Source organism: Salminus brasiliensis, chromosome 5 (assembly GCF_030463535.1).
Source record: "Salminus brasiliensis chromosome 5, fSalBra1.hap2, whole genome shotgun sequence".
Lineage (NCBI taxonomy): Eukaryota > Metazoa > Chordata > Actinopteri > Characiformes > Bryconidae > Salminus > Salminus brasiliensis.
In genome coordinates, this window is record NC_132882.1 from 27,028,180 (window position 1) to 27,172,358 (window position 144,179).

At 39.8% G+C, this 144,179-nt stretch overlaps 2 protein-coding genes across 3 annotated transcripts; both read left to right on the forward strand.

Annotated features, from left to right (window-relative positions):
* Window positions 1-18,743: 18,743 nt before the first annotated feature.
* On the forward strand, window positions 18,744-121,610 carry LOC140556285 (lethal(3)malignant brain tumor-like protein 4). The gene is given in 22 exon segments (XM_072680020.1): window positions 18,744-18,776; window positions 19,441-19,607; window positions 34,594-34,694; window positions 36,842-36,930; window positions 37,017-37,071; window positions 37,556-37,641; window positions 42,786-42,890; window positions 43,015-43,150; window positions 44,839-44,930; window positions 46,148-46,299; window positions 47,492-47,568; window positions 56,559-56,644; window positions 57,114-57,224; window positions 61,347-61,461; window positions 62,740-62,851; window positions 71,339-71,521; window positions 77,500-77,649; window positions 83,180-83,253; window positions 111,093-111,262; window positions 117,876-117,909; window positions 117,912-117,937; window positions 119,930-121,610. Coding segments are annotated over 19 exon segments (1,998 nt in total). The 5' UTR covers window positions 18,744-18,776; window positions 19,441-19,607; window positions 34,594-34,694; window positions 36,842-36,852; the 3' UTR covers window positions 120,086-121,610.
* A 7,649-nt stretch (window positions 121,611-129,259) lies between these two features.
* On the forward strand, window positions 129,260-144,120 carry tmem200ca (transmembrane protein 200C, genome duplicate a). Of its 2 annotated transcripts, XM_072680022.1 has the most exons (3): window positions 129,260-129,524; window positions 129,674-129,853; window positions 141,520-144,120. In XM_072680022.1, the coding sequence occupies exon 3, from the start codon at window positions 141,553-141,555 to the stop codon at window positions 143,095-143,097; it is 1,545 nt and encodes a 514-aa protein (XP_072536123.1). In that variant the 5' UTR covers window positions 129,260-129,524; window positions 129,674-129,853; window positions 141,520-141,552; the 3' UTR covers window positions 143,098-144,120. The 2 variants fall into 2 exon arrangements, with proteins under 2 accessions (XP_072536123.1, XP_072536122.1); XM_072680021.1 differs by lacking the exon at window positions 129,674-129,853.
* Window positions 144,121-144,179: the final 59 nt, after the last annotated feature.

Here is a 144,179-nt window from a genome sequence, read left to right on the forward strand (position 1 = left end):
TTTAAGCCATTCTGTATTACGAAACAGTGCATACTATCATACAGCGTTAGGACAACATGCCAAGAAGATAATTGTAGTCTATTTCACTGGCATCTTTGTCTGTGTCTTTGTTTAAATTTTAATTATTTCACATTTGAGGATCAGCATCAGTCATTTCAGGGCACCTCAGACATATTTATATATATAGAGAGAGAGTAGGACAACTCTGAAGTGAAACCATTGTTTATAGGGAGTCAATCAGAAATGATGTACGTGTTGGTGAGTTATTTACATGGGAAAAATCGGATTTCGTCTGGTCACACTGAGGACGCATTTGAATGTGTGAACAGGATCCGATCAAAGTAGATGCAGATACTATCCAGATACAAAACACATGCCTGGAGTTTTTCCTTACAAGAAAATTTTATTTCTATTAATTATTACATTTTACAATGATTTTTAAAATACATTTCTTCAATTGAATGTGTTTAGATATATTAACCCATTTCTCAATATTTTTCAAATAAAGATCAAATGACCATATGTTTAAATATGTAATACAATACATGTTTTCATGGGGTGTCCTAATTTTTGAATTCACCGTCAGGACATCAGACATCAGAATTTTTTTTTTATCTTGTCATTTGTACAAAATGCAAAGAATTCACAATGTCCTCCAATATTTAAATAAAAATTAATGGCAGTATATTGTCTGATATATTTGCCCTACTAACGGACTATTTCTGTTTCTTCACTTCTTAGGTAACAGGAGAAGCTGTTAGCTGCTAGCTGCAAAGTCAAAGACATTAGCATGTACGGCTTTCTAGTGAAGAATTTTAAGCACATCCTTTGGCAGTGAAATCAGGGTGGCATTAGGAAGCTCACTGCAATATTAATGAGTTGAACAGTTGGCACGGCTCCTTTCACGCATCTTTAGGTTCCAAGTCAGCGAGATGCCTCATCAGTCATTCCCCCCTCAGCAACAGAGACCCCTCCTTCATCACTCTGCCGCCATGTACATTTTTGAGACCACTCTTTAAAATGAAAGTGACAGATGCCCTTTCCTCTGTTGCAGGAAACTTTCAGCTGGTGGTTCTTTCTCTTTGTTTGTAAAGGAGATATCTGTATTTGTGTGAAGGTTCTAGATCAACTGAAGGTTTTTCTTAGAACTACTTTGAGCCTAAAAAAAATTTCATATCCTTATTTTTTTTTAATGAACTTATAAATAAAACACTTGGTTGTTCTGAGAAATCATGTCTTCAATAAAATAAATAAATAATATGTTTGTTTTTTTTTTTTATGAAACAAGACACAGCACCGAATTGTCCTCTGCAAGGTGCCCTATCTGTCCAAGGCTTTAGCCTTTCAAGGTAATGATTATTGCTCTTCATAATGTCCCATAATCATTTGTGACTGTGCTGAGAGACTGAGTGTTGCTTGGTCACTAGGGAATTCTGAATGGATGAGGTAATGGACGGCGCTAATGTGAAGGTCAGGCAATGCTTTTAAAAACCACATGAGTGTCCAGGCTGTCACTCTGGTGTGTTTCTCCAAGCTCTAAACTGTAGACAATATAGACATGTTTTCAAGTATTTTCTGCATACACAATGAACAGTCACCCCACCAGGCAAAACCGTTTATACACTGTATGTCTTTGTGTCTCAGAATCACCCAGAGACTAAAGCTCACTGATCTACTACATTTCTGAAATATCACATCCAGCAAAATGTCAGACTGCTGCTCACAGCAATCCTATACCAGCCACGGGCACTATATGCTGTTGATCTTGGTCATCTTATGTCTTTTGGTTTGTAATATTTTTCTTGATTTCATTTTTTGGTCCTGTTTGGTCCTTATTGTATTTAATTTTTTTTTCTTGTTTTTTTTTTCTTGTCATTTTTTTTCTGATATCTCTGTTGTTTATTGTGTAATTCTGATGTTTTGCTGTATTTTTCTGTTTTTTCTTCTGAATATAGCTCAAACATACAGGCTCTCTTTAACTTGTATTATGTCATTTTCAGATGGATAGATCGATAGATAGATAGGTAGATAAATAGATAGATAGATAGATTATTTTAATAAGACACATGCTATTCACAGCTGATGATATCACTGCACACAATTCTCCCTCTCAGCCTTCTTCACTTTTTCATACATCAGCACTTACTCATGTCATCTTACTTTCTTTGCGTGTTCTTCTTAAAGCAGCATTATGCAAAAATAGGTATTTTGGGGAAGTGTAGTGTGCCCTGTATTCTTATTGACACACTTTACAATGTATTTCTGGAAGGACTGAGTGACGCAGTAAAAGTAACATTGCAGGATTTTACACTAATATGACTTGGGTTGCGCAGCAGTATGCAGTTAAAGTTACATAGTGCAGTTAACATCATGCCGAGCTGGAGTAGCAACAATAGCAGCACTATTCTCCTAATGACAATCAGTGGAGCATCACAATGATTAGTTTAAGGTAAAAAATTTACATAATGCTGCTTTGATGCCATTTATTGTAGCAACTGTGATTTGGTGAGCTGATGAAGATTTTAAGTAATATTGGTCTATACAAGTTGTTACTCTATTTTTGACTCTAGAATGTGTTTGCCTGTTTTGTCTTTAGGTTCTCTACATTAGCAGTTAAGTAGCTGATCTAAGGATGCCTAAAGTTTAACCAGTACAAGAAAAAACTTTAATTATTTTTCATTTAACTTTAACTATAGTCTTACAGGATAGTGTTGCTGTCCTCTCCTTGTGTCCTCTCAGTGCAGTGTGTTGTTAGCAAGCTGAAGAAACTGTAGCTGGTTAGCTTTTAGCCTTGCCCCCACTCACTTTCACAAGTTTGGCTTTCTTGATTCTCATGATTCTCTGAAGGTTGAATGAAACCAGAGTACTTGAAGGAAACTCGTGTGGATATGGGAAGAACACGGTTAGATTGAATTTGACAGATTAGCTGAATGTGAGCACCTATGAAGTCTCTACAGTGGGCTGTCATAACAGAGTGGGTTATTATTAAACTCCGCTCAAGACCATGCAGTTCCCATGCATATCCTTCAGTCTGGCAATAATCAGTAACATGGCAAGTGATGGAAGCTCATTAAATCCTCGACCCTCTGGCAGAGTAAATCAGCAGAGTAATATCTCTGTACCTCTTCCCCAAAGGCTACTTTCCCCAGACATGGACCATATTGCCTTCAAAGCCCTGAAAAGACATGCATCTATTTAATCCTTTAATACAGCACAATATAAATTATGCCAAGTCCATAGCTGCATTGACAAAGCTTTATAAGAGCTTTGTGAGAGGGCTTTCATTGGCTTCTAAAACTCTTTGCTTTGCTTCTAAAAGTCTTTGTTTAAATTTTAATTATTTCACATTTGAGCCCTTCTAAATACTTACAGAGTCATTCCAGGGCACCTAGATATATATCCATTGATATAAATGTATATATATATATATATATATATATATATATATATATATATATATATATAGCAATTCAAATTCTAATAATTCAAATGGGCTAAAGAGGTATAAAGCACTGAGCTGTGGAGCAGTGAAACTGTGTTCTCTTCTTTTGGGATGAGTTTGGGAGTTGGGAATGAGGTGGGATGGTGATCATCCAACATCCTGAGCTCAGTAACACTCTTGTTGCTGAGCACAATCAAATCCTTGCAGCAATGCTCCAAAATCTAAAAGAAAGCCTTTCTACAGAGTTATTCAAAGTTATTCCAAGATATTCCAAAAAAAAGCAGGATAAACTATTTTTATTGCCCTTGATTTGGAGCAGGTGTCCCAATACTTTTATCCATATAGTGTATAAGACATTCCAGCTGTCTTCATGAGCCAAAAGCACATGAATCTAATTCTCCACTTTGTTGGGAGTCCTCAAATCTAGCTCTCTGTAATCTGAGCCTTGTTGCGACAATTTCAGAATATTACTCAGGAACCTCCGAAGATCTGCCCTCTGCAATGCTTCAGTCCATAGGAAAACCTTAGAAAACAGAAGATACACTCTTAAAAAGAAAGGTTCTTTGAGAGATGCCATAGAAGAACCACTTTGGTTTCATAAGGAAAGGTTCTTTACTTTAATACGCTTCTTTATGGAACCAAAAGTCCTCTCAAAGAACTATTGGAAGCACCTTTATTTTAAAGAGCGTATAATTCCAGGTTCCAGGTGAGCCCCTGGTAATCCACTGCCACAAAGTTCACTGTCACCACAGATGGTCAATACTTTTCTTCACATTACTTCAGTATCAGTGTTATCCTCTTTTAGAGCTTCTCTAGTTAACCTTGAAAGCAGCACACAAACGGCTGTCCAAACAGGTTAGATGCTTGAATCCGAACACTCTAAGAAGGCCCAGCGGTCAGGATCGGTTTTATCTGCTTCAGTGTGGAATTACTAAAGAATGCAGTTTCGAGTATTATGGGGCTTCCTTCACAGCTTGGTGCACTGAATGAAGGAGTTAATAGACATTTCCCTGTAGTGTGAGCACAGTGGTTTGTGTTTGGCAACAGATTAGGGGGGGGTGTGAAGGAATGAGTGAGTCATCACCAGTCTCATCTCGCTGACCTACAGACAGCATGCAGCACTCTATAAGTAAACACAGCAGAGGATCTGCGGTAAAAGCTCAAAACTTCCCAGTCAAATATACCAGCTGAATCAAGGGAATCAAGAGAGCTGACACACACTCTTTTTAGAGGCTTTTTTTTTCTTTTACTCTAAGAGCACATGGTAAATATATATTACAGCTAAAAATGCTTGAAGACACAACCTGACATTTAGCAAACAGCCACACGTATTACTGTGTTCTACATTTAATAGCAGTTTACACTTCAACTCCAGGTGTATCATTTTCCTTATGGTGTAGAAATGGCTATTAAAACAGAAGCTATGCTATATGGGCAAAAGTATTGAAAGCATTCATTGTTTCTCCTGAAATCAGACTATTAAAAAGGCGTTTATCCTGCTTTTGTTGGAGCAACTGTCTCTACTGTTCAGGGAAGGCTTTCTACTAGATTTTGGAGCATTGCTTTGAGGGTTTTTGGGTTAGTGTTAGTGAGGTCAGGATGTTGGATGTTGGATCACCACCCCACCTCGTCCTCAACTCCCAAACTCAACCAAAAAGTAGTGGATGGAGCACCAACCATTATTCCACAGAGCACAGCTCAATGCTGGGGGGCTTTATACCACTCTAGCCCACGCCTGGCATTAGGCATGGTGCCAATAGGTTCCTGTTTATCTTCTCCAGAGAGTCCTGTTCTACAGGCAGTACTTCTCTACAGGGACTAGACACACTGTGGGTGTGCATGTGCACATCTGTGTTAGCAACAAGTGCAACTTAAAATAGCTGAATGCGTTTATTAGAAGGGGCGTCCACAAACATTTGGCATATAGTGTGTCTTGCCTGGAGGAGAATTATGCTTGCTCACATAAAACACCCACGCCCATGCATGCCACCATCAGATGCACGCACACAAACCATGCAGTGCGCAGTATCCTGGAGACGATCCTACAGTCGTCAGGGTTGTTTTTGGCACGCTACGTTTGAGGCAATGCATCCGCTTTTGGGCCAGAGGTCACATTTCACTCATAGCCTTTTACCCTGCTCGCCACTGGGAGACTCGCTATTGCAGAAACCCCTTTCTTGGCCTAATTCTCATCATTCTTCACAGTTGCCTAAGATAGAGGGATGCTTTGTGACATGCTTGTGGTGTAACTTGGGTCTAATAGGCCCCAGTGCAAGAAATTAAGACCTGATAAAAAAATCTATCTAAAATATCTTTTTTTCTATTTTTTATGTCTAGTTATGTCATGTTTAGTTAAGCATGAGTCATTATATCATCTGAAATGCTGTATAATCCCATAATCCTCCATCCAAATGTAATGATTATGTCTGCCTCTAGAACGTCTTCTGATTTTTGATTACATCACCATGCTCAATACTAATAACATCATATTTTACTCTAATTATTGAGTATGGGACTAATGTCCCATTCAAGTTTATGTTGTTATGCAGTCACTATTACAACCTTGTTATATCAAGACTGTGTTCTTGTTAGTTTACCTTCAATGTAAAGTAATATAAAACTAATCTTCTAATGTACTAATACTGATCCATTCTTCATCAAATGTTCACACAATGCAAATTATAGCTGCTAATTCCCAGTTACAATATTCTGACATTCAAGCACCACTATATGATTCACAGGGATGCCAAAAATCACCTTTTGATCTGCTATCCGAATAAGCAGATAGATGCTTGAAAAACAAAATGTCAGCATTGGAAAACTGATTAGATTTGACAGATATTTAAAACTGAAATTTAATGCTGCTTTTATTGAACTCTAGAAGAGCAGAATGCTGGATTATTGAGCTACAGTGGCTTCACTTTATTCATTTTACTGTATTCATAACCTGACATAAATAAATGTCACATCTCTCTGCAATGCCAAAGTAGGTAGGTGGAGTCCCAAGTTCTGTATTTATATGAATGGAGCGATGTTTTCATCAGCAGATATGCACCTGAAAAAAGTTGGATATCAGTATCAGCCCACAATTCCCACATTGTTGCATTCCTATTTATTGAGTTACTATTATAACTACTATCACTACTACTATTACTATTACTATGAAACAAATGTTTTAAAAGTTTTGTAACTATTGAGGAACTATTAAGGCCTTGTACGTAGGAAGTGGGCCTACGTACAAGGCCTAGTGGCATTAAATCCCCGCCCATACACAAAATTAGCAAATGAAATGGATTTCATTCATTGAGTTGCTTTGCTATAACACATTGTTTGCTTTGCTATGTTACAACAATTTCCAAACTGGAGCTAAACAGACTAGAGTAAATCAGAAGAAAAAGTGCCAGTTCATTTCTTTCTGAATGGACTCGAGAAAGCCAAATCTGGGGAAGCAAATGGGAGCAAGGCTAAATGCTACCCTTTTAAATGCTAACATTTTTTTCTATGAGCCTTCAGTAAAAGAGAAATCAGTGTGTTTTATTCTGAGGTAAAATAACAGGGTTGTAAATAGGCTTGTAAACCGTACCTGAGCATTTTTTACCCTAACCAAAGTAACATACTTACTATTTATTCAACAAGAAGAACTTACAATACTTACTACTAACTTAAAATAAAGATTTATGACACCTTTAATGTAACAATAAAGATAATGATAAAGTTTTGGGTGTAGAGTAGCATGAGTGTCCATATAAGAATCTAGTAAAGACGTTCTGCAGCCGGGTTGCCATGGATCCCCCCTGCACTGTAGGTCCTAGTGTGACTGACCTGCTCCACTGACACAGCTTGTGTCTGCAGCAAACTGGCGTTTCTGTCTTTGACACTGAAGCAGCTCATGAGTGGTAATAAATGACAATCTGGAAGGCATGAAACATTTGTAGAGTACTGGCATGCTGAAGAACAAGCTCCCTCCGAAGACAAATGCTATTTTAAAACATGGAGCTATTTTAAACATGCTGTCACTGTCATTTTCCACTGTTGTGGTTCTCACTGTCACAGCTTAATCAGTGTGTAATGTAAATGTAAAAAATTAATCCTCACAGCCATATATTCTGCTGACAAGCTTGGGTTCCTCAGAGCGAGGCGCCCCGCTGTTTGCCTGAGGAGGGCTTAGAGGATTTGTGTTTGCTCAACATTTCTTAGAAGCAACAGCGCATGTCCTCTCCAGTGAAAGTTTCCCGAACTTACAGGTCAGTAGATTAATGTGACGAGGCAATGGCATGCTGTGCAGAGGCCACAAAAACCACAGAGTGCTTTGAAAAGCATATCAAGCTTTTAATGAAGCGTAGGAAAATTATATGATCTTATGGAACATATAATTTGATGAGACTTTTGGTATCATCCACGAAACAACCGGTAATAAAATTAATAGCGTATCGTTCTCTCTTGCTCCTTTCCCCCCTTCCTCTCTTTATATAGCTTGTCCTGTTTCAAAAACCACTCTGCTCAGTCTCTTATGAGTCACTGGTGTGTTGGTTTTAATCACAAACATTAAAAACAGGCTTTAATTGTAGCTGTAAAATCCAGCACCACCCGAAAATAGACGGTCAACAGTTCCTCAACATCCACTCGTGGCATAACCAGCAAGCTGATTGGCTCTTTTTGTGGAAAGGTGGGAATTTATCCATAAGCAGATGCCATGTTGAGCATTACCACTACTCCTATTCATATTTCAACCAGTGACCAGTCTCCTCATTCATAGCATCTCAGTCACTTTACAACAGCTGAGAACATCCCTTAGCCAATCAGATTTAAGAATCAGTGTGGTCATTGTTTTGTTGACACATCTAAAAAATGGTTTGGGTGTTATAAGAAATCCATACTGTATCTGACTGAGCCAAATAACTGAGATTGGACTGGTTGCACTGTTTATGAAGCTTTTTGGGAAACATCAAAGATTGATGTTGTGATTTTTGTGTAAGTTGAACATATTTTCAAATGACAGTGAATATTTACCCACAGTATAGCTTGTTTATTTGTAATTATTAGTTATTATTTCTGCTTTAAACTATTAATCTGAATATATATATATATATATATTATATATGTAGCAGCTTCATCATTAGTTATTAGTTATATCCCTCTTGTTTTGTGGATTTCCAAATGTGTTCAAATAAAAGAGAAAAAGAAAAACAGGTAGTACTTCCCAGAATTCATTCCTCACCCACCCCCACCAGCCTGGGGCGCTGTGATGTGATAAGGGGAGTTGTAGCCTGTGGCTAGTTTCAGCTTATAGAAAGGCAGCTGCATTGACTGTTAAGCTATGCGGTTTACTTAGAGGAGGCACTAACAAGAACTTTACCTTTTCCTGTATTGTTAGTTTTAGCTCATTTTAATCACAGAAAGGTAAAGAAATACAGCATTTTGGAACCTTTTGTTGTGAGCTGTGAGCTCGGTGGTGGCTCAGCGGTTAGAGCTCCAGGCTATTGATGAGAGGCTTGTGGGTTCGAAACCTGGGCTCGGCAAGCTGCCACTGTTGGGCCCTTGAGCAAGGCCCTTCATCCTCGCTGCCCACTGCTCCGAGCACATGTGCTTACTGTCCACTGTGTGTGTTTCACTGGTGTGTATGTGTGTGTTCACTGCACAGACAGCAGCCCAAACTGTTCTGTTATATAAAACATGAATTCTGTTGTTATTTATGAGTTTAATAGAAAATATTAATCAATTTCTTTTGTTTTTTAATTTTTAAAAAATCCAAAACTAGAACAGACCAAATAAGAACAGCACACACACACACACACACACACTGCAAGTCCCCCATTCCTTTTTAATGGTTGAGGGGATTAATATGTAATCAGCTGCTGTGAGCCTGAGGTGGTCTGCACAAATTTCCACAGGATCCAGTTCTGATCTGAAACTGCTCGAAAAAATGTAGGAGGAATATAGATACAAGTGACTGATTTATTTTATATGCACAGCGCAAGTAAAGACTTGTTCAACCTTAATGATTTTGTATTCTATATGTTATTAGAAAATTATTATACTACTACTGTTACTGTTACTACTACTAGTTACTGTTACTACTACTGTTACTGTTACTACTACTAGTTACTGTTACTACTACTGTTACTGTTACTACTACTAGTTAATGTTACTACTACTGCTACTGTTACTACTACTAGTTACTGTTACTACTACTAATAGTTACTGACACTACTACTGCTACAGTTACTACTAGTAGTTACTGTTACTACTACTACTAGTTACTGTCACTACTACTGCTATTGTTACCACTTGTAGTTACTGTTACTACTTCTACTACCACTAGTTACTGTCACTACTACTGCTACTTTTACTATTACCAGTTACTGTAACTACTACTAGTTACTGTCACTACTATTGTTACTGTCACTACTATTGTTACTGTTACTACTACTACTAGTTACTGTCACTACTACTGCTATTGTTACTACCAGTAGTTACTGTTACTACTACTGCTACTTTTACTATTACCAGTTACTGTAACTACTACTAGTTACTGTCACTACTACTGTTACTGTTACTAGGATCCAGTTCTGATCTGAAACTGCTCGAAAAAATGTAGGAGGAATATAGATACAAGTGACTGATTTATTTTATATGCACAGCGCAAGTAAAGACTTATTCAACCTTAATGATTTTGTAATATATGTTATTAGAATATTATTATACTACTATCAGTTACTGTTACTACTACTAGTAGTTACTGTCATTACTACTGCTACTGTTACTACTACTACTACTGTTACTACTATTAATGTTTCTGCTGCTACCACTAATGCTACAACGGTTACTACTGTTACTACTACTACTGTTACTGCTGCTACCACTACTACCACTACTGTTACTACTACTTCTACTGTTACTGCTGCTACCACTACTGCCACTACTGTTACTACTACTACTACTGTTACTGCTGCTACCACTACTGCCACTACTGTTACTACTACTACTACTGTTACTGCTGCTACCACTACTGCCACTACTGTTACTACTACTACTACTGTTACTGCTGCTACCACTAATGCTACTACTGCCACTACTGTTACTACTACTACTACTGTTACTGCTGCTACCACTACTGCCACTACTGTTACTACTACTACTACTGTTACTGCTGCTACCACTACTGCCACTACTGTTACTACTACTACTACTGTTACTGCTGCTACCACTAATGCTACTACTGCCACTACTGTTACTACTACTACTACTGTTACTGCTGCTACCACTACTGCCACTACTGTTACTACTACTACTACTGTTACTGCTGCTACCACTAATGCTACTACGGTTACTACTGTTACTACTACTACTGTTCCTGCTGCTACTACTGTTGCTTGTATTACTGTTTTTGCTGCTACCACTACTGCCACTACTGTTACTACTACTACTACTACTGTTATCACTACTAGTTACTACTACTACTCCTGTCACTACTACTGTTATTACAATTACTATTAATAATACTAGTAGTAACCAATGTAAAATGCGTGCATTTATAAATGTAATACATCTATAAATATACATACATATATTTAAGTTCACAAATAGTTTGGCAACCAGGGTGAGTTTGTCCAAAGCATTTCAGATAGAGACAGAGAGAGTGTTCAGTGTGATGCTCATTCCCAAAACCCTTAGTAAGAACCATCCCAGTAAGGCACTGCCTTTCCCTGGATGACAAGACAAGTCAATAGATAGTTTAGAGAACTGGATTAAATGAAGGGTGGGTTTGCTCCGGGTATGCATGTGTTATTCTCTTTGATGACAATCATTTTTGGTTTGTCTCATTACGAGTGAAGTGATGGATCAGCGCGCCCCCATGTGGTCGGGAAATGCAGGTTCGCAGGTTGAGATTTAGGAGCAATGGGTTTGTTTTCTCTTTAATGAGGATTTGAAGTCTGTGTTAAATAAGAGAAACTAACTGATGATTTTAAATTCTCAGCTGTAAAAACTCGTTTGTATAGAAGCTATAGAAATATGCTGCTTTATACAATACTATAATATGTATATTTATGTATAATACTATATTTATAGTACTAAAGAGACTGAATTATACAGTATTGTGTTCTGTGTGCCACCCTAGAGACGTATTGTAAAGATGAAATGAAATAACTGAATATATTTCCTTATATTTCATATTACTGAATAATGTTGTTATGATTCCAAAATAAAATGATGAGTAATTGGGTGTTGGGTCATATAAATAGAATTTCTTCAACATTTAGTGAGTGTGCTCAGACACAACATGTGCTGATTAAGACAGTGCATTTTCAGGCAGATGAACTCACTCAGTGTGTTCCAGCTCAATGTGTGTTTAGTAATGTGTAATTACAATAACAGAGGATTTTCCATTATTATGGACTTAAAATATTGTAGTTATATTACACATGCATGCTAAATTCACAATCACAATTATTCATTAACACAAAATGTGTAAGAGAACTGTGTAGAAAACATTATACAGTATTTTCTTTTTGTCCTGTCACTTACGTTTTTGGCCATATGATTTCACATGAACAGAGATGGATACAGTAACCACAATTAAAAGGATTCTACTAAAGTAGATGTAGCAGGTCAAAGATCCAACACTGAAGTTGACAAAGTGTTTTTGAGCTTTGAACTGATGTAATTATTTCTAATAGTCTTAATGTATCCAAAGTTGATACATTTTTGCATTATTTAATAGCTAGCTATTTCAGTTGAGTTGAATAAAACTAGGTAACAGTGTGCAGGATTAATCAGCAAAGGAGTTGAAGAATATTCTGCACTATTCTTCTGGTTTTCATGTACTTTAAGTCTAATATAAACCAATCCCAAGTTTCACAGTAAAGATGATGTGCAACCATACAGTCATTTATTCATCTTCTTATCCAGTTCTTTCTGGTCAGGATCGCGGTGGGTCCCGAGCCTACCCGGAATCATTGTGCCCATGGCAGAAACACCCCCTGGACTGGGCAACAGTTCATTGCAGCGTACCACACACACCCATTCACTCAAACACTTACACCTAGGGGCATGGCATTTCAGTATGCAAGGCACTTCACCTACCATGTGTTTTTGAAAGGTAGGAGTAAACCAGAGCACCCAGAGAAAACCCTCACAGACACAGCAGAGAACACAGCAAGCCCCTCACAGACAGAGACAGAAGCAAGGATTGAACCCACAACCCCACACATTACCTGCTGCACCACCATGCTGCCCCAACTACACGTTAAGGATTAAGATGTAGCAGAACACAAAGTAGATTAATCTGCGGTGAAATGTACTTGAGTAAATGTAAAATATTATAATTTAAGAAGAACCTGATCCCTTCAAAACACTTTCCTTACACTCTGAGACCCTGGATGGAGGTCCATACTTCATGTAAGCCCACTTATTTCATTTCATGGCTAAATTATCCCTATTATCAGCTTCTTAGGCCGTAAAATAGAACCCCACAATGGTTACCAAATAATTCTCATTAGGAATAATAAACCTGGGGTTCAAGGGGTTAAGTCAAGGCATAGAGTAAACAGAGCTAGTGACTGAATGTCTGACTCTCAGTTTGTGCTGTGTATTAGGAACAGTGTGGCAGTGATGGACCAGAATAATAGTGCTGTTCAATAATGAAAAAGAATGGAAAAAGCTGAAGTCATTTAGGTCTGTAAATACTGTGTTTTGAACCTTTTTTTAAACGACAGCTACTGGTGACAATATGACTACACGTTGTTGACACATATTAAGCACCTGCTACATGTCTCTCTCCCTCTCTCTCTCTCTCTCTCTTTCCCCTCCTCCTCTTCCTCCTCTTCCTCCTCCTCCTCATCTCATTCTCTGTAGCAAACACAGAAAAACCTCGTTTGACACTCCAAAGGGCATCGATCTCTCAGCGGAGAACAAACAGATGTAAGCCGGAGCAGAGGATGGCAGACAGAAGAAAAAACCCTTGCCTTTCTCTCTTTCCCTCTCCCTTCATTAGACAGCATTGCCCTGGCAGTTTTACAAAGGGCCCTCATGTGTATTGCATTATGGTGTGTGTGTGTGTGTGCGTGTATGTGCGTGTGTGTGTGTGTGTGCTCACTTCTCAACCTGACTGGCAGTGGGATATTCAGTCGTCAACAAGGCAATTACTGACTTCACAGGTTCTGACAGTATATTTGACTCGTGTGCACAGAAACGGGGCTGGCGGAAATGACAAGAGATTTAGAAACTGAAATATTTGCTGTATTAACGAGTAAACAAATACTCATCCAGCATGTTCTCTATGTATAATGCATATGTTAGAAATAGACAGTGTATGTTATGCACTATATGCATGAGTATTCATGCAGCACTTCTAATTAGTAAATTGAACTAACTGTGCACACAGACCATATGTCATCTAAGTAAAATAGATCAGCCACGCGTGAGTCTAGGATCACCATGCCTGAAGCCAAGCGTTGTCCAGAAGGGTGTAAAGCCCTGCAGAGCAGGTTTGTGTTGGAGTGACTGATGATCCAGCATCACAGCGCATAACCTCACTAATGCTGTTTCTGTAGCAGAATGGCATCATATCCTCACAGCAATGTTCCACCATCTAATGTAAAGCCTTCCCTTACTGCAGCAAACCCCTCATTAACTCTTTGAGACCTCTGCAACATCAGTGTGCTAATTAAATAATTTATTTGTATTAAATCATTATTAAAGTACAGAAATAATTACAATATATAATAAATGACATTAAGCATTAATTATCATGCATTTCTAAATAATACAAATAAATATATAATACATAAAAATATGTAATTTACATTTAAATATGTAAATCATTTACGAAACATACAACATATGATGCCATATATATATATATTATATAACTATACAACTATATTTGTTAGATGCAACAAACTACATATGCTGTCAATATAATTCAAAATATACAGATATAGAATCATATCCAATCATATCCAATCAAATCATATCCAAAGAATCATTTCCAATATGTTACATTTTGTATGTCTTAGAGTGTCTCCTTCAGTTCCGCTTCTCCCTCTCCTACAGCATCCCCAGCTTTAGAAAGCCAAGCCATAATCATACGCCTCTGTTCTCTCCAACCGCTAGAGCACTGCGTATACTTTAGCAACCAAGCACATCACTTGTTATTGTATAAGTGTGCTAACATTAGCTGATGCATCCATAAAGCCATATGCAGTATAATCTGCGTTGTGTTCTGACTGCGGATCCTCTGAAGCGCTTTATGAATCCGGACCTGAGCTAAACGTCGGAGGAAAATGAAGTCATTTCTCAGTACTGCTGAAGTGTTTTCACAGCTCTATTACAGGCTGATGAGCTCTTGTGAATGTTTTTGTGGAGCAGCGTGCATGACCAATCTCACTTGCTCTGACTCATGCATTCATGAATGATTTACTGTTTTCATAAACATAAAAGCAGCCAATGTGTTTTTATGCTGCTTCGTTCAAGCCTTTAGTCAGCTTGAAGTAACACCCAGTGTCAGTACTGCTGATGTTGGGTGGTACATCAAATGGGATCCATGAAATTATAGTCTAGTTGGTGCTTAAAGGAATGCTTCAGCATTTCCCACCATTAACCATCTCATGCTGCTTCTGAAGCAACTGCTCTGTGGCTTCAATTACTAAAGTACTTTGATTCAACTAGTTTTCTTTTCTTTTAGGAAAACTGTACTATCTGTGATTACCGACAATATGATACATATACCAGTTGTTCCACTGAAAATACTGGACTATTATGGGTGGGCCTTTCATGATGAAATACTAAATTATGTCTCTTTTCTTTCAATATATAATTTAAACATGGTTATGGTGTCAAATATATACGGAAATGAAGCTGTAAAAACAATCTGTTTTAAATTCTGAATTTTTATGATGTCATTTACAGAAGTCCACCTGCAGTTTATCACCTACCCTTTCACACACACGTTAACCTGGACTGCTTTTGAATGAGGTGCCAGGGCAGCCAAATCAGGACAGAACTTGTTTACACATGCCAGTCTTAAAGGCACAGTAACAAAAATAGCCAGTTCTATTCTAACAGACAAAGAGGAAACAGGGAACCCATCCTCCTCGTGGCAACAATGGAAGATCCTCCTGCTTTAATTCAACCTGCTCTATAACCTGCTATACCACATCTACTCACTAAATCTAGCTACTGCACCTAGCACTGGCAATAGAATAGCATTTATTATAGAATCTCACCTAACAGGTCCATGCAGGGACGGTATAGGTTGTCCAACTGGGAACTATGGATTGCAGGTTGGCCCCACATATGGATGCCCATCAGGGTCAGTGACGGGATCAGGAGGGGTTAAGCAGGCCTAGATAGGACCCGCGTGAGGTTAAATGGGTTCCAGTAACAACACATGTAAAAACCTTTTTAGAGCACATGCCCACCTAGAATCCACCAAGCCCACATTCCACCCATGTGAGTCCCACATGAACATGCTGGCAGGGATAGGACTGTACATTAGCTGTACATCAGCTTCCTAGCAAACATATGGTGATTGAATCTATGTTGACATGGCAACCATGTACATGTACATTTAAAACTGACAACTGCAGGGAATTCTAATCTGTTTCTGGATCATTAATGTGGTACTCTTTAGCTACCATGTTCTCATATTTATTTATTGCTCTACATACACTCTATACATGGAATCATTCATTGTTTGTTCCAAATCCTGCTTTTGTTCGAGTAATGAGTCTCTACTGTACAAGGAAGGCTTTCTACTAGATTTTTGAAGCACTGGTATAAAACTTGATTGCATTCAGCAACAAGAGCATTAGTGAGGTCAGGATGTTGGATGATCACCACCTCACCTCATCCCCAACTCCCAAACTCCTTAAAAAGAAATGTTTAGTGCAGAGGGTTGTGAGTGGCAGAGTGTCACCATGAGCAGCTATTGAAGCTCAGCTGTTTTTGGCTACTCTTCCAGTGTTCCACAGAATTTTCCCTCAGCGCCTAAGGGCCCCCACAGACGCCACGGCATTTCCCTGTGAAACCCTCGCCTTTCCCCTGCAGACCGCCATCTGTCTGATCATGCTCCGAATTCCAGGGAATGCATTCTCGCGAGCAAAACGAAAAAGCAGGATTTCGACTTGACGTGCCTCTCTTCCTGTACATAAGTGGGGGTTTCCTATGTAGCATGAAAAAGAAACTGCAAGATGTCGTCATTTATTTTTGAGATATGGAGGGTTGTTCAAGGATATTTAAGTCTCTGTGACACATATCTACTGCTTACCACTGAAGGATTTGCAGATTTATGTCAGACTAAAGAAAAAACGGAAATCACAAACCCCCTACAAATGTAACATGCAGTGTCAAAACTCGTCCTGGTAAGGAATCTCATGTGATACATTTGTCATTGATCTTGTGTTAGAAAAAAAATCCCTCATTAACTTCTAGAAAATCCCTTGGAAATATAAAAATACCCCTTTGAGGAAGTTGATCATTTTTGCCACTGCATAAATTACAACAGGGCAAATGGAAGAATTCGAATTTCAGGGATATTGGCGCTGTAGGACCATCACTGTCAGGTTTTGAGAAGAATAAGGCTCTTCTGATAACAGTTGCTCCTGTAGTCTGATAGAGCAGTGGTACTGTGACTGTTCTGCTTTAGTCTATTGTGATTCCTGAATCAGTCTGTCCAACCTGATTGGTCTAATTGTTTGGTCTATTTCTACGTGCCATTAGGTATCTATCCTACTCCTACTGAGAAGACTGTAAACACTGCATTCCATACTAAACGGCCAATCCACAAAGTACAAGAGATAACATTCCTTATGCTGGAAACTGGATTTCTTAACGGTTCAGCATGATGTTGGTGCCTGTGTGTTTTGGATGGACTCTTAGGGGAGTCAGAGGAAGAAACATAAAGACCATAACGAATGCCTTTCCTTGCTATTATCTATTAAGCAATTTTACCTCACTATGTAGGAGATGACTCATTGAAATTAAACAGCTGATTAAAATAATTGATTCAATAAGCATCAAATCAAATGTTTTTATTTAAACATATCTTAATGAGGAAAGTCATGGAGTCATTTGGTTGGCCTTGTTGTTGTTTTCTAAGGTATCACTCAATCAGTTCATCAGGCTAGAAGAATCAAGCATGAGCTTATCATCCAATGTTTCAACAGTGTACCAATAGAGAGTTCGTCCTCCATTTGTTGCAGTTACAGCCTCCACTCTTCTGGAAAAGCTGTACACTAGATGTTCGGAACATTGCTGGAAGGATTTGATTGCCTTCAGCCACAAGAAATGAGGTCAAGTACTGTCATGTTGGATAATCAGTTCAGGATCGCAAATGCCAATCCTACTCATCCCAAAGCTGATCGAGAACTATCACTCCAGGGAATGCAGAGGCACTGCTCCTCAGCCCAGTACTGGGGGGTCTTTATACTCCTCTAGATGGTGCTTGGTATTGCTGCTTCATAGCGTCCTATGGAGAGAAGTGAAAAAGCAGCATGGAAGTAGCTGAACACCTGCGTCTACAACAGGTGCACACTTTCGGACACTCAAGGTGTCTTAGAAAGGCGTCATACATGATTCTATGAACATTACAGTGCCAAAGAAGGTCCGGTTGGGTTCTTTGGAAGCCATCCTTCCCTGAATAAAAAACTAAATAATAATTTCCATGCTGGTCTAATCAGCTTTTTTCAGCAGGGAAAGCAAATCTCTTGTAAACATTTATTTTTGCATTATTCACACATTACGATGTACAGTATATCTCAGTCATTTATGGTGGATTAATGGTTTCCAATGGTGGAGAATAGAAGCTGGAAGATCCCTCCCTCATAAAATGGGCATGAATTCACTGCCTGAGGACTGAAACATTGCTTAGTTGCCATGTTTTTCATGGAAACGTTTTGGTCTCAAATGCTCCTTTAATCCATATTTCATGGAGAAGAGCCAGTATTTTACCATCATCATGATCATTATGAAATCAATAAAAAAAAAAGTCAGGCACTATGTGCAGGTTCTCCGGTTGGAAACATGCGACCCTGGTCGTTAGTAAGTTTCTTGCACTTGTACGCAGTGATTAAAACACGATATGGTGGAATTCCCTCTCTGAGATCAAACCGTCCTCGTAAGAGAGACGTCCTCACTAAAACACTCACTCTTTTCTGACGAAGTCCCCCCTCTCTAAATCCCCCACCTGTTCGTGAGCTGTAACCTGTTCAGCCTGACACTGAGCGCTGCCTCCAGTAGAGGGCTGAGTGTGTGCGCATGCGCTCTGCGGCCCACTGGAGCCTATTTCTACTGTCACCGCGTTGAGGGGTAAAGCGACTGGCACACCGTGTGGGTAAGGCTTCATAATTTCATACAACCCCGAGTTACTGCACCTCGCTTTCTACCGATAACCACGCTCACACTGTAGCACAACGATCGGGGGTTCAGACTATCACAACCGTCCGGATATAAAACGGTGGTGTTTTTCCCCTCGTCTTTAAACGCGTTTGAGAGAGAGAGAGAGCGAGTGAGCGAGTGAGTGAGTGAGTGAGAGAGAGAGAGAGAGAGATAGATGGCTATCCTCGCTAATCTCCCCTGTTTAAACACGCTAACATAAAGTGGGATGCCCCCCTTCCCTCACACGTTGACCCAGCAGTACTGAACTGAAAGCACGCCACGCTCGACCGTTCATCGACAGTATAACGACACATCCAGAGGAGCTCTGTTCCTCTCCTACATTTCTCATCGTAAACAGTGCGCAGCTAGCTGTGGAGCTAAGCGAAACTATCATTTTCAGCTCTCGGAAATGTTTCCTTTTCTCATTTTACACACTCGGAGCGGCTGAGTTCGCCCCGTCTCAACTCTTCCTGATGTCTGACTGACTTGACTTCACGGTCCTCACGCCGAGGAGGGACGACTTCAGCTCTGCTCAGCTCAGTTTTTTTTTTTTTTGTTGCCGTAAACGCTCCCATTTCTTGTTTGACAGTGTGGTAATTTCGGCCACTTTTCTCCTCCAGGTGGGTGGAGGGTCCGTTGGCGGTGGCGAATGCCATTTAACGCCGTTCTGTTGGCGAGGTAAAAGTTTCATGGCGCCGCTGTTGGAGGCTGATAAACAAACAAACAAGCGAGGAGTTTTCCACGGTCAGCTCTGTCCGCTAACGACTGCGGAGAAATACGAGTAAATGTAAGATATCAAATGTAGACCCTTTACAACCGTCTAACGGGGTGAATTGATGGGAAATTGGCTTGTGGTGTTTTTTTTTTGTGGGCCCCACATCAGACCTGCTGTAGTTAGATATCTAGCTAAGACTGTATAGGCCTGTCTACCAGGTGGTGGTTGTTGTTGTTGTTGTTGTTGTTGTTGATCATCTTCTAGGTGTGATCATGGGCAGTAATTCATTTCCCACTGCACCTGTTGTTCAATATGGGTTTCTTACCAGCCTTGTCCAGGAGTTGTTTATTTTTTGAGGGGAACTACAGCATCATAGGGTGGTTTTAAGAGAATTGAGATTACCTCCCCCCTCCCTAGGAAAAATCACCAGCATTTCTTCTGTAAACAGATGGTCTTTCTTTGCATTGCTAATTTCCACTGTGCAGTTTTCTGTTGGTCATTTCTATAGCCGTTTCTCAGGCAGCATCGTTGAAGTAGTCAATTCTGCCATCATGTCTAAATGCTTTTGTCTTTGGAGTTTCCCCCAAGTGTGAAGATGATGGAGTCTGTGTAAACGTAGGCTGGCGCGTTACCGTGTGATCCATAAAGACATACGATGTGGGCTGGGGATGTTTATTTTCATTTCGGTGCCGGGAAGTTGTTCATTTGCTTCCAGCTCTGCTGCTGTCCTGTAAGCACTTCCTGTTCTGTACAGTAGCTCAAGCTGAGCATGAATGTATTGTTTAGAGAGAGCTCTAGTGATTACATGGGCAGTTTGTCTGCCTGTTTGTTTTGGTCCTCTTTGAGAAAACACCTTGTAGTCTAACTCAAGAGCCGGAGCTGGAGTGGATTTTCTTTACTGAAGTCTTGTTTCCATAATCTGCCCCGACGCTTTGTAATGAAGGACTGAGATGTTTTAGGTTTGCCTAAACAGAGGTTCTGTCGTCTAGAACTGAAGCCTGTTGAAGTGAACTTGGCGGTGAAAGCTTATCCTTTATTGTGTACAAATGTGCTTAAATATAGGACTTCAGCGTATCTGCCTGTAATACCAGTAAGTAAGGAGCTGGTTTAGGATTCACTCTAGATGAACTGATATGGGTCAGATAAAGTCTGACTCTGTTGTAGACACTGTTTTAGATTTATTTGGTCCTTTATGGCATGTCTGTTATTCTCAGTTGCTTAAATACCATCACATTTTCCAAACTGTTTATCCAAACCCCAAAGCACAGCCTCCAAAGCCCAATAAAACACAAGCTGCTTTCTACAGGTTTCAGATACAAGGCTAAATGTATGTAATAAGAATAGCCTGAAAGAGCAATAAGCAAAGCTAATACACAAACTTTACACTCTTAGCCCTGGGCAATATATTAGTTGTATTAGTATACAGTTATTGTTGTATTAGTTTGAGTTGTTTTTAAAGAGGAAACAAACACAGGTACCGTAGTATTTGCTGGGTGCTTTAGATTGTTTTTGAAAGAACAGTTCAAGTAAATGTAGATTTACCTGGTTAAAAACCCATTTACTTGAACTATGTCCTCTAAAGGTTCTCTCTGGTGTAATACATCAGATTGTGGTGAAAGAACAGTTCAAAATGTAGTTTTTACCTGATTAATGCTACAATATTATGTCCTCTAAAGGTTCTCTCTGGTGTAATACATCAGATTGTGGTGAAAGAACAGTTCAAAATGTAGTTTTTACCCGATTAATGCCACAATATTATGTCCTCTAAAGGTTCTCTCTGGTGTATTACATCAGATTGTGGTGAAAGAACAGTTCAAAATGTAGTTTTTACCTGATTAATGCTACAATATTATGTCCTCTAAAGGTTCTCTCTGGTGTATTACATCAGATTGTGGTGAAAGAACAGTTCAAAATGTAGTTTTTACCCAATTACTGCTACAATATTATGTCCTCTAAAGGTTCTCTCTGGTGTAATACATCAGATTGTGGTGAAAGAACAGTTCAAAATGTAGTTTTTACCTGATTACTGCTACAATATTATGTCCTCTAGAGGTTCTCTCTGGTGTAATACATCAGATTGTGGTGAAAGAACAGTTCAAAATGTAGTTTTTACCTGATTAATGCTACAATATTATGTCCTCTAAAGGTTCTCTCTGGTGTAATACATCAGATTGTGGTGAAAGAACAGTTCAAAATGTAGTTTTTACCCGATTAATGCCACAATATTATGTCCTCTAAAGGTTCTCTCTGGTGTATTACATCAGATTGTGGTGAAAGAACAGTTCAAAATGTAGTTTTTACCTGATTAATGCTACAATATTATGTCCTCTAAAGGTTCTCTCTGGTGTAATACATTAGATTGTGGTGAAAGAACAGTTCAAAATGTAGTTTTTACCCAATTACTGCTACAATATTATGTCCTCTAAAGGTTCTCTCTGGTGTAATACATTAGATTGTGGTGAAAGAACAGTTCAAAAAATAGTTTTTACCTGATTAATGCTACAATATTATGTCCTCTAAAGGTTCTCTCTGGTGTAATACATCAGATTGTGGTGAAAGAACAGTTCAAAAAATAGTTTTTACCTGATTAATGCTACAATATTATGTCCTCTAAAGGTTCTCTCTGGTGTAATACATCAGATTGTGGTGAAAGAACAGTTCAAAATGTAGTTTTTACCTGATTACTGCTACAATATTATGTCCTCTAAAGGTTCTCTCTGGTGTATTACATCAGATTGTGGTGAAAGAACAGTTCAAAATGTAGTTTTTACCTGATTACTGCTACAATATTATGTCCTCTAAAGGTTCTCTCTGGTGTATTACATCAGATTGTGGTGAAAGAACAGTTCAAAATGTAGTTTTTACCCAATTACTGCTACAATATTATGTCCTCTAAAGGTTCTCTCTGGTGTAATACATCAGATTGTGGTGAAAGAACAGTTCAAAATGTAGTTTTTACCCAATTACTGCTACAATATTATGTCCTCTAAAGGTTCTCTCTGGTGTAATTCATCAGATTGTGGTGAAAGAACAGTTCAAAATGTAGTTTTTACCTGATTAATGCTACAATATTATGTCCTCTAAAGGTTCTCTCTGGTGTATTACATCAGATTGTGGTGAAAGAACAGTTCAAAATGTAGTTTTTACCCAATTACTGCTACAATATTATGTCCTCTAAAGGTTCTCTCTGGTGTAATACATCAGATTGTGGTGAAAGAACAGTTCAAAATGTAGTTTTTACCTGATTACTGCTACAATATTATGTCCTCTAAAGGTTCTCTCTGGTGTAATACATCAGATTGTGGTGAAAGAACAGTTCAAAATGTAGTTTTTACCTGATTAATGCTACAATATTATGTCCTCTAAAGGTTCTCTCTGGTGTAATACATCAGATTGTGGTGAAAGAACAGTTCAAAATGTAGTTTTTACCCGATTAATGCCACAATATTATGTCCTCTAAAGGTTCTCTCTGGTGTATTACATCAGATTGTGGTGAAAGAACAGTTCAAAATGTAGTTTTTACCTGATTAATGCTACAATATTATGTCCTCTAAAGGTTCTCTCTGGTGTAATACATTAGATTGTGGTGAAAGAACAGTTCAAAATGTAGTTTTTACCCAATTACTGCTACAATATTATGTCCTCTAAAGGTTCTCTCTGGTGTAATACATTAGATTGTGGTGAAAGAACAGTTCAAAAAATAGTTTTTACCTGATTAATGCTACAATATTATGTCCTCTAAAGGTTCTCTCTGGTGTAATACATCAGATTGTGGTGAAAGAACAGTTCAAAATGTAGTTTTTACCTGATTACTGCTACAATATTATGTCCTCTAAAGGTTCTCTCTGGTGTATTACATCAGATTGTGGTGAAAGAACAGTTCAAAATGTAGTTTTTACCCAATTACTGCTACAATATTATGTCCTCTAAAGGTTCTCTCTGGTGTAATACATCAGATTGTGGTGAAAGAACAGTTCAAAATGTAGTTTTTACCCAATTACTGCTACAATATTATGTCCTCTAAAGGTTCTCTCTGGTGTAATACATCAGATTGTGGTGAAAGAACAGTTCAAAATGTAGTTTTTACCTGATTACTGCTACAATATTATGTCCTCTAAAGGTTCTCTCTGGTGTAATACATCAGATTGTGGTGAAAGAACAGTTCAAAAAATAGTTTTTACCTGATTAATGCTACAATATTATGTCCTCTAAAGGTTCTCTCTGGTGTAATTCATCAGATTGTGGTGAAAGAACAGTTCAAAAAATAGTTTTTACCTGATTAATGCTACAATATTATGTTCTCTAAAGGTTCTCTCTGGTGTAATACATCAGATTGTGGTGAAAGAACAGTTCAAAATGTAGTTTTTACCTGATTAATGCTACAATATTATGTCCTCTAAAGGTTCTCTCTGGTGTAATACATCAGATTGTGGTGAAAGAACAGTTCAAAATGTAGTTTTTACCCAATTACTGCTACAATATTATGTCCTCTAAAGGTTCTCTCTGGTGTAATACATCAGATTGTGGTGAAAGAACAGTTCAAAAAATAGTTTTTACCTGATTAATGCTACAATATTATGTCCTCTAAAGGTTCTCTCTGGTGTAATTCATCAGATTGTGGTGAAAGAACAGTTCAAAAAATAGTTTTTACCTGATTAATGCTACAATATTATGTCCTCTAAAGGTTCTCTCTGGTGTAATACATCAGATTGTGGTGAAAGAACAGTTCAAAAAATAGTTTTTACCTGATTAATGCTACAATATTATGTGCTCTAAAGGTTCTCTCTGGTGTAATATATCAGATTGTGGTGAAAGAACAGTTCAAAATGTAGTTTTTACCTGATTAATGCTACAATATTATGTCCTCTAAAGGTTCTCTCTGGTGTAATTCATCAGATTGTGGTGAAAGAACAGTTCAAAAAATAGTTTTTACCTGATTAATGCTACAATATTATGTTCTCTAAAGGTTCTCTCTGGTGTAATACATCAGATTGTGGTGAAAGAACAGTTCAAAATGTAGTTTTTACCTGATTAATGCTACAATATTATGTCCTCTAAAGGTTCTCTCTGGTGTAATACATCAGATTGTGGTGAAAGAACAGTTCAAAAAATAGTTTTTACCTGATTAATGCTACAATATTATGTCCTCTAAAGGTTCTCTCTGGTGTAATACATCAGATTGTGGTGAAAGAACAGTTCAAAATGTAGTTTTTACCTGATTAATGCTACAATATTATGTCCTCTAAAGGTTCTCTCTGGTGTAATATATCAGATTGTGGTGAAAGAACAGTTCAAAATGTAGTTTTTACCCAATTACTGCTACAATGATATGTCCTCTAAAGGTTCTCTCTTGATTTTTGCAGATTTAGACTACATTATGTATGGACAAAAGTTGTAGGACACCTGCTCATTCATCTCTAGTATTTAGGGAAGGCTTTCTACTAGATTTTGGAGCATAGCTTTGAGGATTTGATTGCGTTCAGCGACAGAAGCATTATTGAGGTCAGGTGTTGATGTTGAATGCTGAGCGGCTTTATACCACTCTGGTATCACCCCTGGCATTAGGCATGTTGCCACTAAGTTCATGCTTATCTGCTCCAGGGAGTCCTATTCTATTGGCAGTACTTGTCTAATGGGGCTAAGCAAGGTGTGTGTGTGTGTGTGTGTGTGTGTGTGTGTGTGTGTGTGTGTGTGTGTGTGTGTGTGTGTGTGTGTGTGTGTTTGCACAATTGTGTCAGCAATGGGAGCAAACAAAAGTAGCTGAATGCATTCATTAGAAGGGATGTCCACAAACAATTGGACATGTAGCGTATTCTAACCTTTAGACACAGTTTCAGTATGTGTATGCGTGTTAAAGGTTTTGGAAAAACTCTTCTTTTGTACTCCTAGCAAAACTCCTGTGTCTGTATGTGCAGAAGTCTATTTATCTGAGGATGTCTTTTTGAAATGTGTTGTTTTGCCCTTTACATTTCTCAATAAACCCCCAGGGCAGAGAAAGTGAAAGCATATGTGATGGTTGAAGGGTTCTCTAGACAAATGGGCTTTGTAAGCAGTAAAATGTGGTAACAGTTCTGGGGTTTTGAGCACATTTCACCTACACTGTGGTTTAGTCACAGCTGAGACCACTTGCTATGCTTTGTTTGTGCACTTTGGACTGTTTTGGGACATTGTGTAATAAATTAATCTTCTGTGAAGATGCAGAGAAAGAGCAGTCACCGCTATGTAGAGACAGCAGCTTACCGGGTTTGGACTAATGTTTCTGTGAGTTTTGACTGTCTACGTTTGAAGATCCAGTCGTGTTTAATAATGCTGCTAAGGGTGATGGCTGTAGTACTGCTCATTGGTATGGCGCTGTGTCTCACTTCAGAGCCAGAAGACCCTGGAGAAGTCCTTACCTTTGCTTGTTTATAATAGATGTTATTTGCTTCTGATCTAGGCTATGCTAACCTCTTACAGAACTTGCCCAAAGTTGTGATTTGTATCTACAATTCAGCAGAAAATGGGACATTGTGGTTTTCCTGTGTACCTATAGGTTTCTGTACTGTTTGTTTACTCTGTGTGATTTTAGAGCTGTAATGTTCAGCTAATTTTTTTATTATTGGGTTTTTTTTTCTTTCATGTTTCTATTTTCTAAACATGACTAATGGCTTTTTCCCTGTTCTTAAAGTATCAATGATCTCCATGATATGCTTAGAAAAGTGTGCTGTGTATCATGAACATTTTTCATTATACAGTAAAATATCAAAATGCCCACCTCTAAAATTTCATCTTGAGTGAAGGACGTTCATATTTGTAACCATCACTGATGTTAAAGGGCAAATAATTTTGATGATCAATAATAATGTCTGATATAATTTAGTCTGCATAGTTTAGATTTCAGGTTTCTGCTGCGGTACTTTTGAAAGACTGCTGTGCGGACTGACATGCTTGATTGTTGGTTTGATGTCACACTTCCCAGAGTCAATTCATGAAAAAGACATGTTTTGGAGTTTGTGTCATTCTCATGAAAGCAGTTTTGGCAATTAAAATAAAATAAGCTTGTTATGTAGAGAAGAAGCGAGAGGCTTCTACCAAGTAATACACAGCCATCTGTCTCATTGGCTGCACTTTGTAAAAATCAGTGGCAAACTATGTAAAAGTTCGTTCAGTGATTATGCTCATATGAGACACCATCATCGGCCTACCAGTATATTGATCAGGCTCTTGTTTGACCTCAGACAATGGCGTTCAAGAGAGAATTGCATGCATTGTAATGATTTCATGTTTCTTAAAAGGTGACATTACTGTTTTTTCTTTTGCAATTTTTATCTATATAACTATAATATAATATTTGAGATGTAAGCACATTATTTTTCAAAGAAATCAGTTTCAATTAGTTTATCTCATTTTAGTGTTGTAAATATATAAGTAGATCCTTATAAACATCAAGCATCCTTTTAAATGCATGGTGTTACAAACCAGCTGTTCTCAGCCCACAGGCATGAGATGTACCTTTTTTTTTTTTTCTTTTTTTTTTTTTATTTAAAAAATGGCTTTTCCATAAAATGCTCCAGGCCAGTGATGTCACGTTCAGATGTGGCTGCATGAATTAAAGTAGACCTGCACTGAGCAGGCAAATGGACTGCGACTAGCAAGGGCTGCTGCAGTCTGTGGTACTGCTGGGTCAGACTAGAACAAGCTAATCTAACTGGAATATGGGTTTCTACACTTAAAAAGTACCTGCCCAGTGGTGGGGGTTATTTGACCACAAGTAAACAGTCAGTCGTTTGTAGTTAAAAGCAGCAAAAACGGGCAAGTGTAAGAATCTAAGCCACTTTGAGAAATTGTGACTGCTAAATGACTGGGTCAGAGCATCTACAAATCATCAGGCCTTGTGGGTGTTACTGGCATACAATGCTTAGTACCTACCAAAAGTGGTTTAAGAAAGGACAGCCAGTGAACTGCTGACATGGTCCGATCCCACAGAAGAGCCACTGTAGAGCTAACCACAGTAAAAGTTTGTCTTGTGGGGCCCATCGAGGGAAAACTAAACAATATTAAGCAGGTGGTTTTATTGTGTTAAACTAAAAAATGGTTCTGGAATGGCACTGGAAAAGGTTCCACTATCATGTTGCAGAGTGCAACACATTTAGGCTATTGACTTGTTAGAAAGTTTTGCATCTGAAGCAGAGCATGGAGAACAGCAGGGCTGTTGGATGGCCTACAATGGCTTGTTTTGTTGAATGTATGGTCAGGCAGTTGCATGCTCTTCCATGTGTTTGCTGCTAATTGGCCTAAATGGTTCTGGAAATCACTGCTGAACACTGCTGTTTAAACAGATTTATGTTTTGACTGCCCTAATCATAATGGATGCCCTGGATTGGAGCTGCAACATGCACTTCTTTGCGACCTTTGTGTTCTAAATGAATCTTTTGTGGAAAATGGAGTCTCTTTTCTTTGCCCTCAAGGCATAGAGTGTTGGTTCTTTTGCTGGGGATCCTGTATGATAACACAGATCTGAAAGTGACAGTTTGGGATTCTATATAATATTACTTCTTTCTTCCCTACTTTGCCTACAAGCTAAACCTGTCTTTATGTTCCCATTCCTGTAGCGTATTTTTAACATGTTGACTCTTTCTCAAGTCGTTTCTCTTCACAGAGAGTGACACCGCAATGTGTAACGACTCAGGTTTGGATGTGTTCGCAGAATGGATGATAGAAAGATGAAGAAAGACCTTTTTCATGTGGCAGCATTTCCATTGTTTTCGATTTCAATGGGAGGAAGGCAAATCATAGATTGTGGGGACAGAAATGTTTGTCTGCGAAAATATCAGCTGTGAATAGAGTTCCTGCTTTGAATTCCTCACATAGCCTTAGAGATTTGAGGTGCGAATTGCAGTGTGTTTCCTCAGAGAGGATTTTCTTGAATAAATGGAGTGGTATTGGCAAACACCACTCCATTTATTCCAAACTATAAGCAGCTCCACTGCTTTTAGTTTTTAGCAATAATTTTCAGAAGCTGTACAAAGTGAAAGGAGACCTACCTACCACCCGTCCCTCAGGTCCCGAAGCTGTGGCAAATCAATGCAAACACATTTGGGGTGCTGATTTTGTATATTAATGAGCACTGTTCTCGATGGGTGGGAGTTGGCTTTGCATGGTGGCAGTACAGGCATTTATACATCTTCAACCTTTTAAGCTTGTCTGAAAAGACCAAATGCAGTGACTGAATCACAACATGAGTAAGACAAATTGTCATTACACATCACCATTATTTATATATATATAAGAAAAATATTTCGTCATCATGCCTCTGTAAATGTCTATGTGATGGTTCTACAGCATAATTTGCTGTAGTACCACACCATTTCCACACAGAGGACCCCCTCACATTATTTTTTAGAATTAAAGCACACACATAGATGGTAAGCTGTGCAGCAGGTATGTGAGGGTACAATATGGTTCGCCCACCAAACATCTCTCACAGTCAACGAAATACAGTCTTATTGAACTATGTGGCATTACATCGCTGTTCTACACTGTCCTGTCTGTCAGGGAAGTGGTTGGTGAATGGGCTGTTGCGAGAGCTGTGAGAGCTAAATGGAGTAAATGGATTTGTCTAAGTGATTGGTAGAAACTTGCTAACTGTAGCTTCTTGTCCACAGACATCAAACTGACTTTGTAGTTAAAGCAGCGGTACGGAGAATCAGTATTTTCCGCTCTTGTGCTCCCACTACAGGTGAAGAGGGTAATTCACTACAGTGAGGACAAATCACACACTGAGCTCACACAACACTTAACATGCTGAGAGATGTTACAAATGATTTTACACAAATGTGATGTATGCATCATGTAATGATGTCATTTCCTTCAGAACAGTGTTGTTCATGGGGGGAAAAAATTACAAATGGAAGCATGTAATGCAATGTTGTGCACCGCAGTGTCTGATTCACTCGTACCAGCCCAACACACACTAACACACCACCACCATGTCTGTGTCACTGCAGTACTGAGAATGACCCACCACCCAAATAATAGCTGCTCTGTGGGGCCCTGACAATTGACGAACAGGCTGAAAGGAAGTTAACGAAGTTGTTAGAGAAACGGATGGACTACAGTGCTCCTATAAAGTGCTCCTATATGGTAAGTGGAGCTATAGGTGTGTGTCCATGATAAAAAATTGTAAACTGTGTACCCCTTTTGAGAAAATCACCATATGTTCACATGATGGAAATATAAAAATAACTTTAATCTTTGGAAGAGTAAATTCTGTTTTGGGTTTTATCCACTAATGGGTATAATGAAATTCTCTCTCTCCCTGTCATTGTATTGGATAAATGAGCTGATGGAGTCTCATCAGTGAGAAACCGTGAATGAAGGTGTTTTTGGTAGAGAAATTCTCCTATGAGCTGAAGGTAATTGATGGATCAAGACTGGAAATAAGTAATGAGTCCGCTGCACATGTCGGAGATATGTCATCCTAATGACCTGCGTAGTGCTTGAGCAATCAGGTGAAAGAAAGATGGAGGCAGGCTGGAGTTTATCTTCTGCTCTGCCCTCATTGTGTTTTAGAGCCGTTTGTTTTGTCTGCTCTGTATGGATATAAAACCACTCATGACTAAGTCAGCATCAGTTGGAATTTCTATGAGAGCATGCTGTTGGCCTAATTAGATTGGGGCAGTGATGGCTCAGCGGTTAGAGCTCCGGGCTATTGGTTGTGGGTTCGATACCCGAGCTCGGGAAGCTGCCACTGTTGGGCCCTTGAGCAAGGCCTTTTACACTCTCTGCTCCCTGGGCGCCACAGCAATAGCTGCTCAACGCTCCGGGCATGTGTGCTCACTGTCCACTGTGTGTGTTTCACTGGTGCGTATGTGTGTGTTCACTGCACGGATGGGATAAAAGCAGAAGCCAAACTCTATCTGTGTCCAACACAAATGGTAAACATGGTTGTATAGACTCTTTATAAACATGAGGAATGGGAACCTACCTCCTGTACTCTTTCTTTGTAATTCTGATGACTTTCGTTCATTCGTTTGAAAGAAAAGAATTTCACATGCTGGTAATGGTGCGATCATGTCTTCGTTTAAGTTGGAAGTTGTGCACACCATATCATGTTGTACCAGTGTTTTTAGTTTTTTTTTTTTTTTCATCTTGGCAGCCATTAGCTTGAAGAAAGGAGACCATGCTCCCCTGTTACTGTAGTACAGAGATGACCTTGGTCCATTTTTCTAAATGGCCAGAGGCTTAGTGCGGATTTACAGAACTTAGCAAATCTTATTCACAAACTTGAGCACATCACCCCTGTTCTGGAAGAACTGCACTGATTATCTGTGTTATTTAGGATTGTTTTACAGTTGTTTTACTTGTATTTAAAGTTTTTAAATGACCGAATGTCTGTGTACCTAACTGACTGACTGTTCCAGCACACCGCCTTGGATCTGCACGTTCTGGGCTTCTGCTAATTACAGAAAAAGTGGAGAGGCCTTTTTTTTTGGTTTTTATGCTTTTAAGCCTTTTAATAGACAGTCAAGCGTGGTGCACACTTAGGAACATTTGGAAACAGGTCTTTCATTTGGCCTTTAATTAAAGTTTTTGTTTGCTTCTTAGAAGATATCTTTATGGTTTTGGCTGTGCTGGTATCGTGGCTCATTTTGATGAATATTCTTGGTTTTCTCTTTTAATTAGTTTAACTTGTTTTGTGTGAGGCTGTTACTACACTTTATAACTTGTCTTTGCACTGCTCTGTGTAGGGAAAGTTCATAAGTTTCATTATTTATTCATTAGATTAATAAGATTATTGTTTTAATATCTCTGAGTCTAAACACTTTAAGCAGTCTGCTTGGACATGGTTCGGTTGGAGGCTCATTTACGCGCAGTGTTAAATATGGATAAGGACGACGCGTTCTGTCTGTACTCTGCGTCCGTTTCGTCCGCATTTGTGCACATTCTCTATAAGCTTACAGATGCAGAAGGAACGAAGCAGTACCACTGGACATCGTGGGGCCAGTGTAGCCACAGGTTCGAGCAAAACGCAACCACTGTCACATGGACACAACGAAGGAGAAACTTTGGTAGAAAAGAAACGTATAGCAGAACTTTTGCATCGTTTTTCTGAACGCTTACATCGCAAAAGTGGTGCATACGTTTACATCGCTGCCTCTTTTGTCTTTTATGTACATTCTCCTCCACCGTATGATATGTCAGTTGCTTTTTGTCTCTTGCTTTTTTTGCTTTGTGTGATGCAAAAAACATGAAATAAGCATGAATAAGTTACTTTGGAGGCATCCAGTTTTAATGGATTTAACAATTCCTCTCTTCCTTCTTTATGATGTTGAACATAACATAACTTCAGTTAAGCAACATCACCATAGTCTTGAGTAATGCCACTGAGTATGTTTGTGCAGTGCTTAACTTTAGTACATGGTATATAGGAAATGTTAGCCTCATATACAGTGTCTTCTAAATGTATTGGAACGGCAAGGCCTGTCTTTTGTGTTGTTGTACACAAAAGACATTTGGTGTTGAGATCAAAAGATAAATAGATAATAGATCAGTATTTCAGCTTTTATTTCCTGGTATTTACATGGTGGTGGTTCTCTTTTTTTATGGAGGTCAAATGCACGCTTAATTGGCTTCACATGCACAATAATCACACTGCAGGACATGCAATGTCACGTATACCTCATCGCCATGCTCCAACTTGCTGGATACGAAAGGAAAATTGACACTGTTCTCATGATCCATTTCATATTTATATCTATAGATTACATCTATGCAAACGTTGAAGTAAAATAAATTATATTGGGCAAACAGAGGGCATTATTATTATTATTTTTGTTGTTGTTGTTGTTAGGGCATTAATAAAATTAAATTAAAAAAATTTTGGCAGTTGTATCATGCAGCCCTAATCACAGTTCTTTAGGAAACAACCCTTAACGTCCACGGCCCTTGAGCAAGACACCTAACCCCTAGTTGTTCCCCGGGTGCTGAGGTGCCTGCCCACAGCGCTGGGTGTGTTCTCACTACCCTATTCAGCTCCGGGTGTGTGCTCTCACTACTCTATTTACTAGTGTGATGGCTGGGTTAAATGTGGGGGTTGCATTCCGTTGTGCTGCTGTGCAATGACTGTAAATATAAGTGCGTTTCTGAAAAGGGCCAATGAAAAACAAGGAACAGTTCTTTTACCATAAAACTCTCATGACCCATAATCCATTACAGCGTATCTAATCAAGCTATTGTGTACTGCACTGTAGCCTTTTCCAGTTGCTATGTACAGAATGTGGTCACATTTCTCTTAAAATACCATTTTCACCAAGCTTCCTTCATCATCATCGCCTTATATATGTACAGTTGTTCTTGTAAACAGATGATCTAGTAATGCACAGTTGTTTAGAAATGGTTTCAGCACTAGTCATGTAGGCCCGGGCTATGGCACTACCTGCACTGTTTTTGACTGATGAACTTGTATGGCTTGAATCACGAGCAGATTCTTTATATCTCCATGCTTAGTCTACAACAAGATTTGCAGTTTCTTGTCTCTTTTTCAAAATGAATGGACTGCCTTTGCCCAATGTTTGCAATGTTTTTAGGGCTGCTACTAGTTACCATTTTTCATTGGTTCAGAATCAGAATCTCTCTATTTCACTAGTTACACATAAAATAAATTTTACTTAGTAAGAGCAACACAAGTATGACATTTAACAAGCACACAGACTGTAAATAAGAATTACACTAAGAAAGAAAAATACACTAAACAATCAAATGAATAATGAATAAAGAGAGATCTAACAATCTGTACTTGTACGGGTATAAATACTACAGTACATATCCGTATGTATCCTGAGTAGACATATGTACAGAAAGTTATAGATTATATAAACATTTACATCAATCATAAGTGCGAATGAGCAACATGTTATGCTGCAGTTAATTGCAGTTTGTTTCAGTGTAATTTGGAAGCTCAGTTCAGTTATAGATTAGGTTTTTGATTAATCTATAGGTTATTTTTTGGATTTTTGTTATAAGTATATATGATCTATTGTATTTATGCAATTCCCTACACAAAGAAAAGAGCATAAAATAATGACTGAATTAAGTAATTGGATATGGTTTAGATTCAGTCAAGCCCAAAGTGCACAAACACCAATCAGCATTGTCAACACCAACCAGCTCAATGGTGTTTGACTGTGTGTGATCAGTGTGTGTTCACAATTGGGTCTGTTTTTCTTAATAACATGACGCGCATAACACATTATTAACAGGTTACGGGTCATCAGAAAATTAATTCATGTAATTGTGTGCTAAGATCAGATGTAATGTCCTCTCTGGAGAAAATGGGATCTTCTGTACTTTCAGCTTCACCAAGTTATCAGTGCAATCCAATTGTTTACATGTTAAACGAAATAAGTGTGCCGTTTCAATACTTACTGAGGAGGTGGTAACCCTGTGTAACGTTTTGGCCACCTTTTAGAATGGCCCTCAAAAGTAATTACCACAGTTTGTGTGCCTGTCTCACTGCCTGTTGACTGTAAACCACATGTTAAGACATGAGCTGATGAGCATTTCCTAAACAAATGCATGCATTTAATAAGCATTTTAAAATGTAATGCTGATAGAATCTCCTTTTAAAAGATGCCCAAAAATTTCCGGCTGTACTTTTAAGAATACTGTAAAGCCTTATCCTTCAGCAGTGCTACTAGGCCAACTCTGTTCATGTACTGTTCTTCACTCCTGAATGATGAAAGCATTAGTTCTGGTGAGAAATGTGAAGTTTTTCGGGTCACTGTAGTTTGTTCGGTGCTCAGAATCCTAGTTATTCACAGAAACTGCTAGAGACCAGTGCTTGAAAAGGAAGCAAGAGCATGCTGGAGATTCGACTGTTTTAACTTTATTAATCAAGTGTTGGAGGTCTCGCATGACTCCAACAATCCCTCTCTTTCCCTTTAAGAGCAATTTTACCAACCCTTGTATGTTAGACTAAGCAGCATGATTAAAAGGGTGTTCACATGGAATATATTTGTTCAGCTTATGTGTTTGGAATGACTTAAGAGAGCGCTGTTTTCGTTTGCTTTGATGCCAGGCCTTGGAGCAATTCGGTGAGGGCATAGAATGTGATTGGAATGGAAGCTGGAGGGCTGATTCCCTGATCGGGCGGATTGGGTCAGCGCAAAACACCAAACGGTGAGTCGTTCATGGCTGCTGTTGATATTGGTACAACAGTGCTACACTCAGTGTGACTTACATTTGAATGCCTACCAAATATATAACCTCCTAAACACTTCTACTGCATTCTAGACCCATGCCCAGTGCCATTTAACCTGAACGTTCATTGATTTATTAATCAGTTGTTCATTCGTTGATTTATTTCATGCAAACGTTTGCAGGACGCTAGTATTTTGGGTATTCTGATGCAAATGTAGTCTTTTTAACATGTTGAACGGAAGGACCTTTACATAAATTCCATATTTGTTGCGCTCACTATAAATTGAGTTTGTTCTAGAAACCCAGCATTGAAGTTGATTGAACACTTTTGAATCATGCCTGTAGACAAATGTAAGTTCTGTTCTGCCTTAAATGATGCAGAAGTTACCAGGTGTCAGAATGTAACCAGCGTAATTGGAAATGAAACAGCTCAAGAAGTTGGCTGTTTAAGAAGTTAACTTTATCGTCATTTATTGTCTTAGTCTTACTAGATTAAAAGTGGTAGTGTCGCTGCTGCTGCTGTGGTGGTGGTGGTGGTGGTGTTAGTAGCAGTGGTATCCATTGCTTCTGATCAGTCATTAGCAGACACTTGGAGAGTATTATGATGATTGCCTTGTTTTTGTGCTGGAGGCTGTTATATGGGTCTAGCAGCTAAGCTAGAAAAAGCTTTCCTTTGGGGTAAAATAAATGCACTTTATAAATTGTACAGTGCAGATGTTTTGTTTAGCATGTGGCTTTAGGTATGGTTTCAAAAGAACTGCGTAAAGGCTTTTAGAAAAAGCAGATTTTAGCATCCTAATTCATAGTCACTGGGGTCTTATATCTCTATGGCAGATAAGACAGTGCAGTGGTGTGAGTCTTTCTATGCTAAGTAATCAAAACTCAAGAGTGCTTCAGGGATTCCCTTGTCCTCCAAGACTGCTCATTTAATTTGTTTCAACACTTTACAGGCTGCATGAAAGAAGAATATTGTGTGTGTGTGTGTGTGTGTGTGTGTGTGTGTGTGTGTATGTATATGTCTATATATATATATATATATATATATATATATATATATATATATATATGTATAATGAGATATATATATATATATATATATATATATATATATATATATATATATATATATATATATATGTATGTATAATGAGATATATATATATATATATATATATATATATATATATATATATATATATATATATATGTATGTATAATGAGATATATACATATATATATATATATATATATATATATATATATATATATATATATATATATAAGGATATAAGTATATTTCCTGTTCCTGGACAAACAATTGCTTATTTCTAGTAATTCCTAGAAAATCGCCCGATCACGATCGCCCAGGACGGATTATGTCTGGTCATGTAGCAGTAGGTCATACATGGGTCTTACTACAATTGATGTCATCTTTACTATGTAATAATTCATAGTCATGACCGCAAACCTTACAGTGTATCTCATGACAGTTGCCAGTAATGGTAACATTGTAACAATGGACACCTATTGACATAACCATAACATGAACATGTCGTGACAAGGTTCTGCAGCAGGGACTCAAGGAAAGTGTTGCCAAAGAATGTTCCCATCGCTTCATCTGACATGGATTCTAACCTATAGCCACTTGCACAAAACCTATATGCAAATTATTTATTAATCTTGAATTAAATGCTTAAAATTAAGCTATACATTTAAAGTTATAAAAAATATTATTAAAAAAATATTTACAGTTCTGAATTTACATTCTGGCTCAATGTTATATATTTTTTTTTTTTTAAGCTCAAATCCTCAAATGTTGGACTATTTATCTTAAGTACTCAACAAAAGGACAAATGAACTTATACAGGTCCTGAAAATCATGTGTTGATACTTATATATAGATATATACATAGACTTATAATATTTAAAGGCTATTTTTTTACACAATCACATTATTATGCCTCAGTTACTAACCCAATTTGACTAAAGTGAGGGTAATTTGTGTTGTCAGAATTCACTTCAGTCAATGTTGGATTATTATGAGCAAACTGGTTGATTAGGATCTCATAATTCATTGCCTTCCTTTTTTTGTGAGGTCTTATTTTTGTTTACATCTCATTCAACAGTCAGTTCTCTAATGATGCAAGGAGAGGATAAGAAAAAAAGGAAACAGATTTTGAATCCCAGAAGTGTGTCAGAAGACTACTGTCTCAGAGTGAGTATTAAGAACCACCTTCTGTTCTTCGAAGGAGCTGTATTAATATATAGATTTAACTAATATTGCTGCAATCTTCTTCTTAGGAGCGTCCAAAAGAAGATACGACAAAGATGAAGAATAAAGTGTCCACATCCAGTGGTAAAACATCTCTTTGTGTTTGACATGTCTGTGGAAAGATCTCAGACAACTTACTGTTATAACTCAGGAACAACTCGGCCAGTTTGCATTGCTTTGCTTTGCAATGCAGATTAGTTAAGTTAGAAATATTTTTTGTGGTATTGCCTTTAGTTATTACACTGGTTTCTGTACATGCTGGCTGGGCTGGGCAACATTAATAATTTGTGATAAGTTCCGTCACCAATACGTTTCAATACATTTCTACAACACTGATCAACTGCCTGTTGCGTAACGAAGAGACTAGAAATAATCAAGTGCAGTGGAGTGTGTTTTGAGACGTACTCAGTTTTTAATATATTAATTTGTGCCAGCATTGCTTCTTTTATATTGCATCATGAAAATCAAATCTCATGATTCATATTGTACAGCCCTACATGCTGGTAAGTGATGCTGGGTGATTTGTATATGCAGTGTGTATTCATAACTGATCTTTACATGTGTGAAGGTAACACTAAGAAGAAGCCATGGTCGTGGGATCAGTACCTGGAGGAAGAGCAAGCCATAGCGGCCCAACTAAGCCTCTTTTCTGAGGTAAAGATCAACACACATCTGTGGATTAGGGATATGCTATGAGGGAAACAGTTATTTCTAGATTTTTTTTTCTGTCATGGTTAGGCATGCAAATGGGACTCCATGCTGTTGGCTAGAAGGCATATATGCATACTTAGTTTACATAATATGATACAGTGTAATGAGTTCTGTATTTTTTGGGATGTTTGGATTTTAACTGGATTGCGAGATTGATAGTGGAATTAAAATTTGGCCCATACGATTTAAAGTGCCCATATGGAAAAACAGATTTTCCCCTGTTACAGCCAGCTGATCAAATACAGTGCAGCCAGCTGAATGCTAGAACACCTTGAAAGACGGCTAACCCTCTACTTTGTCACTTTTTTTGCAAAAGTTTCATTGAAAGAAGACCACTTTTGGAAAGCCACATAGCTTAGTGTTTTTAGTTTGCTGTTTGTGAGTAGAATAGTCTAATTTGTATTACATATTCCAAAACAAATGTACAGGCTTACTCCATCATAAGCGGCTGTTGGCTGGCCTGTTAATAGGCAACTATTGCCATTGCATTGTCTGATTTATCAGGCTTGTAGATGAAGCCACAGATGGAACAAATCACTGTTTTGTATGCCAGTAACTACTTGCTCAGTAGTGCTATGTACAGTAACAGCTATGGTTGTTTGTAAATTTGCATTAACAAGATGGTCAATCAGTAGCCTACAGCTCTTGAGATGGTCAGGGCAGCAGATTGCACAACACATTTGGAGCTACAGTCGTGGCTGTATCAAATCAATTTCAGTCAACACAGAGTAACACGTCTGTGGGATGCTTTTATATTTCTGGGGTGATTTTCATGTGATCATTTCATTTACAATATAGAAGATTTTTCTTTGCACAAACTGCATGTTTCTTTTAATCAAGGCATGGCGGTTGGGGTCACGCTGGCACTCCTTCAAATTCTTCTTCAAATTCTATATTCTTTCTTTTATTTCTAGGTCTAAATAGCCTTTATTTCATGTAAATCTACTGATGGGGTTCTTTGATATTAAAATGGCCCTTTTTAAGTAAATCTGTTACTGTATGAGTGCTTATTTTAGCCTAACATTGTCATGAGATTAGTTTTTCTGAGGAAAAAAAAATGTAGAAAGGCCATAGCAGTCATTTTGTTACTTTTTTTTTCTACTCTTTCAGCGCTTTTGTTGTCACCTTGGCAATGCAGCGGTGTCTGTTTCCCAGCAGAAAATAGCGGAGGTGAAAACTGACCAATAGGTTCAGACTTACAGCTTTAAAACAGCTAGCTAGTAAAAACAACACCATCTGGATAAGCTAAACAAGATCAGGCAGAAAATAACCGATGTCTTCATTAAAGAAGAAAGGGGTTTTGACAACGTTTCAGAGGCTTGACAGGGTTCTGATGGAGGTGTAAAAGCACGAATTACATTAAAGCAATAGACAGGTAGACAGAAAGCCACCAGACTGGTGACTGCAGTTTCCCAGACTACAGCAGCAGCTGATTGCTGAGCAGAATGAGCAGAACACACAGATGTATATGTTAAGTCCATTTACACATCATGTCATGCAGTCATTTCGTTCAGGTACTGCTCACATGCATCGGAGACCCTCAAACCTAAGACACTAACTCATCTTTGGCACTCTTATTCTCAAACCATTGGATCTTAATGAACCTGCCTGCTGAACACAAAGCTGGAAATGAATTGCTGTATGTAGCGCGTGCTGTGAGGGTGGAATCCATCTCCTTCTTCAGCTCTGAGATGTTCTGTTGTTCTAAAGGGAGTTAAAAATTCAACATCATCAATCAGTTTAGTGCACATAATACACTAGTGTTCTTGCCTGGGAGCATAATTATAGATCATCGTGACAGGGGAAGAGAGAACTGGACGAAGATGCGCTAACTCTGCAGTTCTTTCTGACGGCCTCATTGAATTGGGCCCTTTTACTTCACTGGCATCTCATTAGGTTGAGCCATTTCACCCTGCGAGCGTCTGCTTGCGGAGAATCCTTATTATGGCTGTTTAATGCCTCTGTCCTCTACAAGTTAAATGTGTTGCGATGCGAGTGTTTGTGCCTTCTGCAGTGTCTTTGTGGAGTTTGGCTTTTTGCAGGTTGTTTCGCTCAGCGAAAGTTGCTGCTGCAGTGTGGAGTAAGCTGTTTGGTCTGCTGTTTGAGTGTGTTTTTTTTTTTTGTTTGTTTTTTTTCCCCCTCCCCGAGCTGCTCATGCTGGCTGCTACAGAGCGCTGCATCAAGGGACGTGCAGAAGCATAAGCCCAGAGGCAGCTTTTGTGTAAGGGAACATATTGATTAGAGAGGAGCTTGCTTTTCTTGCTCAGACTTTTACTGATGCTAAGCTCAATAATGGTGGTCTAAAGGTGAGCTTTAGCACATAAAGCAGGTTTTTTTTCCCCCAGTACTCTGTAAAGTGAGCCCTCCAATTAGCGCTCCGATTAAGAGCCTCCACAGCAATGCTGTATATGTGGTTCTGACAGGACCACAAGCAGTTGTTATTTGTGCACAATAACCACTGATTAATGGCTGTTCCTGTAGTCGTGTCGCTTGTAAATGCACATGTGGCCTTGTAAATGTAACGAGGCATTTCGATACAGAAGTGTTTGCTCTCTGAACTGCTGATTGGATGTATCTAGCTGTATTGTTTGTCCATAGATGGAAATGTGTAACGGTTTAACACTGGGCTGTGTATTGGCAAGAGCCTGGCTATAGGATATGTGTTGTGAATGTATTGCGATACTGTCAGCAAGATACTGTACATTTTAAACAATTCTTAAATCAAATTTTGATTACATCCTAGAATCTGAGTAAAAGGGAGGTTAACTTTTATGTGCAATTAGAACAGTGGGATCTGAACACCATTATCTAGCGGTCAGGGTTTAAACACAACACTAAACGAACCACTGATCTGTTGACATATTGATATATCTTTACATCTCTACTAGAAAGCCTAGGATTTAGTTGCTACTAAAATTATCTATAATTTTTGCATTTATATAATAAAAAAACACTTCTGCTATTGCTATAAGATATATCATTTGAAATCACATTTTAAAATACTTTGATTGATTTTAAATAATTTATTTTTAACTGATAACTGCACATTCTGCCGCTGATGCACAACTATAGCATGTGCAGTCAACACATGTAGTTTAGACCATTATTGTTTAGCTCACACGCCGCTATGTGTCATGGCTTACAAACAGCTTGAGTTCAGTTTTGCTTGCAGTGTCTGTTCACTTGGCACTGCCTCCTCTTTTTCGTGATCAACAGCTGCTCTTGCCTTGGACAGCGGAGCAGCAATCTCCTCGCATGCTTCCAGGTTGCACTTTCTTTGCTTTCATGTGATTCACACGAAATTCCTTTTGATGATTTCTGGAATAAAGTTTCTTTGTGACATCTGGTCATTGATGCTTTAGATGATATTAGCTGCCTGAATCTGACACTCTTTCACTTCGCCAAGGCCCTGAAACATCCTGCAAAATCCCCGTTTTCCCTTTTTATCTAATCCTGATCTTGTGTAGAGCATTCTGCTCGTGTTATTTGCTTTGAGGACGCTGTAAATCTGCTAGAAAAACAAGTCATAGACGCGTTGCCAAGAAGATGGCAGACTCACTGGAAGAGTGGGAAAAGGGAGCCTTATTTAATGTAAATGTCCAAAATGACTGCCATGACCTTTCAAAGTAGAAATCCTTTACTAGACGCTATTATATCTTAGTCTCAACAGTCAAAATGACCGCCTCAGCTGCTCTAGTGTTAACTGGTTTGCTTTTGTTGCTAGCCAGCAAGATAACATTTTTCCTTTCTGCTAATAATTTCATGAAAATATTCATTGACGTTCCATTTTCTACATGCCTTTTGCTGTAGTGTACAGAACTAACCTATGACATTTATTTCATCTTGAGGCTCTTTGGTCAGGCAGGGATGCTTATACAAGTAGTAGTAGTAGTAGTAGTAGTAAGAACTGTAGTAGTAGTACCAGTACTAGTAATAATAACTGTAGTAATAAAAGTAGTAGTAGTAACTAACTGGTAATAAAGTAGTAGTAATAGCTGTAGAAATAATTATTAGTAGTAACTAAAGTAGAAATGATTTGTATTTTAACACTAATTGTAGCAATAATAGTAGTAATAGTAGTAGTAATAATTGTAATAGTAGTAACTAGTAATAAAGTAGTAGTAGTACTAAGAACTGTAGTAATAGTAGCAGTAGTGGTGGTAGTAGTAATAGTAACTGTAGTAGTAGTAGTAATAACTAGTAATGATGATGATTATACTAATGATGATGAGTATCATTACCAGCTTACTGTTGGTAATCAGTAAAGCACTAAATGCATTCACTAATCTAGAAATACAATTTAGAGACTGTTTAAAATGCACTATGCTGTCTAATATGATGGGAATAGGTTTGGTGGTGTCTATTTAACACACATATGATGAATCAAGTCCTTTCCGACTGCTCTTTGTGTCATTTTACACCTTCAAAGCCAAAATGAGTCTAAATAATGGATAATAAAGTACTTCTTCATATAGACATGGCAGCCTCTGCTATTCACTTCACACATGCAATTGGTCAATCACTTTGAGGAATTTGTTTTGTTGAGTACGCCCCCAAATAAACCCTAACCTAATAACCTGTAACCTAATACACAGACTAGACTGAAACACAGACTGTTGACGAGGTGGTATTTGTAGGCATTGGCTGTGCGTGCAGGGAAGAGGATTACCAAAATTGGAGTGATGTAGTTCAAATGAGTATGTGAGTGGCACGGTCATTCAGGTTTCTTGCCATTGCTAGTTCTACTTTCCAATGCCAGCATTACTAAGTTCCTATGTACAATAATGTCTTATGTGTCTGATGCAGCACTGGCTTCTCGCATTAAGCCTTGATTGATAAAGCAGGCCTGCATCCTTCATCACAGTCAGCCACTTTTTCCATGAGGAGATCTGATGAGACATCTGTTCCCCTTAGAAATGTGAGCAAGTAGGCGTTTCCATAGCAACCTGAGTGCACAGACGCATCTTCTGAGTAGCAGCATCTTTTGTATTTAAGAAACAAGCAGAGAGATGAATGAAGTGTCCTTTAATGCTCTTCATGTCTTGTGTACTTGCACTTAAAGGGTTTTTGTTGTTGTTGTTGCACAGTATCAGTCATTTCCTAACAACAAGAATGGCTTTAAAGTTGGGATGAGGCTGGAGGGAATCGACCCCCTGCACCCCTCGATGTTCTGCGTGCTCTCCGTGGCTGAGGTTAGCATTACTGTCAAAAGCTTCACAGTATTATCCAGGACGGTAACAAGGTCAAAACTGTTTTATACCTTACATTTCATTACACTGATTGACCGGTTGGTAATTTGACTTGATTGTCCTCCAGGTGATTGGCTACCGGCTGCGTCTCCGCATCGATAGCTACTCAGAATGCTATGACTTCTGGGTTAATGCTGACTCGCTTGATATCAAGCCAGCTGGATGGTGTGAGTCCACGGGCCACAAACTTCATCCGCCAAAAGGTGAGAGTACACTGCAGGCTTTTCATGTGTTCCCTGGCATATCAAAGCCTCAGACCCCCCACTGTTAACATGGATCTGAAGGTTCTTCCCTTGAAATCCTTCTCCATTAATATAACTTACAGTTGGGGTTGGAAGTTTACATATGCTCATCATTTATCTGAGTGTCATTGCAATGTACAAACACTTGTTTAATACTTTTATAGAAATAAGACTAAGAATTAGTTGATCAGTTGGTTGATTAGTTGATTTAATTCTTTGTTGCAACCCTAGTCTAGTCTGCGAGTTTTAAATCAGCTGCTGTCCATGAAAGAAACCCCTGCTACAAAATTGATCCTCAAACTCGACTAATAGTTGCAGCTGAAGACATGGACAGTGGAAAAAGCTTTTTCTTATCAGTCCATAAAGTGTTCTTCAGGAAGGCAGAGTTGTTCGGTCTCAATTACTAGGTATGTTTGGAGGAATAAAGCTGAGTCATTCAAACTCAGGAACACTGTACCCACTGTTAAGCATTGTGATGGGAGCAACGTGCTCTGGGGCTGCCAGTGGAACTGGTACATTACACAAAGTGGATGAAATAATGAAGGGGAGCATAACAGCTCAGGTTTGGAAACAATTAGGTGTGTTTCCACTGGACAATAGGCCCACACACGCCTCAAAGGTGATTGTGGAATGGGTAAAGCAGGCTAACATAAGGCTTTTGGAATGGTCTTCCTATGGATCTGACCTAAACCTATCAGAAATATGTGGTGGTGCTGGGTCTATGCCAAAAAAAAAACAAAAAAACAAATTGAATTGAGCTCTGCCAAGAAGTGTGATGACATATCCAAACAGAATTATGCCAGAAGCTTGTTAATGGCTACCAAATTGTCTGGTCAAGGTGCAACCTGCTTAGGGGCATGTAAACAAAAATTAGGTTAGGAAAAAAGACGCTTAAAAGCACCAAAATGTTTCTTTTTTTTCTATACAATGTACATGTTGTCCACCTGTTCTGCCTTATAGAAAGAACAGTTCAATCTGTGTAACGTTTAATGTGTAACCTTAACTGTACATAGGTTAACATGCATTAAAGTTTTTTTTGTTTGTTTCATTTTCCGGCAATGTTACCATTTTACAGTTTTGGTATTGTAGCAACGATTAGTGAGTGTATCGTGAAGGCTAATAGCAACCACCATTTCATTGTGTAGAACATGGCGAGATCCTTTCCTTTTGTACACAATGCTTGCTGGTTTATAATCGGACAGGAAATTACTTTATAGGTGTTCATATATAGGTCCATATATCTTGTTTAGATAATGGAAGATGATGGTCATTTATTTAAGAGGTATTTTTTTTTAGTTATTTACTTTATTGATGCATAAAACAATGAAGTGAATGGTTTTTCTTGGTTATAATTCACAGCATGTACTGTTCCAGACAAATAGCATGTAATAAGACTTTGAATTGCTTTTCAATGTTGCAAGTAATGAACTGCTCGATTGCACCAGTTGTAATCCAGATTAATGTGGACCGGGTGGAATGAGTTATAATATGTTGCACAAAGTTTATGCTGAAAACAACTGCACTGCTTTTTAATAGGCAAAAAAACTTTCTTGATTTGAACATGATACATTTTTCATCGTTTGATTGTGGTAGTTTTAATGTGTTGTCTTTTTCATAGCACTAATTTCTTTCTCTCATTTTTCTCTCAGGTTATAAGATAAATGAATTTAACTGGGAGAAGTACTTGGAGGCTTGCAATGCTCAGGCTGCACCAAAGAATCTGTTCAAATCCCAAAACAGTGTAAGTGCGCCGTCTTGTGCAGAGTCAGCCTACGCCTCAGCCAGTGAGAGAACGGTGCCTCTTGTAGGCTGAAGGCTGCTTTGTGCAGTCCAGATAAGGAAAACTGCAGCAGGATTTTTTTTTCTCTGCTTGGTCTGTTGGTTTATTCACACCTGGTGTTAAAAGACTGTATGCCTAGAGTTGTAAAAAAGTGGTTTGTTAATTTGTTTCCTCCAAAAACCTGCCCTGTCAGCGCTGCTGTTCCAATTATTTTGAGTACTAAAAATTGCCAATTTTGTGGCCTTGTTGGATAAGATTTGTAGCTAATTTCTTTTTTCCTTCAGCATCCACTGCTGTAGGAAAAAAAAGGAAGAATAAGTGCGTACCAATCCAAATGGTGCAGCATTTTATGTTCTCTGCAGTTTTGGAAAGAATGACAGACATTTATTTTGACTTGAAGGAGAGGGTGGGTCTGCAGACAACTGCTAAACCAGTGGTGGCAAACAAAACAGCCTGTAGGCCAAAACAGGCCTGACAGCGGTTCTAATCTGTTCTGCTGCTGTTTAATTGGGTTCGACTGCACTGACACTGACCTGTAGGCACAAACAAGGAGAGGATTTAATGTTCTTCAGAGAAGTTAGCTAGCACATTTAGAGCCCTGTGTGAACATGCAGGGCCAAAACAAACCCTGATCCTGTTTATGAGCAGGTTTATTGGGACATGTTATTATATGAGAGCTCTGACCGAGGCTTTGTGTAAAATTAAGTCAGTTTATAGTCAGTCAGACATTGATCGTACTTGTAGACATTAGCCAACATGTGCAAATGATGTGTAGCTACTCATTACCAAACTAAGAACTTCATGCCTCGCTTCAAATAAAAGTGACCTCAGTGTCAGTTTTTTTGCAGTAGAAATTGCTCTGGCCCCTGTGCCTGTTGCCTCAAATGAGTTTGCCAGCCCTGTTCTAAACACTTCTGATCCCCTTTACCTGATGACTATCATGTTCGTCTGTTGTGTATGCAAAAAAAAAAAAAAAAAAACATGCTTAAGTTTCCAGTAAGGACAACTGATGGTCTCTGACCTCTATAGAAAAGCTATTGGCTTGACTTCATTGATCTGTGCTTTGGATATCTTTCGATTAAGAGAGCCCAAATCTGGATCAGCAATTTTAAGCATGCCAGGCAGCCTATATTGGGAGCTTATTTGTGTGAATAACATGTGAACCTCTTTCGAAACAGACCACATCCTCCTCAAAGTTTCAAGTGGGCATGAAGCTGGAGGCAGTGGACAGGAAAAACCCCTGCCTGGTATGTGTGGCTACGGTGGCAGACATCGCAGACAATCGTTTCCTGGTCCACTTTGACAACTGGGATGACACCTACGACTACTGGTAGGATGAGGGAAATTTATTTAGCTCACTTTGTTCTGTCTCTTGTTGTTACTGAACTGAAAAGGGAGCCATCTGCTGTTATGTATTTAATATTCAGTGTGTCTCTACCACAAAAAAGACTATTTTTTGTGTGGTTTGTTTTTAGTCATTACTAATCCATTGGCTTGAATGTTTAATGAAGGCAAAGAGCTGTGAGGTGTGTGTGTGTGTGTGTGTGTGAGAGAGATTTAATTGAATTCTGGAGAAAAGTCAAGGCTCATCACCTGCATATATATGTGCAGCAGCGTATTTGAGATTTGCCCTTTGAAACACAGCATGACATCTGCAGGAATACATCTTATCAAGCTCTATCTCAGGACCTGTTAAAATCAGCATGTAAATAATCAGTGAATGCTAATGATTTACATGCTGATTGTAACATGTCCTGAGAAACCTGCATTAGATATTAGTTGTATTAGTGGAATACATATGTCTTCTGAGTTCAGGAGGAGAGGTTGTGTAGAGGGTGTAATGTGCAAATGATGAGGATTGATTGAAGTGTATTTTTTAACTTGCGCTTGGCTATGAGCATCTAGATAAGGGATTCTCGTGTTGATTTTACATAATCTGACACTTTACGGTCTGATTTCCCCTTTAGAGGGGAAAGGGGGTATATTTAGAGCCAACCTCACATAATGCGGTAAAGCAGATGCTTAAAAGGGAAGAGTTTATTGTAGGGTTTTGTTTTTTTGTTTTTTTCTCCCCTTTATCCTTTCGTCTGTCATACTGCTTACTTCCAGCAGGAGAAGCTCCGAGCCTTGCAGCCCTGCAGCTTCCTTCAAATATCCCAGCAAGCATCTCTTCTTGGCACACTGCAGAACACGCACACATGCATGCACATAGAGATAGCAGAGGTTTTTCAGTTCCTCTCTTTTCTTTCCCAAGGTTTCCTGCCTCTTTATTCCCTTCTGCTTTCAGCCCTGTTTTATAATTAAAGCCAGCCAACACAGAACCGATGCTCTGACGGTGTTTGTTCACTCAAGTGAAACTGAGAAGGATGCTATCATACCATCATGCTGTCAGGAAATCATTGTCAGGTTGTCATGTTGAGGAATAATGTGGAAGAATGTAAAGAGATCTCTGATGATGTTGGACATCTAAAGTAAATGGAGCCAAGCGTGATGCTTTTTATTGTTGTTGTGGTTTTGCCCAGGTGTGACGCCAGTAGCCCTCATATCCACCCTGTGGGCTGGTGCCAGGACCACGGGCGCCCTCTCACAGCACCTCAGGGTAAGTGCCAGTCCCGAACCGTGACCTGTGCTCTCAGCTCACTGTTCCCGTCTCTCAGCTCTGCGAGAAATGTCGTTTTGATTCATCTTTTTTCATCTACTCCAGTCTCACAGGCAATGGCAAAGATTCAGGGCCAATGATCAGGCACCATTTCTACTATCCATCTGTATTAGGAAGGTGTCATCAGTTTGCTTGCAGGCTGTAGTGAACTTGCCCTTGTGTTCGCTGGCATCAGGAGTCTAGGTGCGAAATAATTCCATTTTCTCTCTGAGGGCCGATTCATCATGCCACGTTTCAATTTCATTAGTCTGTTATTTGTCCTTTCACTTTTAGTACCCTTGTTTTAAGCAGTTAAAGTTGACATCGTTCACAAAGCTGGACCATAGCAGAACGAGGGTCCTTCACTTGTAATGCACTCTCCTAAAACATTTCCAGATTACTAAAACACAGATAATGTAGTTCTTCCTTCATAAATGAGGATTCATTGTGGCTATATATTGAATGGATCTATGGTGTTTTCAAATATGTTTGGTTGTACATGCAAGTCATCAAAAAATAGTACACGTTAGGACTGTGTGTTAGCAAGAACCTGGCGATATGATGCGCATGACATTACAGTGATTACGTTTCAAAGGTGATTATATATTGCAATTTAAGAAATCTAATTTTAGGAAAATTGTTATAGTATAAAAACACACAATCATATGTATAAAAGTGTACTATTTAAGCAAGTACAGTTGGATCTGAAGAACCCACAGCTAGCAGTGTTAAACAACACAAAATGAACAACTGTCTGCAATTATCTGCACAATATGCAGTATTTTACAACTGATTTATTTATTTTTTTAATCAAATATCGATTGAGGAGAGATACAGTTTTGATCCTCTGTCATTTGACTAAAAAGACAAATTAGTCATTCACTCAGCACAGATATGACTTCCTGTGTCTCTGGATGCCTTTTTATTTGCCACAGCTGGTCAGTTCATGGTATAGACAGTGGCTCATCAACATGTGGATATTGATTGACTCTTACCTAGGCCACAAATAAAAACACCACAGTGGTCAGCAGGATTTTGTCATTTTAACTTTTGACCAGCAGCTTTTTGAAAAGCCCAACTTGCTTTCCCGCGATTACTGCAGTCTACTAAATCAGTATGTTTATCATGCATCACAGTAAAAATCACAATACATCTTTCCCCCAGCTAATCCTTTCCCAAGGCCCCAGAGTGCAGATAAAAATGGCATCCCATTGGGGCATGGTTGTTTGTTGGTTGTCTGACCGTTTGGCTTGATAAGGTAGAATGGATGAAATAAAGGCCTACCTTAGCCCCCAGGGTCTGATTGAGGTAGCTATCAGCTCCTGTGTGTATTGATTGAGTGGAAATGTATCCAATCTTAAGCAAACGTTTGGGCATGCCTGGTTAAATTACATTACGTGACACATTGATTTTTATGAGTGAAATAAGTTACTCTTATTACTCTTACAGAATACACTTTATATATATATATATATATATATATATATATATATATATATATATATATATATATATATATATATATATATATATATATATATACATATATATATATATATATATATATAGCACTTTCTATATAATATAGCATTCATAACCATTACTGTTCATGTGCTTATTTTACATATTACATATTTTTTGAAAGTAATGGTACATTTAAAGCAACATTTAAATGTAGCATTTTCACCTTAAAATGACCGCTTCCAAATCATTGTGATTCTCCACTGACTTGTAATGGGTAAAATGGCATTGCTGTCGACACTACTTCAGACTCAGCACACGGCTAATTGCAGCATGTAACTTTGGAGAAGCAGGCAGGAGAATGCTGCACAACCAGAGTTATTGTAAAATCTGGTAATATTACTGTACCATGTCAGTTCACACACTTCTTTCATCTTCAGTGACTATTCTGTATCTCTCAGCTTGTCCAGAAGAACATGTAGTGGTGGCTTAAAGTGTTAATTACACTGTCCTACTATAGAGGGAGCCCAGGAGTAAGAAATGTTAATTTTACATAGTGTTGCTTTAAATTTTAAGGATAAAGACATGTGAATGATTTTTCACAAGTTTTGCTGCATTTGTCAAGGCAGTATTTCTATTTTGTTTCTGTGTAGGATCTCCTTCCGTCTTTGTGGATCCTTAATCATTGTCTCTCTATACCTCTGTGTTCTATCTCTCCCTATTATTTTTTTCTCTGAACTGGATTGTGTGCATGTGTGCTGTCTGGGACCGGAGTACATCACTTGGTCCCCTTTCATGAACTGAAATGACAATAAATAAATTCTATTATTCCTTCATTTCCATGCCTATAAAATAAACAGATTCCCTTTCCCTGCCCCCTGTCAATTAGCAGCTGTCTGGGTTTTGTGTGCTAAACTGCAGGGAAAATCCACCTAAAGAAGCACTGGGCAAATAACAAATTGGTCTGGTTAAACAGGTTGCGTTAATTTCCGTGTGAGTTTCCATAGTACTTTACAGAGGTTTTACGAAAAAAACCCGCCTTCATTTAAGCTTAAGAACTAGTTTAAAAAGGGCTTAACATTACAAAACAAAACATTTGGGAAAACTCACCCTAGAATGTTTAGAAGACTCTAGACTGCTTTACCTAAATATCTATCCTTAATTCATTTATTTATATATTTATACAAAATTATATAAAAAAAAAAGAAATAAATTTTTCAGTGTATGCATTTAAACCCCTCCAGAAATAAAAGTTGTGTTTCCCTGTAATTTTGATCCCTGTGGATGTAGTTCAGTATCAGCATCTGCAGACATGTACACAAACAATAAAAAAATCTGGTCTTGGCATCTGCCCACCGTTCTCATCAGCATGTTCCTAAAAGAGCAAGATAAACCATGCTTACCTTCTTCTCTTATATATATATATATATATATATATATATATATATATATATATATATATATATATATATATATATATATATATATATATGTTTTGTCTGTTTGGCCCTGGCTCAGCTCAACCATTGCATGTGGCACCTGAGAGCAAATGGTTTGGGGGACCCCTGCTGTAGAGAACAGTAATCTAATGTCTTGGTATGGGATTTCCCAATCAGAGAACAAGTCTGACACACTGATTCTGCTGTAGTAAAACATAACCTCATTTGCAGGTCGGTGCAGCCCGTTCAGCATGATGTATTGCATCAACTGGCCCTCCCGGTATTCTACCCCTCAGGCCAAAACAGACCTTCAAACAACCAACTTCTTTTAATGTTTCATGGCATCTCCTCTCGCTATTGTGCTGAAGTGTTCAGTGAAATTAGAGCTCCTGCTATTCACAGAAGTACCTACAGATATTGAGTCTGTGCCCAGGAAGGGTTACTTCCTCAGAAATCACACACACACACACACACACACACACACAGTATTATGCTGAGGTTTTAAGCACCCAAGTACATTGCTTAAAACTGTTGATCTCTGCGATAGTCATACATGCAGTACAAAAGTAACTAGAAAAACGGACTTCCTCATTTTGAGGAAAGCAGTTGAGCGCTTGTGTTTGAAGATGAAAGCATGGTTCTAGGTTTGACCTGAATGTGCCCCAGCCAGCATGGGCACATTCACCAGCTCCCCTCATTTAAAATAGTTAAGCATTGATTTGCAAAACCAGATGCTCAATGTTAACTATAATACTAGACTCCCATGGGAGCACCACTACTACTTTCTGTATGAATAAAAATTTGTATATATTCTAAAATCAGTGTTTTACTGAGTAAATAAACCCTTGCTGTCCAGATTAGGAGCTTTTTACATTTTAGGTTCTCTTTCCCATGTATCTAAAACATTTGCTGTACATGTACATCTTTGGAACATTTTCAATAGATCTTATAATCTAGCAGAAGTAATCTGTGGTCCATGGCACTGCACTGTATGAGCAAAATACTAGTGCGCTCTTTTAAAAGGAAAGGAGGGGGGGGGGTCAAATGGTTCTTTAAGTGATGCCACAGATGTCCACAATTGGTTCCTTTAAAAAAAGAGAACGAGACATTTTACATTTACAAGTGATTAGACATTTAGAAGGCTCTTCACACTCATTCGACTAGAATCTTTTTTTTTTTTTCTTTTTTTTTTTATAAATGGACCCAAAGGTGGTTGTTCTATATATTACTCAAAAGACGTGTAGGACCTTTAATTTTTAAGAGTATATTTTGATTGTATTGCTGTATATTGCTTGTCTTTGTCAGGATAATTGGTTAGAGGCTCATTTTCATATTGAAGACTCCTACATCTTTTTTTTTTTTCTACTTTCTTGGTTTCTCAGCCCCTCATTCCTTGACTTCTTGATCTGATGAGCTGTGAGCCAAGCTCTGCTAGCCCAGAGTTGCATTCTTCACCCAAACTGCAGCTGTCATCAGTTTCCCCACTTTAACCACACAGAGCAGTCCGGGCTACTAGATTCATTTCCAAGCATTAGTCATTATATGTCATATCATTTGCTGGCTGCTATCACATCTTTCTCAGTCCAGCATTATCATGTTTGCTGCTGCAGTCCAAGCTGAGGCACAGGAGCGCATAATTGAGCATTGGAGACCTTTTTGTGTGTGTGTGTGTGTGTGTGTGTGTGTGTGTGTGTGTGTGTGTGTGTGTGTGTGTGTGTGTGTAGAGACACACAACAGATAACACCACCACCTGCCATTGCGTTACAACAACAGCATGTGGGAGACCAGGGTTCGATTCCCGGTCTGGGTGACTGTGCTGCGCTACACCAATAAGAGTCCCTGGGCAAGACTCCTAACACTACATTGGCCCTCCTCTGTAATACGAGTAACCTTGTAAGTCGCTCTGGATAAGAGCGTCAGCTAAATGCCGTAAATGTAAATGTAAATGTAGAGAGCCTGGCCTGACCACACTGCTCTGGCACCATGGATAGAGATGGACCAGGCTATGGGTTTTGGGTGGGTTGGGGAAATGTGGCTCAGGCTGATATCAGCCAGGCCAGCCAAGTCTGCCCTGAGGAGGAGCCTAGCAAGGTTAAAGACAGAGGAACGAGACAGCATCATATCAGCATGCAGAGAATATGGAGTGTGACGGCTGCTCTCGCTGTGTCTGGTAGAGCTCTCCTCACCAGTTTGCACTGAAATTGGCAAATACAATTACAGTTCGTGCCTTAATTCGGACAACTAGATTGTTGCACTGGAGTTCCACCAAGCTTCCCCTGCATGCAGCACAGATTTCATTATAGATAAGCAACGTGTGCACGTATCTGCAGAGATAAAGCGGTGATGCTCAACAGGGTGAAGCTCTTCCTTACCTTTTGAATCAAAACGTCTCTCAGATACTGTTAAGCAAAGTAAAGCACTTCTGTCTCCGGCTTCTCATGTGATACAAACTTATCTGAGAGAAACCGTTTTCTTCCTTAATTGAGATTTTATTCAGGGCATAAATCTCTGCCGTACAGTGAGTTAAGGGTGACGTCTATGGGTGGGAACACTTGCTGTAAGATAAAACATTTACAAAGAGATAAGACCGCTATCTAAACATTTTCACTGGTCAGGTGACTTATTTGGGTGCAGTACATCCAGAGCCATTTGTTTAAAAAAGTGTATGCCTTTTTTATATTCTGTAAATTTAACATATATTACATGCTGTGAATTCTCTAAATCGTGAATTTGGTTTACATTGCATTGGATTAAACTTTTAATTAACTAAATATTGATTTAAGATTTTATTTATTGTAAAACAGCTACTTTTGATGTACATTTATCAGCCATAAGATTAAAACCACTTATCTAATATATCATAGCGCTTTTATTAGGGCATGTACATAGCCAGCATTAACCTGGCTTACAGTGTATTAAATGCTGCCCATGAATTAGTTGATCATGTTCAGCTGATCTCAATAAAGTAACCCTGCCTCAAATTTCAGTTTCTAAATCATACCCTTGAGTAACTCTACAGGTGCAGCTGCAGGCAGATTGGTGAGCTACTGGCTAAAACGTACACCAGCCCAGCATAATGATCCAATCACAGAACGTCAAGTTCAGTACGGAGCTCGATACAATGCAGTCCATCCCACCACTTCTCATAAAGCTTGTCTTCCTCTGTGATTTCACTGTCAAGATTACCACATATTGAACCTACTGACTAAACCACAAATTGGCTGCAATATTTCACACAATACCGAAATTGTGTAATCTTCCACCAGTCCTAGTAACACAGTACCAACATCACCAGGTAACGCAATTATAATAGGTTAGGGAACCCTTGAATTTAATAATCCATAGATCCCCTTTTCACAGCGACGTCCTCCACCAAACATTTCCTATTGCTGCAAATGCTATTTGCACTATGTTGATATGGAATTTTGGACCAAGTCTCCCTGCAATGTGCTCTTACGTTCCCTTGTGAATGTTTTGATTTGGTTGTTCCATCAATCATCTAGATGTCCTGGCTCTGAGGCTGCAAAGAAGTCCCAAACCATTGGAGAGTGGCAATGCTCCTCAACTTTCCCAACACCATTTGTAGCCTTTTTCAGCTTTGTGTGTCTTACCCATCTTCTGAGGTCTTTGAAAGTTTTTGCTCCAAAGCATGGTTCACACTAACACTGGTCAATAATCTTAAAGGCTCTTGGAGAAGTTCGCTTGCTTACTTTTTCTAGCCTGCACTGTGGATGTTTACTTAATGCGCTCAATAAAAGACATGATCAGTACTACTATGTATTACTTTCATTAGGTTGTTTGTCTATAATTGTGTTTCTTAGTTGTCAGTAATCATACAGTTCCTAAATGAGCAGGATGTACTCAGTGAAATGAGACCGGAAGGCTGTAATTTGTTTGTTTATTCATTTTTCATGCAGAAACGTGCCAAAATTATTGAGCTGGGAATATGCAAATTATGAAGTAGCAATATTCATTTGTACAGAGTAAATATCTTGCTAAATTGGTTAGCCCCGCTGGTCCCACAAAGTGTTGGTAGATCGGTAGTAATTCATGCCACTGTTAGTAAATCTGCCCTTTAGCTTTTTTTGTGTACATTTGCATCACCATTAGCCACAGTCATTCATACATATATATATATATATATATATATATATATATATATATATATATATATATATATATATATATATATATATATATAAATATAATATTTATATATATACAGTCATGCCCGAAAGTATTCATACCCCTGGCAAAGTTTGACTTAAATTTACTTTTATTTAACCAGAAGTTATATTTTTGCCTTGAAACGACACAGGCATCTCCCAGGAGATAACACGATGATGTACAAGAGGCATCATTGTGGGAAAAAGTATTTCTCAGCTTTTATACAGATTTGAACAAAAAGTGGCATGTCCAAAATTATTCATACCCTTTGAAAACTGTCACAGTATATGGGAAAATCCAAAGTTCTATACCATTCCAAATAGTCCAAGCTGTTTTAAAGCATCCTAATTACCCTGATTCATTGGGAACAGCTGTTTTAATCAACTCAACAGGAGAAAAACAGCAGCTCTCTGCAGTTGGTTTGTGGACAGTCATGGCTAAGACAAAGGAGCTCACTAAGGACCTGCGGCTGTGCATTGTGGCCGCTCACAAGTCAGGAAAGGGCTATAAAGCCATATCAAAATGTTTTCAAGTTCCAGTGGCTACAGTGCAAAGTATTATTAAAAAATACAAGAAGTTCCGCACTGTGGAAAATCTCAGAAGATGTGGTCGGAAGCCAAAAGTGACACCTGTGCTGGCCAGGAGAATAGTGAGAGAGGTGAAGAAAAATCCAAGGATCACCACCAAGGCCATCCTGGTGAATCTGGACTCTGCTGGTGGCGACATCTCTAAGCAGACAGTTCAACGGACACTGCACACTGCTGGGTTCCACGGACGCAGGCCAAGGAGGACACCACTTCTCCAGAAAAGGCACACAAAAGCCCGCTTGACCTTTGCAAATGCTCATCTGGACAAAGAAGAAGACTTCTGGTGTTCTGTTTTATGGTCAGATGAAACAAAAATTGAATTGTTTGGCCACAATGATGTGTGCACCATTTGGCGTAAAAAAGGAGAAGCCTTCTACCCTAAGAACACCATCCCCACTGTCAAACATGGTGGTGGGAACCTAATGTTTTGGGGGTGTTTTTCAGCCAATGGACCAGGGAACTTGATCGCAGTAAATGGCACCATGAAAAAAGAGCAATACATCAAGATTCTCAACAACAACATCAGGCAGTCTGCAGAGAAACTTGGCCTTGGGAACCGGTGGACATTTCAGCACGACAACGACCCAAAACACACAGCCAAAGTGGTGAAGAAATGGTTAGCAGACAAAAACATTAATGTTTTGCAGTGGCCCAGCCAGAGTCCTGACTTGAATCCAATTGAGAATCTGTGGAGGGAGCTAAAGATCAGGGTGATGGCAAGGAGACCCTCGAACCTCAAAGAGTTGGAGCTCATCACTAAAGATGAATGGGCAAAAATACCAGTGGAGACATGCAAAAAGCTGGTCAGCAATTACAGAAAGCGTTTGATTGCTGTAATAGCCAATAAAGGCTTTTCTATTAATTATTGAGAAGGGTATGAATAATTTTGGACATGCCACTTTTTGTTCAAATGTGTATAAAAGCTGAGAAATATTTTTTCCCACAATGATGCCTCTTGTACATCATCGTGTTATCTCCTGGGAGATGCCTGTGTCATTTCCAGGCAAAAATATAATTTCTGGTTAAATAAAAGTAAATTTAAGTCAAACTTTGCCAGGGGTATGAATACTTTCGGGCATGACTGTGTATATATATATATATATATATATATATATATATATATATATATATATATATAATATTTATTATTATAGTATAATTATAGTATTATATTATTATTATTATTATTATTAATAATAATAATAATAATAATTTATTACTTTTTAGTCAAATCAATGCACCTGGCAGCATGTCATTCCTTTTTGTAATCAGATTCTACTTTTGGCTTCTGTTCAAGGACACCCCAATCCAGAACATTTTGTATGGGAGGAGTACTTGGAAGACAACAGCGCTTCTGCAGTTCCAAGCCAAGCCTTTTGTATGGTGAGCATCACACAGTCGCATCCCAAAAAGACAGTGTTTCCCTTGTGTTTGAGAAGCAAGACAAAGAGTATGTGTATGTGTGTATGTGTGTATGTGTGTGTGTGTGTGTGTGTTTATATAGTTGCATTTGTGTATTTCTGTGTGTGCAAGAGCCAGAATGTGTGTGTGTGTATGTGTGTGTGTGTATGTGTGTGTGTGTGTATTGATGTCATGCTATTTTTGAGCTCTGCCACGTTGTACTGCAGGATTAAGCGTTTCATAATGTCTCCCCATTATTGATAAATCCCAACCGCCATGTCTCCCTGTAAAGAAAAGCGAAACCTCAAGGCTGAATGCATTTTGAATGGCAGTTCAATTAAACTAGGCTCACTGCTTGCTCACAGTAGCTTGTAGTTGCCATTGCAGCAATGCTTTATGCTCCTGGCAATAAGCCTAGCGACAGATCTGACAAACAAATGTCCATCTGCAGAGAGCCCCTCACGGATTTCAGGTCGGCATGAAGGTAGAGGCGGTGGACAGGCGAAACCCCATGCTGATCCGCGTGGCCACCATCGTGGACACTGAAGACTACAGGGTCAAGGTGAGTAGTGAGAGGTCGGAGACAACGGGTCTCTGGGATGCTCATTTATATTGTGATAATTCTTCCTGTTCTGAAAGGCATTTTTGTTTTAGTGAAGTATTGTGGGGTCTTTTGAAACGTGACAGTTTGTTATTATTCTTTTGGTCGATGTCGGTCATCAAGTAGATTTCTTCATGATAAATTAAATGACTGCCTTACTGTACATTGGTTAAAAAACAGCAGTGTTAATGGTTATGGTTGTTAGATTGGTGTTTCTTACTTATACCGGAGTCCACATTGTGTCTTCATGCTTTCTGTGTATCTACGTTTGAAGTAGAGGCAGCATTAATACTGATGACAGCAAAGTTTTAAAGCTATTTGTTTTGCTGTCTGTTTTAAACAGTTTTGGGGTGGATATCTGACCACTGTTCTTGGCACAATTGCTAGGGTTTAATTAAATATGTTGGTTTCCTGGCACGGACCCGACTTTTAAATACAGTACACATATTTGAGGTCAGAACTTTGAGAAGGCCTTGCCAAAAGTGTAATGTTAGCTTGCTCTCCTAATTTCACAACTACCTTCACTTGGGGTCATTGGCCGGTTGGAACACCCAAATGTGTCCGACCGTCTAGCTGATGGTTTGAGGTTGTGCTGCAGGAATAATAAAGAAGGAGAGGACTGCCTCAGAACATTTTTAATTTGTGCAGCATGCCATTTCCAAAGCTTGAAGATGTTTCTGTTATGGACAGCAGCCTCTCAGTCGATGGTAATGTGGAACTCGCTTGACTGTGGACAGTGTTCACTGGTGTTCCAGCCACTTCCAGTTTTGGCAGGCTTGTGCATAGGTGGTTCTTGGGTGGTTGTTGACTATCCATACCAGTGTCCTCTAAGTCTCTTCCAGACCTTGGAATATGGATACACCTTCCAGTAACATGTACCTATGTTGTTTGGATTCTTTGGATCTACAGTTGTTTAGAAATTGCTTTAAGGGTCATTTGTTACTTTGTGTAAGCCTATGAATGCAATCAAATGCATTGATGGAGATCAAATGTCCATATGATTTTAAAAAAGACCAGCTTTTCATGGGGTGCCCTAACCTTTTTCACTCATTCTGCACCAGAAAGATAACTACTCATAGAAATCCCTGAAAGCCCGATATTGCCATGACATTCATGTCCATGATGGGTATACGTAAATGTTCAACTAGAACAACTAGTCCTTGTAGCTGTGGAACTATTATTGGTTTGATTTGAGTTTTTGTTTCACCTAATATTTTTTGGGGGTGCAAGGGATTAAGATATAATATTGTTGATGGCTGATCTCATTTGTTTCTTAGTCAAACTACTAATCCACTGTTTTTTGTTTTTTCTGTTGTGTGATGTCTTTTTGAGCTGGCCCTGCAGCACAGCAGAATGCCATTCACTGTGTGACCGTATGAATGCCTGACTGATTAGGATCATCCAAGCCTTTTTAAAAACTTGTTTTTAGAACTCAAATCCCCTGTCTTCAAGAATAGCTTGGATGCTGCTCATCAATCAGGCATTTATACACAGCAAGTAGCAGGTCTAATTTTTCATGGCTTCAAATGACTGTTGACTGTAGTACGGAAAGTATCATAAAAATATAGTCAGTGTTTGAACAAAGCGTTATGTAAAAGTTAAACATCGACTAATATACCCACATAATTTATAGTGATGTGATAAATATATGAGCGTGAACGGAAAAACGGGAAATGTTCAAAAGTGATACTTTTGAAATTATTAGGGCTGCCGCAGTTAGTTGCTAAAAATGTATTAACAGCAATATCAATACATTGTTTTGAACATTTATTTATATTAGGTCTCTAAACACATCAGTTAAGATAACCAACGCTTTTCCTCATTACCTCCATGTAGTTGCTCCATGTGGTCGGTCGTGTCTTGCACCATTCAAAGCTACAGCTTAAAAAAAAAACTACATACTGTAAACAATTCATTTACAGACTCTCTCTCTCCCCCCCCCCCCAAAAAAAAAAAACAAAAAAAAGAGTCCATACTGCTTTTGTTGTAACTGTCTATACTGTCCAGGGGAGACCGTTTTTCTAGATTTTAGAGCATCGCTATGCGGATTGATTGCATTCAGCAACAAGAGTGTTTGTGTTGTCAGTATGTTAGATGGTCACCACCATCCCAAAAGTATGGAGCACCAGCCATCATTCCAGGGAACACCGTTCCACTGCTCCGCTGCTCTATGCTGGGGGGCTTTATGCCCCTCTAGCCCACACCTGGCATTAGCCATGGTGCCAGTAGGTTCATGTTTATCTGCTCCAGTTCTATTCTATTGGCATTACTTCTCTACAGAGTCTAGACAAGCTGTGTTTGTGCATTTGCATATCTGTGTCAGCAATAGGTGCAACTTGAAGTAGCTGTGTTGGTGTAATGGATAATGGTGTACAGCATGTCAAAATGTCACAGAAATAGCTTTCAAATACCGTTATATGCACAAATCTATGTCCTGTGGTAGTATGTCCACATACATTCATGAAGCACATACAGGCTTGAACCTGTGTTTCTCTACAAAGCTTGATATCCCATTGAATCACTTTTGTGGGCTCTTAAATGGTACTGGTTTTCTTCAGTTTTGGCAAAAGCTTAATATATGACAGTTTTTACCCTCATAAAGGGAATTTGTGATGTCCTAAATGTCCTGCTTGAGTTGTGTTGCACAACAGTTTCCAGCAAATGCTTCATTCCAGTCTTCCCTTAGAAACTCTACTTGTCGATTTCATAAAACTCTTTTTCTTTCAAAGCCTGAAATAACCTTTTTAAGTACCATCCATCCTAAGACGAAAGGCTGTGTCATATGGTGCCATCGTCATACTGCAGCCTATGATGTCTGCTGTCTCGTATTCTCTTATGTGATTTATGAAAGTATCTCCCTAGTCATATTAATTGTTAATTGCGTGATCAGACACCAGCCATTAGCAAAGCATGGCTCTAATGCGGGCCGAAAGAACGCATTGACTGCATTGATTTCGGCCTGTTTCCATTTGAAAACAGCCATCTATCTTAATCAGACATGCTCCAGAGCATGTCAGCCCAGAGCACTTCCCAATAAGAGAAGCTGGTTGAATTGGCCCATTGTCACCTAGTTAGCTCAGCTTTGTTGTAAAAGAATTTTCACACTCTGCAGTGTTCTGCCTGGATACATTTTTCAGTCTGTTGGGGCAAATAAACATCAGGCTGACGGGCCTGCAACTATTGGCAGCATGGTCAAGTTGCACATACTTTCATTGTGACCCAGAAGTAGCAACCTTTCTTTACATTCAAACGGAAAGCAGAATAAAGTGTGATCTGGTAGTGTAGGCTGTTGCTTATTAGCACTGAATGAGATTTTTGAGAGTAGGTTGGCTCTAGGTTGGCTGCTGTTTGCTCTAAAGCTCTGCAGTGAAGTCACATCAGACTGGCTCAGATGCTCCCGGTTGAGGTGGTCCAGATGTGGCCTAAAGTATTGTGCACATGGCTGCAGTTTGACATGTCTAATAAAAAACTCTGCACTCTGCATCCCAGCCTTTTGGACTAAATATTTTTTAATAGAATTGGTCCCTGTACTGTCTCCAAAAAATTATATTATATATAATATAATATATATTATATATAATTATAAATTTAAATTATTTTACAAATAAATGTATTTACTTTGTCAGGTGACAAATTGCTAAATCAAAATAAAGTAGTCAGCAGCTGTGATTTTTATAATTGGATCTTTTTTACCTTGTCGACTGAGCTTGCAGTGCTCTGAGCAACCAGCAAGGTGAGATCTCTCTAGTGCTCAGTCTTATCCTCAATGGGCGGACATGGCTGCAGGTTTTCATACTCGCCAAGAAATAACACACATAATTTGCTTTGAGACTGAGACCACTTGATTAAATAAGTAGAGTCAGGCATGCTCCTGCGTGGTTCGGAAGAAAATCTGAAGCCACATCGGTTTGTGTTGTGGGAAAAATGGGTTCTCTAGAAATGTAATTTCAGAGCACTTCTGTTGGTCCATTCTGTTGGTCAAAAAATACAAATACCTTGATACCCTGAGGTACTATTTGTGCAATTCATTAGATTGATTGGTTGATAAATGGATATTCACTTATGACTTTCTCTTTTTAAAAGGTGCACTTTGATGGCTGGCACGCAAAATTTGATTTCTGGGTAGATTCTGACCTGCCGGACCTACATCCTATGGGCTGGTGCGGGAGGACAGGACACCCCCTTGAACCCCCACCGAGTGAGTATACATGACTTTAACCTTATACAACCATGAACAGGCTGAATTATACATAATAATCTAGCTTGTACAACTCAACTGTGGTTGAAATCCATATTGCTCAAATAAACCCATGCACTCCTGCTCTTTAGATACGATTCACGCACATTGTACGTCAGGCTGTGTTTCTTTCTCAACTGCTGAGTAGTGAACCAGTGATCTATATTTAGGCTATGAACTGTGATCTTAGACAGCAGATTTATTATTGTAACAGGCTAAAGGGCTATTTGTAACGTTTTACTAGAAACATCTGGTAAGATTTCACAAACACAAATAATTTCCAACCTAAATATATGGATTATGGATCACTGATGTTGTTAAATTGTTTTATAGCAATTATTTTAAACATTTTAATTGTAAAATATTGTTTATAAAACATTTTACACCTGAGATTAGAATCGCCCAGTTTACATCTCCAGGGGATAATTGAATAGTGAAATGCCTGAATCCTCCCTAACTCACAGGAAAATGATTCAAAGGGCATATATTGTACATGTATATAACCTAGTTAGAAAGAAAACAGATTTCCCTGGATGGTCCCTGGAGCTTTTACTAGTCTTTAGCATTGAATTAGAAATGCTAACATGGATTCTGATTATGTTTTAGATTACTAGAGAGCTGTCTTGTCAGTTCTGTTTCAGATCTGGATCACTCTGTTCTTACATTTTTTTAAACAGCTGGTCATTTCAGAACTCAATGAAGCACTTAACACCAGTGTCCATAGTTCAGCACCTTTTTTTCGTGGGTCTGGTCAGGCTGCAATAAAGCTGACTTTTATTACAGCCCCCAAGATGTTTTCCTCATGAATACAGTGATGAGTCTTTTCACCTCTAGAGCTGACCTTTGTGATTCACTCTTGGCTGCGTTGAGCCTGTTGTGCGTTTTGTTTGACCCACTGTTTGCACACGGCTGTATTTGTGTGTAGAGTTTTTACTGTAATACAAAAGCCATCTCCTAATGTAATTTCAGCAGCAAGATTAATCTTGCCGGAAAATCAAAGCAGCGTCTCTGCCCTATTCCTTTTGCCATAACCACGTTTGGAGGTCTGAGAAAAGACAGTGTAATGATGTTTAGACCAAGCCAGACTACATATGTTTCATGAATTATAGGTGTACTCTTTTCCTGTATGTCTCAGTGTTTCTCATGTCCAGTATTGAAATGAAAAGGAACATGATGTACTTTAGTTAAGTCATTTTGCCACTATATGTGTGTGTTAATTGGTTGTTTTCCTTATTTCAGCAAATGCAGGACCTTCTGACCTCAAAAGCTCCGTCACACAGGGAGTGTGTCCGACCCCAGGATGCAGGGGAGTGGGCCACATCAAAGGCGCAAAATACACAGGACACCACAGGTACAATACAGCGTTTTCAAAGTTCAAAGTTGTTTTTTTTCCCAAAAGCTTTTTTAGCTTTGATGTGCTGACTTTCCTTTTTTTTGAAACATTGCTTAATAACCTAGAGAGGGGAGAGGGGTGGAGACGGATTCCTATTCATTTACACACACAAAGTTTCTCAGAATGGAAGATCTGTTCCAGTCCTGGACCATGATTGAACATTTTAGAGAACATGTTTTCAGTAGTTAAACCTGACAATTCATCAGGAGAGACACGCCAGGAGCCTCATTTACAATATGTTTTGCACACATTTTGATAAATCTGCGCATAATCGGAAAATGACCAGCTTTACAGGAAAATAGAAGTAGATATAAAAATGTTTAATTGCAAGTCATTTTGGAGCATTTCTATTGGTCTGTTCATTCCAATTTTGACACAAAGAAAATGTTCTTAGTGAAAATTGATACTGGTATTGTATGTTGTAAGGACAGATGTGTAGTGACAGAAGAAGCAGAATGAAGGGTTTTGATGGCTTTGGTTGCTCTAGAAAAGGTCAGTAATGTTCATGAATAGAGTGACTTGGAAGATGGAAGATGTATTTAAAGTAGAGAGATTATTTAAACCATAATTATTTACACCCTTTTTATGTATTTTGGACAAGTTTCTGAATAATTTAAGCTGTTTGGACATTTTAGAAAAATATAGGCTGGCAGTCCGTCCTGCCCATTTACTCATGGCCTAGCGTGTTGGTCTTGTAAGGCAAGCAGAAACACCAGTGCTGCATGAGAATTAGCTGAAATCACACAGAGTATTTGTCTTTGTCATTTAGTGAATTTTTTATGATCTGCTCATAATTACAGTAGACGACAGCAGTGCAGAACGATCACGTTCTCTTTATCTGCTGTTTTTCCTGTTCGCTTTATTGAGGGGAGCGCATGCACGGCAGGTTCGGTGGGCGACACAATTACTGTATGACCTTTTAATAAATACAACATATTATGTTACTAAAGGCAGTGTATCGGCCACGTGATGCCTGCTCTTACGTTAACGTCCCTCACCCAAACCAGTCACCTGTCAAGGTACATATACATGAATAGAAGTTCCCCCTCAGTATTTTACCCAAGTTGGCATCCATGCATCACCTACGCTCCTTATACGTACTTGCATTACTAGTTTAAATTGTGAACTAGACCCAATTGACCCAACAAAATGACATTGATTAGCTCGAAACCTAGCTGAGAGCCTCTTAATCCAAGAAGCATTTTGGAAGGAACCTCCGGACTAAGGCTGTTAAAGAGGTGCAGATTAACAGGGAAGGTCTCTTCTGGCCCTGGTTCAGAGACTGTGGGCCACTGAGGCTCTGCAGCCTGCATCTTCAGCCAAGAATCTGCCTGCATTCATCCCTCTAGACTGTGTATCACCCTATCCTCCTGTGATGTGGGTTATGGCCTGAACAAAACATTCATTTCAGCTCCTTAAGATTTGTGGGGCCTGCCAGAGTTCCTCTATCTTATCGGGTTTTCTAATACCTTGTGAGGTGTTTGCTGGGCCACTGTCTGCGTGTGCACGCCTCGTGGTCCCCTCACAAGTTTTCTCTCCCTCCCTTTGCGGATCAATGTTGAAAAAGCTGGAGGAATGCCAAATTAAATTTTGATCGATGTGAACCAAAGTGTAATAAGAAATGTAAGCTGCACGTTGTGCTTGTGTTTCGACCATGCCCCTCCTTTTTCATCCAAGCGCTGTGGGGGGAAAGCGTGGAATGCAATCAGGCGCCTTCGCCGTTCTGCCGTTCACCTTTTCCAGGCGTGTAATCACGGCGGAATCAACTGGGAGAGGAATGTGCGTGCTTTTACTCGTCCTCAGACGGAGAGAAATGGGTCCTTCAGAGAACCATTTGTGATTAAAGAGGGTGAGCGAGAGAAATAGGGTTTGTGAGCTACGCTGCAAAAAATTCTCATCTCAAACCCAGGACAGTGCTGAGCTTCATTAGTGAATAATTTACATCCAATTTACATGCATTAGCATGCTATTGCCTCCGAAGTTACTGTTTAAGCATAGCAAGAGGATTACCTAGTTTTTCACCCAGAATCACATGCGGGAGAGAACACAATGTGTAAAACTTCTACAATTCTCACCATACTTCAAGCACCAGGGAAGACACCAGTCTAAAGAACATTATGATGTGATTTCATTACTGTGACAAGCTTCCTCTAGAAGAAAGTGATCAGGACCGCTTGAGGGCTGTTTGTGAAGGGCCCTAAAGTGAGATTATTGCAATAAACAAGTCCTCCTCATGCAGACCCTTGTGAAGCTCCTCTGAAATGTGCTGTAATAAAAACATAATCACTGAGTGCTACTTCATATTGCTTTGCGGACGCCTCCATTCTGTCGCCAGCAGAGTTCCATATTTCGATACCCTATCCGTTAATGGGGATTAGATGAGTTACGTCGTTATCTCCGAGTGATTCCGGGTTGGCAGTGAGTCAGAACCTCATTTCAGACAAGCTGAATTTGATCATATGTTCAATACGGTCTTACACAGACGATTAGACACTCTTGGTCAAATTACATTTTGTTCTTTTTTGTAACTGACAAGTAGTGAACATGGCTTCCAGCTAATCAAACAAAAACAGTGTTTTCAGCAAATCCTAATACAAAATGTCATCACCACATGTTATCAACTGGGAAGTATAGCTGAAATCAGACAAATGCTTTCCTTTCAGGATTCAGAGAGAATTATGCATGCTTTTGTATCGTCACGCCTTGATTATGGCAACACGTTTATACATTTGAGACATTAAGCAGATGCTCTTATCCACAGTGACTTACAAAAGGGCTTCACTGTTCACTCAGAAAATACCCTTAGCTAGTTTGTATAGAATAGGATCCAAAAGACACCTCTAAGCTTAGACAATACTAAATACAGAAGTCTATATGGAGACCACAGTACTCCACTCAACTCGCTTGGAAGAGGTGGGTCATACATACAATACTCTTGGAAGAAGTGCGTCTTCGGTTGGCGTTTGAAGACAGCAAACGACTCTGCCATTCAGACACACAGGGGAAGTTTGTTTTTGTCTTCTATGAATCTTAAAGGATGGTGGGTCAAGCCAAGCCATACTTAAAGCTTGAAGGACTCTTGGTACAGCTTGGCTTTTAACCACTGCCATCAAGTTTACCTTAATTACATGTCTTGGTCATGGAGCTGGATTGCATTTGGTGGATGGTTGCATTTGGTCCTGAATGCGGCGGCTCTGGTGCTTACTGGGACCAAAAGAAGAGAGCATGTTACACCGGTATTGGCTTCACTGCATTGGCTGCTTGTTGCTTTCAGGTGAAAGTTTAAAATTCTGATGTTGCCATACCAGGTGGTGCATGGAGATGGACTGAAATATATCGCAGAGCTAAGAGTTCCAGATTCAAATATTGGGCCACTGAGGTTCTCTGGTCTAAGGCTTTTTGTAGTTTCTAGGACTAAGTGTAAACACAAGGGTTATTTGAGCCATAAGGGTGATTTCTGCTGAAGCTTTATAATAGTCTGCCTTTAGAAAATTTAGAAAGACTTGCTGGTTCTAAGGAGGTCTTTTAAAAGAGGCTTAAGACATATTTGTATGTCGTTGCATTTGAGGTTGGTCACAGCCAGTCTTTCTGTCTGTTGTTGTGGATTAGATGGTATTTTCTTGATATAATTTTTTTATTGGTTTTATATATCGCTGCTGTCCAATGAAAAACATTTTTGTCTTTGTCCGTTTTTAGTTTTCTCTATGGTTTAAACCCTGGAGCTTCTCTGTCTACTGTGTGAATAATAGCCTCTTATTTTACATTGACTTCCATTCAAAGCTAAGAGCATTTTTGTCTTTTCCTGTAAAGTCACCATTTTGGAGATGCATGTTATCCAGACTATATCCTTTTTATTTATTTATTTATTTATTTTTATTATTTATTACTTTGTAATGCCCTGTTGGCAAAAATTACAGGTTTAGTAGCTAAAAGTCTTTCAGTTCTTGCACTTGGACTGTTTTCCCACTGTTCTATATGGACAGCCTGAAGTTCTGAAAAATTCTTGGATCGTTGTTTTTTTTTTATTTTTATTTTGAGGTATATTTTCAACATTATTCTGTTGTAGAGGTGTTATTTTGGGCACCTTTCAACTGTATTACCAATAGCACTGGTGGCTGCAGCACACCCCCAAAGCATGGCTGGCTTTAAATGTTGAGTTTTGTGACGAGGTCACAGTTAAGGTTTCCTTTTTATGACAATTGCTTGTGCAAGCATTGTGTGCCACCAAGGAAGTGTGCCACCTTCTTGCTAAGCCTTTATGCAGGTTCATGACAGTCATATGGGGGGGGGGGGGGGGGGGGTTGATTTGCGTTTTTGGTTTGTCTACCACGGTTTTCGCGCCCTTAAAGATGTCATCTTTACTCTTACATTTCCCCTGAACTGGCATTTTCTTAACACTGTAGAAGCCACAAGTTGAAAACGCTCTGCCTTGTTGGCACTGATTTGATTGATTAATTAATTTTTATTTATTTATTTTTTTTTTTAGAGCCCATATCTGAGTGTTAGAATAAGGTCCGGTGATTTCAAAACTTGGAAATTTGCCAATTACAGTTGGTGACCTGCACCAGGCCTGATTTGCTGATCAAGGTCAGAGACATATTGAGATTTGGCAACACTTAGAGTACCTATTACATTTAAGGTATCTAGTAGACACTCGTAACCAGTATGGATACCACAATACTCAACATTCACTCCACTTTGCTTCCAAGTACTCTTGGAAGAGGTGGGTCTTCAGTCTGCGTTTAAAGACAGCTCTATTAAATTCTATTAAATGGTTACCGGAATATATGCTCGATGAAGTACTTTTCAGGGCTCGTGCTACCTTACTAAACCTCATCGAGAGCACTTGCAAACGTCTCCAAAAATATCCTAGAACCCTTTCCTGAAGCATGCATTGATTTCTGTCTGGAAGCCATCTGTACTGTAGGAAAGGGCACCATGCGGTGAAGTGAAGCCCATTTGACTGCAGTAATTTTAGCCTCCTCACATCCAGCCACCTCCGTCTATTTTTGCACTTCTCCAGAAACCCTCCAGCAGCCCTCTCTCACTCTCGCTCTCTTACTCTCTTATTCACTTGCATTCTCTCACATGCTCTTTCTAGCTTACACCCCCCCCCCCCTCTCTCTCTCTCTCTCTCTCTCTCTCTCACAATACACTTCCTCTGCTTTCTTCTCTGTCCTTCCAATTAGGCAGTCAAAACGGTTTATTGACCATTGGCTTTCCCAGCAATAGTAGTCTGGTCAACACAAATTTCAGTTCTGTGACGTCAGTTATGCTGATGGTGTGATCTCGACCGTCATCAAACCATCACATTGGCATGAGTCCAGTTTCCTCTAACTGATCCTGATCTGAAACTTCTAGTCATTCTTTCTGTGTTCATGTTTAGGACAAGGAAACTGAAAACAAGTCCATGAGCAGTATACAAAGAATCTTCTGGGATTAGGCTTCAGATCAGCTGACTGACTTGGCCAAGAATGTTCCAGTTTTAGCTTTGAAAAGCTTCTTTGTTGCTTTGTTGCTCCTTTGTCTTGCTGTAGGATGAATTTGGAGGCATTTTCCTGAACCTGAGCCAGTCAGCAGTTACATAATTAATGAAGATGAGTGAGCAGATTTGCTCCAGGTTGTTCCTGTTGGTCGGTTGGCTGATGCTTGTGGATCACAGTTTACACATGGTGCCAGATTCTCGATGGACTTTGACTTGGACTTGTTGTGCAGTAGCTCCTGTGTTGCTCTGGCCTTATGCTTGGGATCATTGTCCTGCTGAAAGGTGATGTTTAGAGCAGACTGAAGCAGGTTCTTTTGTGGCATTTTCCTGTATTTTGCACCTTCAGTTTTAACAAGATGCAAACCACAAGCGAACAAATTTCCTGCAAAGCATTGTTGCATAAGTTGACAATAACAGTTGTAGTTGTAGTTGTAGTTGTTGTTGTTGTTGTTGTTGTTGTTTTTGGCATTTTGCTCTCTCTAGTTTCATGTGTGTTTTTAAATTGTGCAGCATTGGCTTTCCTGATTAATGTGTGTATTTTGTTTTGTTTTTTTTTAGTAACTTGGCTTAATAGATTATGTTTAAGAAGCTGTTTGAGAACTTTCTATGTAGTAGTACTACAGCCTATTAAGGACAATGAAAATGAGCAAGTTAACTAAGACATTTAGAAAAACACCCTCCTCTCCTCCTCAGTTCAACTACAACTCTCAACAACTCTGTTTCTTTTAATTAATCCCAAATCACACATTTATACCCCTTTTAATCACTACAATAACAAGTGCAATCTTGGTGGTGGTGCGCTTTTGTATTTATTGATTTATTTATTTATTTTACACAATTTAGTATGCTGGTAGGGTGGTATGATGCCACTTCCATTTCTTTAAAAATTGATCCAGTAGTGCTCAATAGAATATCTAAACACTTGGATTTTATTTTGGTGTGTGTGTGTGTGTGTGTGTGTGTGTGTGTGTGTGTGTGTGTGCGCATCTCTTTATCTCCTTAGCCTGCTATTTGGACTTAAATTTAACAACTTCCTTCAGATTCACAGTCTGAGTAATGATAATTAAATTAAAAGGTTCCTTTAGCCAGAATCGATTTTCAGTTTGTAACATTTAACTTCTCTGTGACTGTCCAATCTGACTTCACATGGTTTTTAAACAAACATATTACACTGCATAATTTGTCATACAGACAACTCTATGGACTTCAAATACTTTTTTGCAAGGCTGCGTATGGCTGAGAGCGAGAGAAATGGCTGAGACTGCGCAATTCCATGGCAATGGTCTGCGTAACGGCCTCCACAAGAGCGTCTTTGATAAGAAAGGTCCATGTGCTCTTATCTTTCTGTAATAACTGCTGTTCATTTTTGAGCTTATATCTCACCCCTGCTCCTGTTAGTCACACTAGAGCAGAATCGCTGAACTGCACTGTGATACGGCGAGCCTTCTCCGAGGTTTTTCAGTTCTCTTTAAGTCACAGCAAGTGCTTTAACACTCTTATATTAACATTGTGAAATTTGTCAGCATAAAATTCAGCTAGGCTTATTGTGCTTGAAAGGAGCCTCGTGATTTGGCTGTAATGGACTGTGAATGCAGTGGACATTGATGTTCAAACTCTTCTGAGTGCAATTACTGATCCATCTGTTCTCACAGAGTTTTGTGAGGTGTTTAAAAGGCTTTAAAAGCCATATAAGTATGTGATCTATATGTCTAGAAATGTAGCACTTTCCTTACAGCTCTTTTGCTGGAAATACTTTGTGATTTAACTCTCTCTCTGTGTGTGTGGTTTTGAGGCTCTTGGATCCCACATAGTGGTTATTTTCCTCAACAGTGGAAGAGTTGCACGATCCTCAACAGGATAAGAAATGTTTAAATATCTCAACAGCAGCAGCAGTCTTTTATTTATGTGGTGAAATCCCTGGGTATTTTCTCTTTTTCATAATATATTAAATGAAAGTACTTTTGCAAACGTGCACAATATTAATTGGTTCTTTATGCCATGACCTTGACAAAGGAACAATAAATTGTTATGTTGGAATCCCCTGCTGAGAGGAAGAATAGTATGTTTAATCAATCTTAGTTTCATTACTATAGGTACCATATGCTTCCGTTGTCGTTGCTACTGGAGCTATAATAGGAACAGGACCTTCTTGTTACTCAGAGAGGAAAGTAGCTGATATGGCCAGATGGTGCTCCAGATGTGAGCGAGTTAAATGAAAAGTGTCCCTTTCTGCAATGGCTTCATAACGCAAATCAGTTTCTGCAGAGTGCAGAGCTAAACCTGCCGAACAAAAGTCACATATAACGGTTCAGAAGCCACAAGTTACGCCTGTGTGCGCTAAATATGTACAAATGGATGGGTTTCTAGTGGTGTGTTAATTAAAGTGCTAATTATTTTTGGCTTAGCTAGCGTGTCCTGTCTTTTAGTGAACAGAGAGGCATGTTCTGCCTGTTCCAGTTTTCAGAAATGTTCTCAAATGTTTACAGGGTGACCTGCTCAGCCATGCATTACATTTATGGCTAAGAATGAATCAGTATTTGTTTATATACTTGCTTGCGTACTGATTACAAAGACCTAGATTGGTTGGAAAATCTGAAGCCTTAGAAAGGATGTAACCCTATTTGAGAGCAGTGAGCATTTATTTAAAAAATAAATAAATAAATAAATAAAAATAACAAATTGTGTTGAGCTCACTCGCCTGACCTCCTGGTGGAACTGAACAAATCTGTACAATGTCTGCAGTGTGAAAGTGTTTTTCCAACTTATTCTAACCTACATATTTATAACTATTGAATAATGAAATTCAATAGTGTTTACTGTGTGCTAATGCTAATTTTGTATAGTGTTTTTACTGTTAAAACCTGCCAGAATATCCCAAAAAATATTTTTCCTGTAATAAATAGCATGCTGTTAAATTACCATTCTTTTACAGCCTTCTTTTTTGGTCTTCTCATCCCCAGTGCCTTCGGCTGTCCCTACTCTGATATTAACATGAAGAAGGAGGTTGTGCTCCCTGATCGGCTGGGTGGCGAAAAGCAGATAGCCTTCGTCCCTGTGCACTTTGTGCAGAAGACCAAGCGTCTGTTTGCAGAGGATGAGGCCGAGGAGGAGGTGAAAGACGAGGAAAGCCATGTGGAGAACAGGTGAGGACCTGCACTTGATGTGCACAGTACTTTGAGCACCCTAAGACTAGACTTAAGCTTTCAGAGTACTTTTACCAAGGTCTCAGACCTTAACTTGCTTGTAAGGGTCATGGACTGTTCATGGCCAGGTGATGCAAATTGCAAAGCTTGTCTGCTCTCTTGTTACCTTGTCCCAACAATCAGCAGTTTTGAGCTCCTCTAAGCAGCTGTCTAACATGCTAACAATAAAAAAAAAAATGCCCACAAAACAAGAGATGGCTTTAGAAGCATATAATTAACCAATAGTTAACAGGATCGATGGAAGTCAAGTTGAGGGCTTGAAGACCAAGAAAATGTTCTGAGAGAGCTCTTAAGATTAATAGAAAGGCGCTTGACTGCAAAAGACTTTCAGGAAGATGTAGCAAACGCTGGAATGATGGTGCACTGTTCTGCTGTACAGTGACCCCTGCACAAAGGCTTTGCTCTTGTGTTGCAGCCTCTGGCTCTGGGGACCTTTCACTGGTAGAGGGTAGAATGATTTTAATTAAATACTTGGAAATTTTGGCATCAAACCTCACACAGTCTATAAAAGCTGAAGATGAAAAGAGGATGGCTTAGTGTACTTTAGGATCTCTGTAGGATAATGATCTCATGGCTCACACCGTCTCCTGACCTGAACATCATTGTAAATCTTTGGATAGGCTTTAAAAGTACAGCACATGCAAGGCAGTCTGAGAATCTCACAGAACTGCACTGTAAAAAGAGAAGAAAAATAATAACAAGCAATTGAACTGGTATTATTCACCTCAAATAAATACTTCAGATTTAAAAATGTTTAATTTAAGTATTTGAGTTGAATAAACCCAGTTCGGTATCATTTTTACTTGGATAGTCCATTATAGATGCCTCATAGATGCCCACTTTAACTGAATATGTATTAAAAGCAACTGAACTCATAAGTTAAATGTAAATGACTGACTGTTGAATGTAACCCTGCACCTAACCCTGATCTTACCCTTCAATCAACCCTAAAACTTAACTGTAACCCTATGCTTACCCTAAATCTCAAATCTAACCTTCACCTTAGAGTTCAGTTGTATTTAATGCATTTTCAGTTGAATGTCAGTTGAGGTTAGCATCTAATGAGGCATCTACAATGGACCATCCAGGTAAAGTGTCTTGTTACCACCATGATCTTTTTGACTGGATAACCACTTCTTACAGTGTAGAAGCCTTTTGCAATGGAAATGGGTGAAAATCTCCAAACTCTAAAACGTGTGTGTGTGTGTGTGTATATTATATATATATTAAGTTAAGATGTGTTCTTTAGCTTCTAATAAATTGAGTTTTTTTCTAAATAAAATAGGACCATGATGGAAAAAAGAGTAAAATCCAACCTTTAACTCAAGTGAATTTATTCAGTAGGAAAAAAATTCCCACATTAAGAAATAATTGTTTAACATCAAATCATGTGTGCCACAATTATTGGCACCTCTGATGTTAATACTTTGTACAACCCCCTTTTGCCAACAAAACAGCACCTAATCTTCTCTTATAATGTTTCACAAGTTGGGAGAATAGAGGGATAGATAGAGGGATCTTTGACCATTCCTCTTTGCACAATCTCTCTAAATCATCCAGCGACCTGGGTCCTCTCCTCTGCACTCTTCTCTTCAGCTCACCCCACAGGTTTTCAATGGGGTTGAGGTCTGGGGACTGAGATGGCCATGGGAGGAGCTTGATTCTGTGTGTGGTGAACCATTTCTGTGTAGATATGGCCATATGTTTTGGGTCATTATCTTGCTAAAAGATCCAGTGACGACCCATCTTCAGCTTTTGGGCAGAAGCCACCAGATTTTGTTTTAAAATGTCCTGGTATTTCAAAGCATTCATGATGCCATGCACCCTAACAAGGTTCCCAGGGCCTTTGGAAGAGAAACCGGCCCACAGCATCACTGATCCTGCCCCATATTTCACAGTGGGCATGAGGTGCTTTTCTGCATACTCAGCTCTTGTGTTACGCCAGACCCACTTAGAGCATTTGTTGCCAAAAAGCTTAGTTTCAAATCTTAGTTTCATCTGACCAAAGCACACGGTCCCAGTTGAAGTTCCAGTACTGCTTAGCAAACTCCAAACGTTTGCGTTTATGATTGTGAGTGAGAAAAGGCTTTTTCCGTGCATGCCTCCCAAACAGCTTGTTGGCATGCAGATAGCGCCTGATGGTTGTTTTGGAGACTTTGTGACCCCAAAAAGCTACCATTTTTTGCAATTCTGTAACCGTGAGCTTTGGAGACCTTTTTATTTCTCTTATCATCCTCCTCACTGTGCGTGGTGGCAAAATAAACTTGCGTCCTCGTCCAGGCTTGTTTACCACTGTTCCAGTTGTTTTAAACTTCTTAATAATTCCTCTGACAGTAGATATGGACAGGTGGAGGTGAGTGGCTATTTTCTTGTAGCCATTGCCTGACTTGTGGAGGTCAACACACATCTGCCTTACTTGAATGGTATGTTCCTTTGTCTTTCCCATGTTGAAGAGAAATGGCCTCTGTGTCATGTCATATTTATACCCCAGGGAAACAGGAAGTTGTGAATTACTAATTAAATGTTCCTACATACTCTGATCAACTTTGTAAACTACTGTAGAATTGACAGAAATACTTTAATAACATTTATTTCCTAAGAAATGTTAGGGGTGCCAATAATTGTGGAACAGGTGATTTTATGAAGAATAATTATTTCTTAGTCAGGGATTTTTTTTTCCTCCCTAAAATTCACTTGAGTTAAAGGTTGGATTTTACTCTTTTTTTTTTTTTTTCCATCGTGGTCCTATTTTATTTAGAAAAAAACTCAATTTATTAGAAGCTAAAGAACACATCTTAACCCGGGGTGCCAATAATTATGGAGGGCATTGTATATATGTATGTGTGTGTGTGTGTGTGTATATATATATATATATATATATATATATATATATATATATATATATATATATATATATATATATATATATATATATTATGTAAATCGGATCGTCTTTTACTCTCTAAACTGTTCACATTGATGAGGTATTTTAACCACGAGAGCCTTACTTTTAAATGCTGCTGTATATAAATGAGTTATGATGTGATGTGTCTGAAATGCTCAAAAGAAGCACTGCATTACTACAAAAGGGATGGAAGGTTTTAGCTGCTCTTAGTGATTGTGTTTCGATTACCACAGTTTGCCTAGGGCTTACTCTAGTTTTATTGTGTCTTCTTGAATTTAATAGGAGATACACCTGGAGGAAGAGACTTTTTAAAAAGCACTTAAAAATCCTTTTTGAGCTACAAGTCCTCAGCCCTTTAACACAGTGTCATTTCAGTGTTTCCTTTCATCAGAGAACTCATTTGCAGCATCATTTTCTGAAAGGGCTGTGGGCGCATAGGAAACAGTCTCTACGAGCAAGTACTGAAAATCACATGAAATTCATGAGAACGAAACTTCCATTTTCTTGTTTGCTCAATGCATGTGTGGTCACGGCGGGTGGTTTCATCATCACCTTATATGGCACACTGGTGAGGTTTCCTAGAACTGGTTACATTCACAAACTTTTGAAGCATGAGTAAATGAGCAAAGGCCACATTTCCAAAGCCACCTCGTTTCGCTCCCAAATTCACAAGCGAGCAGGGCATGAACTAACACTTACGTTTCGATCACTGCACAGCCTTATTGTTGCTTCATCTTAGCAGAGAGCTGATGGGCTGGATCTCGTGTTTACTCCCAGCGGAAGCTGTGGAGGCGGCCAAATTGCATTTCTTGCTTGTCCACACCAATGCGCAGAGGCCTGGGTGCTGCGTTGGCCTAAATGCTGAATCAGCAGCACAGAGCCAGCTTACGCGTCTTCAGAGGAATTGTGTGAAATTGCATTGCCCACCCCCCACATGCTAAGTCTTTGGCAGCTGGCCAGAGGTTCAGAGGGCTTGTCTGTAGTAATGGTGGAGTGTGCTGTGATGTGGGTTGTTTTTGCATTATAAAGCAAACCAATTACTGGCCTGACTTTTAATATAGAGAGCAGCCCCCCACCCCCACTTCAGCTGTTTGCGTGTCCTGTTAAGATGAGTAGAGAGGCTGGGTTCGATAAACAGAATGCTGCACTTGTAATTTCATATATACGTTTTATGTACAAAGGCCTTTGGAAGACGGAGTGGTAATTTGCTCAGAGGAGTTGGAGTCCTGTCAAAAAGTGGTACCTGCCAAGTGATGCATAAGTGCACCCTCTCTGGGTGGGCGTCTGTGGTCGTGGGCATGTTTGTGCAACAGTCTGCTTGTTATCCAGCGTCAATAAATATGTTGAGCTCCACAAGAGCTATGAAATGTATATGTATCATGCATCAGCATGCGCTGGTCTGTGTTTCTGTGGCAGACTGTCCATTCAAACACGGACTCACGCATGCTGTGTGGTCCATGAGCAGCATACACCAGATTAGGATCAGTTCTTGAATTACAGATATTATGGTAATGCTATAGATCCGAAGGCAATCGGCTCTCGTTTGCTGTTAGGGAAACCCTCTGACCAGTGCTAGGAGAGCTGTTAATCCTTCACTCCAATCTAAATGCAAATTGTCCTCATTCGATTCCACTCTCATGTCTCTTTTTATATTTCTATTGATCTCCTAGTATTTACATTGTGGTGGTTCTAAACCCATTTTTTAGAGTAGGCCTGATTCATCAGTCATTATCAGTGTTTGAGAAGCTCCTGTCAGAAAAGGCACCTCTGATGTGAGAAGAAACTGTTCATTTAAATCAGATCAAATCATATTTATTGTCACATCACATTACACGGGTGTAAAGGTGAGTGGAAGAACTTGCCTCACGGTAAAAAAAAAAGAAAAAAAAGAGGTGCATAGTCTGTCATTGTAGTAATATTCAGATATACTGTACAGGTATTTACAAAATAGAAATACTTAATATTTACACATACATATACATGCATTATACAAACACTACACATACTCTATATTTATGAAATTGCACTGGATTAAAGCAGTTAAAATGTACAGCTTTGATATCATTTACAAAAGACACTGGATAGGTGTGGTTACACGTGTAGTGTGGGTGGGGAGAAGTCTTTGTGGGTGCGGTGTGACTGAACATAGGAGTTCCAAGTAGTAAGTGCAGGGTGCAGAGTGTGTTTGTATGGGATAGATGTGAGATGATGTAGATGAGATGGCTATGATACAGATAAGAGCTACAAAAAGGATTTAAACATTTAAAGAAAATCTGTATTAACCGATTGGGGAGTGGGGGGAACCACTGGAGTCAGACAAATGTTTAGGTGATGTTTAGCTGCTCCTCCAAAGCATGTGTGTTTTATTCGTTTTACTGCTTTGCATTTGTAACCCAAAAAGTAGGTAGGTAGGTAGGTAGGTAGATGTACCAGCATTAGCAGATGTTCCAGTATTGACAATAGCCCAAGTTTTTTTTTTATTATATATGGTCAATTACTATTAAAGAAACATCATACTTTTTAGAGATATAAAAAATAAAGCTATTTACAAAACAGGAGTGATCTTTCCTTTACAGCATAATCATACATTTGTGAAAACAAAATCAGGCCTGTGGGGTTATAGTTAACCTATTTTTACCGGTATGAGTCAAATTGTTCCAATTTATGATTCAATATGAATTTATGATTCGTATTGATGACCAAAGCATGAAAAATGCAGCCTAAAACATTTAGCTTATCACAGCATCTATGAAGAGATTTGATGAAAAATAGAATTTGTTTTACTGTAAAGAAAACAAAAGCGCTGAGAATTTATGAAAGTTCTGCCCGTGGTACAGTTATCTTTAAATAAGTTAAGAACTTTGTGAGTTTTATCAGTTTGAGATTCAGAAATCTAAATGTCACAGTAAAAAATGAAATGAGCGTTTGTGTTTTTAATTGTCGTATTAATGAGCATCACTCACAGTTCATATTGTTAATTTTCCTGTTGTTGTTTTTGTTTGTTTTTTCTCAGGGCAGAGCTGTCGGGCTACGACGGTGCACCTCGTTTACGCGGTCGGCCCCCTGGCCACACTGTGGTGAAACGAGAGCAAAGGGAGGAAACTTCATCTCAGGGACAGAAAGCACTCTCTCCACTGGGGAAGAGAGGCCGACTGCCCTCCAGGTAAGCAGAGTCCATCTGCTACGCCTTTAGAACTTCAGAATACCAGCATTCATGCGCAAGTGGAGGCTTCAGGGAATCTCTCTCTGAAGTTAGATAGTTTTACTAGGTCTTGTAATAAGACTGCATGATGAAATTCTGTGCAATGCAAGAAGTGTTTTCTCTCAACTGAACAAAAAAGAATAAACTTCCGAACACTAAACACTATTTTAAATCTTTATAAACGAATAGATGCACTTTTAACACATCTGTAAGATGTCAGTTTTGCCTGTTTCGTGGTCTTTGATGACCTATTCCTTCATATCGCAGTTTACCACAATATATCACACAGTTGATACTGGTGATGCATGAAGGTGGGAATTTTACAGATGTTATAACTTGTAGGTAGTGACAAGCGATATTAATAAATTAGCTTTGATTTAATACATCTAGCTACCAAATGTCACTGTATCGGGGGTACTTGTATAAAACTCAATATACTCAATATATACAATGATGCTTAGTGTTATTAATTAACACATTATTCCTACTGTTACTCTCTTCAAAGAATATCTATAAACAATCTGGTTTGGTTTGTTACACCAAAGTGACAGTTAAGTAAGCTTACAATTAAATTTAATGTTTTGAAAATGTATTATTTATATATTCTGATTCAAAGCAGTCAACAGTGGGTTCTTTAGGCAAAGACATAAAAAAAACCTGAATGGAAAAAAATCTAAAACCACAATGTGAAGGAGTGATGGAAGAGCACAAGTCACATGGTTGTCTTATCAGCTGGCACAGGTGGCCAACGACTGGAGAAACGGCTGGCCCTATTGATGGTCTGATCATGACACTTTCTGAAGTGCTGAATCCAAAGCTCGATTAAAGATGATTCTGCACTGCTCTCCCAGATTCCAGCTGCATTTAATGTATGGGTGGCACAGAGCTTTCAGTTCTCATTTAGGTGTGACGCTGCTCATGTTGCAAAAAACACAGCCATGAAAAAAAAATGCTTTTAGCAGAGTCATCTTTACAGCCATTGGCAAAGGTTGAGTTAAATCTCTCTGATTTGCCCATCACATTCTTTTTTTCTTTCTTTTCTTTTTCATTTGAAATTCCCTACTTACGCATAACATTTGAGTAATGTTTGAATGGAAACCCGACCAGTAACCTTCTACCTTCCTCCCTCACTTTCTGGGAGAGAGCTTCCATACACATTACATCATTGTGTGTGCTGTCTCTCTGATGGAGCACTGCAAGCCTGCCACCTGCTCTACCTCAGACAATTCTACCTGAGACACGGAACCTTGCTGTACATTTAAAATACGTCACACATCTGGCATTTTGGACAGCTGCTGCTTTAACGCAAGGCCTGAAGTGACCCCTTGGGGGCCCCTGTCCGCTCCCTTCATTGCTTTTTATTGCAAGACTACAGATCCGGACAGTCCATGTGGATTACAGTGTCGCAGTCCTTCTCCTCTGTACCGTTATGACAGTGAGGATATGTAGTACCGCTCTGCAGCGTGGGATGAAGATCCCCAACCCCTCTTGCTGTTTATTAATGTAAATGCAAATGGCTTGTGTCCCACACTTGTGTTCATTTCCCCACGGGCCCCAGAGAGAATGCAGTGCCACGCTTTCAGAAGCAAGCACATGTTCTTTGCCTGATTAATATTCATGTGCCTTGCACGATTAATATTGAATGGGTTTGTATGTTTGGAGGGCTGCGTTAATACAGTGTAGGTGTTGGAGGAGATGGCTAAGCCCCTTTTGTAAAAGCGGAAAGGAGGATATGCCAAAAGGATTATGTAAGGATGGGCTTACGTAAAGGCGAAGAGAAACTAGCGCTTCCCAGAGAGATTTAAAGGGGGGGAATGGATGAAGCGCACCCTGGAAGATAATTGAAGTTTGTTTTTTTTTTAAAGACCCATTTTGAAAAATATTACAAAAATGTAGCTACTATCATTCCGTTGTTGGGGGAATGGTGTAATGGACGTTTTAATCAGTGTGCTTATATAATTTGACTTTGATTCCTACACTGGTCCTATCCCTCTCATTACGCCCTTCTGTGATAAAGTGCTTAATAAGTGATGAAAGGAGTCTGTAATCAGCACTTTTCTGCAGGAGTTGTCCACTTATTCCCTAAATTTCACAGCAGTCTCATCCAGAAGTGTCTTCACCGATTTTTTTTTTTTTTTTTTTTTTTTTTTTTTTTTCCCTCTTCTTTTTTTCAGCAATTAATCATTCATGTTTTGTTTACTTGACTTTCAATTACAAAAGAATGCTTTGGAGATTTTTTTTTCTACTCCGTTAAACCATAAACAAGGGAATTCCTCAGAGGGAGAGTCTGACTTGGCCCAAGGTTGCTCACTCCCATGGGGAGCCTCAGTCAATAATGACCTCTCTGTGAAAACAAGACTGCATTCGTCTTCCTCTCCGTTTCCTGGCTGACATTATAGCACGTAGTCCAAGTCTTAAAATAAGTGAACACCGCCTCGGGTTTGTTTAAGCTGTAGTGTGCTAAATCTAAAGTGCATTCAGTCAGTGCTGAGGTCAAGGTTTAAAGTGGTCAGTTTTAGCCTGTGAGAAAGTAACATTTAGCTTCTTTGCGAGACTGATTCAGACTAATCAAGAGACAGAACCAGTGGGGTATGGAGAGGATGCTGATAAACTGGTAGGTGCTAATACTACATTAAACTACGCTCTTCAAAATAATGGTGCTTCAAAGGGTTGTAGGAGCAGTGCCATATAAGAACCACTTTTAGTTCCATGGACCTCATTTACCGTAAGAATTTTCTTCAATTTGTTCTTGAGAAAAGTCCTAACTAAACGTTAGCAGATTCATGATGTTCTTAAGTCGCATAATTATAATTATGGGTCCCATTTGTTCTCTTGAATTGAACATATTCCAACATGCATCTTTGTACAAGCTGCATGAATTTCTTCTTAAAAATTAGGGAATAGGTCCTCATGTTTGTAATGGAGATATGTGGATGTGAAGATCCCAATTCTGAATTGAATTGGTAAAGAACCTTTTTATCAAATGTGAAGGTTCTTCACACACCTCTATATCACAAACATAGTTGTTTATGGAGCCATCACTTGATGGACAGGTTCTTTACCACTTTAAAGCTTCTTCACATTCACACATCTTTATTGCAAACATCTTTATGGAACCAAAATGATGGTTCTGTGGCATCACCCAAAGAAACCTTTGTAGCACCAGCACAGATCCGAGGTCCAATTCTATGCAATAATGTGCCCATGATAGTTTAGGACATATCAGCAGCTCTGAAGGGAAAACGTACATCTAGAATGCTCCCTGGTTTCACTCATGTTTTTCTTAAGTTCTATGACAAAAATGCAATTGACCATCGAAACAAGGGGAAGATCCAGAGAGGCCAGACAGATAATGAAATGACTGCCAAAAAACTAAACAAACAAACAAAAAAACAGTAGTGGCAGTATGAAGGCGGCTCACATGCTAAAATGAGATGCAGCAGGATGGTAGGCCTGGCACCAGTAATGAGGGAGGTGAAAATCTGTTGAAAAATACAGAGGTGCCCTTCTTTCTCCCTGGAATTCTCCCTGGTTATGAAGACATGATGATCCATAGCAAGCTATCCAGGTGTTGCATCAGATGCTCTGAAAGGAAGGAGAACGCTAGGGTCAGATGATGATGGATTTGTCTGGACATTCACTTTTTAAAGTTGAAGCATCGCAGGAATATTATACAAAGGAAAGATGTTTAGTGGGATGAAAGTTGCTGAAGTAAACTAAGAAGTAGTTCATGCTATTTTTTTAAAAACAGGATCTGAACATATATATAAATGGATGAACTGGTAACCCCTAAAGTTTCAGTTCTCCATGTACAATTTATTAATAATAGGCTATTACTGAGCTGTAATCCTCTATGGCACACTACTTTCTATGCTAAAATGTTCTGTATAGTACTAAAAAGGGTTCTTTGCCTTGAAAGGGTGCTAAAGATGGAACCCTTTTAAAAACGTTATGTGGAATCATCTACTTTTTCCACCAATGCAGAGAACTCCAACAATCAAAACAGTTTAAGCATTTTAAATGGTTCTGAAAGGTTCATATAGAAGCATTGCCTTCACTAAATGACCATTGAAAGATATATATGAGACAGATAAAATAATATATATATATATATATATATATATATATATTATTTTTTATTTTTTAATGAAATTAAGTCTACTCAACGTACATTTATTCAACAACTAATTTGTTAGTTCTCTTAACTCTCCTCAGCCTTCCTACAACTTCCTAGAATCCATCACACAAGACCACCTGTCATTACTTTCTTTTGGGCTGACGAGTTTGGGACAACAGCATCATTGCTGAAGGTCAAATTCACAAAAATCTTTTGTTCGGCACAAATCAAGCAGTCCAAGTCTTTGGCAAACGTGAAACACCTCAAGCATTGTACAGTGCAGCATCCAAATCCATAGAATTTTTCAATGCTGCCACATGCAGTTATTTGGAGTTACAGTGATGTGTAAATTTGAATCTGTCATTTACACTGACGTTTCTTATCCGTAGAAATTAATTCCCACTTGAATAGGGAAGGTGTGCTGATTGTAACCTTCTGTTTAATACTTTTTATTATATAGTATATAATACATTTGTTTTAGCATAAAATTGTATATTGTTCTGCTAACTTATTGATTGATGTGCAAATAGTTTAAAATTGAGTCAGTTATGAATAGTCATATGGAGAAATTTAGATTAAATGTTTATTTTAGATATACACACACTTGTATTTACACCTGTAGTTATTGACTACAAATTGTAGTGTTTACCTTTAGGGGTCACTAAAAATTGTTGCTCTTACTGACATTAGTTTTCAAGGGACAGCCAGTATTAATCTTCGTACTTTCATTTAAGAGGACTCTGTTGAAGGCGTCACTATCCTTGCATTAGGTTCATTTGACGGTTCGTTTTGGCTGCCAAAAGTCGAGTTGTATAAAACGTGCAGTTTGCTCCCCACACCTTTTAAAATGAAGAACATGGAACAGCTGAACCTGTGAGGTTTTAATGCTCCTCCAGACACCAATCAATCAGGAGCTTACAGATAGTAATTGCTGCATGGGGACTATTGACAAAATGTGCTTAGACCTCCTAATAATCTGAGGATTTCCTTCTTGACTCAGAAATACTGTTTTACCTGCCTGAATAGAACTGGATTTGTACTATTAATTCTTATTAGTATAGAAGTAGTGTGAGAGTGTTTTACTTGCACTGAAATGTGCTGAATGCGGTAGGAGTTGTGTGCATATTTGACAGAGTGAAGCTGACAGTTATGTTGTGTACGCTTGATTCACTTGATGCCTATCGCTGACACATCCGTATAATGAAGTGAGGATTAGCACATCACTCTGAAAGCATCACAAACATTGCATCCTGCTGAAACTGCTTAGTCAGAAATGCACATTCATGCTTTGGCCAGCAGAAGTGATTAGCTTTCCTTTCCACTAGATAATGACTTATCCCTCTGCCTCATCTCTTATCCCTCTCTTCTGTCCAGGCTTGCCCAGTCGGCAAAATATCTGCGCATCAAAGATGAGGAGGAGGAGATTGAACTAAATAGCGTCATAGCAGGTAGGAAAACCGCTGTCCTTCTGACATGTGTTAATGATAACTGCCTGTGGACTTTGCTGTTTCATAACTTTGTCTGTGTGTGTTGTCCATAGCCCCTTCATGATACATGAGACTGTCAGTGTTGTTGATGTTTTCCTGAAGTGTGTCTTTTTTTAGCTACTGTTTGTAAGTTGGACATGCAATGCAGCCACAAATCCTATTGAACGTATTGAGAAGTTATGTCACACAACTTCCACATAATGTCAGCAAATAGACCTCTTGTTTTCTTTTTTACATGTACCCATTTTGGTGCTGTTAAAAAAAAACATATTCCTCCGAAGTGGCTGTTACTACATCGCAGCTTTTGAAAGGCTTTTGCTAGTGGCCTTGATGGGGGTGTAAATATAATGAGTCCAGACAGTTGCATAGCAGTTTAGGGGGTTTGGAATTGTCCTGTTTTACAGCTCTGTTTTGGTTATTTCTTTTCAGTAAATAGACTGTGACAAGTGTGAGGTTGACTGTACGTCACTCCCATGTACCAAACTCTTGTTATTCAACCAACTTTCCCCATTCTAGGGCACATTCAATATCCAGTGATACAATCTTTAGGTAGAAACATTGACAAAAAGGAAACCCAATTTAATAATTTCCAGGTGTTGTTCAGTTTAATAACTTGTATGCATGTATGTATGTATATACACTCGATCAGTCCTAATAGCATCACCTTTAACCTTTGAATTCCATTAGCAATTTCTGTAAAGCGTGCTCTTTGAAGCTTATCCAGCTCAACAGTTATTATGAAAGAATGTTTCTTTGCTTTACCTGAAGTAAACATGTGCAAAAGTGGGCCTCCAGTCTTTTGTAGGTGTATCTTTATGCATTTCCAGTATTTAGTAGCAGCTTTATGGCAGCAATGACCAGTTGAGGGTCATTCTGACTTTGTGCTTGTATCGTCAGGTTAGCGGTCATCAGGGTGAACGTGAGAACCTTCCAGACCTCCAAACCCAAATTATTAATTTAGTGTTTGTGGTGCTGCTCTGAGATGGGATATGTATCGTAGTTTCTATTTTAGGTTGATCAAGTTTATCAGGTCCTTATTGTGTTGTTTTTTTTTTTTATTTTAAAGTGAACTAAGAAAAATTAGAAATCTGAGAAATAAACGCCTCTTATTTGGTCAGTAAGTATTTATTTACTCAAACACTAATATTAGAATAAATACAAGTAACATTCTTTTAACATTTCATTTTAGATCAGAGTGTTCATTAAAACATCTCCAAAGCTCACCTCGTGAGTGTCTAGTATTATTGGTGTTAATCATCCAACACCTGGTTTGGTAAATCATTGCTTAGTGGTGTGAAATCAGGTGGGCTGGAGATGAAATTGAATAAATCCACACTCTGTCTGTGGGCATCCAGGAGAAATCTGCGCCCAAGCTTTGTTTTTCAGGCTAGCTCACAAAACATGTCAAAATATTGTGCATTGGCAAGAACCTGACAATATGATATGAAAACACATCATTATCTACATAAAATCTGAGTAAAAGAAAAGTTTACTTTTTATCCAGTCAGAACAGTGGGATCTGAAGACAGAGTACAACACTAATTTCTAGCTGTGGGAGTTTAAACAACACAAAATGAATCACTGTCTGCCACCAATCTTTGCACACAAAATAATAATAAAAATTGATGCTTTCTTTTTTGAGAAGTGATGCAGTATTGCAAAATATTATAATACTTCAAAATATCTATATATTTTTTAACTACTTTCTTTAAAAATAGAAGTTCTTGTTACCTTTTACTGTATTTGTTTACTTGCATCTGTTCTAATGTGATCTGAAGCATTTACAAGCAAAACCACTCTTATTGCACAGATAAATGGTTTTAAATATGTTTGGGTGTCTAAAATCCCCGGACAGTACTGTTGATGAAACAGAAACTCTGTTATATGGGGTGAGGAGGCACAGAGCTTGATTGAGTGAACAGTATATGTCCTGCTGGCTTCGTAAAATTGGCTGTTGGACATTTAGAACAGAACCATTACCCTACACACAGCTCTGTGTTCGTCACTGGAACGGTTGTATTCTCTGCTGGTTGGTCACAGGTGCCGCTGTAGTTTGGTGTTAACGGATGACTACCCTGTGCTACTGAATCTCCTGCCTTTTGGCTGTTTTGTGCTTTTTTTCTCTTTGTAATTGAAGACTCTTGAATGTAATGAGGGGTTGAGAATTCATCAGAGTGTCTACATCACACAGGCTGTTAAATTACTGCACATTCGCTACGATATGCAGCAGTTATGATAGTGACCGGTTTTCGGGCCAACTTCATTGATTGCTATAATTCCCTGATTGTTTCCATGGAGACGCAAGCCCCCTCAGGTTTTGAATGTTTCATTGCCGTCAGAAAGCAAGAGAATAGGATCGCTGTTGGGGGTGGGTGTGGGTGTGTGTTGTGTGCAAGCATATGTGCGTTTGTGTGTGTGTGTGTGTGGGTCTCCATACTGCCACAGAAATAGCATATTCTCACAGTGTCTCCTCTCCTCAGACTGCGTGGGTCTCTTGTATATCCCCCTGCTCTGAGCTTTCTCTTCTCTAGTGGTGTAGCAGAGTGAACCACTAATTTTAGCCCAGCTGTGTGTGCGTGTCTGTGTGTGCGTGCGTGTCTGTGTGTGCGTGTGCATGCACACGTATGTGTGCAAGCGAGTTAGTGGAGAAGGAAGAGGAGGAGGGGCTTTTGGGACGATAAGAGAAGGTGAAAGAGCCTTGGACGTGACGACAGAACGTATTACCACCATGGTTCAGTCAGCTTGACTCCCCACCACATACGCACGCACACACACACACACACACACACACACACACACACACACACACTGCACCATGCTCACATTCTCTCATCTCCCTCAGGCCAGCCAGTGGAAAATGTTCATTTTTAATGTTTGTCTTTTAATGCTAAGCATCATTGAAGGGCTCTATGAGAGTTCATAGTGGAGCAAAATAGCTTTGCTCTTTTTCTGACCTTTGGTATCAGGCACTTTTTTTGGCATCAGACGTTGTCCCCCATCTTTAATAATAAGTCCTAAAGAACAGGATTGCAACAACAAAGACTAATCTGAAGCTATATGGTGATAAAATGCAGTATGGAAGGAGAAATGTTGTTGAAAGCCACTCTAAGTAGTTTGTAATTTAAGAGGATGATGATTACCTGGGAAAAGCTTGGCTTGCATAGTGATGTTCATCAGAGCCAGCACACTTGTTTTGGCACCAAGACTATAGTACTACACTCTAAGCAGAAATGCATCTGCAGTTAAAATAAAAGTTACCCTTTGGAATTGCCTGGAGAAACACAATCTGGAAAAAAAACTATCACACCAACAGTACTGTTAATGCCTTTTGTGGAGCACACTGAGTAAGCAACCACAGTGCAGGCTAGAAAAAGTAAGTGAACCCTGTAGATCCCCCTGTAGCAGCGATCACCTGTTCGTCAAGATTTCTGGGATGCCTTGCTTGCACATCCCTCTTCAGGTCATCTCATTTGGGTTAAGGTCAGGTCAGGGCTCTGACAGGACTCTTTCAACCAGGCAAAGAACCAATTAAGCCCATACACCATTGCTTTAACTAAAGAACCCTTGAAGAACCCTTTTTAAAATGTTTTTGGTAAGCTTCTGAAGGAATTCACCAAACATGGTATATTTTGGTAATTGCTGTAATTAAGTTGGTACTTTCTGCACTTTTCACTTTCTTTGTTTTTAAATTCAGAAGCACATTCAGCATTATTAGCATTTTTTCGTGTTTTCAAATGCAGTGGTTATTTGCTCTGTCAGGTTGATATACACTTTCACGAAGAAATTTATACTGGGTTGTTTTTTTTGTTTGTTTTTCTGGAGAACTTTTAAAGTGTTTGCATGAAATTCAGTTGACAAGTGCTTGAAGCCCTTGGAGTGACTCAGCTACTTTTGGGAGGATAGATAGATTGGACGCTTTCATATGCAGTCCCGCTCTGTCACAAGGTCTACGGTTACTCCAGGAAGGATCACTGAGCTTCTGTGCTTTTTGCCTGGAGCTGTGCAGTTGGAGGACTGTAGTTGCACAGCTTCTTGCTGAGTGTGTGGAGATATTTTGAGCCCAAGTGAGTCATGGTGGCTGTTGCTTGCTAAATCTTTTAGCAGTAACCTCAGTAACGCTCGCCAAACTGCTCTTCAAAACAACATGATGTTGAAAAATGATCATTTAGATAAGGGCTTCAACTTTTTTTTTTTTTCAAGCCAAGGCCCACCTGTAGACATGGTGTTTGTCTCTGACCCAAGGGTGTCACTAGAGCTTTATGGCTACAGTTACCATAGCAATAGCCCTAACTTACTGCAGTTCTCACAATACCATGCAATTCCAACGACTTAAAGCTTAAGGTGGTACATGTGCTTGTAAAATTACTCTGTATTGCCAAAATCCAAAATTCCCTAATAGTGTGTACTGTGTATTGGCCATGTTGACTGCATGCACCGAACTCTGAAAGTTTAGTACGAATACACATCCTGTACATCCCTAGTATATATTAGGGTGTGTTTTTGGATGTGTATCACAATACAGGGGTTATGATTGAATTTATTGCAATGCTATAAGCAAGCTGTTGTATTGTGATTGATTGTTTTTTAATATCTGTTTCTTTATTTTTAATTTAAAGTTTAGAAATATAATTGGATCTGAAGACAAAATTTCTATCTAGCGGTCAGGGTTTCTGCATGCATGAGTATTATTCTAATTTACTTTTCTTTTTACAGTTTTTTTAGAATTGATAAAGTAATGCAAAACATATATCACTTTTCATTATGCATCCCTAAAAGCTACATCATGCCACTCCCTTCAAACTAGTAAGCTAATAAATTAGATGGTACACAAGCCCATCAAGTTAGCTGACGTGTTCATGGGAAATACGCAGTCACTGGAGCTTACACAAACACATGCTTCAAGCACTGTCGCACATGTGCCCCATTGTCTGGGTTAACGCAGTGCTAAGACGAGCTCTGGAATTGCGACAAACCGTGTTTTCCTTCCCTGTTCTAAAACATGATCCGAGCTCTGCTCAACTAAAAAAATCGAACAAAAAATACCACCCAGTAAATATCTTTGATTTGCTGAAATGTGTTAAAAATCCTTTTAACAACCCCCATTGTTGTTGATGACTGCAGCCATAGTAGTTTCCGTGAGCAATTCATAGTAGTTACTGCAAGCAATTATGGTGGAGTGTGTCAATAATGTGTTTTGTTGTTGTTGTTGGTGGGTTTTTTTTGTTTTGTTTGTTTGTTTTTTTACAATTTTGTCTTCCAGTGTTGAATCAGATTGATAGTTCTCTCCCATCTAACACTATTCATTCCAGTCTGTGTGTTTTGCTTCCCCTCCTCCCTTTTGGTTCAGGTGATATCACTGTGGACCTAAAAGATAAGGTGATACAAAGAAATAAGAAAAGAAAGGGTGATTTTGACTTGAATAGTGGGGGAATATGATTTGCTGATTTAGTTCTAGAATCTCTCTCTCTCTCTCTCTCTCTCTCTCTCTCTCTCTCTCTTCCTTCCTTCCTTTCTTTCTCTCTTTCTCCCTGTAGGCAGATGGCTGGATTGACCTTGACAGGCAGGCTGATGGGAGCGGGCGTTGTGCTGCCAGTCAGCTCAACTCAGCCCAGCACTCTGCACTGCTAGAGCAGCCAGAAGCACAGCAGCATTGTGCTAGTCATTAGATTAACCAGCCCTCATCTAACAGCTGCCGTTCTGGTAGTAATGTTACTGCTGCAGCGCTAACTAATGCCTTCTTGTCAGCAGAACTATGCCTGGAGACAATGTCAGTCAGTGGTGGCACTGTGCAGCCAGGACTGTACTGTAGAACAGCATTTCTCAACCCTGGAGGCCTCTGCCCTGGACATTTTAGTGCTTCTCCTGCTCCCAACACACCTGATTCAACTAATCAGCCCATTAACAAGCCCTTTCAGAGTTGCAGGGGGGTGTTAAAGCAGTGAGTCTACTCTAATGTATTGAGTTGACCAGTCCCCCTTTTTTGGTTTTTGGAAGGCGTAGGTGCTATCCCAGGCTTTTTTGCACTAATAATTTTAGAGTTTTCCAAGTAACCAAGTGGAAGTAATTGCAGATACACTGGGTGAGGCAAAAATGACAGTCCTGTATATCAGCAAATTTCCCACCCACTGCTGGTTGCTTCCTTATTACAGAGCAGCCTGACAGTCTGAACGTAGCAGCTCCAGCTTGTCAGGATGGCACCCAACCCAATAATATCCCAAATTACCTCCTAATTTGTGGCCAATTTAAAGAGGTTTTGAAATGCGGCAAATGCAGGCTGCCTTCAGTGTGTATCCGAAGGTTATTTCACATCTTCAGGTGGCACACTTTTATGTCACAGAGCCAAACTTGTATCATAACGAGGGAATAATGGTGTGTCCGATGTCTTCAGCCCATGTTAGCTACTGTTAATGCCTCCCCCACACTATGACATGCAGTGACATCACTCTGTGCCACTGTTTCAGCCTAGTGCACCGGAGCTCACGACCTATTCTCTGCCACTCTCTCCATTCATTACACCTGAGCTCTTCTCTCCTGTGTCGCTGTCGTCTTTCTTTGCTTACTCCACTCGCTCCTTCCCTCAACCCCCCCCCCTCTCTCTCTCTCTCTCTCTCTCTCTCTCTCTCTCTCTCATTCTCGCATTCTCGCATTCTCATTCTTTTACATTCTCTCTCATTCTTTTCCTGTCTTCCCCGCCACATTTCTCACTAGAGACTTCAAGCGTCAGACAGTTTCAGAGAAAGCTGTGGCAGCTGGGGTGGGTCATTGTGCCATTTTGCACATGCATGAATTTTACTTGCAGATTCCTGCTGCCGTTGGTTGGTTTACACTCTTTGAAATATAGGTGCTACAAAGGTGCTGCTGAGTTATTAGGTACCACTTCTGGCATTGTAAAGGAACCATGTTTGAATACTAGATGTGTGGATGTGGAGAACCGTTTGAAGGTTTAAAGAAACCTTTACACCCACATATCTTCTACAACTTGGTTCTTTAAGGCACCAAAAGTTGTTTTTTTCCCTGTGGCCTGACTAAAAGAACCAATTGTAGCACCTTGTATTATATTTACTTTTTTTTTTTTTTTTTTTTTAGGATACAACAACAAGAACAGCAGTCTAGAGTAGTCTAATGTGCCTCACCCTCCTGCTGTGGTCAGCGTGGATGACTTATATAACTTCTATGAAGGCTAACCATAGAGCTAGCTAATAAAGTATGCTGTTATTTAAGACCCCCTTTGGAGTGCAAAGAGAAATAAGAATTGCTTCTCTGTGGAGAAAGTTTGACTTTGTGTGTGTGTGTGTGTTTCTTAGTCAGCGCAAGTTGTCAAACACTTCGTTCTGCCGTCGTTGATTTCACAGCTAAGCACTGTTGCAGAGTTATTTTGTGTTGCCAAAGCCATGCATGCAATCTCTGGGGGGAAAAAACAATACTGTACAGGTACATTTTGTTCATCAGGTTAAAGGAAATGTAAATGTACATTGTAAAATGTAAAAGTGTATCTTCTTAAGCATTCCCTTGGGCAAGTGAATGACATTCACTTTCTCAGCAGAAAGGTGAACATTTGTATTTGGGGCAAGACTCCCTGTGTATAGAGTCTGTGCCAAAGATGGACCTTTGAAGGTACAAGCAGGTCAAGGTACCACCTCCAGTGACGAGTTGGTATCTTTTTTTTTTTTTTCTTTTTTTTTTCCTCCCCTGAAACCATACAGCTGCAAGTATTTATGGCCTGTATTGCAGAAAAGTGGAAAGCCCTGGTATCTGGGGAGGAGGGGGGGGGTGTTTTTGTTTCTTTTTCTGCTTGAGTCAGTAGATTTCCTCACTACACTCACCAATAGACTCACTTAAGAAGCATTTAAGTTCCTGCTTGTTGTGCTCTCGCCCATACCCCCTCCATCCATGGGGTGAGTGGAAGTGGGTGTATGTGAGATTCACACAATTCCAGCATCGCCCATTTATTCACTAGATTTTATTAAGTCGTTTTGGAATTACGGCCAAAGTAACGTCCACTTGGCCTCTAGGGGCCAGGGCATGATGCACACTGCTTCACTGCACAATCTGTCTGTTGCTATAGCAGCAGAGAAGGACTTCTATGCCAGCTGGAGCTGTATGAGGGTTAGGCTGTATGAGTGTTGAGCTTTTCCACCCAGGGGTCGGCACGACTCCATGAGACCCAGCACCACTCGGCCAAGCCAAAGCGATGGCCCTGCTCTCCTCACAATTGCCACCTATTTGGGTTTTTGTCAGCAACTTTTTCTCTTTATTTTAAACCAAACTGTGGGTTGGGACCTGGAGGTGTAACCAGTGGCGGGTTTTGTTGCACGTTTTCCAGTGCGAGTTCATATTATATTATATTATGTGACCACTATATTTGATGTCCTGAAAACATAACTTGGCTTTAAAAATATTTTTACTGGATGCAGCAAAGTGGAGAAATGGTCATGTCCTTGGTTTCTTTTTGGAATGCACCAATATGTTAATTCTGTGATTATCTAATTTTCATCAAACAGTCATACAAGTTTGGGCACCCCTGGAAAATTTGTTAAAAGTAAGAAAAGGTGACTAAATTCTCTACAGAAAACCAACCTGGCTGTAAACATTTTTTGCACGTTTTAAAGCACAGGTTCTGTTTATCTCCTAATTTTAACATATAGGAGAAAAAACTTGTCACTATTCTGCAAAAGCCTTGTATCGCCATTTTTGCAGTTTTCACTTTTTGATATTATTTTATTTAAAATGCCAGTTGCCAATTTTCAAACTTGCATGATGAAATGGCCAAAAGAAATGCTCTAGTATTTTTACATTGGCTTTTGAAAGTAAAGTTTTATTTCTCATGCTAAGTTGTAGAAATGTTGTTTTGGAAAAGGTATTTGTTTTACATTACTGTGTATATCTTGGCCATCTAAGCAAACCGTGTTCCTTGACCTTAATGGGAACAACACCAAAAACAGGACTGGTGGTTGAGATGTTGTGGACGTTGTGAACTTGTTAGAACAAAGGTATGGTTTCTGGCTTTGCCTCCATTCTCCCCAGCCATCGCATTTGTTCAAATCTGCCAGAACACCTGATCACACCTGATTTAACTTGACTTAAACACTGATTAACCAAAAAAGGTAACGGTTAATAACGACCGATATTACTGGGCTTTAAGAGAAAATACTAAAATAGTGTGTTTGTTTAATTTGTGTGTGTTTTATATAGCTAGTGCTTTTATAATATACAAATAAATAAATATATACAAATTAGAGCTACACTATGTATTATTTCAGCATCGCCAACGCAATATGTGAATGCTCCATAGTCCCATCACAAGACATGCAATTTCACACAAGGCAAATTGAATCATGCACATCATGCTACAACTTGCTTGATACAAACGGAAAATGTAAGTTTCTAGGATGTGTCTACTCCAATTTTCCATGCACAGAGCATTATTAATATTATGACATGTTGGATTTTTGACTAAATTTACAAACATTTTTATAATATAAATGATATAAATATTTTTGACTTATACTTAAAATATACGTTACAGAACAACTAAATATCATGGTCTCATGGTTTTTCCAATATACTTTTTTTATTTCCCCAGATACGAATATTTGTGAGTTTACAAAATGTGTAATTTATTTTATATATATTTTTAACCAATATGCACCTAGACAGTTTATTTGTTAAGTGTGCCAATGTCCTCTAAACATTTTGCTCTTTTAGAATACAATAAATACCTTTTAAATAAAATGATCAGTCTGATTCAGTCATTAGTCAGCTGTTGATGCATTTCATAAAATCAGTAAATAATAATTAAAAATGCAATGAAGCAATGATATGCTAATACTGATATGATTCTATTATCATTTACATTCCTGATTTCTTTATATAGGTCCGGTCTCCTGATCTACTGAAGTATTTCTCTGGAATTCTTGACACGCACTTTGCACTTTTCTTACACTGCAGGATTTATTGCCGCAGTATGTCTTTTACTCTGTCCCTTTTTCGTTGATCTGCTGTTGCTCTGTTTGTCTGTCTGGTTGAATCCCCCACTGATCCGATTACCTCTGTGTCATCCGTGCTAACATCAGAAATGATCGTCCAAAGCGTTTTCCTTCTCTTCCCCAGCGCGTCCGCACCGTGCCTTTCTCACCACTTTCAGCATTGATCGATGGACGCTCCGTCAAGTCAGGACTTTGCCAATGGATCATTTGTGACAGGAGCAAAGTGCACTGCAAGGCATGTGATGACAGATTAAGAATCAGTACCTTTCAGAGCTTACTCCCTGCTCTCTACTTTCAGTGCTTCTTATCAGGGTTGCGAGGGGATCTAGCCAACAGCTTTGTTTGTTGGTTAAAATGATGGATGGATGCTTTGTCTATGAATAAGAGGGTCCAAAGCTTTAATTCAAAGTTCCACTGAACCAGTGGGAGAGTTGTCCTCTCACTTCTGGAGAATGTGGAGTTAAGCGTCTTCTCCATTACAACAGATGAAAGGCTGAAGTTATTGGAACTGTCTCCTGGCCTAGTGCCCCGCCTCTCAGTTCTGTACAAGGAGCACATTACATTAGTCCAGAGATTCAAAGTTTCTTTCAGATCATGCAAGGCACAGCCTGAACCCTGAATACTTGCTGCGTTGTGAATGAACGCTCTACCATCGGATCAAGTACAGAAGGTGGAGAGACGTAGGCTATGTTCCTATTGCTAGGCAAATCCATTTTTCTTTTTTTTGCTGTAATGTGGCAGATGCTCCATAAACACTGCAATAGCAGTGCATGGAAGCTTAGCAAGTTATCTTTGCAACAACTTTTGCACCTACATACTCCATGCATAGACACCAACAATGCATTAGGTGTATAACAAAGAGCCATATGGAATTCAGTTTGTCTGCATCATTCATAACATTAAAAACTACCTACCTGTTATATTGCATTATATTGTTCTATTGTGTAGATCCCCCTCATGCCGCCAAAACAACTGGCCTTTCGACACATGGACACCTCAAGACGTCTGAAAGACCTTAGCAGCAGACCTTTTAAGAGGTGGATCCTCCACAGCTCACAGCAGTGAACCTTGAGCACCCAGACCTACCTGATGTTTTGGAGATGCTCTGACCCAGTTATCTAGCCATCACAATTTGATCCTTGTCAAAGTCACATCTCTTTACAGGTGAAACAAGACAATCCGTGTTCTTCCTCTCACCTGTCAGCATTTTTAATGTAATGGCTGGTTGCTGTGTGGTGCACTGTTTGGAGGTAGCTGTAGTTTCTTAAATCCAATCGTACAGTAAGGAGCCATTTGGAATTTAGCATATGTGGTTCATTCACAGTGATTTAGTTGTTAGTTCACACTAATACTGGGATGTAGAAAGGGATTACTTACCCACAAGAATGGCAACTTTTAAAGTAGTAAAAATCGGAACTGAATGCATTAGTGGAATGCATTGCACCCTGATGATGAATAATTTAGCCATGTACTTTTTGACATCGGTCAGTGCTGCTTATACTGTTCACTCAACTAAAGCGGCATTAGCTGAAAGTGAAAAGTGGACATGGATTCATGTACATCAGACATATCTATAAGTCCTTATTATAAATTACGCCTGTCTCTTCCATTAAAGCACTATACATAGCATTTGTACCTTAAAATAACAGCTTCAAAATCATGTTGATGCTCAGTCCACTGACTTGTGAAGGAGAACAGCTTCTCGATCATTGGTATTCTGGGCTTGGCACGCTGCTAACTGTGCTATGTAGCTTTGGTGAAGTGGACAGAACAACAGGCTTGCAAGAACTAAAGTATTTTGTGTAAAACCATGGAATATTACACTACTGCAGATGATGCTACTACAGCCTGAGTGATGCTTTCACTCTCAGTGACAGTTCTGTATCGCTGCTTGTCCAGAAATGCATGACCGCAAATGACACTTTTTGACTGTAGGGGAAATACCAATTCTTGCATAATGCTGCTTTAAGCTTACCGTTCCCTATCAATTTGCTTTAGAAAATGTAGGCAGATGAGAGGTGTGGGTTGTGTGAGACCCTAGAGCTGAGTGAATTCTCTAGATGTCTTTGATAAGTAATTGTAGAGATACTCATCAGTGGGTGTAATTTGTTAATGCCCCAGGCAGACTGAATGAGGAGTATGTAGGTCTATATCAATCCTTTCTCCATGGTATTCCTTTTGTGCTCATGCTGGCTTGATTTGTCTAAGCGTTACTGCATCAAATGAGAAGTTCTCTCCGGGTTTTCTCTGCATCGTAGTTCAGCAAACGTATTTGCAGTAGTTGTTGACTCGTCTTCACTCCTTGCATCAAGGGGCAGGTCGAACCCTCCTTGACATTTCGCATTGATTTTTGTCTTCTGTGTGCTGCGTCATGTTTAATTCGTCTTCAGTAACTTGAGCTTGTACTACTTCACCTTGCTCACCAAGCACATATAGGATGGTTACCACTGATAATTGAATGCGAATGATTAAGCATTTCAGTGTTTTGTTGTAGAAATGATTGGGCACAAGTACAGTACAGTTTTCATTGCAGAAACTGAACAATTATAACGCCTTACCCTTTTGTTTACAATCTTCTGTGGAAACCACAGTCAATGACTGTGACACAATGACTATTTTTAGGTCTATTTTTAGATTGTTTATAGCTTTGGATAGTTTATAGCTTTGCGTAAGGTCATTGTTTTGCCCTAGGGTATCTAGCTTTGCAGTCTGTCAGTATGTTCTCAGGTAAACCAGTTTTGAGAACAACATTTAAACATGTAATCCTCAATGTGGCCGAGTTCTTGAAAGCCCTGCGTGGAACATTGTAAATGCTGTTATGTTTAAAAGTTAAGTTGTATTATGTATGTTAAGTGTGTTATTAGGTGGTAGCGGCCTTAATTTTGAAAATCATACAAAGGATGCTTTTCTTAGAAAAACATGCAGCAGAGGTTAATTAGTTATGAATGTTGTACTCCAAGGGTCTAGTGTTTATGACTTAAAAAAAAAAAAAAAAATAAATTGAGATTGAACAGATTTTCCTTCTTTTTTGTACTCTAAACTGGATGCTTTACTGTTTATATATCTACAGTCAAACATTTTTGGTACCCATTGTTTAGATTTATGTTACTGTAAATCATTAAAGTGAGATTAGATGAAATATCATTTCCAACAAACTTGTGCTTTGGGACGGTCTCCTTTTGTTCATTTTGCCTAAATTGTTAAAGAAATGTCTGATCTCAGCTTGAATGCCACTGTATCTATCTAGCTATCTGTCTCTGCTATCTGTCTATCTGTCTCTTACTTGCTCCTGTTCACTCTGTAGTTATATATTATTAATAATAATACACTTTCGTTTTTAAAGTAGATATTTGCGCACTAGACTGGCTTATCATTTTGCAACTAATAACCATGAAGAAATGTATTCAACATTTCATCTTGTTCTCTGGTTAAATTAATGTCCCACTCACATCTCACAAAAAAGGCACACAGAATTGTTATAATGAATTAACGAAATGGAAGTGAAATTATTCTCGTTTGGACTTGCCTGGAATTGTATCTAGACAGTCAGTGTGGGATGTGTCTGCACACATGGATTTGGTGTAATGAGCAGAAAATCATGACAGTGTGTTTATAATGATTCTACTGTGGCATCAAACTTAGCTGATCCTCACCATTAACCACTCCACTCGAAAGGCCTTCCACCACGAATGCTTCCAATTAGAAATCTGAGTGGTTAGTGGATCGGTTAGTGTTTCAGCGTTTATATAAAGTAATTGAGATCAGATACATGTAGACAGATGGATGTAATTTCTCGTGATATGCATCTATCACCGTTTAACAGCTTCAGTAACAGCTTCCCAATACTCAGAAGCTGTTGTGGTGTCATTCCTTTGGTTCTTACTCCACACCTTTTGAGCAAGTTTAATTGGAGAGACAACCGCATTGTATCTGGGACCCCATAATACAATTTAGGAGCCAGATAAATTATACATTGATCTCTTTACAGTGTTTATCATTTGTAAAGTCTGTTATAGTGTAACAGTGTTAAACATTGTGTGTGTAATATATGCATGCACACACACACACACGGTACAAAAAATGCTGCATTGTGTCTTTTTAAGACGCTGTCTTTTGGAATAACTTTTTGCAAGCTGTTACACCAGCGTTTTGTAGTGGTATGAAAAATACATAGTAGAGTGGGGATGGTTGTAATAGTAGTACTAGTAGTGGTGGTGGTAGTGAAGGTAACGTTAGTAGAAATAGTAGTATTAATAAAAGTAGTATGAGTGGTAGAATTGGTGGTGATGGTCATAGTAATAGTAGTAGTGTGGGGGGGTAGTATTGATGATGGAGGCAACAGTTCCTTCACTCTCTTGCAGAGAATCGAACCACTGACCTTCTGGTTCCAAGCTTACTTCTCTAATCTTTAGGCCATGGCTCTCTAACTACTTTCGAGATTTGTAAATCTCTTGAAAGTCTTGAAAGGCTTTATGTAGGTGTTATGTAGCTTTGGGAACCCGGCCTAAGTGAAGTGTGTGACCTTTAATTCCCTTTTTAACCCTGAAGACTAGCTTTCGGCACCTTTAGAATCTGCATTAGGGTGTGAAGCGCCATCCTCAAGGTTTGGGGGCCAGTTTTTTGGATGCCCTTGGGAATGAGGGTCCAAGCTTCGACACAACTCCTCTCATCTGAGCTATTGGGCGGGCTCCAGGATTCTCTGCCAGCTCCAGCAGAAGAGCACGCTGCTAGCCTGGCTGGACTTCTGACAGGATCCTGAGGGAGGGGGAGGGGAGTGCAGAGGCAGAGTGACGGCGAGAAAAAGAAACTAGAAGACATGGAAGAAAGGGAGAGGCGCAGCGTGAATGAGCAAATATATCACTCTTTCTTCTGCCTCGGATGCACCTGCGCAGGGACAGGGAGGTTGATGTTTAATTCTGCACGACATCGTCCTCTTCATTTCCCTAGATGTCATTGCCGTTTGGCAGCTCCAACTCATCAGTCTAAAATAATGCGCTCAAGTTTGTCTGTTTTCAGCAAAGGCACAGAATCCCAGGTGGAATGCAGCTTCTCCATTATTCATCCAGTGCAGTCCAGTGAGTTTACAGCCTCTGATTTGTTCAGTATGAATAAATTGTTTTTCTCCAGAGCAGGTCAATGAAGTGGTTTCCATCACAGGCACCTCACCTCGATCGTCATTATGGCTCCATTAGCTTGGAGACCATTTTAAGCCATGATCCTTTTTTGTTTTATTGATCAGTGTTGCCTCGAATAGCAGAGACTTGGTTCAACCTGTAGTCTAAAGCATTCAAGCTTTATTTATAGGCACTCAATCAGTAGGCAGATGCAATGATATGACCCCTTTACCAAGGCCACCACTGTTCAAAACCACCATCGAGCATTGAATGACCTACTGTACTAAAGCTGACGTTACCAATGTCAGCCTTTCACTTTTGTCAATTTGTCACTGGATTGCAACTGAACTAGCATAACTTATAGCAGAGGAAATATGTTGTGTCTGAAGCCCAACTGATTCATTGATTTACCAATAAAATTGGCCAGTATCATGCATGTCAATAGCATAGGTCAGATCCTAGTCATGTCCACTGTTTTAGCAAAGAGTGATGTCCACTGTTTTAGCAAAGAGTGTTCTGTTTATTCCCTACTCTGCTGCAGTGACTTTGACACCATGGTTTCAAGACTTTAATGTTTCCTGACACTTTGTCCTATCCTGTCGTCTTTGCCAAACAGGCCCACATTGAACATGTGACACAGCAAATTACAAAAAGGTGCTCAAGCAACGATGATGCTTTGTGACCATTGCCATGGCAATGGCCTCTGTGACGGGGCAAGAGTGGTGGCGGGTGTTAAACGCTTTGGTCAGCCCCCTTACCGTAGTCAATGTACACACATTCACAAGCAAACATGCATCTGAATACCTGAATATGTGATTACAAAGAGCAGCATCTCAGATATGTAGGTCCCAATGCAGCTTCTCCAAATATAGGTTGAGCTTGTACTTGTGTTTTGTGTGGGGGTGTGTGATGGGTAGCTGATACACAGCTTATTTAAACCTGATATTCTCAGCATATCTGTAATGTTTTATTGGGAAATGACCATGAAGTATAGACATGAAGTATAGCTCAAGCACGGCAATCTGAGTAATGGATCGTGACCGTCTGAACAAGCCTGTCTATAAGCTGGTCAGAGAAATAAAAAACATCTGTCTAATTTACATGCAGTACGTAAATACTGTGCCTTGCAAAAAGATTCAACCTCATTAGCTCACCTGACTCTCAATTTTACCTGTGAGTTATTAGGAAGGATCACCTTTTCTAGAGTAAAGAGGCCTTCAATTCCATTGGTGTACCAAGTACCATTGATAAGAAAGCTATATCATACCAACTAGGCACTACTTTGACTACGCTTCAAAGCAAGAAACCTGCCGTTAGGGAAGCCACGAAGAGACCAGCAATCTCTTTGATGGAACTGCAGGGTTCAGTGTCTGAGACTGGCGTGAAGCTGCACCAGTTAACAATATTAAGACCTCTAAATACAACTTGCTGATATCAGAGGGCAAGAAAGAAGAATTAGTTGCTTAAGTTTAAGTTTAGCAATGTTTTAAAAGGGAAATCAAGCCAACCTGGACAAACCAGTCTACTAAATGTGTCTGAAAACGGCTGAAAACGCTCCTGAGACCCTTTACTCGACTTTGTGCTCTCAGGTATATCGTTTTTATTGCCAGCACTTGTGTCTTTAGCTGGGCAGTTAGTTAACAGCAGCAGCACTTTCCTGTCTGCGCTACTTGCTGCTACCCCTTCCAACCTCCTGGTAATAATCCCTGCATACTGCTGTAATACTTTGTGGCAGTATGAAAAAAGTACAGGGGTGGGATTTTAGGCTGTGTAGATGTTTTCTCCGTCTTGTTAAAATTAAAGGACAGCAGATGGATGGAGCAAATTACAGGGACAGTCTGCAAGACAACATGCTGCAGTCTGCTAAAACCCTAAAGCTTGAGAGGAATTTCACCTTTCAGCAGGACTGTGATCCCAAGCACATGGCCAAACTATACAGGAATGGTTAAATAACAAAAAGTTGAACCTTCTGCTGTGTCCAAGCCAAGTCCAGTTCTTAATCCGATTGAGAATCTGTACTGTTTGGAGGAAAAATGTGCTCCACAAGCATCATGCAAGCAGCCTGGAACAAATCTGCCAAAAAGGTGCAAGTCCCAAACCGTGAGTAAGGCAGATAGAAACCCACCCCGACAGATTTAACAGCAAACGGTGCTACTTCCAAATGGAAGTCTGAAGAGGTTGAACACTTCCACAAGCCTGATTTTTCGGATCTGCTGACAAAGTCAATTTATTTTAAGAGCATATTGGTATCAGTGTGTTCTTTGTAATACAGACAACCAACCTGTAACTACTGACCTGTTTTAGATGTTCATCTAAAGCGAAGCATTTCGGTTATAAATGACTAATAAATGGCAAAAAACAGATCGGAGGCAATGGTTCAAGCCAACTCAAAGAACTATTTGGATGCTAATGTGGCTCGTTGCACTGTTTAAGCATCCTTCACATTGTTGGAAAACCTTTTTTCAAAGTGCTTCTTTATAGAACCTTTTAAAAATATAGTGCCTATATTGCACCAAAAAGGGTTCCACCATCATTACATCAAGTCTATGCAGATTTCTCTAATGCAAATCTATTATATAGCATTACAGCTATTGACTCCTAAGGGTAAGCTGTCATTACCTTTCAGACACACACACACACACATCGCTTGCATGTGACCTCTCAGTTTCTCAGTTTCTAGTTACGTGACACACAGATATACATTTCAGAGACCGTAGTCCCACTGCAGACAGGCAGCCTGACAGGCGCCTGCACACGCACACACACATGGTGTCCCTGTGGAGACTGTACTCCCTGATGAGTCACCCTTTTTCTTGCTGTTAGCTCATCAAGCTTTGGCCGTGGGACCATACTGTCACCAACTCGGCCAGTATCACAGCCTACAAAATGCCTCTCTCGCTTACACTGGCCTGCCGCTAGCCTCGTTAGAGCTAACCTCCTTTCACACTAATGAAGAGCTGCAGACCAAGCTCCTGGAAACGGTGCAGTTCTCCCTGACCCTGCCGCTGATTACCCGGTCTCTGTCTGACCAGCTGCTGCGGCTTTCAGGGCCTGACCACTAGAAGCAGTTACAGCGTAGAGAGAGAGAGAGAGAGAGGGAGAGAGGGAGCAGTCTAGGTACATGGAGTTGAACTGGGGATAGTGTTAATTGATGTGATTTAGACGCACAGTAGAGAAGCACTGACTGTGATATGCAATGTGGATTTGTTGGCTTTTGGTATGGGGTGACTTGTAATCCTGCTTTCTGCGTACGTTACATTCAGCATAGGTTTTTGGATAGTCTTTGACCGTGATTTATCGGCTTATGAGTGCAGCAATCATGTTTTTTGGCATGGCCTTTCCACCACATTGGTACTGTGCAAAAAGATCCTTGTAATTATTTCATATTATATGTGCGTGTTTTAAAGGTGGTCACATGACCATGACAGAAGTGGCACAGGATAATAAATGTTTTGGCAGTTTTGCAATACAAAACTGTAATTTAGCTTTAAAAATACAGTCTTGCAAATGATTGGCCTCCCCTGCTCAAATTATATATGGTGTTGATTTTCTAAGTGAAAATACTCCACATCCTCTACAGGGAACACGCTGCACTTTTCAAAGCATAATTACTGTTTATTTGCTTAATTTAACTTATTCCCCCCGAAAGAAATAAAAAAACAGCGTACAGTGACATTGTACCTCTTTTCCACAAGTTAACACAGTTCCCTGGGGTCTTAAATAAATGGCTGGACATGCTTTGGTCAAAATACCTCAAGAATCAGGCACCACAGCACCCTTGTCCCTGATTTCACCAACTAGTTAACATTTACTTCACCTTGAGTTCACATCTCGCACTCTCTGTCTCCCGCATCTCTCTCACATGCTTGCTTACACTTGCTCTCACTATTCCAGCTGTAGTCTGTAATTCCTATTTTTCTGTCCTTCAGGTTTTAATGTACTCAAATCAAGAAAATTTGTTGCCGGCCATGGGGGTTCAGATGGGGGCAGGTATAATTTTCAGGTGATTTGTAATTGAGTATGTCAAGCCAAATTTGAAAGCCATGTTGAGTGCACTGGTTTCAGTCATTTCAGTGTTGGTTGTTGGTTGGTGCCAAATTACATGAGCACAAGCACTGAAAATGTAAGCCGTGAGATGAAATTGTCTTAATTTTACCATGAATTAGTAAAAGTAAAACTCAAAATCATTTTTTGGCCATTGTTTATGTAGCATCATGCAGTGGTTTTTTCATCACTTGTCTTAGTGTTAACGATGTCATGTATTTGTTTTTTTGTTTTTTTTATGCTGTGGTCCTCCATGTTATGGAGGTTGGAGAGCAGTGGTGTGGAAGGCAGACTGAGTAAACACGCTGGATCTTCATCTTCCTTTGTGGAGCCAGCCTGATTCAATTAGCATGCTTCACAGAATGTGCACTCTCACTTATGTCCTTTCAGAGCAAGATAAATGCTTGTAAAATTGTAAAATGCACTTAGATTATGATAACAAATATCTCCTTGTCTTGCATCTCTGTCTTGCGCATTCTTGCTTTCTCACTCCCTCGCGCTCTCCCTTCTCTCTCACACCCTTTCTCTCTCTATTGTGGTTCACATATTTTAGCCAGTAACCAAAATCATTATGGCCTGATGATTGGATCAGACGATTGCAGGAGAAATATGTCTCGCAGTGCTTTGCATACTGCTGCATATGGGGTCGCGTTTCCTATTCTAACCCCAGTCCACCATTTAAAGTCGAGACAATGGGCACGCAATTGTCAGTGCAAGAAGGGTGCCTGATCCACTGAGTGTGTAAAATATCATTTAATGATATCATTTATGTAAATATCATTTACTGGCAGATTTGTGGGGGCTTTTCCCTCAATGTCATCATCAACATTTAAATCAGGAATGACAGACAGTACTTTTGCTCTAAGCTTTTCTTACACGCTGGCTTGTGTGAGTCAGGGCTTAGATGTTTAAAATGAGGATCACAGGCCATTCCTCAAGGGAGAGTATGAATGAGTGGGCATGAACAAGTTTCTCTAATGATTGCAACGCCATTTAGGATTCTAACAAGCAGACATAAAATAGACACACAAACACCTCAATAAGTAATAAGGTAGTAAAAAGTCGGTAATTGTTGGAGGCGGTTTGGAGACGTGCACACATACTACCACAAAAAGTAGAGGATGGAATGCGGCATAGGCACAGACGGAGGCTTTGTTTGCAGCTTCTCTAAAGCAAGTGGGGTTAAGAGTCTGTTTGGACAGAGCGTGTACTAAGACCGTATTTGTGGGCGTTGGTGCCTCAGATTAGAATGGCTCTGGCACATGTAGTGGAGTCTTAAATTAAACCACTGCAGCAGTGAGTATCCGGTAATAACACAATGCCTGCAGGGCTTATATTTGAAAGGAATGGAGTAATTTATATATTATATATAAATATATATATATTTTTTTTTTCTTGTTAATAATGTAGCATATTTGATATTTGTCATCAGATGTTCCACATCTTAAATGCATAAAACTGATTCACCCCTCCTCTCTTTGGTTTTTATGCAAAATAGCAAGCAGCACTGAATCTTTAACTCAAGTAAAATAATGAAATCTTGATTCAATTATTATTTGTTTCTGAGCTAACAGCTTTTAATGTTTCATGAGGTCTCTCTATAAAATGGCATGTTTTTCTATTTAACATTTTCTGTAATTTTACGGGATGTGCAATGAAAAACAGCCATTGTCCTCTCATAAATAACTTCACAATTACTGCACAATTAATCTGACAGTGAAGCAATTACATTCTAGAGCTGCTCCAGAATTAACAGGAACTGGTCATTACTGTCCGCATATTAACAGCATTCCTTATTTTTGCATGCTCCCTGGTAAAGCTGGAGACTTTACTCACTGTAGCTGTGCTGTTTGTGTTGGTGTTTGCTTGAGCCTGTCCATAAAAGCACAGCCAGTTGCTGTCCTGCAACAGCAGTAAGCGTTTAACTGCTGTGGGCTGTGAGAAAACGGGGCTTTTTGATTGACTATTGCAACTCCCTGTGGGGTTATGTGTGTGTTTCACCTATAGAAATCAAAATGCTGCGTACAAAGATGTATGCAAATGTTTCGGCACCCCTGGGAAAAGTAAAATTGTGTCCGTGCAAATGTTTACATGCTTAATTTGTAGTTTAATGTCCTTATGCAACGTTATGCAGCATTTTACTTTAAAATAGCAGCTTCAAAATCTTGTTGATGCTCCACTGGTTTGACTGTTATAGGAAGAAAAGTGCCACTGTCATTGCTACTTTAGGTTCAACATGCCGCTAACTGCAGTATGTAACGCTAGTAAAGTGTTTATGTAGTTCTCGCGAGCATTATCCTGCCCGAAGAGTCTCATTTGTGTGATATCTGGTAATATTACTCTACCACCTCCGTTCTCATGCTTCTTTCAGCTCCTACAGAAAAGTGTGTCCTTTAGTGGTGGTTCAAAGGATATATTATACTTCTTGCCTGTAAGGGGAGACCAGGAGCAAGAAATGGCAACAATGAATAGTGGTTGGTGTGGCCCAACAGATAACACCACTAAATGCCAGTGAGCTACAATGCAATTTGGGAGACTGGGGTTCGATTCCCGGTCTGGGTGACTATGCTGCGCTACACCACTAAGAATCCTTGGGCAAGACTCCTATCATTACATTGGCCCACCTCTGTAATACAAGTAATCCTGTAAGTCGCTCTGGATAAGAGCGTCAGCTAAATGCTATAAATGTAAAAATAAATTGTCATTTTGACGTGCAAAAGTTTGGACACCCAACCAGGGGTCTGAACTGAATAAACCTGTTAGGCCTTAACTGATTCATTAGGACTGGCAGGTGAAGAATTGTCAGCTGATGATGATTCTGCATTATAATAATGTTTCAAACTCTTCAGACCTTGTGCTCACACTCAATGGGCTAATGGGCTATTCTGAGCAGCTAATCTATGGCTGTTCTAACCAGGGAAGGTTATAAAACATTTCAAACATTTCCAGCTTGCAGTGTCCATCAGAAATGCCAATAAGAACCATTACTTAATGGCAGCTGTGGAAGTAATGGCAAGATCTAGGGCTCCAAGTGGCTCAGAGGGTTGCAAGTTCAGATCCTGAGCACAATTGGCCATGCTCTCTCAGAGTGGGTAGATGGCGCTTTGTCCCTTCATCACTCGTGAAGTGAGCTGGGCTGGGTACCCGGTACAGCCTGTGTGCAGCCTGTGTGCAGCCTGTGTGCAGCCTGTGTGCAGCCTGTGTGCAGCCTGTGTGCAGCCTGTGTGCAGCCTGTGTGCAGCCTGGCGATTGTGTGTCTGGGGCAGTTTGAAAAGAGGCGGTGGATGACCCTCCTAATGTCGAGAGCATTGCTAGTGCGGGGGGGCGGGGGGGCTAGGAATGGGTGGGTTAACTGGCTGTACCAAATTAGGAGAAAAAGGGGAACAATTAAAAGAAAGAAGAAAAAAAAGTAATGGCAAGATCTAAAATGCCAAAATGGCAAAGAAGTGGACAGAAGACCAGCAGAAAGGTTTAACAGACACAGGAGTAGTGGTAATTAGATCTGGATTGAGATCACCGTACTTGTATACATTTTCAGTTCTGTTTGTCAGCACCGTTGAATTGCACATTTAATCCTTCCTCTTTATTCGACCATCTCCCACTCGTGTTTGGTTTTGTACAGAACAGCCTTTCCTTCCTGTTGGTGGGTATATTTCTCTTCCCATCTCAACCCCCTCCCCCTTCTCTCTGCCCACTGTGTTTCTCCTGGTGTGGTCACTCAGGCTTATCTGTGTGAAGATGGCAGCCACTTGGCACCTCTCCTCTCATGGGGAGGGTAATGCTGATCCAGCTTTTCTAAGACAAACTGCAAAAACCACCATTAGCTGCCTGAGATCAGTAAGGGTGCACAGCAATGGCGGATAATGGTTAAACATTTAAATACTCAGCATCGAACAGCCATTTAGATTTGATTTAACTTTCAAACTAATGTTTAAGGACTTATTGAAGTTGTATTTACTTACTGATGCTTTAGTGTTGCTGTACTAGTGCACAACAATATCTGAATTCTGTTCATTTTACTGCCTTTTATAATTCTTTAGAAATAATTTTTTGTCTGTTCAATGCAAATCCAGGTGGGTTTAGTTTGTGTAAATTGTATAAATGCTGTTCAGTTGTTTACTGCTAAGCACTTTATTTTAAACTATTTATCTTGGTAGTATGTAGGGCTGGGTGATATGGTAAAAATACTACATCATACATGTAACCACAGACTAAATACATCAGTAACGTCAGATTGTTAAAAACTACTACTCAGATTCTCTCCCACTCTGAATACAGTGATTTCTGTTCAACATCTCCTGCATTTTATCCAATTGAACCAGTCTAATTACAATAATTACACTTTGTAATGAAATTGTTGAGATCAGTTGATCTGTGTTCTTCAAGCACTAACAATATCCTCGATATGCCTAGAAAAGCATATTCTCTATCACAATAACAAAATTGATCGTCATATTGCCTAGCTCTAGTAGTATGTGTGTTTTTGCTGTTGAATACATGATGTATAATAAGAAGAGATGCAACTAAACATGAATGCAGTCAAAAGTAAATTTCTTTTTAAGTAGTTTAACTAATTGAATTAGATTGAACATATTTTGGCTCCTGGACCCAAATGCATGATTTGTTAAATTCCACCATCAGCACATTTGATTTAACAAGCAAATATTGATTAACCAAACTAAATAATTACAGACAGTACTGTGGATAGCTTTTTAAATAATTAGGTGATCACATTGTCATACATAAAATTACATAAGTAATAATAATTATTATTATGATTATTATTATTTATTTCTGTGGGTTTTTTGTTGGGTTTTTTTACACGTTCCACTGAAAAGAGTAGGTTTGTTAGAAGACTCTACTGTACACTATGTACGTGGAAAAATCTCATATTGGCGTCAGTCCGGAATTCCCATATCCGTGCATCCCTAGAGATGTGTAAAAGAGCAGATTTGCTCATGCAGCTTGAAATTCAGCCACTTTTGCCAGTAACATTTACGCGAGGTGCCAGGCGAGGGCCCACATGGAAGGCAGCCAGGCGAGAAGAGAGATGCTCCCAAAGCCCTTTCTTGAATAATTCCTCTTCCAGGTGCTGTCTGTGTGTGTGTCTGCGTGCGGATTCCCCACCTCTATTTCTCCTCTAGCTACAATGACTGAGTGTGATGGCAGTTTGGTGTGAAATGGTGGCGCGTGTCCTGGTTGTCATTGAGGAGAGAAGTCTTGCTTTTGTACTCTTTGCAGTGGTGGCAGTCGTACACTCAAAGTGCTGGATTAAAGACAGCTTAATTCAGGCCATTTACACAACCACTGCTAGGTCACTATTCAACAGAGCATACCCTGGGTTATGCCTACCCAGCATCACTGGATTGTATACCCAACATGCTGGTTGTCTAGTTTTTTGTTTTTTTTTATGATTATTATTATTTTATTTTGTACTATTTTAATGTAATATTATATTAAGTTAACTGAATTTCTACTTAGTCTTATGTAACATGGTGTTTGTAACACGAATACTGCTTAAATAAATAATCACACAAAATAATCAAATGCTTCTTATCTGCTTATATATTCAGATAATGACCAAATATAATAAAATGGGCTACAACCAAAAGTAACCCTTGAATGCTAACATTATGCAATCCTGCCAGTACCACAATAGCTTAATACCTACATTGCTGCTTGAGAAACAAGGTCCCCTCAGGTACTGTTAATTATTCTGTCTTACTTTTTCAACTTATGTTAATTGATAGTGACCATTACCCAATTGGCATAGTTGTGGAAATAAGCCAGCAGAATGACCCAGTGTTTCTTTTGCATCAGAAAAGTGCATTAAAAAAGCTTAGACTTTAGTATAGTTTGGCACTGAATTCTAAGTGTAGACAAAAAACACAATACACCAAGCTTTTTGGCAGACAATGGGGGGTGGGGTCCCAAAAAAATAACATTTTAACTAATTATAATCAATTGTAAACTTCAACTGTTATGCTATGTATACCCGAGCTGTGTCCTTTGAACCTCAAGGCAGCGTAAGCGGTAGGCTGGCACACAGTTTCCTCCTCTTTTTATTTATTTAATTTATGTTGTTTTTTTGGGGTGGAAGCTTCGCTTTTGAAGGCTGCTTCTGTCGCACCTCCATTTAACTAATGAAATCCCATGGTACAGGTTCCGGGAAGAAAGGTGGGACAAAAGTAAAGTGGGAGTGGTTTGCCATTAGGCATAGTGGTTTGTGATCTACTTGAGGATTTGTTTGACAAAGGCTGTCATGCTGCGCAAAGGAAATGCTGTTTCCTATAAACTTGTTCCATTTGCTGATTTCCACAGCTAGGTCTTCTATTGTTCCTTTCATGAATGAAACTGACTGTTGAAAATGGCTGATAATTATACTTAGTCATCGAGTAATCATAGGCCAAAACACTGGAAAAACTAAACAACCTAACTGAACAATGACGAACCATGTAAGATTTCCTCCAAAAAAAATGTTGCATTTAAGTGTTTAATGAAAAATAGAAAAACCCATTAAAAAGCAGTCTGTCCATCAGACTCTTACTGTAAGAGAGAGCGTTAGCAGAATTTAAAATGCATTGTACAGTTTGCAGACAAATCATTGTGAATATGTTGAAAATGCTGTGTTATCAGATTTAACTGTATGTGTATGTGTAGCTCTGTCTGAGGCTTATTAGGAACATCCTGCTGTTAACCATTGCCGAAAGTTTCCATTTAGTCCCTCTCAGTGTCTGTGTGTCATCACCGAAGCTGCCACCAAACCTTCTGAGTAGGGATTTTTTATTATGCTGTACGAGTCAAGCGGGCATCTTTCTCTGAACCTGAATCTCATGCTCTCACCTGCTGGGCTCTGGTAGGAGTCTACAGTCTGGCAGGAGTAGCAGGCTGCTTCTTGGCCAGAGCTTCTGGAAAGTTCCCCACGGGAAATATCTAGAGCGTTTCAGCTTAAACTGGTTACTGCACGTCATGACCATAAGTGTAAATCCACTGTGTGTGCTGTCATTTGGCTGCATGGCATGAGCAGTTTGTTTCTTCATTATTAATATGGAAGAAAAAATATCGAGAAGTATTGAGGGAAAAAATAGAATCTAAGTCCACATGAGTCAGATGCACGTTTTCATTAGGTACCATGGTGTGTTTGACTGTAGCACATTGTGTCTCTAAGCTTGCTGAGAGTTTTCACTGGATGATGGGTGGGGTAGTGGGAGGGGCATGTGAAACAGAATATTATTGATTAATATGTTTTCATGTAGGACACACCTTCCAATGAATGTGTTCTGCTTCTTTAAGTTGCACCCATTGCTGACACGGATGATCCAGCATCCCGACCTGACTACCGTATTTGTCACTCAATACAATCAAATCCTCACAGCAATGCTACAAAATCTTCCAGCCTTCTCCTGGATAGGGTTATACCATCACTTTTTGGTCAAAGGCTTTTCTGCTTCTGTCTTTGCAGTGCAAGCTGCTGTAGGTACACGTGTAACTTTCTCTGCCATTCCTACAAACCCAGCTTGCTAACTTTTAGGTGTATTTAGGTCTTTATGACTGACAGGAATGTAAGGCATGCAGGCTATCCAATCATTTCAACCGGTCAAAATGAAATAACTGGATGCAGGTTTTCCCATCCTGTGGCCTTCAGATTGCGCTTATTTTTCTAATTGTTTTGATTGCTGTCAGAATGCCAATATTAGCTGTAATTATAACATAATTATTCACACTTAAAATATTGCTTATGTTTCTCATTCTTACCAGACAGAAGTTTCGACTGTGAATGTATAGATATGCTTTGTCTGTTTTAAATGGTAATTATTAAACATTTGTGTATGAATTTCACTCGGGAATGATGTGATGTCATTACTCCATGGCAACAGGGTTTGAATCATAAATTTGCTTGAAGAATGAGTTCTGTGTCCTTCACTGCAAATTCCTAATGCCAGCTAAATATTTCAGCTGTTAAAAAGAAATGCATCAAACACTCCGTCGCTGAGAACTGCTGCTACGTATCATTTAAAAAGGCAGGATAAAAAAAAGGGCATTTTTCCTCCGGGGTCCTTTCAGCAAATCAAATCACCTCATGCTGATACCGTGAAAAGGAAATCAAATTATGTTGAGCGTTCACCTAGCTGTCCTAACATAGCTAAAGGCGAGGTTTGCTACTCCTTCCAGACGCACAGGTACTCCGGCAGAGAGAGCTCAGATGTATTCTGAAGGGTTTCTAAGTCTGACATTTTTTTCAACACATTATTTTTTCAAACTTGTTGTGTTATTTATTTATTTGCTCGTTTGTTTATTTATTTATTTATTCATTTGAAAGGCAATGGCCCTGTAGAGCATGATCTAGATTGGAAGACTCTTGGATGCAGTTACATCTTGTTCTTCTTGTTCAAGGGCACTTGTTCAGCTTGCCTCCAAGCATCCCGATGAAGGCAGAGTACATTTAGCTCAGTTTCTCTCATTTGAACAGTATCAACTAGTTTTCTTTTCCTGTCTTTGCGCACTGTTAATTAATGTCACTACATTCAATGCAGCAGCCATAAATCACTTTCAGCTTCAGCAAATTATTCAGCAGAGGCTCAGCAGATGCGTGTTTTCCCCAGTAGGCGTCCATTGCTGATATTCATTCTCTGTATGTGTGTGTATGTGTGTGTAGAGAGAAACGTGGAGAGTCTTCAGCAGGCCCTGCATCAGTCAGTCTTCCTGTCGGCCATGTCTGCTCACCCGGGTCGTGACCTGCCGCTGTGCTGGGAGCAACACTGTAAACTTCTGCCAGGAGTGGCCGGTGTGCAGGCCAGCCGTGTGGCCGACTGGACAGTGGAGGAGGTATGCAAGTCCACATTTATCTACAGTTCACTCTGGTCTGATCGTTAACTCTCTAACTCAGTTATAGATGAACACAGTCTAACAAAACTAATGGCACAAACAGTTGTACTGTTCTTGGTTTTTTATTAAGAATTGAGCAAACATCCAAAGTGCAGGCTAGAAAAAGTAAGTAAACCCTTCTATTTATAGTAACACTAGCAATTTACCTTAAAATTGCAGCTTTAAAATCTTTTTCACAGGTCATGCCATAGCATCTTCATAGGGTTACGGTCAGGATTCTTAACTCTAAAAACTTTTTTCAGTTCTTCATTTACTTGAGCACTTCCTCCAGTGATCACAATGTGTCCTAGCCCTAAAGCAGCAAAGCAGCCTAAGACCATGATGCTCCCTCCATCATGCTTTACAGTTGGGGTGAGGTTTTTGGCAGAATGCAGTATTTTTCCTGCCAACAAACTGTTGTACATTTGTGCTTAAAGAAGTTCTAATTTTGTCTCACCTGTCTATAGAACATTTTCTCAGAAGCATTGTGGGGATCCCGGTGGTCGCCACCATCCAGATGTTTTTTTCCCACACCTTCTAGGGAGATTTGTAGTTTGTAGAAGTTTCTCCATTTTCTAACCAATTAATTAATGTACATTTAGGTCTTTAGCAAGGCTTTCAATGGCTTTATCCAGCCTTTTCTCGTCTCCAACAAACCATCTAAGGTCTTGTGAAATTTGTTTGTATCAAGGCATTGTTCACACTAACTAATCCTTCTTGAGATGAGCAGATTTGTCAGGTATTGTGAGCCTTTAGTCAGTGGGTACCTGTGAACGCCTCACTTCTAATCTCATCATTAATTTAAACACCTTTTGCTAGTTAGCTCTTGGAAAAGCCATTAACACAGGGGTTCACTTACTTTTTGTAGCCTGCCCTGTGGATGTTTACTCAGTGTGCTCAATAAAAGACATAACCTGTTTGTGCTATTAGTTCATTTACATAATGACTAGACTACATTTTATTAGTAATCAGTACAGAAATACAGGTTCTTCCAAAGAGTTCATTTTTTTTATGCAGCTGCATCTTGAGTTTTATCGCCTGATATGCCAAGTTTTATTTCTGCTCTATAATCTTGCTGTTGAATTGCTGTTCAGATTGGTTTGTTCTTGTTTTACGCATAACTGAGGAACAAGGCAAAGAGACATCGTGCCTTTGTAGCTGTAATTATGTAACTCACTGAAATATACCTTTATTTGCAACCGTTTCAACAACTAAAAAGTGTTAGAAACTGCTTTAATCCCTTTTAAAAGAGCTCATTAATTCACAGCTTTACACTACAGTTAAGAGAGAGAAAGTTGGAAGAAGTTGTTGATGGGTAATTAGGACATTTTTTGACAAATCTGTGTTGAAAAACGCCCGTAACGTTTGCACCAATTAGTAGTCTTTTCTTGCCCTGTTGTCATCTAAGCGTTTCTTGTGACTTTTGGAATCTCTTGTAGTTGCTGCATGTCTGTAATTAAAGCCCCATTCTAGCATCATCGGGACTGCAGGCTTTTTGAAGAAGAAACCACAATGCTCTGAGCTTGCGTAGCAGGTTCTCAGCTGCTGATGCTTTATCCTGGAGCGGTTGAACAGTTATTGTGTAGTATAGCTAGAATTATCTGTCAGATCCTGGGGGTTTTCAAAGATCAATCAGGCTTGAGTCAGTTGCTTTAAGTTTTTTAGTTTGTTACTACCAGTCTACCACTCTACCACTTTTAATGCAACTTGACCTGCATTTGCATTTGGGGCAGTGGTGGCTCAGCGGTTAGAGCTACTGATGACATGGTTGTGTGTTCGATAGCTGGGCTCAGCAAGCTGCCACTGTTGGACCCTTGAGCAAGGCCCCTAACCCTCTCTGCTCCCCAGGTGCTGTAGAGATGGCTGCCCACCACTCCGGGCAGGTGTGGTTACTATATCCCTGTTTGGTTTGTGTGTGTGCACGTGTGTGCGTGCATGTGCGTGTTTGCTCACTTCATGGATGGGATAAAGGTGGAGGCCTTTAGCAACACTAATGGTGAATATGGTTGTCTTGTCTTTAATGCCTTAAGCAGTTTTTAACCGGTCATGCTGGAAGTCAGTCATGTTGCTGGAAGGGAGCTTAAGATGACTATAAGATGATAGGAAGGATTCTGGATGAATCTGCACTAGCCGACAGGTTTTATTTGGTCTCTAGTCAGTGGTGTTTGGACAGAATTTTGACCCCAGTCAAGTTGGATCAGACCTGGGAAATGCTCTAATGCTAAGTTCAGGTTTGTTCTACAATTCTATGCCCGAATAAGACTCTCCTGTGTAGTGATCTCCCATTTAGAACAGTTCTATGTTTGGCTTCTAGGCTGTTGTGGCATCCCCGAGCAGACGGCCTGCGTGGGGTGCTCCTACACATCCACATTTAGTAAATGATGATTAGTTACTGGAAAGGGCCCCGGTGTTTCCTGAACACGCAACCTTCTTTAATCGCGAATACAAAAAAAGGCCTCAACTCAGCAGGCGTTCTGCGTTCACAATAAAGAAAAGGGCAAACGCAGTAAATCATACTGTAAATCTCTTCTGCCCCTGTCAGTGCTGTTCTGCAGCTAACAAAAAACCGTAGCCAGAGAAGGGGATGGGATAGAGATTTTTTGCCATGGTAACCAGATATAGCTCAAACTCTGACCCCTTTGCAATGAGTCGATGAGAAGACCAGGGTGCTAAACACACAGCATGTGTTGAAGCTGGGTAAACATCAGGTCCTTACCAACATCAGGTCCTTTGCACAGATCACAGTGTGTTTACGCATAGTAAACAGAGGCATGTCTTACTGCCCATTGTGCGAGAAGATGTTCATCAAGACAAGTTGTTTATTGCTTTGCCTTTCAGGAATTATTGCCATTCCATATATTATTTGTCTTTTTATTAACCCAAATTTGCTTAGCTCTGCTTTATGCATAGTAATTAGTTTCAGAATGTCAGTGTATTATTAGCATATTAGAAGTCCCACAAGTTAATATGAGCTTATACAACAGCCACACGCTTGCTTTTGTTGTGCTTTTTATTGTTTGGAGGTAAAGAGGATATGACTGTTTTAGGTTACAGGCTGGCCTACAAGTCTGGCCTCACTGTGGGTTTGCTTGTTTAATTTTTTATAACAGTGGGCGTTATAAGCTGTATTTCATAAGGTGTGCTTTATTTGTGCCAGTCTGTTGAACACGCTATCTGATGCTCTAGGACTCAAACCCAAGTTCACTGTGACTTTACCCCTCACTATAATACATAATCCGTCTTTTGCAATTCACTGTAATTGTTCTGTATGTTCATGCTGGGTAGATTTAACGGTCACTGCATTCTAAGGTTCACTGCAGCATAGAGTGAATCAGTCTCTCTATTCTTCTTCATCATCATGAGAGGGAGAGTGTCTAACTAACTTTTTACTGTGGTTTATACGTTCATTTTTGCAAATAAACTAGGTATGAAGGGAAGTGAAGGAAAGAACACCAGCTAGCTAGGTTAGCAGTGTCCTGTTAACCACATGTTTTATCTCATGTTATATAGAATTTTACCTCTGAGGATGGGATTAGCCAGGTAAAAAGTTTAGTTTTTTGTTGATTATCTGGATTTTTTATTTTTCTTTCTTAGCATTGGCTAACTGGGCTTGGTGGGCAGGTTTTGCCCTGTTGTCTGGACACTAAACATTTTAACATTATTCCTGATTTAGCCTCTATATGTTAAATGTGTACCGTGAAATATTAGAAATTGTTGTCATTATGGAAAATTGTCATATTTTGGTCATAGAAATCAATAGTAATTAGTAAGTAATCTACTACATAAGTACTATGGAACTAATTTATGAGTTCTGTAGTCAGGTGACTGAGGAATTGATGAGCAGTGTATAGGTTTAGGCTATAAATATTACTCTGTAAGAACACTAGATCTACTTTTTCCACACGTTGGGTGACGATAATGGTTTGAGAAAGGCAGCGTTCGGGACCGTTTTGGGGTTTGTGTGAAGTTACCACACAGACTGCAAAGCGGCTCAGAGTTGTGGAAGTGTTTTTGTGTTTTAGATGGAAAACCTTCTCAGTGAAGGGAATAGAGGCACATCTGAGACGTTACCAGCAAGTTCAGATGCTCCAACAGATCATGTTGATTTCTCATACGCATTCTGATGTTTTCTGTTATGGTGGAAAAACTCCATCCATTCTGGTTTCTGTACTGACAGAACCAGTTCTGTTCATTATTACACTTGATGTTAATAGCCCTGTTTAAACTTGTAAGCTTGTCTGATCTTGTAGGAAAAAAAAGCATTACTGCCTGTATGCTGCTTAACCTTGAAGCAAAAGGATTCTCTGTGCATTCGTACTGACGCACATAGGTTTGTCATCTTAAATCAGTGATGCTATTTGTCTTGGGTCAAGTACATAACCTACCAAAGTAGATCTGAATTTGAAATTCTCAATTCGTGATCATTAATGGTCTCAGTCAATGCTTGGACAGTCAAAACTGGTTTAACTCCATCCATATTCACATCCATGCAACAACCTCCTACCCTCTTTGAGAAGGTATCTTTCAAGCTGAAACTTCAGTCAGCAGTCCATTGTTTGCAGCTCAGTTAATGTCTGCCAGAGTCCTTAGCATTACCTAAGTGGAAATGTGTACTTCTTTGATGGTGCTGTTTTAGCTTTTAGCACACCAGGTTCATTTTAGTCTCTGAAATTGCCTAAACACTTCAAGTCCATTTGGCAGGGTAGCCTATTACTGTAATCTCCATCGATTCCAGGAAAGCATTGTTGATTGTGAAAAAAAACATCTTCATGCAGAGACTTATAAGCAGTTATTAGGGGTTTAAAATCATCTCCCAGAAGCATTAACCTTCACCACACTACTTTCTCCCTCCATGTTGGACTGAATCTTAATGAAATCTCCTGAATACAGATTTTCACAGATGAGCTCCAAACCACCATCAAGGATCATTAGCAAGCTGGGCATATGTCTTCATTATCAGAGCTTGCCCAGCCTGTGCTGCCACTGCCACTACGTAATATGTCTTGTCGTTATTAATGGGCAGACTTTAATTGCACTTCTTCTGCTAACATAACCCTAGCATTTATCCCACACAGAACTTGTAGTGAGTTAGGCAGGTTGCTTCACCAAGTCATTTCAAGTGGTCTTCCCCATGTCCGTCAGTATAAAGGGGAGACATTGCGTGGCTGATGGTCTTAAAAAGCTACAGCTCTGCTTCAGAGCAGGCATTTTGCCAGGGCACTCTGGCTCTTCCTGCTCTGCTCGAAGACTCTGGCGGCTGAGCTGTGTGCCACTGGCCCCTATGGTCTCGTTACCAGCTCTGCCGGAAGCCTACTGTGCTGTTAACATCTTTGAACATTGGCTTTAATTTTTGCTGTTCCCAAACCTATTAGTGTCGTAAGGCCGTGAGCGATCAGGCCTGCCTTACGCGGCTGCTTAGCCCCAGTGAGCTAATATAGTTTGGAGGGTTTGTTCAAGTTCATGTGAATGGATGGATTAGGGCCTGAGGCAGGACTGTGTTGAACTGGGAATCGCATTGATCCGTTGTACTGTTGGGCTTGAACGGAGCACGCTGGCCAAATATTAAATGGTACACATGTTTTCTCAAAGCCCCTTAAATTATGCATCTTTTGAACTTTCCAAATCTGTTCTGTTAAGAGCCACAAGGTTTTAGTACTGCATTTAATAAGCTTCATTAAAGCTCGGATTGTTTATCCTTTTTTTTCAGACCCTCGTGGACCATTGTGGCTCTTTCACTAATAAATAAAGCTGATGCTGTTTGCAGCGTGACCGCTGATCTGGGGAACATTTCACTAATCTTGATCAGAGTAGGAAAACTCAAGCAAGCATGAGCTTTTATGCATTGATTCTCGATCACGCAGAGTGTGCTTGTTTCGCACTTGCTCTTTCACTCTCACTCTCCTTCCATAGTCTTTTTATTATTATTATTAAATTTTTATTTTTGTTGTTATTTTGTTTTTCCCTTTTTCTCCAATTTGGTATTGCCAGTTAACCCACCCGTATATAACTTCGCCTAGCACTGCCAATGCTCCCGCACTAGGAGGGTAAGGCCGCCAATGTGGCATCACTCGTCAGCCAAGTTCATACCGCTCAGAGCGTGTCCCCAGATTTGCAGCACCAGCTAACGGAGGCCCTGTGCCAGCCAACGTCGCTTTAAGAGTGATGCGGGGAGAGAGCACGATTGGCCGAGCTCTCTCTGAGTGGGTAGATGGCGCTCTTTCCCCTCATCACTCACAGACTCTCACAGACTGGGATTCGAACTCGCAAACCCTGGGCCCTAGTGGGTAGCATGTAACATAACATAACATAACATAATATTACATTTTAGTATGACTTTATATTTATCAACTGATCAGGTGCACTAAAGCATTTCTGATATCTGATGGCCTTCAACACATCCTGACACGTTTGTGTGAATTGCAGAAGAGAGATTCATTTCATTACTATTTAAATGACATGACTCATTTGGGACTCATTCGGCTCATCTCTTATGAAAACAAACTCCAGTGGTTTGAAGAAGTCCAACATGATCACGCAAGCTAAATGATTTTTCAATGTGTGCGTTTGTGTCTAGGTGGCTGACTTCATCCACTCTCTCCCAGGCTGTGAAGACAAGCCAAGCAGTTCAAAGAGGAGGTAAGCTGAAGTGACATGACTTTAGATTCACCTTTGTTTTCCATCTTTAGCCTCAGGAAGAAAGGAGGTAGCCTGTGCTACGCAGTCACCAGTGTGTTAGACCCTCAGCTTCAGCACGCAGTTTGTTTTTAGGCTAAATTTGGTTTCAGTTCAGTGTTTCAGCTTTTACTCTAGTATGACACACTGGAGCACTCACTGTATGTCCAGATGTTTGTAGACACCTACTCAACCAGCATTTTTCTGAAACCAAGGGCAGTGTTGGTTAGTTCTTCACATTATCCTGCATTATCTAGGCTTTCTTGCCTAGATGTTGGAACACTTGCTTTGAGGATTTTTGATTGCATTCAACCACGAGCATTTCAAAAAAAGTGAGGACCGAGAATAAGACCTTTGTGTAGATGGTTACTTGATGGTCTGTTCTTTTAGGTGGTGGGGAAGTGTTTTTCTTTTTCTCTCTCTCTCTCTCTCTCTCCTCTGCACTGTGCTTAACGTAATGAAGTGGAACAGACACAGGCTAGCCTTTTGCCACTGCACACTCCAAGCATTAATCTCTCGGGACAGTGTAGAGAATAGAGCTTTTTTTTCTTTCCGTTATAATAGAGCAGACAGCATTTGTTTGAACTGGGAAAGAATGGTTTTTGATCACAGCCCATTAAAACAGCACTGTAACCACAGTAAATATTAGTATGCAGGGAGTGCTGTGCATGTTACAGAGACTGCATTCCCTTACACTGCAGACATTTCATCTGCTCCACATTGAAGAATCCAGAGGATTCTTTATTAATGAGTTGCTCTAATGTGAAATCCTCATATTGTGGAGATGAAATACTGGATTTCTAGGCAGATAAGATAATCTATTAACATTATTCTTTTAACCAGTGCTGGTACTGCTGTTACATGTTGTCTTCCTTTGTTGCGGTTCCCACAATTCAGGTACTTTCATATGAAGTACTGTTGGAGTAAGACTGTAACATTGTAACATTAAATGTATGTTTTTTGTATACAGTCACATGTATTTAACAGGTTTTGTAATTATTGGTTTAATAAAAATATTGCAATGACTTTTTTTAATGAAACAATGAATGTACAATTTATCTGCATCTTTTATATAATTGGGGGGTATATTATGAATTAATGTGGTCTTACCAGCAAGAAGCTGTAACCTGTTCTATTTCTTCCTCCTCTTTCTCCTGCAGTTTCTCCCCCGCATGAAAAACATGCGATAGCCAGAGGTTAGCTGATTGTAGGGGACTAACATTATTGATTGACTTGTTTGGGGGTTTTTTGGGTTTTTTTTAGATTTTACTGCGATACTTTGTTGTGCTTTATCTTTCCTGTTACAACATATTATGCTCAAGCTAAAGGTGAAGTCTAGATGTATTTCATGTTTTTGTAATACTTTCCATAGTGTGCTATCAAAAGATTCCACAGGGGAGCTCCTACTGGTGTTTTCCTCATTGATAAAAGTCTTGCATACGGATGGCAATAAAAAATGATCACACTCTTTCATCTGAACTGAAGTTCTAACAACAATTCGATTGTTTTTTTGTTTTGTTTTTTGCTTTAGTTTTTGTTGCAGTTGTGTTTTTCTTTGTGATTCAAATAGTGTTTAGTATGCACTGGCAGATAAATATGGCCTGTAGCAGTAAAAAAAAAAACTTGGACTGGAGTAGAATTATCAGACTACTGCTGAGTTTAGTGAAGAACAACAAGTAATTAAGCCTGTTATTCTCTCGAAGACTGAGAGAGAAAAGCACAGACAGGGCTGATCTGGACAGATATATCACCAAGAAGTTCCTGTGAAAGTAGAAAATAACCCCCTGACCCCATGTAAATTGAATCTTGTCTGAATAGGGTCATTAGGAGATTGTGTTGTCGTCAGCATGTTATTGAGTATGAGTAAGAGAGCAGAATGACTTGTATTATGTCTTGAATTATGTTGAGGTGTTTATTCGTTGTAGTATAACCCACTCTGCTCGTCTCCTTTGCTAGCAAATCGACGGCAAGGCATTCCTCCTGTTGACGCAGCGGGACATCGTGAAGATCATGAGTGTTAAGCTTGGCCCCGCCCTCAAAATCTACAATTCCATCCTGATGTTCAAGCATGCTGAGGACAGCCAGTCAGCAAGCAGTGATACAAATACATGAATTCCATGAAGTCTGACCCACCCACTCCCCCTTTTATGAGTGTATGTGAACACAGAGGTCTACTGTATTGATGCATTCCAGCCTCCTCCCCTCCCTAACCCTTCCAGTCACCTAGACATAAAGGTACTCCCCTATAAGGACTCTCTTCAAAGAGGAACTTTTCAAACCTCTGCCTTTCAGGTTCTTGTGTCTGTCTCAACCTTCAAATCTGCCTTGAAATGTAAAAAAGCAAAGGTCAGCTTAACCCATATGCCAGCAGCAGCTTTCTATTCTCTCATAGGCTGTACCCACTTCCTCCTCCTCCTCTTCCTCCTTGTGTAGTTTCTCTGCATTACAAAAATAAGCTCAACGACATGACAATCAACCACACAAAGTAATGAACAGCATGGCCAGCTTTGATAACAAGGGTTTTAATGGTGAAGGTGCTATTTATATCAAACACAACAGACTAAACAGCATTTGATGAGCAGGTTTCAGTCTCTGGTACAGCATATGATTTACGTCTGCTGACTTCAAACCTGGGAGGGGCCCTTTGTGATAACTGCTCCTTATTTTAGTATCTATTTTGTATAAATGAAATATATATAAATATATATATATATATATAAATATAAATCTATAATTTTCCTCTGTACCTGCTGATTCATCACCTTTATTTATTGTGCAAATCTAGGTCTGTCTGTAGGGAAAATTAATATATTATATATTCTGAATTTTCAAATGCCAAAAGGATTTTTTTTTTATGATTGAGAAAAAAAATGTTTATTTTTGTGATGTATTGCACATTTAGCTCAAGGTCAAATATCCAAAATCCTTGGATGGATGTTTAAATAAATTTAAATTGCTATTTGGGTTGTAATTTAAAGTAGCTAGTATACTTTACTTGACTTTAGTGTCATTTCTGTGTTAAGTGCATTCTAATTCTCTGGAAAGTAGACTTATTAGGCCTTTCAGCAGTAATTCAGGATAAGTACAGCTGGATCAGTAAGTCTTTCTTTGTAGTTTTCATGAAAGATTTCACGTCACACTCTACCCTCAGGGTGATTTTTTGGTAACTGTTTAAAGGCTTCTTATAGTGCACACCCATGGAAATGTGTGTATATACAGTATATATTTGCTATACATTTTTGAACTGTTCCAAATTAAAGTTGTCGACTCCGTGTTTTGCTCCAGTTAGCCGGACGTGAATGAAACTTCAGCAGTGTAACCCTCTTTCTTGCTTTTTCCTGCTTTCGAAACGTTTTCTTTCATTTGCCTCGGGCAGTCTCAGTCCCGAAATGAAGAGCACCAGGTATTTTGTTCTTTTCCGCTACTTTATTTTATGAAGACTGCTGTTAAATGCATGGTGCAGTGCTACAACAAGCTAAATCCTCCTCCTCCAGTCTCCGTTCCCAAATGCCATCTGATTTAACCTTGAAATGTACTGTAAATATTTGTTAATCTGATTTCTTACACTGAATTTACACTTTGTACAACAAAACACATTCACAAGCTTACAACCCAAATAATAAACCGTGCAAATTCCCTACTGTTTCTTTTCACTGTTTATATATGCATTTATGTGTGCTTGGAACTTAAAGCAGCAGTATGTGAGAATTAGAAATGCTTGCTCCTGGTCTCCCCCTACAGGCAGGAAGTGTAACTTCCTGGGGGACACTTCTCTGGACAAGAATAGAGAGACAGAACAGTCAGAGAAAGTGAAAGAGTTCAAGTCAGTGGAGCATCAACATGATTTTGAAGCTGTTATTTTAATGTTAGAACATTATGTAATGTTGCTTTAACTAGCTAAAGTTTATAAAGAATAGGAGATCTCTGCGCTTTAGGCTTAGCACAGCAGTCGAGCACAGCACATTTGCTTCCAAGCCGCCATGCTGTAACGCCTGTGATTGGCTAGCAATGTCTCTTGCTTCATCGCTTCCTTGTTCTATTGTGTAGTAATTACTGAAAGACATGCAGTGCTCAGGGGAGGTGGGGGGGCACCAGTACATTTTGAGCGGGTTTTGCTGCATACTGGATTAGATTGCCGTCTTGTCTCTAGTTCCCTGCATTCTATTTCAGTGGAACTGGTTTTGTGGATGAGGCATCCAGCAGTGCTGGCTGCTCCCTCACTGCGGCGCGCTCAGCAGTCTCCAGGAGAACAGAAGCACATATCTGTCCTGTTGTTCCATCGTGCAGAACGAGGAAGACTATGGCTTGAAGTGTTCTGTGTTTTTAAACGACGGTAGTGTCTTGAAGTCATGACTTACAGAACTCTTACAGATGTAGTCATCCCTATGAAGTGCTCTGGTACTGTCAGACTCGTCCTTGTTCAAGCCTGCACTAGAAGTTCCAAAATATCGCATTAGTTAAAACTTCCTAATCATGAGGGGCATCCTACAGTTAAGCCCATTCATGAAACGGGGCCCCTTTAGAAATGCAGTTTGTTTTAATTCAGTCTCCCATTTCGATTTGATCCAGACTCACTGCTACACTGTATCACTCAGATTACTATATGGTTTATGTTATAGCTGAATATATTAAACATATTGCTGTAGTTACTTTGTTCACTTTCAGTTAATGACTGCCTCTGGGCTATTGAGCAAGGCCCTTCACCCTCCCTGCTCCCCAGACACTGCAGCAATGGCTGCCCACCGCTCCGGCACATGTGCTCACGGTCACTGTGTGTATTTGCTCACTAGTGTATATGTGTGTGTGTTCACTGCACCGATGAGTTGAAGGCCAATACAAATGGTGAATATGGTCTTGATTTGTATTTTTTTTTTTAATTAAACATTTTTGACGACATGCCCATCAAGTCCTAAAGCAAATCCAAATGCCAATAACAAAATATGTCAGTGTAGTCTATACTAAAGTTTGAACACTGGCTCTTTATTTTTGTTGTTTTGTTGATGAGGTCCCAGACAGTGATTAGCAAATCAAGCTCAAGTCATGTCCCCAGTTGTGATTCAGCAGACAGCTCCCCAAGCTTTATAAATTCTGTTTCCTAGCCTTATCTGATTCCTCAGCAACTGTGTAAAGATCTGAAAACAACAAATCGATGCTCACAAGGCAGAAAAATGAAATAAGAAGATAACCAAGTGAGTTTTATAACCAGCAGTTTTAAACTGTGCCAAATGTTCTGAAATGGCAGTGAAGGAAAATGTGGAGATCTGAAAGACCATGAAACTTCCAGAGAGAGTTGCTTATTTGTTGGTAAAACAGGCAAATTAACCCCTATAGGGATGTATCTGCAGAAAAATAGTGCCTTTCCTCATCTGAATGTGGCTTTGGTTCATTAAAATTAATGAATTTTGCGCTTATCACAGGCATCTTCTTATAACATACTTTAAAAGAACCACATCACCCTTTTTCCCCACAGTAAGAGAGTAATAGAAGTGTGAAATACTTAACATGCTGAGAAGGGCGTGAGACGGAGTGAGGGATTAGATTTGTGAATGCAATGGAACATCGCTCATTTTCTCGCAGCGCAATAATAAATGTAGTACAAAACATCAGCTAACCATCAGCACAACGAAAGAACCAACGGATCTGTTTTAATGTATAGCTTGAATTATCATTATGTTGATGCTAAATAAACCGGTTTGCTTTTAAATAACATGAATTATATGAAATGACAGGAATTAATGAATGCATTTACTTACGGAATTAACCATATTTTTGTCCATTTAGTGAAGTCCATTTAGTGAAAGTCGCATTTTATGTTGAGATTATAAAGGCTGTTTGTTACTCTTACAATGTTCTATTTTTTCTTTATTGTTTAACAGATGAAGCAAAATAATGATCAAGACTATCAAAACTCTGTGAATCTGCCTTCTGTGTTAATATACTATAGTAAGTCATGCTGTGTTCTAATCCACATCAACTTGTACTTACCAAGATACGATTGGTGACAGTCTAAGTGCTCGCTAAGTGAAGTGTTTGTTAGCAACATTAGCCTAGCATCTCCTATTTTATACAAAGGCTGCACACGTCCCATATTGGACATGTTTCGTCTGATTGCCTACGTTTGAGCTCAGTGGTAAATGATGGTAATTGGAATGTGTGGCTTCATTGTTCCTTTAATGCAATTTACTGTTTATATGGAGATGCTTTTTGCACATAAAGAGTGAAGGGTACTAAAATGCACTGGGTTTTGCCATTTTCATTCAAGGCTTTTCCCGCTTTTTAATTAGAGCCTTCCTCTGGGTCTCATTTTAAACTCCTCACTCTTTTAATGGTAGGGATAGCACACCCAAGGCTGCAGTATTTGTTAGATGAGCACAGAAAAAGAAAAAAAAAACTTTCAATTTAAATGGATCCAGTGCAGAACCCTCTGCATCACATTCATTATTTGTAGCTCGGAGCTTGGTCCTTTTAGGAGCTTTGTTCTCAGCAAAGACCCTTTATAGGCACCTCTGCAGTTTGCAGCAGTGTAAGCATGTCTGCAAATGCAGTATTCCCCTGAGTGTTGCCAAAAATATAGCTATATATTATAATACAGAAACACATGAAAACCCCATGACGGGCTGAAATGGCATTAGAATAACGGAGCTGTATTGTCCCAAGGGACCGGACATCCCCCTTAATGCTTGAGAGCCACTTAGTATCGAGTTTGGTCATCCTGCCTCTTTTGAAAACGCTTTGGGAATACTCCGGCCACTGAACGTATACGTGTGTTATGACTTCATGCAGGAGTTAGGAGCCGCACAGATGAGTGTTTAGCTGTGCTAAGATCCTTTTGCTGTAGCGGAAGAAAGGACACACTTATCTGACACTGCTTCGCAGAGACTGCACTGTTGCTGCCGGGGGGATTCGTTAAAACGCTCTCCACCGGTGCTGACTGTTGGGGAGGAGACCGAGCAGGAAGGATGAGAGGGGTAACAGCACTCCTGATTCAACACTATATTGCATCTTTGGGCAAGATGTGGTGCAGCAGCAGTACCTCACATCAAAGGCCACGGAAGTCTTGCCTTTATAAGGCTTTCCGTGGCACAAAGTTAGTGGTCTATGTAAAATAGACACTTTACAGTGATGTGACAAAGGTATATGACCCGCCCTGATATTCTCTTATCATGCTTTTTTTTTGTTGCTGCGAGTGCTTAATTATTTAAGAGGACAATTTTATCCAAAGAATTAATCATGAGTGTTAAAAACTGAGCTTCAGCTAATTGAAAATAGGTAGGCTTAAATGTAGCTTCGTAAGCACATTACCCCAGGATCAAAAGAAAATCCATCCAGAGTTAAGAAAACCAAAATCTGTTAAAGGCTACCAGTCTGAAAAACGGTTACACTGAAAGTGGAAGCCATTGCCTACAAATTGAGGACCCTAGGAACATTGGTGAGTCTACTTAAGATGGGCCAGCCTGACCACTTTTCTCCAAGAGCACGGCAGCAAATCATCTAGGAAGCAATTCAAGGAATTGCAGATCTAGCCTCGGCATGTAATGACTCCTCAGAAAGAAAAGTACCGGGCAAAACTGGCATTCATGAGAGAGAAGAAATCACTGATCAAAAGAAACCTCAGTTCTGAATAATGTCCCATCTTTTGGATGTCCATACATGTCCCTTTATGTCTGGCTTAAAGCTAACACTGCATTTCACAGTAGGCACACCAGACCAACATCTAAACTTGGTGGTGGGATAGTGTGGTGAATGCTTTGCCACGTAAGGATCTGGACAACATGCTATCATTGAAGGAACCAGGAACTGGAGCTGAAACACAATCAGGTTATGCAACATGACAATGATCCAAAACAGAACAACAAATCCTCTGAAAAGAAACGCTCACACTAGACGTGGTTGCATTGTACCATGCCCAAGCACAAATGTACACTCTCCATATTTACCTTCTGGCCCGTGCTTAACGTCCAGACCAGAGCACACTTATAATGTCACAGTGAGACTTTTTGTGTAGAAGGAAAGCACTCACGCAGTGCAAAGGAGTTGATTAGTGGATTTACTTTGTGGCTTATTACTTTGTGGCTTGACTTGACCCGCCGTCCCTCAAAGTCCATGGAAGACAAGCGTCTAGGCTTTTTTCTGTCCTGACCTCGAAGTGGTGGAATGTACTTCCCCTGAGTGTCCGAATGGCCACTTGGCAGAAGTGTAATGTCAAGTATTATGTTCTCCATGTTGACTTTTGTAGTTAGTAGTATCTAGGCTTAAGAGGTATTTTCGGATCTTAGTCTATACAAACTAGCTAAGGGTATTTTCTGTGTAAACAGCGAAGTACTTTTCTAAGTAATAAGATAATCTGCTCTTAAATGTAAATGTAGATTTATTGATTATGCAACACAGCATTTTTAGTTAATTGTGCTACATGCACAAGACGATTTTTAGGGATTCAGCTGATGTTGAAGGAAGAATCTGTTCATTGATACAGTGACAGCCAGACTTGTTATCAGACCAAATATTAGTTGCAATATTGATAACATGTTAGAGTTCTGCACTTAGGCACAGTATATGGGTAGGTCGAACTCGGGAAGGTTACAGAGCCATCACACCAGTCAAAAGAACCAGGCGTTGAGGGTCAAACGTGTTCCGGCATGGCACAGATTGCCTAGTGTGAGAACAGTCTAAATTAATATTATTGAGTGATCTGGTCAAAGACCTGACTTGAACCCAATAGAGATGTTGTGCTTGGACCTCAAACAAGCAGTTGCTTGAAAAACCCACCAGTATGTCTAAAAAAAAAAAAGAGAGACCTCAAATCCACTGGAACAATGTGAACGGCTCATCTCAAATAATAGGAAATTCTGGTTATCAGTTGTTGCTGCTAAAGATCATGTATCTAGTTATTGATTTTAAGGGGGCAATTTTTTTAATGGGTGATGTTTGCTCTATAAACAAAATGTATAATTCATGTATTTGGGACGAATATGCAATAACAGGAAAACCGGGACAGCAGTGGATATACCCATGTTGGTTCAAATGGTAAATAAAACCATACACTAGGCCTAGAAGAGATTCATTTGCCATTGCTGCAGCATTGAGTATTGATTCTTTTCAGCACTTACTGGTATTCTAGTTAGAATACTAAATTAGGCGTGAGATTTTTTTACACTGCTCTCCTCGAGTGGTGCAGGGGTTTGTTTTAAAGTGGCAATCAAGCCCCTGCACCAGCATAAATATGTATTATATTTGGCTACAGTTTATGAAATCCCTCATTTGTTTCACAGACATACTGATGCGCTACGTGTTCAGTAGTGTACCAGCATGACAGGACGGGCCCAGAGAAGAAAGTGCTTATTATCACTGCTTGAATACATCCGGCACGAATTCAGCACCCTGCTTTAAATGAATGGGACAGTCTGAAAACAGGCCTGGCGTAAATGTCATAAATGTGCAGGTGTAAATATTAATGCCGTCTCCTGTTCGGCGGTTTTGAGCATTATGTGGGTGTATTCAGCCAACTGACTCTTGAACTGTGTTGAACCGTCCACTCATCACCAGCGTCTTTTTAATGGCACAGAATGCTCCTCCAGCTGTAGTACAGGTACAGGCTCATAAACAGTTAACAGCAGGCTACATCTTTTAATATGCAGTAAAAGACATGCAGCTGAGTGCCTGGCAGGGCAGCTGAGTGCAAACCACTACTACTACACACTGCAGAGAGGGAGCTGCACTCCTTCTGCCATTAAGGCAGGGTGCGTAAGGGCAAATTAGGGGTAAGGCAGGGATATGTGCAGCCTCTGTAACATCCAGACGGGAGGCTGGATTTCTAGTAGACTCGAACCTGGCTCAGGAAAGTCAGATCCCCACAGCAGAGCGGGCTGTTGGAGTGACAGAGACGGACTGACTCTCTCAGGGACTTTCTTTGCTGTTTTTCGTTGCCGAGTCCGTTCGGCGCAGGCCCCGCCCCCTCCTCCCTGACTGGTCCAGGTTCGGCGCGCGCGTTTGGCCATTGGCCGAGCGGAACGCTTCAGGAGGCCGTTATTCAAATCCTGCAGCACTTTCAGCCACGTTCTGCGGTATCATAGCAACAGCACCGAACGAATCAGCGGAAACATCAGCAGTTAACTCTCTCTCTCTCTCTCTCTCTCTCTCTCTCCTCGTTCTCTTCAACTCTCTCTCTTTCTCTCTCTCTCTCTCTCTCTCTCTCTCTCTCCTCGTTCTCTTCAACTCTCTCTCTTTCTCTCTCTCCTCGTTCTCTTTCTCTCTCTCTCTCTCTCTCTCTCTCTCTCCTCGTTCTCTTTCTCTCTCTCTCTCCTCGTTCTCTTTCTCTCTCTCTCTCTCTCTCTCTCTCTCCTCGTTCTCTTTCTCTCTCTCTCTCTCTCTCTCTCTCTCCTCGTTCTCTTTCTCTCTCTCTCTCTCTCTCTCCTCCTTCTCTTCAACTCTCTCTCTCTTTCTCTCTCTCCTCCTTCTCTTCAACTCTCTCTCTCTTTCTCTCTCTCTCTCTCTCTCTCTCTCTCTCTCCTCGTTCTCTTTCTCTCTCTCTCTCTCTCTCCTCGTTCTCTTTCTCTCTCTCTCTCTCTCTCTCTCTCTCTCTCCTCCTTCTCTTCAACTCTCTCTCTTTCTCTCTCTCTCTCTCTCCTCCTTCTCTTCAACTCTCTCTCTCTTTCTCTCTCTCTCTCTCTCTCTCTCCTCGTTCTCTTTCTCTCTCTCTCTCTCTCCTCCTTCTCTTCAACTCTCTCTCCTCCTTCTCTTCAACTCTCTCTCTCTCTCTCTCCTCGTTCTCTTTCTCTTTCTCTCTCTCTCTCTCTCTCTCTCTCTCTCTCTCTCTCTCTCCCTCTCTCTCTCGCGCACACACACACACCTGTATGTATTCCTGTCATTGTGGGGTATTTTCATTGACTGTTACTGTGTGTTCCGGTGTGTTGGCACCACATCTGGTCCTCACCCTAACCTCACTTTCCAAAATCATTTTTTATATATATATATATATATATATATATATATATATATATATAATTTCATTTTCTAAAATAAAATTCATTATTTTATTAAATTAGTTAACCGCGATATTTTGTGTGTTGGGGTGACGAAATGCCCTTTTCCTCGCCGTCGCAGCCAACTAGATCTCCCCCACACGTTAAAATGTTGTGGAGGCATGGGGTCCCCACAAAGAGTTAAATACATAAGCACAAGCCTGCACACGCGCGCGCTCCCAAACACAGAGCGCGCGCCGTCCAGTCGCTTCAACTCTCCATCCAGAACTCGGCGTGAGGCGACAGGAGCGGAGGGAGGAGGGAGGACAGGAGAGGACAGGACAGGAGAGGAGAGGAGAGGAGAGGACAGGAGAGCTGCTGCAAGCGCTTCATTTTGGAGCGTGTTTCATATTTTTATGTTATTTTTTCACTCTGCCCGAACGACGGCAGGGATGGGTCTGGGTCTGGAGAGTCGTAAGCCCCGCGTTTCCACTCGGCGGTGGATTACATGGACCGGAACGATCTGCTCCGAGGAGAGAAACTTTTTGTGATTGTCGCCTGAAAATAGGAAATTGATGGACGCTTCTCTCACGGTGAGTGTTGTTACTTCGCAGCAGACGACATGTGCTTAACAGAGTTACAACACTGAGAGTGTGTGTGTGTGTGTGTGTGTGTGCGGGAGTCTCCTCACAGCCCCCTTCTCTCTCATTGTGCCTCTCTTCTGCTCTGAGAGGCTGTGTAGAGGCTACTGTGGGTCACGACGCAGGTGCCGCGCGCGAGAGCCGGTTTTCTTAACACATCGGAGCTCGTCACTTCGCCCCTCTGCTGGAGTTGGGTAGTTGGAGCTCCTGAGGGGGTCTGAGCTGCCTCATGGTCACATATGATGGACGGTGTGGTGCAAACGCGTGTTCACAGTCCGACGGTGAGGCAGCGCTGTCGTCAGACACCACACATCCCCTCTCTCCGACATTCAGATTTCCACTGGAAGCCGGTTTTATTGTGGGTGGCTGGGGGTAAAAATAACACACTGTTGTATAATGCATAAAGCAGTGTCCGTCCGTCCGTTCTGTGTGTGAGAGCTTATCTACCTTGCTGTGAAAGCATGCTGGGCTGTAGCCGTTGTTCAGTTCAATAGCACACAATCAGCTTTGGCAGCTGCACGCGCTGCTGTGGTGTGTCATGTTAGTTATAGCAGTGCAGATACAGTGGACCAGGGAAGTCTTATAATGCTGCCATGAGAAACAGCACATTTGTCATTTGTCCTCATCACACTGATTTTACTCTGTTCTGTTGCCTTTTTTGCCTCTATTTGAGTATATATATATATATATATATATATATATATATATATATATATATATATTATCACACTTCACACATGTCAGTGACCCTGCCCTTATCATCCACATGAGCAAGACACTGGTCACTTTCTCTGAACGCTGTGTCAGATTATTACATACATACATACATACATTATTAGCAAAAAGGGTTCTCTGCCTCACTATAATGGTGCTGTAAATATATAACACAATATAGAAGGTACTTTAAAGGACCATAAATAATAGGTGCCCCATCATAACCATTAAATCAGCTAAAGCACCAATATATAGAACCATTGCTTTTACTAAAGAACCCTAGAGGAATCACACTGTTAAAGGGGCACTGTAAAAAGCACTGACTGGATGTGCCAAGCATTCAGATTCCTTGTGTCATTGTTCTATATAAAACCATTGCCTTCAATAAAGAACCCTTAAATGAACCCCATCTTTGAAGGGGTTCTGAAAGAAGGCACTGGCTGTATCTGACAAGCATTTGGTAGCCACAGATACCACTGTCCAGTCCTTCACTCTCACTGCTCTTCTTTATGCTATAGGATCTATAGTAACCCCTTTAAACCAAAGAAGCAGTCTGCGCGTCATACTGTGTACTGTACATTGTTTGTAGGACAAAGCAGCTCCATGAGGCATGAGGCAATGCACAACGGGTTGAGGAATGTGTGGGGGCATCTGTGTTTGTGCCATTTCGACAGGAGAGGTATGAATAGCTTCCAGCAGCAAAATTGACGCACCATCCGTATGGTGCAAACAATGAGGCCAGGGGTTCTGGACGTAAGAGTGAGCATCACTTCTTGCTTTCTGTCATAGGAAATACATTTCTTTCTGGAGCTTATCTGGAGATGCAAGGTGCGTGTAGGTCATAAGGATACCGCAGTGACAAAAGTAAAGCACTGAGTTTACTTCATTTAAATGTGTACGACATGCGTTCATGTATAACATTCATTACACAGTTCATACAATCAAATGTTGATTGTATGATTCATGTGGAAATGATGATCACATTAGAGTCAAGCCATTTCCGTGCATCCCCCTTAACCCCCCCCCCCCCCCCCCCCCTTCTTGTGTGTGTCAGGTGAGTACTCATTTGTATACAGTACACTCTCGCTAGGACGCATGGACAGCAGGGTGTGAAGTGATGCTGCAGTAGCGACGTAATGCCTTTTTTTTTTTTGAGAAGTGTTCAAACATGTAGCTGCACAGGACAGGGCTGGATTATATATCTCACACACACAGTCCGTAAGCCGCCACACTCTGTGGCTGTGGGATTTGCCACTAGGCCACTTCAGGCATGCATGCCTAAGGCACTGTACAGGTCAGAAGGGCTCAAAGAAATTCAAGAGTGCCAAAAGCAAGAAGGTAGAGTCAGAGAAAAGGTTCTGGGCAACGGCGGGTTTCGAGGATGTAAGGGAGCGTAAAATTAGATCAATAAAACTGCTTTAGGTGCATCAGAAGAAGTGTTATGGCCTGTTTTGCTAAACCACTGGAATATGAGTGTCCAAAAGTATCCAGATCCCCCTGCAATCCCGCAGCAGGATAGCTTAGCATGAAATAACAAAATGAGTACATTCATATGTGTCCAAACGAATCCCGACACCTCTTCTTGTTATTAAATGTAGGTATTTTAAGGTGCACTAATTGCCAATCAATTGTGTACTCATAGCTTGTAATACCGGCATAGGAAAGCACTGACAGTACAATAGGACGCTCTGAAGCAGGCTCACATGAGCCTAAGCTCACCAATCGCAATGCCAAGCACCAGCTAGAGGAGTATAAAGCATCCTACCATTGGCCTGTGGAGGGGTGGAGCACTATCCAATGAATTGGAGTGACGTTTGTGATCTAGGACTAATCATCCGCCATCAGTACCTGACCTCACAAAGGCGAGGTGCAGGATAAGAGGCTGGTACAGCCGAAAACCTTTGGGCACATAGTGTAGCATCTGGCGTGAGTATGTGTTTGTTTTTCTTTTGCTTTGTCATTTTGATTACCACTGGTGTATTTTCTCTTTATTTGTGTGATTTACTCCTTTTTTATTTGTTTATGTCAACTACTCTCTTTACTGACTGATATTTGGAAGGAATGGAAGGAAATACATTTAGTCTCTGGGTTCTTTCCAGTGCCCGGCCGCAAACCTTGGCGGTTAATTGGAACATCCAGCTGGTGAATTAAGTCATATTTTTCATGGATTCAAAGTTGATCTCTTGAGCAGGACTGATGGATTGCTTTGTGCTGGAAGAATTATGGCACAGTTTTATCCCCTGCAATTTATCGCTCGCATGCTTCACTATCCAGCAAGGCAAAAAATGAGAGGAATCTTTTTTTTTTTCCCCACAATGCCACTGTTGATGGATGTGCCAGATATCAGTTCCAGGCATTTACTGTCATGAAGGAAAAGAAATCGTGTCTCCTCAAACGATTAGATTTTTTTTTTCATGCAAAGAAGCGCTGCCTATAGGTTTTATTCTTTATACTTTTTACTTTATTTACATTAAAAAGAGTAGTTTTAATTGGACAGTGTTTTAGATGTCCACTGCAGTACAAAGCTATGGTTGTATTGTAATACTAATAATAAGTCAAGACATTGTAATAAGTTACTGTTTCGGGATCGTTCTGTAAATCTTGCCTGTGGAACAATTTGGACTTAAGTACCAAGGGTTTGACACTTACAAAATATTCTATCCATAACTTCCTAATTAATAAGCACATTGGTTCACACTGAGACGACACCATGACATTTAAAAGGAAAGCTCTTATGGGGTTACTTTGCTGGGAAACGTTCAACCTTGTGTATAACAGGACTAGTTCATACAGCGTATCTTAGTGTCTATCGTCTTTTTAGATGAATGTACGGGTAGCCTGGTTTAATCATCCAAATTGACTGAAAGTAAATGTGCACACTCCACACCATTATACTGTCATGTGAAGACATCTTCATGTTTAACACCATAGTATATTAAATAGTATTTACATCATATCCCCATAAATTCTAACTTGCAGAATGAGTCATTATTGAGTGTTAGCTTGCAATTGCAGCGCCCTCATCACTGCTGAGTGTGTAGAACTGGTACGGTGAGGGTAATTGTTAGTTTAATGGCCATGTTCTTCACTTGGGCACATTTCACTGCTCATTAAGCTCCATACAAGCTCATCGCTCAGCCATGTGGAGTTGCCTTGTCAACAGAGTACTTCAGAGTGCAGGTTAAGTGGAATGTTTTCTTTTTTATTTCTTACTGCCAATCAAGAAGGTTGTTAGTGAGAAGTGAAAAAGGGTCTTCTGTGGTGAAGTGATGTGATGCTGGTCTGTAAGTTTCCTGACATAAGCAAAGTAAAAGAAACCTCAGAAATAGCTTCTAACCGCAGTAAAGATGTAGGTGTTCCAACACAATACGCTTTCTCCAGATGGCCCATCTGATTATGTAATGAAAGCCAGTATTGATGTAGAGGGCTTATATCAAATGTTATTTGTTTTGTACACACTGGCTTTCAAGAGTGATATCTAATCTCAGCCTCACTCATGTTTGCTTCCATTATCTTTAATGTGCCACTTGGGGATGCTTTCAATGAGCCATATTCGATTTGGTGGACTGTGATTGCTTCAGCCATTTTAGGGCATAATGTCACTGGCAGCAAAACATCATTGGCAGCTCACTAACTCCCCCCACCCCACCTGTTCTGCTATATCATATTTATCCCATCTCGTACATGTGGGTCGCTAGATCATTAGATTGCCCTTGTTGCTCTCTTGTGTTCTTGTCCTTATTTCCAGATATACATTCAGACGATGTACATGTCTCCCACTGACCTATAAATCTCTTCCATAGACGGCATCTGTGAATGTCAATTCATGTGTCGACCCCTCAGACGCCTTTCATGACCGCACACCTCATTTCCTTGTTTACACTGGTTCTCTGCTGTTTGCTTTGAAGCTGCGAGGATCTAGGCAAACCTTTGAACATCAGCTCTCAGCACTACCTTCCATTCACTCGTCTGCAGCATCACGTATAGTATATTCACTGGCAGGTGCTTGACGTGTTGGTTGATGAGAGAGGTCCAGGTTTAAATGGTGGGTTCTCTCATTGTGATAAATTGTAGGCTGTAATACAATAACATTGCAACATTTATGAGAACAAATAGCTCAAAAGGTAATAGCAGACTATAATCGCTCTGACAGAAATGAGTGCATGTTCTATATGTCTTAAAGTTTCATCAGATAAACATTGCTAACACACACAGCTTGCATAGTAAGGCATAACCAGTAGAGTGAGACACTACTGAGAGTGAGCATCTACACATAATCCTGAAGTCACCATGCCTACTGCTAAGTGTCGACTAGAGGAAAATAAAGGCCCTCAGCAGTGGGAGCTATGGAGCTCCATCCACCATCAGTCAAATCCAAATACAGTAATGTTCCAACATGTACTGTAAAGCCTTCCCAGAAGAGTAGAGACTGAAACTGCAGCGATTGGAGGACAAACCCCCCATTAAAGCCCTTGATTTTAGAAGAGAAATTGAATGAGTCGCTGTCTACAAACTTTTTCACATACTGCTCTGTGCAGACTGAGGTGAATGTTTGATTGACTGAAAAACTAAGAAGACTTAGTTCTATCAAAACTGTAAACGCCTAGAACTGATATTTGGCACATCCATTATCAGATGCATAGCAGAGAAGAAATTCCCCTCATATTTTTTGTTGTTGGATAGTGAAGCATGGGAGCAATAAATTGCAGGGGATGAAACTGTGCCATAATTCTTCCAGCACAAAGCAACCCATCAGTACTGTTCAAGAGATCAACCTCAGGTGGTTTTGGGTATATGCTGTTGCCAACAAGCTCCTCCATCTCTCTTTCTGTCTCTCTCCCTCTCTCTGTCTGTCTCTCTGTCTGTTTTCTCTGCATGCAACTCACTATCCAAACCACAGCTGGGCTAAAAATGCAGTACTATACAAAAGATATTGTGGTTGTTGACCATATTTGGATCTAACAGAAAGTAAAAGTATGTTGTGTGTAAGTGTGTTGGCCTGCAGTAGGACATTATGAACGTCTCCTCTGAAAGATCCATTCTTTCCAGGGTTTCCAACAATGTGGGGAAAATGTTTAATGATCTTTGTGTTCTGGCAGTAGATTCATCACCGCAAATTAAGAAAAATGGCCAGTGTAGTCCCAGAAGCAAGCAAATTCAGTAGCGCTGGTGAGGGTCACCCTGCTGGTTCAGGATTAATGGACCTTGGGTTTAGAAACTCCAGTATGTGTTTTCCTTCCAGTACTCCCTATTGAAAAGCAATATAAAGATTTAATTGTTGCAATAAATTACTGACTTTCAGCTTCTGAGATGTACTGAAGCATGGAGAAACAGCTGAATATTTAACAGTGTTGGAAATACCATATGACATTTATTTTCATCCAAATAAGCCTCGTCCCTCTGTGTAGGTTGCATGTGAAGATGGTTCTCCTTATGCAATGCATACACCAATCAGCCATGGCAATAAAACCACAGACGTGAAGGGAATAACATTGATTGTCTCATTACAATGTCACTTGTCAAGGGGTGGACTGTATTAGGCAGTAAATGAACAGTCAGTTCTTGAAATAGATGTGTTTGCAGCAGGAAAAATGGGCAGGCGTGAGGATGTGAGCAACTTTAAGAAGAGTCAAATTGTCTCCAGAGAAATCTATGCCTGCGTTCCGAACCACACACTTCTATTCTTTTATGCACTTCTAATGTTGATTATGTCACCCCAGCCTTATAGGATGTGCTTTTGGTCATTTTCTTCTATTTAACAGTAATCTGTTCACTCTTTATACCACAAAAGCAACTTGTTTGTGGTAAGTGTTTTTGTCTACTGGGTTGTGGTAGGATATTATTTTTATGATATCACTTTATCCACCCCCTAGATGTCTGCAACATGACTGCAAGAGCTAGCCAGGCTAAAGTACAGCCTCCACATGGCAGGGTTAGATATAACGCTGGGTTAGAACTAAATTCTCCCACAGCAAACAATCAGAACACCATAACCTCCTCTATACATTTCACACAGGTTTTTTTTTATTTTATTTTATGCAAGTGCACTATAAATATAGCCAAGTAAATAAAATCTATTGTAATATCTTTGTTCTGAATTGAGCTATTCCACCTTTTTGCTATATTTGTCGGCCTCTTTTTACTCTCTCATTTATTCGGATGCAGATAGTTCTGTTTATTTAGGCTGAAAAGCTTAAGTTTAAGCTTGAGTTTACTAAGTTTATTGAGTGCAACATGTTGTCTCTAACAGTTGACCCCACCCATAAAGTGAGCTGTAATATCTGGACTCACTCTTGTTTATAAATGGTAGATGCTGGAAACTAAGATTGGGTTTTCATTCGTAGCAGAGATGTACTGGTTGCTCGTGTTAAGCTTTAGAAAGATGATTTAACAAAAACAGAAGTGTTAGATTGTGTCCTGCTCTCCCCTATGTTTGTTATATAACCCACATTTCAACTGTGCCGGTTCAGTCAGACAAAAATACGATGTTTCGTTAGTCAGATTATTTAGCCCACGCCAGTCTGCAAACACTGTAAGTCACAGTGATATCTAGGGCCATTTAGACATCGGAGAAGATTCCAAACATGCTCACCAAGCTTTGAATCCACTGGAAAAGTCCTTAAAAGTGTCATCTCATATGTAAGCAGTGATTTGGCCCTGTTGTTCTGTTTACTCAGACAGGAAATCAAAGAGAGAGAGAGAGAGAGATGAAATTGCTCCTGTGAGCCGGTGTGTGATCCAACCTGTCTGTTACCATTAGCTGCAGCTCCAGGTGTTTCTGTTTGCCATCTGTTTGTCGGCCAGATGCCGTTTAAGAAAAGCTCATTTATCTCTCCTCTGTGTGTCGGAGAGGAGCGTTTAAGCCCAAATTCATTTGTTTGGAATTAATTTCTCACACTTCAAAGTTTTCAAAAAACATCACATAACCGCTCCACTAAAACTGGGGGGAGATTAGTTTGATCAAGCATTTCCGTGCCTCCTATGGGTCTCATATGCAGCTTATGAGTATTTCTTGTCTTGTTCAAAACATTATGACAGCTTTATTATTATTAAACCTGTGTGAACTGCGAACTGCTTGTAGAGGAGTAGAGAGCAGAGTAGTGCTCAGGTGCCTTAGCCATAGTCAGCACTGCAACAGTGTAGAACAGCACAGTGGCTCCAGCACAGTGTTGCCACACCCGTGAAGGACAATTTGGGAGCATAATTCCCACATAACAAAAATCTGATTCTTTTTTTTTTATTATTATTATTACATTTTTTGTAGGGGGATACAGAATAGTGTACCCCCTTCAGTTGATGACGTCCATATTAAGAGGTAGAGAGATAGCAGTGGTCTTTCTGGAAATCATACTTTAGTCGTACTCTGTTTTCATAGACACAGTGCCCAAATTGGTTGAGGTGTACATTCCTAATAATCTGTAGGTACACACACAATGTCATTTCAATACAAATAGTAAAAGCTTCACAGTTTTTTTTTTGTTTGTTTGTTTGTTTTCTCAAAACAGAAGAATCCCCAGGTCTCTGCATGTCTGCATATACTGTTGACCTCAATGCTGTGAGAAGCCTTAGCTCCAATTTGATTATTCCCGACTGAAGCATCAGGTCTAGTCGTTTACTCTGCACTCTCCAGAACTTTTTTTCTGCCTTTGCATATTAAATATGCTCATTATTTGTTAGTTAATAAAGTCCACATCAGCAAATGAGCATCTTGCCCATTGGGATGTGTATTCATTAACGTGCATCCTTTGCTGCTAATTAAGATATTTCCAGCCCCCACTCTCAGCTTGGTCAAGCACAGATCCCGGTCTTAGATCTTCACCTGTTGACTTTAGTAAGATGTTCCTAGACAGACAGGGTAAAGCCCTTTTCCTCTGCCCATTTACTCCTCAGAGATGCCTGTACCCATGTTGCCTCAGACTTCAAATGGTGGCTCAGATGTTGGCATCTTGTCCTATATGTGAGCATGTCTGAAATGCATTCTCTGTCAGACATGCCATCACTGCTGCAAGCAAAGGCTGAGCCTGTGCCTCCATAGTATTTCATTCTTTTCTTTGTTTCTTTCACATGTCTTTTCACATGTCTAAAGCGGTACCTTGATAGTGTTAAACACCAACCCTTGTGCCCTTCACAGAATTCACTGACGTACTGGCGGATGAAGATCCCCCAGAGCAAGACTTACCTGCATACATACCAAGCAGTTTCACACATTTAGCCTCTTGTTTTCATCTGAAGAATACCTATAAGGCCTTCTCCTTCTCTGCACTTCGGTAGTTTGTGCTTGTGTATTTCATCCTGACTGCAGTCACATCTGTCTCAGTGGCCAAGAGTGTATGTCCTCCTGGGCTCCTACGCACATTATCAGGCTTGCTCTTCAGGCCTACGTAGAGCTCATTGTCACTACCATCATACTCACAGATGAGCAGTGGCAGCTCCTCCTTACTACTGCTTTTTTGCTTCCTCACATTAAATGAACAAGAGCCTGGAGAAAGAACATTCCATCGACTTCCCTTTATGTCTTGCTTGGCCATGTCAGATAGCCTTCCTTATCAGTAGTTCTCAGATTTTGTTGTTTTCACACAGATATTAAAAATGGCTTAAAGCAGCATAATTCAAGAATTGGTATTTCTTGCTCCTGGGCTCCCCCTACAGTCAGGAAGTGTAATTTGCACCACAAAAGAGCCACCACTAAACAGCATGCAATTCTGAATGACGTGAGAGATATAGAACCAGCGAAGAGAAATATTAGAGGGTTTTATTCAGAACTTGGCTTACATGGAGTTGGGCAGTTCTAGCAAGCACTGACCTAACTGCTTTACCAGAGCTACATAGTGCAGATTCTGGCCTGCTGAGCACGGAATAGAGACAGTAGAGGCGCTACTCTCCTTATTACAGTCAGTGGAGCATCATCATAATGATTTTAAAGCATTATTCTAAGATAGAAAATGCTGCATAATGTAGCTTTAAGGCAGCTCAACCCCTTGTCTTATACACTAAACAAGGGGTTGAGCAGGCCTGTACACTAGAGAAATTCTTTAGTCTCCACCCGAACCATCCCTGACATTTTTAACACATTGTCTTGAGCCCCATCACTGTATCCACCCCATACTCTTGTACCCCAACAGGGCTGCAATTAAAGACTAAAGACCATAAAGATATTTGCGCTAAGATGCTTTCAGGAAACCCTACCCAGAACATACACCAGGTCATTTCCAGGTTGAAGCCATATGAAAATAATGCAGAAGTGCATAATAATAGAAGCTTTTCTGCTACTGATTAATTGCAGACAGGTCAAAAGGGGCACATAGATCAAGATTTAACAACACCAACTACAGCACAACCTGCTAACTATACTAATAGCTGGTTTTCAAGAAGAACATCTTACAACAAACCATATCATTTTACATTATTGTATTGAAAGTAATTCAAATGTTTTAGTTGGAGTAAATAGACTACTTGATGTATTTATTGTAAAATCAGCAAATACATTATGGTAATACTCATTTTAAGTTAACAGAAATTTCACTCTTGTACTTAGCCAGACCAGATCATCCTACAAACTACACTGAAAATGAATTGACACATTTAAGCAGACAGATGTCACTGAATATGGTCTTTGTAATAGTGAGGTTTACCACACAAGCAAACCCAAAGCAGAGTTGTCTGTTTGTTTTTGGCTTTGAAACAGCCTTCTGTCAGTATGTCGCTTAGCTAAATATCATAATCGAATGGAATCATGGAATGGCACGTAGCAACAGTTGCTGAGAAGGCTAAGAAATTAACCCCTTAACACAGTTAAGACTTATTATACACTGAGGTGTATTACTCAGTAACTTCTGCACAAACTTGGGTGGCTATTCTTTGGTAAACCGGCAGGCCCTAGGTGGTTAAGGTGGACATCAGATTATTTTAAACTTACTGGATAGATTAATGACCTTATCTGCTGTAATAAAAGGGGCCTGTTTTACTTGTATTGCCAGTTAAATGTAATTTCTATGTGCTCTGTGTTCTTAAAATGTATTAACATTTTTGTACGAGGTGTTTTACACATCATTTTTGGGGTGCTTATGTTGTGTATTTATGACCATCCCTCTAATGTGAAAGTAGCTTTAGTGACCGCTGCTAAGCTAATGCCTTTTTTCACTAGCGGGGTAATGGGGATTTGCCTGTTATGTTACCATTAAGCTAACAGTAATGAATTTTGCCATTTTATAACAGTTCTCCACATCCATTGTAGACATCTGAAGCTCATAACAGACATTTAAGTAAGGGTTTTTACTGTACACTGTTTGCTAAGCAGAACATGGAACATCAATGAAAAACAGTCTTGTAAATCCAAGACAGCCACTGACATAGAAATGTAATATTTTTAAAATATGTGGCTTTACATTGTTGTTCTTCACTGTCATGTCCATGTGTGTAAAATGGCAGCTATACAGGGTAGCCACATCCATATCTATGTAAAATAGATATTATATATGACAACTTTTTTACTTTATTATATGTAAATATGTATATATATATATATGTGTGTGTGTGTGTGTATATATATATATATATATATATATATATATATATATATATATATATACTTCATATTAATCTATACACAATGTATTTTGTACTTTAAGTCTGATAGATAACAGTAGCACTTTTTGTTTTTTTACTTCTGTGTGTACCTGTCCGCCTCTCCTTAGGCTTTTAGCTAATATAAATTAAGGATTAGTATTCAATATATACTCATAATGCAGTTCGCTTTCATTCTCTTCTGGCTGTGTAACATTTGAGTTTGGAACCCAATTATTTTGGTACCCAAAAGGATACCACAAACCTGGCAACTCTGCCTGCAATGGTGAAAGTTTTCAGACCTCTGAATAGGAGTGTTTGTTCAAATGGGAGAATGAACTGCACATTACACAACAGTCAGACCGTCGGACTAAGATTTTCGTATATGTGCATTGGTTTTTGTCCATTCTCTGCACCATATGCATGCATTCTCATACAACACAGAAATAAGCACACAAACATACTTATGATCCAATCATATGAGAAATAGATGAATTATGTATAAGCCTCAGTGTACATAAAAGGTTCTGTAATCCCAAGCTATGCAAAATACATTAGAGCTTGTGAATTACGGTAATACTATGTCTGCTTGCTTTACGGTATACTTCAGTCTACTTGCATGAATACCACTATCAGTCTAACTGCCACTCTCTTTTTCTATCAATCCCAGGATGATTAATTGATCACCAGCTCTGGCCTCATTATGATTGCCACCGGAGGTCTCCTGCGGATCTCTGCCAGACGCCAAGACTCCCTCCGTGCCAAAAACCGAGCGGAGAACAAGCGCAAGAGGAAAGCCAAGAAGAAGAGAAAGAATGAGGTGGTGGTGGTGAAGGGCAAACTAAAGCTTTGCTCCATCTCCGGCCTGGTTGCTGCAGTTGGCATTCTTGTGCTGCTTGTCGGGATTGCCTTGGCTGTGTTGGGCTACTGGCCTAAGGAAAGCCCACTTTACCCAGGGCTACTGACAGCAAAGGGCTTGGAGAAACCAGAGCAGATGGAGCATAGCAGAGGACAGGAGTCTGTGAATTGGACCACTAATGGTAAATTTGTTCATCAGCTGGATAATGATTTTATTAGCTCAAATCATTCCAATGGTACAGCTGAGGATTCACCGAAATTAGGTGCCTTTGCTGAGTTTTTGAAGAGACACTTGTATTCAGACAAACTAAAAGTATTTGGACCTTTGATTATGGGCATTGGGATCTTCCTATTTATTTGTGCCAATGCGGTGCTGCATGAAAACAGGGACAAAAAGACAAAAATAATCAACCTTAGGGACATTTACTCAACCGTCATTGATATTCATAGCTTGCGAACCAAGGACAATGCTTCACTCAATGGATTTATGAACTATGCACAATCAAAGGGGGTGGAAGGCAAAGCAGGTTCTATTTACAGTGCCGCTATGCTAGCAAAGGGCTCCTGGCCATCTTCAGGCTCTTCCAAACAGGACCAGAGCAGCCTGTCCCCTTCCAGACGTTCATCCACTGACCAGCAACAAGACTTACCGTTGGATAGGCATGCCTTCATAGACACAGTGTATAGCATCTACAAGGAGCAGGATAGAACCACCAAATCAGCGCCAGAGCCCAAGCAATGGGCAACCAGAACCATTGTGCCCTCCTCAGTTAATGCTTTCACCCTACCAATGGTCAAGCTCAACCACAGGGCAGGAGACAACAGAAGGGGTTCTGACAAAACTGGGGAGATAAGGAGTGAGTGCTTGGATGCAGATGCTATTCGCCGCCACCTGGAGTCTCTTGCGGCATCTGGGAGCGTTACCAAAGAGGAAACTGTTCAAACTCGGACTGTCCTTTCTCAGGACTCGGTGGAGGTTTACAAAAGCAGTGGCAGCCTGCAGGGGATGCCACACATCTCTCTTCAGGGCTCACAGGTGCAGCTGCTTCCTTCTTCACCTGGCCCCAAGGTCACAGGCTCTCACCTCTCCCTCAGCGCCCTCTCAGACTACTCTAGGTCCATTGACTTGGGAATTTGCCCATCCACCCCCACAGACTGGCACACAGAGAGATCCAGACGACTCAGCTGCCCTCGATTGGACGGTCTCAGCAGTGTGGGTTACACCAAACTAGAGGGCCTTGGAGGAGAGTCCTTTGAGTCCACAGATGTGGTAACTTTTAGCCGGGGGAGTTCTGCTGATCCTTTGTCCAAAGGACAAATTTCAGAAACTCTGCTTGTTGAGGAGGAGGGTGCCTCCAGTGAACTCGATAGTGGTATGATTAGGCAATAGAAAAACATGTTGTGATTTCCCAACCAGACAGTACTTGGAAGTGAAGAGTGTAGACATGTAACTGGACCAGTTGACTGAATCAAAATTGAATAGGCACAATATAGGCACCTAAATCGTGACAGATTTTTGGGTTGTTGTTGTTTTTTCCCTCTTTTTGTCCTTAGCGGAATTAATTCTAATAAGTGACTAGGAAATCATTCACACTGTAGGTACTCAAACGTATTGCCTTGACAGATCAAGTTTGAAGTAACTAAACAATGGGAACAGTAACATTGTTAAGAGTGTGTTAAAAACATGCTGGCTTGGCAGGTCCAAAGACTCTCTTGAAAAGCACTCTTATAACTTGTTTTCCAAATCAGCGCAAAACTGAAGGCTAGCTTCAAAAGCTCTGTTGTGAAGAATGATAGCACAGGTGTGTCTCTACTAGGTTAAAAGTTTTATATTTACAGTAGAAATACAGTATATTTGTGGCTGTTCCACCTGTGTGTTTTCTCTAGTTAATTAATGGAGAATTGCTGTCTCAGCGGCATGTATTTTATACTGTTGTGCCCTTGCACTTTTTTAATTAACCAGATTAAAGATTTTTTTTAAACGGTTTGACTTGATACATAGCAATATCTTATTTGAAATGTCGATTGCCTGTGAGATAAGCATTATGTTTGCATTTTGACCTGAGAAATGTGTCATGGTTTTTTATTACAGTCGTATGTTCCTGGTTTCTGTTAGATGTCTTGCTTATTTAGACGTTGTTGTAATGGCTTTTGCCCAAACAGAATCCATCCTTTAGCACAATGGCCTGCTCTTTTCAGTATTGTCAGAATCCATGAGCATCTATTCAAACCACCCTGACTCTGTCAAGTGTTCCTGGCCACTAAGTCTTGTGTGAGTGTGTTTTTCTGTAACTGATTAAATGTGGGTAGTGCTGAATCATGCAAGCTTCCAGTACGCGCTTACATCAGTGTTCCTTGTATCAGAAAAAGCAAAATCATGATGATCATCATATGCTGCAATCAATTCCAAAATATAAACTACGGTCCTAAAACTGATGTGTATGTCGTCTTTTCGTTGCGTCGTTCTGTCTG

Bases quoted from the DNA above. Each gene is read 5' to 3' on its own strand.
- tmem200ca (XM_072680022.1), top strand. From the start codon at position 141,553: ATGATTGCCACCGGAGGTCTCCTGCGGATCTCTGCCAGACGCCAAGAC.